The 144179-nt window shown below is 42.9% G+C and overlaps 1 protein-coding gene, 1 long non-coding RNA gene and 3 pseudogenes across 2 annotated transcripts; 2 read left to right on the forward strand and 3 right to left on the reverse strand.

The window, feature by feature from the left end:
• Positions 1-6158: 6158 nt before the first annotated feature.
• LOC118675547 lies at positions 6159-29111 on the reverse strand (annotated as a pseudogene).
• Positions 29112-43018: 13907 nt separating this feature from the next.
• LOC118675548 lies at positions 43019-44335 on the forward strand (annotated as a pseudogene).
• Positions 44336-50775: 6440 nt separating this feature from the next.
• Positions 50776-77548, reverse strand: LOC118675549 (guanylate-binding protein 6-like). Its single transcript, XM_036348465.1, has 12 exons — positions 77359-77548; positions 72051-72178; positions 69514-69623; positions 69099-69295; positions 65733-65978; positions 61873-62153; positions 59034-59246; positions 57359-57461; positions 56934-57112; positions 56181-56256; positions 55726-55857; positions 50776-50873 (listed from the first exon to the last, which is right to left on the reverse strand). The coding sequence occupies exons 1-12, from the start codon at positions 77546-77548 to the stop codon at positions 50776-50778; spliced, it is 1953 nt and encodes a 650-aa protein (XP_036204358.1).
• Positions 77549-110970: 33422 nt separating this feature from the next.
• LOC118676659 lies at positions 110971-128543 on the reverse strand (annotated as a pseudogene).
• A 14160-nt stretch (positions 128544-142703) lies between these two features.
• Positions 142704-143663, forward strand: LOC118676670. Its single transcript, XR_004974183.1, has 2 exons — positions 142704-142750; positions 143591-143663. It is a non-coding gene; the product is annotated as an uncharacterized LOC118676670 (long non-coding RNA).
• Positions 143664-144179: the final 516 nt, after the last annotated feature.

Below are 144179 nucleotides of genomic sequence, written 5' to 3' on the forward strand. Positions count from 1 at the left end.
AGTTTTGAGGCCTCGGCTGCTGAAAGCAGGTATCTGGTTTTTTCGGGTTCTATAATCAAAACACTGTTTCAACTCCAGCTCTGAGATCCCGTCTGGCTGAAAGCAGGTTTCTGGGGTTTTCTTTAGCTTCTATATTTGTAACAATGTTTCAAACTGCAAGCTCAGAGGCCGGCAGCAGCAGGCGGGGGATATTGGCTTCCCCCATCACTGAAGCAATCAAGCCTCATGTTTGCTTCAAGCTGCCTGGCTTCCGGCCACCATCCTGGCTGGCAATTAATTTGCATATCGCCCTGATTAGCCAATGGGAAGGGTAGTGGAGGTATGGCTAATTACCATGTTTCTCTTTTATTAGATAGGATGGTTCTTGTATGAACCACACATGAGAAACAATGCCTGGTAAACAAACACCATTAACGTTTATAGTTATTTCTAACATTTGGTGATGAATTAAATTATTGTACATCACACAGCTTTGTAATATCTTTGGGATATTAAGTATTATTAAATACAAAATATTGGAAGTCAATCTTTCAGGATTTAAATTGTCTGTAAATTAAGGAATAACTTTTCTCTCTGTTTTTCCAATGCCTGGAGATGTGCAGTGGGAGGGGGTGGTGGTCCTTGGGTGTTGAAGACAGGGGACAGGATCTCAGCTGTCCTAACTCTCCCTGTCCCTGAGGAGGGAGAGGGAGATGGAGGGGGAGAGACTCCACCAGGAGCCTCTGCAAGTGGATGGGGTTTACTCCATCCGTCCCAGGAAGGATTTAGCCCCTTTTGGCATCTGAAGGTGGATGTGTTCCTCCTCCCCTCATGGAGTGCTGATTGTGTAGCCCTGGGACGGTGCCAGAGGGGCAGTGCATCCTGTTGACAATGTGGATGAGCACTGGTTTCCTCACAGAGGCCTCTCATCCAAAGGGAAGGCCTGAGCTGCTGGTAGCCAGGCCCAGTACTAGCCTCCTGCTGCCCCCTTACCCTCCAGTGCCAAGCCTGTGCTTCCAGTGTGGGGTGTGCATTTAGGTATCCGTTATGGTTGATGTTAAGAAACATGGGCCTGGAAAAGTAAGTCTAGGAGGGAACTTACATGTCTTAAGTGCTGCAGAGAGGGGACAAGTTCTCAGCTGTCCTAGCTCTACCCTCCCTCTCTCCTCCTTTTCTGGCTACTCCAGATAGTGAGCACTTTAGAAGTTGAAAAGCATGCCAGATATTACTGCCAAGCAATGAAGGTCAGGTTGATTAGAACCCAAATCAAAATAAAAAAGACATGCAGTTTTTTTGCTGTTAAAGAAGTAGGTGAGGAGTGAAGTCCATGCCAAGGCATGGAATTTAGAGGCAGTTTCCAGAAGTCAGATAAACAAAATGTTGGCTTTAGTGATGCAACACAGTAGGTTCTTTAATGAGAAACTTTTTAGTAAAGTCATTTGGAGAAATTCTACTTGTAAGAGGTAATAAAGCAGTTGGCATAAAAATTTGGATCTAGTGAATCTGGGCTGTTTTATTTTATTTTTTAAAGTACAGTTCAATTTTATTTTCTATTACAGTTCAATATTGTATGAGTTTCATCATTCTGCATATTGGTTAGACATTTCTATAATTTAGGAAGTGAGACCCCCAATAAATCTAGTACCCACCTGGCAGCCTGAATAATTATTACCATATTATTGAATACATTCCTTAGGCTGTCCATTAAATCCCCGTGATAGTTTTATAGCTGCTAATTTCTACTCAACACCTTAATCCCTTCCTATTCTCATTCAGCCCCTATCATTCCTCCCACCTGGAAACCAGAACCTGGGTTACTTCTAAACCAAGGAATCTACTCTGAAACAAAGCTCATATGTGTGACTAAAATGTATGGTGTTTTTGAAATAAAGTTCTTACCTGTTTTTTCTCCTCAGTGTAGGTTGGAGCGGTTTCTGTCACTTCTCTGTCTTTCACTGGACGGTTGGGCTTTTATTCACCTGTCCAATGTCATCTGACTTTCCGGAATTCCTAAAGACCCATTAATTAGAAGTCAAAGATTTAGAGTAATGTGAAACTGAAAGCACTGAGTGCAAAGCAATGACACAACATCTAAAAAATGAATTTTCTGAAAGCTATCCAAGGAGGGTTCTTGGATTACACAGGATTCTTAACTACCATATTTTTCTGTGTATAAGATCCTATTTTTTCCTAAAATTGTAAGCCTGGAGTGAGCACCAAAGCCCCACTGAAGCAATTCTTGCCCCGAAGGGGTGTCTCCAGCACAGAAGTTCTCCCACTGCAGACACAGCTGATTCTCACAGCCAATTGGCCTGGAGGTCAATCCCTCCCAGTGTTACCTAAAACAATCAAGGCTTAACGACAAGAAGACTGTGCACAAAGCCCACAAGGAGATGCACCAAGAGTGTCTACCTCAGGTAATTGGGGAGGCTGAGCCACTGGGCCCTATAGGACACCTAGCACAGAAAGCCACTCTATCGACACAGCGACACAGCGAAACATAAAAAAATGCGAGACAAAGAAACAGGACACAATGACAGAAATGGAGGAAAGCAAACTACTGGATATAGAGTTCAAAAACCACACTTTTAAGGTTTTTCAAGAATTGTTCTAGAAACCGCCAATAAACTTAATGAGACCCTCAAGAAATCTAATGGGACCCTCGAGGTTGTGATAAAGGACCAAGTAGAAATTAAGCATACACTGACTGAAATAAAGGATATTATGCAGAGTTCCAACAGCAAACTAGAGGATCGCAAGAATCAAGTCAAAGATTTGAAATATGAAGAAGCAAAAAACACCCAACCGGAAAAGCAAAATGAAAAAAGAATCCAAAAATATGAAGATAGTGTAAGGAGCCTCTGGGAAAGCTTCAAGTCTACCTGTGGGAAACTGTTTATTGCCTTCACTATCTGATAAGTGTAGACAGAGAACCCCCCGAAGGCTGGGTGCCTTTGAAGCCCTAGCAAAGCTCAGAGCTAGGCGCCACCTCTGTTTGTCCAGACAGTGGTAGCTGAAACTACTCCCCCATTTATTATGTAAATCCTTGCTGATGGGCTAGTCTGCCTGTTAATGGGAGGTCGCCTGCCCAAGGGCTATGCTATGGGTGCATCCCAGATCAATAAAAGCTTGGTGAGGCCTGAGCATGGGTGGAAGTCCTTCCCTTGAGTTGGACTTGCCCGTCTGGTCCCCCAATATTCCCAAATTATCTCTTGTCTTCTCTTTCAGTTGTGTGAGGCTCTGCTTCCAGTTCCTGAACCCTGACCCACGCGGAACATGGGAAGGAAACACTCAACATCTACCAACACCAGAATTATAGGGGTGCCAGAAGAAGAGAGAAAGCAAGATATTGAAAACCTATTTGAAGAAATAATGACAGAAAACTTCCCCTACCTGGTCAAAGAAATAGACTTACAAGTCCAGGAAGCCCAGAGAACCCCAAACAAAAGGAATCCAAAGAGGGCCACACCAAGACACATCATAATTAAAATGCCAAGAGCAAAAGACAAAGAGAGACTCTTAAAAGCAGCAAGAGAAAGACAGTCAGTTTCCTACAAGGGAGTACCCATACGACTGTCAGCGGATTTCTCAACAGAAACTTTGCAAGCCAGAAGGGAGTGGCAAGAAATATTCAAAGTGATGAATGCCAAGAACCTACAACCAAGATTACTTTATCCAGCAAAGCTATCATTCAGAATAGAAGGTCAGATAAAGAGCTTCACAGATAAGAAAAAGCTAAAGGAGTCCATCACCACCAAACCAGTATTATATGAAATGCTGAAAGGTATCCTTGAAGAAGAAGAAGAAGAAGAAGAAGAAGAAGAAGAAGAAGAAGAAGAAGAAGAAGAAGAAGAAGAAGAAGAAGAAGAAGAAGGAGAAGAAGAAGGAAAAGCTAAAGATACAAATTATGAACAACAAATACACATCTATCAACAAGTGAATCTAAAAATCAAGTGAATAAATAATCTGATGAACAGAATAAACTCGTGATTATAATAGAATCAGGGGCATAGAAAAAAATAAAAAAATAAATAAAATACAATAAAATTGTAAGCCTGAAAATCCAGGGGTATCTTATACACAGAAGTCAGCTGAGGAGGGAACCAAGTGGGTGCATAGCTACCCATACCTTGTCAAACAGGTTTCCTCCAATCAGGAGCCTTGTTATTACTGTGGTTATCTGATGCCATAATTATGGGTGGAAGTGGAGAGTGCCACAGATGAAACAGGGACCAGAACTTTCTGAGCTCATAAAGATGTTAAAAAGTAAAAAGATAAATACTGGTAAATGATTGTCTTATTCTACAAAATTCAAACCTAATGTAATCACTTATGCAAAAGATCATGGAAATAGAGCTGCAGAGAGACAATTTGGACCTCCTCCCACTGAGTGTATGATCAGACAGTGGAAAAAACAGGAAGAGCAACTCCTTAAGATGGTAAAAAAGAAGGCCTTAGGAGAAAAATCACCAAAAAGTTTAAAATATTGATATCTCTTTTTTTAAAATATATTTTATTGATTTTCTCACAGAGAGGAAGGGAGAGGGACAGAGAGCCAGAAACATCGATGAGAGAGAAACATCGATCAGCTGCCTCCTGCACATCTCCTACTGGGGATGTGCCTGCAACCCAGCTACATGCCCTTGACCGGAATCGAACCCGGGACCCCCCAGTCCGCAGGCCGACGCTCCATCCACTGAGCCAAACCGGCTCTGGCTGATATCTTAATTTTGGGTTGGAAAAGTGGGGGGTGTCTTATACATGGGGTCTCTTATACATGGGGATGTCTTATACATGGACAAATATGGTAGTTCAGTTTGACAAAAGCTCAGCTCCAGTTGGGTGTGGTCAACAAGATGTGGCTCCCACTTTCCTCTTTCAAGCAGGGTAAGGTGTGTCACTGGGAGAGGCAGGACATCAGTATTTCTCATCGCCTTCAACACTGAGTTGCAGAAATTAAATTCCTGGAGGTTGGGGCTCCCAACCCACACCCATCTCTACTCATAGGGTGATGGCTCCAGCTGATGCATAGCAGGCTGAGATTGCCTGGCCTGCTCACCCTCCCTCTGGCTCACTTGTAGGAAGGAGTTTCCAAGCTGGGAGAGGCAAGTGGGGAAGGCCAGAGGCTACCACCCCTACCCAGAGGAAGAGCAGTGGCTCAGAGATATTTTCCCAGGGAGAGAGGCAGTGCATCATCACAGAGATCTGTGAAGTTCTCCCCCAAAGAACTGATTTTTTTTGAAACAGTGTGGGGACTTGAGGAAACTTTATTAGTAGCAAGTTGAGTTTACACAAAATACAAAAGGAAGGTGTCAGGGAGGAAGCAAGTGACCTCAGATGGTAATGCAAATCCATATAGAAAAACAAAGAGCACCAGTAAGATAATTGTGTAATGATGAAAGACAGTATAAATACAGATTTCCTCTCCTTTCTCCTATTAACTGGTTTTAAGAACAATTGTATACAGCAATATGTATATAATTGTATTGCAGGGCCTATTTCATACTTAAAAGTAATATACTGATTACTTTTTATTACAATAGCAGAATAAAGGAGGTAAGTGGTTTCACAGCCTATTGAAATAAAGATATGACATATTATTATAACATGAACTCATAGGAATGCAGAGATTGTAATAAATAAAGTTATTATAACAAGGCCTATACATTTCTTTTTTTCTTCTTCATTCTCTTTAAAAGACATATAATCATATAAATTAATAACAATCAAAATGTAATGTTGGGCTTGTTACATATATAGATTATAGATGTAATTCATAATATATGTGTAAAAAATAGCACTAAATGGAGGTAAGAGGGAATAGAGTTATAGGAGTAACTGTTATGTATTTCACTGGAATTAATTTAGCATAAATTGGAGGTATATTCTTTTTCATTTTAATTTTATTGCATTTATTGGTGTGACATTGCTTAATAAAGTTACCTTGGTTTCAAGAGTACAATTCTGTAATACATCATCTGTATTGTATGTTTACCACTCAAAGTCAAGTCTCTTTCTGTTCCCATTTATCCCCCTTTTCTCTTTTCTATCTTCCCACCCCCTTTTGCCTTTAGTCATTACCATACTTTTTATATATGTCAGTATTTTTGTGCTTGCTTTTTTTTGTTGCTGTTGTTATTTTGCTTAATCTCTTCACCTTTTTCACCCATGCCTTGCTATCATTTCACATATACTGGTAGTCCTATCATTTTAGATTTTTCAAAAGTTCCCACAAAAACTCTTAACACCAACTGCTGGTCTTCCCCTATCTTTTTATTCCTCACTTTCACTCCTTTCTTGAGCACCAGGTCATAGGAGTGTTCAACCTTGTTAATTTCTTCTGAGTAGAGAATGTATGCTTCAGACACAGAGAAAGTTCCTTTTGAAATGCCTTCCATCAGCGGCTCTGAAACCTGTGTAAGCTGAGCCTGGCAATATTTGAGAGATTCCTCTTCATTCTTCAGCAAGAAATTTTCCTTCATTTTCTCCATGATGTCCTGCCACAGAAATGTAGATAAATGCAAAGGAAAGAGGCTGTTAGAAAGGAAAACCCAAATGTGAGACCCTTGGAAAAAGCAGTTTGATGGCATCAAGGTGGACTGGAGCATGGACTCATGAGGATCAAGAATCTCATTGTAGCCCCAGTTTAGACCAATTCATTGTGTGACCTGTGGAAAGTTCTTTAATTTTCTCAGGTTTAGGCTCAACATTTGTGAAATGATGGTGTTGGTAGACATGAAATGCATGGTTCCTTTATTTATTTTATATATATATACTAGAGGCCCAGTGCACAAAAATTTGTGCACTCGGGGAGGAGGAGGGGGGGGTCCCTCGCCCGGCCTGTGCCCTCTCCCAGTCTGGGACCCCTCGGGAGATAACGACCTGCTGGCTTAGGCCTGCTCCCTGGTGGCAGAGGGCAGGCCCAATCCTTAGGTGCAGCCCCTGGTCGGGCTCAGAGGAGGGCTGAATGCGAAGTTGGGAAGCCGCCCCCTGTCATGCACATAGCAGGGAAGATCGGGAGGTTGCGATGCCACTCTAGTCACCCTCAGGGTAGGGCCGACTGGGGGGTTGGGGTACCGCCCCCTGTCACACTCAAGGCAGGTTCGATGGGGAGGTTGCGGCACCAGTCCTTGTCATGCACAGAGCAGGGCCAATCAGGGGGTTGGGGTGCTGCCTCCTATCACTCACAGAGCAGGACCCATCAGGGGGGTTGGGGCTCCTTACTCTGTCATGCACAGAACAGGGCCGATCAGGGGGTTGAGGAGCTCCCCCATGTCACTCACAGAGTAGGGCCATTAGGGGAGTTGGGGCACTGCCCCCTGTCACACACAGAGCAGGGCGGATCAGGGGGTTGGGGCGCCGCACCCTGTCACACTCAGGGCAGGGCCGATGGGGAAGTTATGGCTCTACCCTGTCACACACAGAGCAGGGCCCCTGGGGGTCGGTTGGGGCATCGCCCTCTATCACCCAGAGAGCAGGGCCAATCAGGGGGCTGGGGTGCGGCCACTGTCACACTCAGGGCAGGGCTGATGGGGAGGTTATGGCTCTACCCTGTCACACACATAGCAGGGACCGTGGGGGGGGGGGTGGTTGGGGCGCTGCACCCTGTCACACACAGAGCAGAGCCCGTGGGGGGTGTTGGGGCACCGCACCCTGTCACACACAGAGCTGCAGGGCGATCGGGGTGTTGGGAGATCCCCCCTATCAGGCACAGAGCAGGGCTGATTAGGGGGTTGGGGCACCTTCCCCTGTCACGAACAGAGCAGGGAGGATAGGGAGGTTGTGGCCCCGCCCCCTGTCACACACAGAGCCGCAGGGTGATCAGGGGGTTTGGGCACTGCCCCCTGTCGTACTGATCCCGGTGCCAGGAGGCCTCATGGCTTCGCTGATCCCGGTGCTGGAAGGCATATTACCCTTTTCCTATATAGGATAGAGGCCTGGTGCACGGGTGGGGGCCAGCTAGTTTGCCCTGAAGGGTGTCCCGGATCAGGGTGGGGATCCCACTGGGTGCCTGGCCAGCCTGAGTGAGGGGCTAATGGCTGTCTGCATCTGGTCACACCCACTTCAGGGGGGGGGTCCCCACTGGGGTGCCTGGCCAGTCTGGATGAGAGGCTGATGGTCGTTTTCAGGCTGGCCAGTGACTGAAGCTCCCAGCCTCTCCTTTTTTACTTTTTTTTTAATTCTGAGATTTATTTACCTTCTATAATTGAAACATTGCCTTCACTGGCACTCCCAGCTCTGAGGTCGCAGCTGGCTGAAAGCAGGTATCTGGGGTTTGTTTAGCTTCTATAATTGAAACATTGTTGCTTCTGGGCTCAGAGCCGGGCCACGGCAGCCTGGGAACCTTGGCTTCCTCCATCACTGGAGCAAGCAAGCCCCATGCTGTCTTCAGCTGCGTGGCTGCCGGCCACCATCTTTGTTGGCAATTAATTTGCATATCACCCTGATTAGCCAATGGGAAGCGTAATGGAGTAATGGTTAATTACCTTTTTGTCTTTTATTAGATAGGATAATACATTTTTATTTTTATTTATTTATTTTTTAAATATATTTTATTGATTTTTTACGGAGAGGAAGGGAGATGGATAGAGAGTTAGAAACATCGATGAGAGAGAAACATGGATCAGCTGCCTCCTGCACACCTCCCACTGGGGATGTGCCTGCAACCCACGTACATGCCCTTGACTGGAATCGAACCTGGGACCCTTCAGTCCACAGACCGACGCTCTATCCACTGAGCCAAACCGGTTTGGAGTTTCCTTTGTTTTTTAAATTGATACATAAGATATCACATTATATTAGTTTCAGATGTACAATGTAATGGTTTGATGTTTGTACACATTGCAAAATGATCACCACATTCTCTAATTATTGTCTGCCTCCTTACATAGGTATAAACATGGTTTTTTCTTTGATGAGAACTTTTCAATTTAGTTCTCTAATAAATATCAAATATGCAACCCAGTATCATCAAGATTCCTTTATCAGTCATAAGATTAACAGTGGTCCATCCATCAACAATGAGCAATGGAAAGTTCAATATGACTGGAAGTAGACTTTCCTCTGCAAACTTGGATTGCTATGGATAAAAATATATACACAAAAATATATATACAGTAAACCAAGTGTCCACTAATGAGATAAGTGTTCACTGAACAGAGTTTTGAACGCCTCATAAATTATTATAATGAGGGCTTGATTGTGCAAAAATATAGGGAAAGAATTTTTTGCTACAACTGAAAAATTATAATCATATTAATTTTCTTCTTTATGAAGTGAGCGTTTTGTAACTTGTAGGATCGTCAATGATAGACTCAAAGACAAAGTGAAGGTGTTTATACAGGGCCGAATTATGTTGTCCTTAAGAGTTCTCTCTTGATGTTCACACATGATAGTCTCTAGGCCTGTGAATATGCTAAATATTAATCTTGTGATTAGATTTATGTGGCACTGGCTAACTTTAAGAAATGGAGATTACTCAAGTGGGTATACCTAAACACAGGAGGCCTTTAAAAGTATTTTTCCCTAGTTGGTAGCAGAGAGGTAGTCAAAGATAGTAGAAACCGGACAAAGATACAATGCACCATTGCTACCTTGAAGATGGGGAAGAGTTCCCATGAGACTTCTAATGACATTATATTAGTTTCAGGTGTACAACACAGCAGAGCACCATACATCTTGTAATAGGAACTCACTTGAAGAATTGTGAACTAATAAATTATGTGTTTGTGCAAACTGCTATTAAGCACATGTTAATTTGCTTTGTGATAATGGAAATAAAGAGCCAATCTTTCAGAAAAAAAGATGAATAGTAGACTATAGATCCCAGATCCTCACCTGAATACAAACTTCTTTTACAATGGGAAACCCATGAACTATTAGTCAGAAAAAAGATGTCTAGGCATCAATCTAGAAGAACAGGAATGAGGAAGGATATATGCTAAGACATATTACCATAAGTTTCTGTTGGAACTCGCACTTGTCATCCTTGAAGGAGTGCTCCATGCAAATTACAATGGCTTCCTTCTCACAGGCTGTGTGCAGGTCCAGCAGCTCCTGCAGCGTGTCTGTGGGGAAGCTCACTCTCTGGGCCATCTGCTCGCTGTAGTGGTCGGCTGCCTTCTGCATGGCTGCTGAATTCTCACGCTCAGCAAGAGTTATCACTGCAGTTTCCAAACAAGGCACTGCTCCACTGTTGATGGCGTCCACACAGGCCTTTGCCAAATACCTTAGCCCAGTATGACACAAGATATTCAGAAAATGGACAGGAAGTTTTTACTCACTCTATCACAAGCTTTAGAGATCATCATTCTAAAAAAAATAAAAATAAAAAAAAATTATTGAAATTAAGATTTCTGTTTTCTCTTTCTTCCTTACTCCCCACCATCCTCCTTTTCTCATTCTTGTCTCTTCCTCCTTTACATACTTTAAACCCAGTTCCTTGTAATAACACATTGTATCTCCTATGTACCCTCTCTTTTATGGTTCTCAAATTCATCTCATGATAATGTAAACATAATGATTTCAACCAATATATTCAAAGTTTTCCTGGAACCTTTTCCCAGTTGAAATAAATTTTAAAAGAGTTTAATTTACAGGTAGGTAAAGAAGATAATTCGTGGTTAAAATTTGGACCCATATAAAAATAATTAAAAATTTCAGGATGGTGACTCAAATATTATATCAACTATGGCCCCGTCTTAGCCCAGGTCACAGTAAGTCTGCTGAAGTGTCATAGATCCATGAATCTAGCCATGTACATAAGGCTACATGTTAATTTTTCTTCTCAAGCTCTAATGAACTTTCAGTGGCTCATGTTCTGCTATATATTTTTTCTAATTGGTTTTATCATCATCATGCAGATTCCTATCCTTAACAGTAGCTTGTGCTTATGTAATTGGTGGATTAGTTTCATGAGGCACAGTGGGTTTCAACAATCCCTCACATTTGGAAACTTTAAGGAAAAACATGCATGTCTATCTTTGGCATGAATCTCTGCTTTCCACACCACTTACAGAAGGAAACAGAACTACTAACAAACCCTGAGTACAATCACACACAATGAACTGCAGAGAAACATGCTGTAACAAAGGAGACTCATGATTTCCAGTGACAATGATTCCCTCTCTGAGGGTCTTGGTTTCTGCATCTGTGAAGATGTAGTTACAGAAATGTTTGGATTGCTTCTGAAAATTGCAGTTTGGTTGGTTTTCTGACATGCACTCCATATGTTGTAACAAGTTTTTGTCATTTGTAGGCCGATCAAAAACAAAGCCCTTTCGCTTGGGAAAGAACTTCCTGATATACTTTCTAGGCAAGTTGGATTGCTGGATTTTGGGATCCTCACCTGTAGAAAAAAAACAAAGCAAAAAACAGCAATTATTGGTGATACAGTCCTCAGGAAAGGATGTTTATTTCCAAAGGTCGTTGCATCATTGTAACTGTGGTGCTTGCATATCTCTGTCTATTGAATCATGAATATCAATGTGATGCTAATATCCACAAAACAGATTTGTTTTTATTTTTTTGTGCAAAGCCAGGAATAAAAGAAGTACTTCTGAGGAAGAAGAGGAGGCATGGGGACATTCATCCCATCTGAAGAAACTTATGATTTTTGTTTTTAGTACTTCCATGGTGTCCAATGGCTAGACTATCAATTAGATATTTGTGAATGATAGATTAGTCCCCAAAATTGTCAGAAATACTTTGGATATTATAGTTCTTATGTCAGAAATATAATGTAGGTTCTAAAGTAATTCTCAAATATTTTCTGGTAGGTATTTGGCAATTTATGATGTTGCTAGAACAGACAATACTATAACAGTAAAGAACAACTTCTAAAAATCAGAGTAACAATTGCACACCATATAAATATGCAAGGTTAACCTAATACCACTTAAAGACCTCACCTGTTCTGTATATCAGATTATATTGGAGGTAACAATGTCACACTGAGTAATTCTGGGCATATATCAGCTGTTCAATAAATGATTCTTGAATAAATAAAAAAAATACTAAATAAACATGCTTCCAGATACCACTCATTTTTCTCTCTGCTAAATCTATTCTTTGTAATTAATTTATTCTATTAACATGATAACAGGCTGCAGAATGAAGAGAGTGATGTTATAAAGAGAGTGATAATGAATGATTTGACAGTCTTACTGGAAGAATATGTTCATTTTGGGAACTAGTAATATAGACAACATGAAATATGTTTAAAAAATAGTTATTTGATATTTTTGTGATCCTGTGTTAACCATCTTCCATAGAGTTGGGCATTTTTCTCCAAAAGAAGCAGAGGAGATCTAAACTTACTCTGAGCACAAATATTTGAGCATCTTAATACCTTAAGACATCTTAACACCAGTTGTTATCCTCAAATTTTTTCATGTTATCAATTTTGTTAAAATCTTTGGTAAAATGTTAGCCACCTTAAATTCTGGTCACTTGAATTTATTCAGTATTAATAACAACTGAAACCATACACACCTATCATACTCATATCCCCATTGACACAAGCTTCAATACAATAAAAACTAAAAATTGACCGTTAGTGCTAAATGAGAGGGCACAGTTGATCACATCTTAAATTGGTTTCATTCCTGGAAGAGTTGATCACCTTAGATGCACTTACATTGCTTTGCTTCAACATGTTTCCATCTATATTTATACCGCAGCAAATCATCTCTGGAGGTCAGAGATTGCCGTATAGAACTTTATATTATAACTAGAGGCCCATTGCATGAATATTTGTGCAAGAATAGGCCTTTCTTCCCCTGGCTGCTGGCACCAGTTTTCCTCCAGCACCCAGGACCCAAGCCTTCACTCCAGCTGCTGCCTTCTGTCTTCACTCCAGCCGAGTCTTTGCTCTGTCAGGGAGCCTGCAGTCTTGGCTCCCACCCAGAGTGCTGCTCCTGTAGCACCCTCCACCCCTGCCCTCCCCCTCATAGCAGCATCCCACCGTGCCAGGCTGCTCTGTGCCTGCATACGCAAATTAACCTGCCATCTTTTTGGGTTAATTTGCATACTCACTCCTGATTGGATGATGGCCATCACAGAGGCATGGTTAATTTACATATTTCTATTTTATTAGTGTAGATCCTCTGGTCAGAAATATAATGTGGGAGTGACATCAGAGGAATGGTGGCTTAAGGGCACATCTAGCCTCTCCCCTTAACATTTCAACAAAATAATCACCTATAATTCAACAAAGAAGTCCCTGCTCAACATGGATACATGCCTGAGAGGCCTGCACACTGGAATAACTAAGGTGGGCTCCTTGGAATAAGTGGGGAGAAGAGATGGGAAGGAAGCAGAACGGGGCTATAGTGCAGTAGCATGTCTGTAGCATAGCTGGGACATGGCAGAGCTGTTAGAGGCACTTCCCTCAGCTGGTCAGTCTAGCAGAGAGCTAACCAGGTAAGTGGCTGGCTGTTGGTGTGGCCACAGGAGTGGTGGCATTGTGTGGCCATGCACACAAACAGTGAGAGTGTGTCTGAAACCTGGGGGTGCTTGTGAATGGGATCTGAGTTGCATGCATAAGCTGCGAGTCAGCAGACACCTTACTTACAGAGTTGTTCCCCAGGGCTGGGCCTGGCTGCTGTCTTTCAGGCAAAGTAAATCGCAGAAATCTGCCACTGATTAGACTCCCAAATCACGCTTCCCACTGCCCTTAGAGAGTTGGCTCCAGGAGTGTATTATCTGTAGGCCAAGAGCTGTGGCAGTAGAAACAGTTTCCCTCCGTGAATTAGCCCCCGGAGGGGTGCTTGGGTTGGACATGTGGAGGTCAGGGGTCACCATTACTGTAAGGGAAAAACAAACCTCACCCCCAAGCAACAGAGGCAGTATAGCTCTCCAGAAGCCTCAGAAGTTCAAAACTGTAAGGCCACAGAGGATAAAAATATTGCAATTCAGCTCCATCTACTGGAACAAAGTAGAAAGACCTCCTCAGAGATTAATGGAAAAACAAAGGAGAACAGCTAATGCCATGAACAACCACAACAACGATGACCAGAAAGAAATCAAAAAATCCCCAGAAAACAGGCTGGAACACATGGAATTATGTGAGTTGAATGACAGAGATTTCAAGATTACAGTTCTGAAACTACTCAATGAGATATGAGAAAATTCTGACAAGCAATTCAGTTCACTCAGAAAACAAATCATTGAACAAAATGAGTGTTTCTCCAGAGAAATTGAATTTTTTTAAAAAAGAATATTGTGGAAATCCTAGAAATGAAGCAGACATTTAAAGAAAGCAAGAGTGAGCTGATGAGCATAGAAAACAGAACCAACCAGTTAGAGGAATGAACTAGTGATATTGAAGATAGGAATCAAGGAATGATGCATAGGAAAGAAGAGAGAGAACTGTGAATAAAGAAATACAAAATAGCCCTATGAGACCTCTCTGATTCCATAAAAAAAATACCATGAGAATCATAGGCATAGTGGAGGTAGAAGAGAGAGAGTATGGAATTACAGTCTATTAAAACAAATAGTGGATGGGAAATTCCCAAATTTATGGGAAGAACTAGATCCTTAAATCCAAGAAGCAAACAGAACACCTACTTACCTCAATCCAAAGAGGCCCTCTCCAAGGCACTTGGTAATGAAGCTGTCAAATTTAGTAACAGCCCTAACCAGTTTGGCTCAGTGGATAGAGCGTCAGCCTGCGGACTGAAGGGTCCCAGGTTCGGTACCGGTCAAGGGCATGTACCTTGGCTGCGGGCACATCCCCAGTGGGGATTGTGCAGGAGGCAGCTGATCAATGTTTCTCACTCATTGATGTGTCTAACTCTCTATACTTCTCCCTTCCTCTCTGTAAAAATAATCAATAAAATATATTAAAAAAAATAGTGACAAAAAAAAATTCTCGAAGCATCCAGGGGAAAGAAGGAAGTGAACTACAAAGGAAAACCCATCAGAATTTTACCCGACTTCTCAGCAGAAACTGTGCAAATCAGAAGAGAGTGGAACCAAATATTCAAATGTCTGAAAGAAAGAAATTATCAACCACACATATTGTATCCAGCAAAATTATCCTGTAAATATGAAGGAGATATAAGAACATTTCCAGACATACAGAAGCTGAGGGATTTTATCACTAGAAAACCTCAGTTGCAGGAAATACTCAAGGGAGTTATTCTACCTGAATCAAAGGACATAAAGCCATAATAATACCAGTAGGATTGCCAAAACTTTGTAGCATAAGTAGGGATAATTTGTGACAATAAAAACATACAAGGGGAAGAGGGACAGGTATGAACAGGCAAAGGAAGATGAAGATCAGATGGACTCAAAAAGGAAAAAAGTATGGTATATAGTATATGCAAGTTCACTTTAAATAAAACTAATGGCTACCACACATAGAAATTCACCAAAGAAGACATATAGCTTCAAACATGAGGAAACAGAGGAAAGATGTATGGAATACCACCAAACAAAAACAACAGATCCTATATAATAAAGAGCTAATATGCTAATTAGACCAGACGGCAGAACAACCTTCCAGAATGATCTTTTGGAATGAACTTCCAGAATGACCAGAGGGCAGGGGGTGGACCCACAAGGCAGCCGAGGCTGCGAAGGCCTATTCTTGCACGAATTTCGTGCATCGGTCCTCTGGTAGAAGCATAAAAGAAAAGAACCAATGGAGGCACAGAGTTACCAGAAAACAAAAGATAAAATGGCTAAAGGAAATCCTCACACATCAATAATCACCTTAAATGTAAGTGGTGTAAATCACCAGTAAAGAGACACAGAGTAGCAGAATGGATCTAAACACAAAACAAAACCATATGCTGCCTACAAAGGTAGATTCAAAATAAAAGGGTGGAAAATGATTCTCCAAGCAAACAACATCCACAGAAAAGCAGGTATAGCTAGACTTATATCTGACAAAATAGATCTCAAGAAAACAAAGATAACAAGAGATAAAGATGGACACTTTATACTGATAAAGGGAACACTACATGAATAAAACATAACAATTCCTAGTATATATGCATCCAACCAGGGAGTATCGAAATATATTAAACAGCTGTTCATAGAATTAAAGGGAGAAACAGATAAAAACACAACTATAATTGGAGATCTTAATATTCCATTCACAGCTCTAGACAGAGCAACCAAACAAAAGTCAATAAAGAAACATCAGACTTAAATGAAATACTATAACAAATGGATATAATTGACATTTACAGAACATTTCATCCCAGAACATCAGACTATACATTCTTCTCCAGTGCACATGGAACATTCTCAAGGATAGACCATATGCTGAGTCACAGAACAAGCATCAACAAATTAAAAAAGATGGAAATTATTCCAAGCATATTTTCTGACCATGATGCTATGAAATTAGAAATCAACTGCAAAAAGGAGGTAAAAAAAAACTATAAACACATGGATATTAAACAACTTAATACTACTAAAAAATGACTGGGTCAAAGAAGAAATAAAATATGAGATCAAAAGAATATAGAGAAAAATGAGAGCGATAACACAGCATACCAAACCTCTGGGATGCAGTGAAAGGTGTAATAAGAGGGAAGTTTATATCACTACAGGCCTATCTCAAGAAACAAGAGAAATTCCAAGTAAACAACCTAACATCACACCTTAAAAGACTAGAGAAAGAAGAACAAAAGCACCCCAAGGTTAACAGAAGACAGGACATAATAAAAATCAGAGCAGAATTAAATGAAATAGAAAACAAAAAGACTATACAGAAAATCAATAAAACAAAGAGCTGGTTCTTGGGAAATATTAATAAAATTGACAAACCCCTGGCTAGACTCACTAAGGAAAAAAGGAAAAAGACCCATATAAACAAAATCAGAACTGAGAAAAGAGAAATCATCACAGAGATACAAAGGATCATAATAGAATATTATGAAAGAGGTTATGCCACCAAATTCAATAACCTAGAAAAAATGGATAAGTTCCTGGAAATATATAACCTTCCTGGACTAAATCATGAGGAACTGGAAAACCTAAATAGAATGATCAGCAGTGAGGAAACTGAAACAACCATCAAAAACCTCCCAAAAACAAAAGGCCAGGACCAGACAGCTTCACCAGTGAATTCTACCAAGCATTCAAGGAAGAATTAAAGCCTATTCTTTTCAAACTCTTCCAAAAAACTGAAGAAGAAGCAATACATCCTAATGTATTCTACAAGGCTAATATAACCCTGATATCAAAACCTGGCAAAGATAACACAAACAAGAAAATTACAAACCAATATCCCTGATGAATACAGACACAAAAATTTTAAACAAAATACTAGCTAATTGAATCCAACAGTACTTTCAAAAAATAATACATCATGATCAAGTGGGATTCATTCCAGAGGCATAAGGATGGTTCAACATTCACAAATCAATCAATGTAATACACCACATTAACAAAAGAAAGGATAAAAAACACATGATCTTGTCAACAGATGCAGAGAAAGCATTTGATAAGATACAACATACATTTATGATTAAAACACTCAATAAAATAGGAATAGAAGGAAAGTACCTCTACATAATAAAGGCCATTTATGATAAACCCTCAGCCAATATCATACTCGATGGTGAAAAACTGAAAGCTTTTCCCCTAAGATCAGGAACAAGACAAGGATGTCCACTCTCACCACTGTTATTCAACATAGTACTGAAGTCCTAACCAGAGCAATAAGGCAAGTGAAAGAAATATAAGGCATCCAAATAGGGAAGGAAGAAGTAAAACTATCACTTTTTGTGGACGACATGATGTTGTATATAGAAAACCCTAAAGACTACAAAAAAAAAAAAATACTGAAAACAATAAACAAATACCATCAAGTTGCAGGATACAAAATCAATGTGCAAAAATCCATGGCCTTCCCATATACCAACAACAAAACTTCAGAGAAAGAAATGGAGAAAACAATTCCTTTTGCAATCACAAACAAAAGAATAAAATACTTAGGAATAAACTTAACAAAGAATGTGAAAAATCTATATACTGAAATTTACAAAACATTATTAAAAGAGATTGAAAAAGACACAATGAACTGGAAAAATATCCCATGTTCATGGATTGGAAGAATCAACATAGTTAAAATGGCCTTTTTACCCAAAGCAATATACAGATTTAATGCAATCCCCATCAAAATCCTAATGTCATTTTTAAAGAAATAGAATGAAAAATCATCAGATTTGTATGGAACCAAGACCCAGAATAGCCAAAGTGATCCTGAAAAAAAAGAACAACACTGGAAGTATCATGCTACCTTACTTCAAAATATATTACTGAGCTACGATAATCAAAAGAGCATGTTATAGGCAGAGAAACAGATATATAGATCAATGTAACAGAATAGAGAGCCCAACTATAATACCACAGATAATTTTTGACAAAGGAGCCAGAAATGCACATTGGAGTAAAGATAGTCTCTTCAATAAATGGTGCTGGGAAAGCTGGAAAGCCACATGCAAACAAATGAAACTGGATTGCAGTTTGTCACCATGCACAAAAATTAATTCAAAATGGATCAAAGACTTAAATGTAAGACCCAAAACTATAAGTCACATAGAAAAAAGTGTAAGCACCAAACTTATGGACCTGGGTGGCAGAGAACATTTTATGGATTTAACAAGGGAGGTAAAGGCAAAAATAAGTGAATAGGACTATATCAATCTGAAAGCTTCTGCACAGCAACAGAAATGGATAAAAAAACAAAGAGGCAGCCAACCAGTGGGAGATGATATTTGCAAACAGTAGCTCTGACAAAGGTTTAATTTCCCAAATATATAAAGAACTCGTAAAACTCAACACCAAACAAATAAACAATCCAATCCAAAAGTGAGCAGAGGACCTGAAAGAAGACATACAAACTGCTAATATATATATATATGAAAAGATGTTCAACCTCTCTGGCAATCAGAGAAATGCAAATTAAAACTATAATGAGATACCACCTTATACCAGTTAGAGTGGCCATCATCCACAAGACAGGCAACAATAACTGTGAGAGAGGTTGTGGAAAAAAGAGAACCCTCATTCATTGCTGGTGGGAATGAAGACTAGTACAACCACTATAGAAAGCAGTCTGGTGATTCCTCAAAAAATTAGAAATAGAGCTACCATATGACCCAATAATGCCACTCCTGGGTATATACCCAAAAAACTCAAAATCATTTATAGACAAAGATATATGCAACCTATGTTCATTGAAGCATTATTCATGGTGGCCATGAGTTGGAAACAGACAAAGTGCCCTATGGCAGAGGACTGGATCAAGAAGATGTGGTATATATACACAATGGAGTACTACATGACCATAAGAAAGAATGAAATAGTGTCATTTACAACAACATGGATGGACCTTGAGAACATTATGCAAAGTGAAATAAGTCAAACAGAAAAAACTAAAAACTATATGATTTCACTCATATCCTATATAATAAAGAGGTAATATGCGAATTGACCCTCACACTCTCACAAGATGGCTGCCTATGACTAGGCCAGCAGGGGGGTTAGTGAGGGATGACCAGGCCAGGAGAAGGGGGCAGTTGGGGATGACCAGGATGGCAGGGTGGGGCAGTAAGAGGCAACCAGGCTGGCAGGGGGGTTGCAGTTGTGGGAGACCAGGCTGGCAAGGGGCCAGTTGGGGACTATTAGGCTGGCAGGGGGGGGCAGGGAGAGGTGACTAGGCCAGTGAGGGGTGGCAGTTAGGGGCGATCAGACAGGTGATCGATTAGGGGCCAGCAGTCCAGTATTGTGAGAGGGATGTCCAACTGCTGGTTTAGGCTTGATCCTGGGGATCGGGCCTAAACCGGCAGTCGGACATCCCCTGAAGTGTCCCGGATTGGAGAGGGTGCAGACTGGGCTGAGGGGGACCCCCCTCTGCCCCGTGCACAAATTTTGTGCATCAGGCCTCTAGTGTGGAATATAAAATTGAAACTTATGAATAAAAATAGAAGTGTGGTGGTTGGCGGAGGGAGGGGGGAAGAAAGGGGTCCTAATATGAGGTGACAGGAGAAGATTTGAGTTTGTGGGGTGGGCACATGGTCCTATAAACAGATTTTGTAAATTAGTAATCCACACATGAAGCCTGTATGTTCATGTTGACTAATGTCAACCCAATAAAATAAAAGAAGATAAAAAGAAGTCAAAGAGATAGCATCTACATAGAATGTCCTCAATAAATTATGTTGTCATTTAAAAAAAAGAAATATAATGTAAGTAATAAAGTAAGAGTCAAATGTTTAATCCTCTACCACCCAGACCATCCTCTGATACCTAGAACCAACTTCAAGGCATTCTTCAGTGATGGTGCATCCATCTAACATCAACTCCAGCATGAAATCCCGTACAAACCAAACAAAGTATAGAAAGAAACTCAAAAACTTGGCTGAGTCATATTCTTCACCAGAGCTGGGAGAGGATTATGTCCTGATTAGCTATGTTAGTTCAGTCATATAGCTGGGATTTTTGCTAAGGAATGAGAAGTGCTCTATACCAAAATTTCCATATTTCACTGAGAAATAATTTTTATTAACATTCCCATTCACTCTGTGTCCCTTTCTCCTCAACCTTGATTATTGACATGAAAAAAAACAACAACAAAAACACAAAATAGTCTGAGTTACATTTACATAGACTCCATGACCCATGGTGGTTTGGTTCCTGGAAGGATACTGCAGCTGCTCTAGGGCCTGGTGGTTGATGGTGCTCATGCTGTTGTAGACAAACATGCTTTTCAGAAGCATGGCCGGGGCAAAGATCCATGAGTCATTTTTTGGATCACCCTAGAAAGTGCACAGAAGGAGACTGAGGTGTCTTCTATTTATTCATCCATTCAGTTGCTCATGCACTATGTCAGCTCTACTATAACTGAGCAGTAGGGGAAATAACATACACTCTGAAGCCAGTGCTAAATTCAAACCTCATTTAGGCTATTGACATTGACACTACTCATGGCCTGAGTTCCTTAGCTATTAAAAGAAGTAAATGACAATGTAAATGTTTTCAAAATGTTTGAAACAGTCCCAAGAACATAGACATATCCTATATAATTAAAGCCTTATATGTTAAGTGGCCAGTCGTCCGGTCGTCGGTTCAACCAATCAAAGCGTAATATGCTAATGATATGCTAAGACTGCTCAACTGCTCGCTATGACATGCACTGACCAACAGGGGGTAGATGCTCCTACTGGTAGGTTAGCTTGCTGCTGGGGTCCAGCTGATTGGGACTGAGCAAGATGGGCCGGACACACCCTGGAGCCCTCCTGCAGTTCCCTCCCTGGCTGGCCAACCTCCCATGTCCCTTCCCGGCCCCAATCATGCATTGGTGGGGTCCCTCAGCCTGGCCTGCACCATCTCGCAATTGAGGCTGAGGGATCTCCTCCACCCCTCAGAGCACAAATTTCGTACACCAGGCCTCTAGTGCAATAATAAGTGGTTAATGATTTATTTGCCACTTTCTCTTGACCATGGGGTTACTAGGGATACAAATGCTTGTCAGTTAAATTTATCAACTTCTCATTGTGCCATTGTGCATCTAAAAAATGCCAGACAATGCATTTACTTTTGTGGATATTAAGTTTCATAGGGAAATCTCTGACCTCCAGAGATGACGTGCTGGATTGGCATTGATACCTGGCAACATGTAAATGCATCTAAGGTGATCCGCTCTGCCAGTAGTGCAACCTAATGATATAATGGAAAAGACAAAGGGGGACTGCAAAACCCAGAAAAAATTACTCTATGATTTCAGGACAAGAAGAGATTATGTCTGAGTGAGACACAATCCCATTAGGTTGAAAGTAGCTGGGCTTTGCTCTAAAGAATGGGAAGAATGTGGAATTCTGGAGAGAAGAGGACCAGGCTGGTGGAAGGAGCTACAGAAGCCAATCAGAATTGTCAGAGAGTGTGTTCATATAAAGGTACTACATCTTATTTTATTTGATTGAAGTGGTAGTTATGTGTATGGTAGGAACAGATGATGAGGCTGAACATAAGATTCAGAATAAATCATAAGTGACTGTGCAATAGAATTGGATACTGCTAAAAACCCTAGAGTTGTAAGGACAGCAAGTACTTCTCCTGCTATCAGTTGACAGTTATGTTTTGGCTCCTTTATAAATGTAATTAGTTAAAAGGAAGAAGGTTTGTGTAAACTACAATCTGTTAGGAATCAGTAGACCATCTTGGGTTTATACGGAGGTCATTACTGAGTGCTTTAAACCTGAATTATGCTAAATGAAATAAGCCAGTCAGAGAAAGACAAGTATCATATGATTTCACTCATATGTGAAATCTAATGAATTAAATGAACCAACAAGCAACATAGAGGCAGATTCATAGATAGAGAGCAGGCTGACAACTCATGGAGGCAGATGAGGGGTTGGGTGGTGGAGGTGGAGGTTTTGAGCAAAAAAGAAAAAAAGAGAAGGAATTCATGGGTAGGGCAACAGTGTGGTGACTGCTGGGGAAGGGGAATGAGAAAAGTTGGAGGAGGGTATCCTATCTAATACAAGAGAAACATGGTAATTAGCGTACGACCGCTACCCTTCCCATTGGCTAATCAGGGTGATATGCAAATGAACTGCCAGCCAAGATGGTGGCCGGCAGTCAGGCAGCTTGAAACTAACATGAGACTTGCTTGCTTCAGTGACGGAGGAAACCAACGTTCCCCGCCTGCCTTGCCGGCTTCTGCGCATGCAGTTTGAAACATTGTAATAAATATAGAAGCTAAACAAAACCCCAGAAACCTGCTTTCAGCAAGGCGGGATATCAGAGCTGGAGTTATACATTGTTTCGATTATAGAACCCAAACAAACCAGATACCTGTTTTCAGCAGCAGAGGCCTCAGAGCTGGAGCCAGAGCTAAAGCTGGCCCAGAATAAAAAAAAGAAAAGAAAAAAAGGAGCAGTTGGGAGCTTCAGTCACCCACGAGCCTGAAAAAAGCCCTCATCCCCTCACCCAGACTGGCCAGGCACCCCAGTGGGGACCCCTACCCTGAAGGGTGTGTGACAGGGTGCGGCGCCCCAACCCCCTGATCGGCCCTGCCCTTAGTGTGACAGGGTGCGACGCCCCAAACCTCCCCCCCCCGCCGCCCCCATGGGCCCTGCTCTGTGTGTGACAGGGTTGAGGCATAACCTCCCCATCAGCCCTGCCCTGAGTGTGAGAGTGGCAGCGCCCCAACCCCCTGATCGGCCCTGCTCTGTGGGTGATAGACGGCGGCGCCCCAACCCACCCCCCCCCCCATGGGCCCTGCTCTGTGTGTGATGGGGTAGAGCCATAACCTCCCCATCGGCCCTGCCCTGAGTGTGACAGGGTGCGGCGCCCTAACCCCCTGATCTGCCCTGCTCTGTGTGTGACAGGGGGCGGTGCCCCAACTCCCCTATTGGCCCTACTCTGTGAGTGACAGGGGGGAGCTCCTCAACCCCCTGATGGGCCCTGCTCTGTGAGTGACAGGGGGGAGCTTCCCAACCCCCTGATCGACCCTGCTCTGTGTATGACAGGGGGTGGCGCCACAACCTCCCCATCGACCCTGCCTTGAGTGTGACAGGGGGCGGTGCCCCAACCCCCCAATTGGCCCTACCCTGAGCATGACTGAGGGTGGCATTGCAACCTCCCAATCCTCCCTGCTCTGTGAATGACAGGGGGCGGTGCCCCAACTCCCCAATCGGCCCTGCTCTGAGCCTGACCAGGGGCTGCATCTAGGGATTGGGGCTGCCCTCTGCCACCCAGGAGCAGGCCTAAGCCAGCAGGTCGTTATCTCCCGAGGGGTCCCAGACTGCGAGAGGGCACAGGCCAGGCTGAGGGACGCCCCCTTCCCCCCTGAGTGCACAAATTTTTGTACACCGGGCCTCTAGTAGAGGGGATAAATGGTGATGGAGAGAGACTTGACTTTTAGTGGTAAATACACAATATAGTATACAGATAATGTGTTATAAAATTGTGCACCTGAAACCTGTATAAATTTGTTAACCAGTGTCACCACAATAAATTCAATTAAAAATTAATATTAAAATTCTGAATATCTAAATTCCTGCCCCTACTCCTTTTGAGGTAATGGAAGCCAAAGATCCATCCCTCCTACTTTTACTTTAGACTTTGGCTAATACAAATAAGACCACAAGATTGACTGCAATTAACACAGTAAAGACAAACTACCTAAAATTATCTCATTTACAATGCTTTTGGTGGGTCTAGCTCATAAATTTATAGAAGTCAGGGAGGAATTCATCTCTAAAACCCAGAGACTTGGACTAAAACATTAATTAACATGTATAGTGTAGCTGAAGTGATTTTCGAGATTATTTAAATATGTTATTTTAATCAAACTCCATTTTCACTTTTCCTACCTTCAAGACCATCAATCTCACACACCTAAACTACTAGAGGCATTGATCCCATAATTATAGCTTCCTCCAGGATGTTTTTCTTATCCTGAAGACTAGTTAAATATGTCACTCTTTGTGTCCATTGTAACCTGTACTGATAACACTGCATATGTCTTATCTCCCAACTAAGCTCTGAGCCTTTTCATCAATTATGCATATCTGTAATAATTAACACAAAACCTTAGAATTTAGATGCCCAATAAGTATTTGTTATCTTGTAACTTTCAGCCAAGTGTCAAAATAACATACACTGAGTGGCCAGATATTATGACCACTCAGTCTATATACGTATTAAGAAAAGTATTGAATTTCCAAGAAAGTAAATTCAAAGAAACCAAATTTAACCTCATTATTCTTAAGTGGATTTGTAGTTCAGAGAAATATATCATAGAAGTTGAACAAAGTTTGCAAATTAAAATGTAACTGGATTATCAAAAACAAAGAAGACACTTTGCCTTACCTTTTCCACATCGCCCAGGCCCTCAGTGTCCAGAAGGACCAGAGTGTGGCTGGGTTTGGAGGGGTGTGGTACACACCACATCCAGATGCCCTTGGTTTCAGACCACACTGTAGAGTCCAGAGGAAAACCTGCTAAGGAAGAGGAGAAAGCATATAGAGCAGTGGTTCTCAACCTTGGCTGCACATTAGAATCACCTGGGAATCTTTTTAAAATCCTGATTTCTGGGCCTCATCCTCCAGAAATTCTCTTACTTTGTTACTAATGTTGTGGCTCCACCCCATAACAAAGAAACAGAATTTCTGGAGGATGAGGCCCAGAAATCAGGATTTTAGAAATATTCTCAGGTGATTCTAATGTGCAGTCAAGGTTGAGAACCACTAGTATCAGCAGATAGTTCAGGCTGCCCATAGGTTACATAGGTTAAAACTATGGGAATGTGAGTGCCTGGCTGGGACTAAGGTTGTTTTCATTTCAGCAAGGACAGTCTATCCAACCTTTATCCATATTTAGGACCTTCTCAAGAAACACTTTGGGTTTCCTATTCATTCCATACTATCAATGGCTCAAGATATGTCACATTACAGAATTACTATAACCTCTATTTTAAAAAATATTTTTAAGCTTGATATATTTTTTTCTGACAATGAAGAGCTTCCTTGTCCTTCAGGTTCTGATGGAGTTCCACCAGTAGGAGGTGCCAGCATTAGTCTAGATGTCAGGCATGTGTTTCCCCCTCTTACTCATTAGTGAGCCTTGGTGTCCCAGTGCCTCAGTTCCTCTCAATGGGTCACAGCCCTTTCATTTAGTTCCATCCACAAGTACTCATCTTTGCCACATTCTGGCTTCACTTTCTGGTTGTCTGTTCATGCTATAGGAATGACTATAGTTACCTGGCCATTGAAATTGCCACCTTCTGAGTCCTTCCTCATCTCCAATTAGTTCTCTGTGACCTGCTTATGCCATTGTATTAGTCCCTCTATTAAACATTTACTAGTTACCCTCTGAGGGGTTCATATGTGTCCTGCCAGGATGTGGACTGATATTCAGCTTTGTTGGATGTTTTTATTCCCTTTCATTCCTGTAGCTTTCTCATTTATTTTCTCTTCTTCAAGGAAATGTGGAGTTTGTTTGTTTTTTTCTTACTGTTTTTTCACTGCCCCAGGTGGGAATATAATAGAAGTGAATGCAGAAAAGACTGGTGATACTCAACATGCTTGCTTCTCTTTCAAAAGTCTTATACTTACAGGTGGGGAACATTTGAGGGATATGCCCAAGAACCTGCGTGTGATATATCTTGTCCAATAGTTCAACATTTTTAACATCTGCCATAGGACAATGTTTCCTTCAATTGGAACTAGAAGTGGACATGTTGGAATGTGAAGGGAGGTTGGTTCAGCTTGACTCAGGCCATTCTATTTCCACATCCAATGAATTCTCCATAGAGAGGGTATAAAGCCTGAGATGCCTGCATGATACAACATGATAGTAGTTGATTGTTTGCTAAGTAATACAGAGTAATTTGAACACCCAGTTTTCCCAATGAGTAAAAGTAGGTATAATTGGATATTATTACACTCAGTTATAAGAGGTAAAACCCCACACAAAAGAAATTGTCAACAAGGGGAGAAAGTAGTGACCTGGTCTTGCTCCTGTATCTTGACTGGGCACAAATCCTTCTATTTTGTTTTTGGGTTTTTTTTTTATGTTTTATGAGTTGGGTGGTAGAGTCACAATTTAGATGTTGTTGTTTTTCCATTTAAAGTTTACTTTCAACATTATATTGTACTAGAGGCCCAGTGCAGGAATTTGTGCACCAGTGAGGCCTGGCCTGGCCTGTGGGATTGGGTCAAAACTGTCTCTCCAACATCCCCCGAGGGGTCCTGGATTGCGAGAGGGCAGAGGTCAGCCAGGCCGAGGGACCCCACCGGTGCAGAATTGGGGCTGGGGAGGGACTGTGGGAGGGACTGTGGGAGGGCTGGGGAGGGACTGTGGGAGGGCTTCAGTCCCCTCCAGGGACTGTGGGAGGGCTCCAGGGAATGTCTGGCCATCTCGCTCAGTCCCAATTGGCTGTACCCCAGCAGCAAGCTAACCTACCAGTTGGAACATCTGCCCCCTGGTGGTCAGTGCATATCATAGTGGCTGGTCAATCAATCTACTGTCTTCCCCCTGGTGGTCAGTACACATCATAGCAAGCAGTTGAGCAGCCTTAGTATATCATTAGCATATTATGCTTTGATTGGTTGAAAGGATGACCGAACACTTAGCATATTAGGCTTTTATTATATAGGATTAGTTTCAGTTGTATAGCATAATGGTTAGATAGTCATATACTTTGCAAAATGTTCCCACTTCTATTTTAAGGAACCACCTGGCACTATACATAATTATTACAATATTATTGACTATACCTACTTGTGTTAAAATAGTTTGAGTGGTGGGATCTACTCATCAAAGAAACAGCACCTTGTTATTATCTGATGTTATCTTGAGGAGAATTGAAAGGATGCTGTTGAAACTCCTTAACTGATACCTTTCCCTTAGGGTTCTCAAACCTTTAATTCTCAAAACCTGGTTATCAACTCATTTAAGACAGGCAAAGAAAAGTGTTCTCCCCTGATAGGTCTATAATATCTCTATGACAAAGACCAAGACAAAATGTTTTGTTGGAAGCAAATGGGAAAGATTGTGATGCACAAAGGAGAAAGGGAAGGAAAGGGAGACAAGGTGTTAGACATAAAGAAAGAGACTCAGTGAGAAGACAATGAGAGATATTGCTATTAATCGTTTCAGTTCAGGGTATTGAGGTTTAACCCCTAATTAAGCAAATATATGCACCTATACAGACTTCATATCATCACATTTTAAAAGTTTTTTACCAAAGTTTTATGAGGATGTGGAGAATTCTCAATTACTGCTAATAAATGTATAAATTGCATATAAAACTTAAAAAGCTGTTTGAGAGGATCTAGAAAGGCTGACAACATATATATTCCATGACCTAGCAATTTTATTTCTGGGTCTATCACATAAGGTAGTTTGTGTACATGTGCACCAGGATATACAAACAAGAATATTTATATTAGCATCATTCATAAAAGTAAAAAATTAGAAACAATACCAATGTCCATCAACAACAAACAGATAAATATATTATGGTATTTTCTCACAATAGCATACTATAAAATAGTGAAAATAAATAAATACAGATATATATGACAAACTAGGTAAAACTTAAACTTTTTATTGAGCAAAAGAAGCAAGGCTCCAAAGAACACCTGAACGGACTTCCCTTTATATATATTTAAGCTATTCTTACAAATGCATACACAGCTTGTAAAGTCACTTTTACCAAGTAAGAGTGAAAGCATGCAGTATGAAAATAAAAACATTGCAGAGCTCTGGTGAGTGTCAGAGGGTACTTCTAGGGTTTTTGGGTGCCAGTAATGTTTTATTTCATGATATGAACAGTGATTACACAGTGCATCACTTTATCTTTATTAACTTTGTATAAGTGTATGTGTTGTGCACTCTTCTGTGGTATAGTTCACATATTGGAAAAGACTTGATACAGAAAAGATGGTATAATTTAACAAAGTCTTACTCAGAAGTGAAGGAAAAATTGGATGGTAGTCCCATGGAGCTATGGGATATATAGAATATACTGTTGTCTGTTGTTCCTACCATCCCTTTTTGAAAACAGGACATGTTGAAGAATATTTGTGTCCTAGTTGAAAAGTCCCTGAGGTTTAGGGCAAAAGTGATGGGAGAGAAAGGAAGGGAATAATTACAGGAGCTGAGCTCCTCAGCAGAAGGAGTGGATGGGATCAAGAATAATGGGTGGACCTTTGGATTAATTTGGGGAACCCCTTAATACCAGCTCAAAGAGTGAGGTTTTTCTGAAATAATGGAGTTTAAGATGTTTATTCCATCATGACAGAACTTTTCTTCAGTGGAAACAGTTGTGTTCCTTTTTAAGATGGCCCTGAAGGAGGTATGATCAGTTTGTGTTACCACTGTCTCCAAGCAAATGACCCCACCCCAGAACAACACTCACCATGGTTCTGTCCTGCCAGGCATTTCATCAGGTAGGATTTTCCTGTCCGATACAGACCTGCAATGGCCACCACCACTACAGGCTGAGAGATCTTGTCTAGAATCTCCAGTGCTGTTGGATTTACTGTCAGCTGACTATTCTGATTTTCCACCAGACAGATGGGGTCCATCATGGTGTATCCAGAGGCCATGGTGAACTGTAACCCAGAGGAACAACTCAGTACAACACAAGGTCCAGAAGTCATATCTAATACTTACACAAGTCAGATGCATGTCAGCTTTCTGTGTGTAGAACTTATAAGTAAGATTTGTACTTTTTGTATGCTTCTAAAGGATAAGTATTTAGCCTAGTGTGTCAAGGACTGGCACAAATTCTTTATATACATTATCATATTGATCTTTAAATAAACCCTAATACAATCTTGCCCTTGTGATGCATAAATGGAATAGAATGAGCAAAACAAAACACTGATGATGGAGCCTTGAGAACATTAACATATTGGGGGTAAGTAGAGGCAGAATGGGACATGCAGGAGATGAGGAGTGACCATAGAAGATAACTGGAGTTCCAGAATCATTTGGTTTCTCATTAACTGCATATATTTTCTGAGCACCTACCATGTTCTGGGCACTGTTCTAAGTGCTCAGTATCAAGTAGTGAACAAAATAGATACCAATTCCTGCCTCATGAAGCTCTATTTCTTTAAGAGGAGACAGAAAATTCAGAAAGCAAATAAGCTGCATGCATAGTACATGCATATTAGATGATGGGAAGTGCTCAGGAGAAAACAAGCAGGAACTGAGATAGGGAGTGTGGGGGCTCAATTTACATACAGAGGATGGTCAGGAAAGGCCTCTCAGACAAAGAGAAATAAATGTGCTCTGTGAGCTTGAGGAGGAGAAATGTAGTGAATCCTGGGAGCTGTAGCAGTTGGAGGAGGGGAGACTTTGAGAGAAAGAAGACAAAGAATGAGATTCCCTTTCAAAACACCATGATACAGACCTTTATATGAATGCAGGAATTCATTTATTTAAACTTGAATAAAGGACATTTTTTTGTTTCGGAAATGACAGGGAAGAGAGTCTGTAGCCAGGGTGATTTTCAGTGTGCCCAGAACTGCCAGAGCCCTACAGCTGGGAGAGGTCCTACTTTACTGTTTCCATCACAGTGGGCATTTCATGCAGTCAAGGGACAGAAAGTAGTCAAAGTGCTTTGACTGTCCTTGCACTTTCTCAAAGACAGTCCTAAACAACATTCATGTGCTCCATGCTCTCCTAGCTGTGTGTACTGGAAAAAGTAATTTTTCTGTGTCTCAGTTTGTTCTTCCATGAAATGGCAACACAAAAATAACAATCTATTAGTGATTAAGGTCATCACAAAGGTTAAATATATAATGAAATTTATAATGCTCTTAAAATCCTGTGGTGCATACTGAATCCTATGTTAGTATTGATTAAAAATTGAGTGTCTAAGGGGACAGGGCAGTTAAATTCTAAATGAAGGTGAAGATTTAGCTTTCAATGAACAGTGCTCATGTGGAGGACACATCCCATGGTTAGGCTCAGGCAAGATAGGAGCAGCCTCAACAGCTGGAAGGAAGGACACTGAGAAGGATGGAGGACACTGAGGGCTGGGCTGGGGGGTGGAGGGTGGGGGTGAGTCCTATGGGAGGAACCCAGAGGAGTTCTGGGATGTCTGAGTACAGACTCTGGAGTGGTTACCAGGGTTTAAACCCCAGGGTTCAAATCACTTCCTGTTAGTGAGACCTTGAAAAAGGAACTTACATCTGTGATCCTGCTATTTCTTATAAGTGTGATAGATAAAGCAAGAATTCCTGCCTAGATTAGCACCTCCCTTGAAGACAGAAGTTCTCTCACTGCAGACACAGCTGATTCTCACAGCCCGTTGGCCTGGAGGTCAAATCCCCCCAGTATTACCTACAACAATCTAGGCTTAACTACAACAAGACTGCGCATAAAGACCAATAGGAGTTGCACCAAGTAAGCATAAAAAATGCGGAGACAAAGAAACAGGACACAGATGTCAGAAGTGGAAGATATAGAGCTCAAAACCACACTTTTAAGGTCTTTCGATAATTTTCTAAAAACTGCCGATAAATGTAGTGAGATCCTCAAGAAATCTAATGAGACCCTCGATGTTGTGATAAAGAACCAACTAGAAATTAAGCATACACTGACTGAAATAAAGAATATTATACAGACACCCAACAGCAGACCAGAGGAGCACAAGAATCAAGTCAAAGAACTGAAATGTGAAGAAGCAAAAAACACCCAACCGGAAAAGCAAAATGAAAAAAGAATCCGGAAATATGAAGATAGTGTAAGGAGCCTCTGGGACAGCTTCAAGCGTACCAACATCCGAATTATGGGGGTGCCAGAAGAAGAGAGAGAGCAAGATATTGAAAACCTATTTGAAGAAATAATGATAGAAAACTTCCCCCACCTGGTGAAAGAAATAGACTTACAGGTCCAAGAAGCGCAGAGAACCCCAAACAAAAGGAATCCAAAGAGAACCACACCAAGACACATCATAATTAAAATGCCAAGAGAAAAAGACAAAGAGAGAATCTTAAAAGCAGCAAGAGAAAGAAACTCAGTTACCTACAAGGGAGTACCCATATGACTGTCAGCTGATTTTTCAACAGAAACTTTGCAGGCCAGAAGGGAGTGGCAAGAAATATTCAAAGTGATGAATGCCAAGAACCTACAACCAAGATTACTTTATCCAGCAAAGCTATCATTCAGAATAGAAGGTCAGATAAAGAGCTTCACAGATAAGGAAAAGCTAAAGGAGTTCATCACCACCAAACCAGGATTATATCAAACGCTGAAAGGTATCCTTTAAGAAGAGGAAGAGGAAGAAAAAGGTAAAGATACAAATTATGAACAACAAATATGCATCTATCAACAAGTGAATCTAAGAATCAAGTGAATAAATAATCTGATGAACAGAATGAACTGTTGATTATAATAGAATCAGGGACATAGAAAGGGAATGGACTGACTATTCTTGGGGGGGAAAGGGGTGTGGGAGATGCAGGAAGAGACTGGACAAAAATCGTGCACCTATGGATGAGGACAGTGGGTGGGGAGTGAGGGCGGAGCGAGGGTGGGAACTGGGAGGAGGGGATTTATGGGGGGAAAAAAGAGGAACAAATGTAATAATCTGAACAATAAAGATTTAATTTAAAAAAAAAAAAGAATTCCTGCCTGACTCTTCACTGTACAGACTGGTAACACACAGGGTCTTCATAATTAACAGAATTTTCCAGGATTAATTTAGTGTTTAACAATGAGCAAGTTAGGCATTGTGTTGAAATGTGTTAATCTGTTTAGTAAGCTTCAAATTGCCAAGATATAAGGCATCTTTTTTCTAGAATCTTTTCTCAGAAAATAACATAAAAATTTTAAACACATTCTCTGTACTAGTTTTCTTGTTCTTTTGTTGTTGCTTTCTTTTCTAAAGGGGAATAGGAGCAGAGGTGGGGAGTAAATATTAGTCTTCTACTGCTGTGTTCTAAGCAGGAGGAATTGCAGATTTTTTCTTTTTGGACAGAACATTTAAAATTGTGGTAGGAATAGATGAGTTCACAAACATTTTTTGAAAATGAGTGAAATATCCAATCCAAAAGCTGTTAATTTCAAATAAACAAGTAAAATTAAATAGTTCTCTTGTGTGGAGTTAGTTAGTTTTCAAAGTTCCTCCTCAGGACAGTCTGTCATCTGAAGTGATGGTGAAAACTGCCCTAAGCCTTGACTTCTCAGCAAGTATTACAGGGTATTCTATACAGTTCTTGTATGGACCACACATGAGAAACAACGCCTGGTAAACAAACACTATTAGACCTTATAGTCATTTCTAACAGTTGTTGATGAATTGAATTTTTCTATATCACACAGCTTTGTACTCTCTTTGGAATATTAAGTATTGTTAAATACAAAAATAACCATTGTCACTCATTCAGGATTTAAATTGTCTGTAAATTAAGAAATAACTTTTCTTTCAGTTTCTCCAATGCCTGGAGATGTGTGGTGGGAGGAGGAGGTGGTGGTGCTTGGTTGTTGAAGACAGGGGACAGGATCTCAGCTGTCCTAACTCTCCCTCTCCCTGAGGAGGGAGAGGGAGATGGAGGGGGAGAGACTCCACCAGGAGCCTCTGCAAGTGGATGGGGCTTACTCCATCCATCCCAGGAAGGGTTTATCCCCTTTTGGCATTTGAGGGAGGATGTATTCCTCCTCCTCCCAAAGCAGGGCTGTTCGTGTAGCCCTGGGGGGTGCCAGAGGGGCAGCTCATCCTAGTGAGAAGGTGGATGAGGGCTGGTTGCCTCACAGAGGCCTCTCATCTAAAGGGAAGGCCTGAGTTGCTGGTAGTCAGGCCCAGTACTAGCCTCCTGCTGCCCCTTTACCCTCCAGTGCCAAGCCTGTGCTTCCAGGGTGAGGGATGCCTTTAGGCACCTGTTGTGGTTGATGTTAACCAGTTAACTGGCAAGCGTCCAAAACGGATACCATCCCCACACTCCACGATATTTTGTGAATATCGTGGCAATATATTTCATCAACTGTAGTGTCTTTCCATATGCGCTGGAATATTTACAAATTTACATTACCATATTTTCTTTACAAACCCAGAGATGTCACTAACACATCTGATTTTAAAATTGGGCGACCAGAGTTGTATGGGAGGTTTGCAGCTATAGAAGTGCGTGGTGTGTTGGGAAGGTCTGCCGTTTGTGTGTATAGAAACTTATGGTGTACATTAAGGAACATGGGCCTGCAAGAACAAGTCTAGGAGGGAACTTACATGTCTTGGGTGCTACAGACAGGGGACATGATCTCTGCTGTCCTAACTCTTCCCTCCCCCAGTCCTACTTGTCTGGCTGCTCCAGATAATGACTGTTCTCTTTAGAAGTTGAAATTCATGCCAGATATTTATTACAGCTAAGCAGTTAAGGGTGAGTTGATTAGAACCCAAATCAAAATAAAAAGGACATGCAGTTATTTTTTGCTGTTAGGAAAGTAGGTGAGGAGTGAAGTTCATGCCAAGCCAAGGAGTTCAGAGGCAGAGTTTCTGGAAAGCAAGAACAAAGCTGCTTGAGAGCACAGAGAAGTCGGATAAACAAAATATTGGCTTTAGCAATGCACCACAGTGTGTTCTTTAAAGAGAACATTTTTAGTAAAGTGGTGGGGCCAAATTCTACTTGTAAGGGGTAAGAAAGCAGTTGGCACTAATAAATTGGATCTAGTGAACCTGGGCTATGTTTTATTTTATTTTTAAGAGTTTATTTTTAATTACAGTTGGCATTCAATATTGTATGAGTTTCAGCGTACTACATAGTGGTTAGACATTTCCATAAGTTAGGAAGTGATACCCCTGATAGGTCTAATACCCACCTGGCAGCCAGCATCGTTATTACCATATTATTGAGCACATTTCCTAGGCTGTACTTTACATCCCTGTGACAGTTTTATAACTGCCAATTTGTATCCTTAATCCCTTCCCCATTTTCCCCAGCCTTATCCTTCCTCCACCTGGCAACCAGAACCTGGGTTACTTCTAAACACAGTAATCCTCTCTATGAAACAAAGCTCAGATGTGTGACCAAAATGTATAGAGTTTTCACAATAAAGTTCTTACCTCTTTTTTCTCCTCAGTATAGGTTGGAGTGGTTTCTGTCACTTCTCTGTCTTTCACTGGATGGTTGGGCTTTCATGCACTTGTCCAATGTCATGTGACTTTCCAGAGTTCCTAAAGACCCATTAATTAGAAGTGAAGGACTTAGAGTAATGTGAAATCTAAAGCATTGAATACAAAGCAGTGATTCAACAACCATAAAAGGAATTTCTGAAAGCTATGCAAAGGGGCGGGTTCTTGGATTTCACTGAATTTCTTCACTAGTTCAGTTTGGCAGAAGCTCTGCTCCTGGTGGGTATGGTCAACAAGATATGGTGCCCTCTTCCCTCTTTAAGCAGGGTAAGGTATGTCACTGGGAGAGGCAGGCCACCAGTATTTCTTCTCCCCTCCAACACTGAGTTGCAGACACTGGAGCCTGGGGCTCCCAACCAGCACCCAGCCCCACTCACAGAGTTGGGGCATAGGTGGTGCATAGGTGGGAGGAAGGATGGGGGCTGAGATTGCCTGGCCTGCTCACCCTCCCTCTGGCTCACTTGTAGGAAGGAGTTTCCAAGCTGGGAGAGGCATGTGGGGAAGACCAGAGGCTACCACCCCTGCCCAGGGGAGGAGCAGTGGCTCAGAGATATTTGTTCAGGGAGAGAGGCAGTGCATCGTCACAAAGATCTCTGAAGTTCTCCCCCAAAGAACTGATTTTATTTGAAACAGTGTGAGGACATGAAGAAACTTTATTGCTAAAAAATTGACTTTACAAAAAACACAAAAGAAGGTTTTCAAGCAGGAAGCAAGTGACTTCAGAAGGTATTGCAAATCCACATAGAAAAACAAAGAGCAGCAGTAAGAGAATTGAGTTTTTATAAAAGACAGTATAAATACAGATTTCCTCTCTTTTCTCCTCTTAACTGATTTAAGAAGCAACTGTATACAACAATATGTATATAATTGGATTGCAGGGCCTATTTCATACTTAAAAGTAAACTATTTACCAAAGCAGAATAAAGGAGGTCAGTGGTAACACAGTTTATTGAAACAAAGATATGACACCTGATATTAACGTGAACTCATAGGAATGTGGAGAAACAGGAAATGTAAGAGAGAAAGTGACTATATTAAGCTCTATACGTTTATTCTTTCTCCTTCATTCTCTTTAAAAGACATAAAATCATATAAATTAATAATTATCAAAATGTATTGTTGGGGTTGTTACATATATAGATGTAATTTGTAATATATATGTAAAAATAATAGCACTAAATGGAGGTAAGAGGGAATAGAGTTATAGGAGTAACTGTTCCATATTTCACTGGAATTAATTTAGCATAAATTTGAGGTATATTTTTTTATTTTATTGAATATATTGGGGTGACATTGATTAACAAAGTTATATGGGTTTCAAGTGGACAATTCTGTAATACATCATCTGTATTTGTATGTGTACCACCCAAAGTCAAGTCTTCTTCTGTCACCATATATCCCCCCTTTTTTTTCTTCTACCTTCCACCTCCTTTTGCCTCTAGTTATCACCATACTGTTGTCTGCATATGTATCTTTTTTGTTTTTGCTTAATTCTTCAACTTTTTCACCCAATCTCTCAATCACCCTCCCCTCTGAGGTCCTGGAGAGTATTATACTAAGTGAAGTAAACCAGTCAAAGAAGACAAATACCATATGATTGTAGTAATATGTGAAATCTAATGAACAAAATAAACTAACACGTAAAATAGACATACTCATAGATACAGAGAACACATATATGTGCATACCCTGGAGCAACACTAAGAAAACAACAGATCTCAATTAATATCCTTTCACATTAGGACACTGTAAAACAAGAGCCAACTAAACCCAAAGCAAACAGAAGGAAAAAAAGAGGTTTATGTAAATGATTTTAATGAAATAGATAATGGGAAAATACAGAAAAAAATCAGTGAAAGCAAAAGCTGGTCCTTTGAAAAGATCATTAATCTTGACAAACTTTTAGGTAAACTAGATAAGAAGAAAAGAAAGGAGACTCAAATTACTAAAATCAAGAATGAAAAAGAGGACATTACTATTGACAAAAATAAAAAATAAAAAAGATTATAAGGCGCCCTACTCGGTTTGGCTCAGTGGGTAGAGCATTATCCTGCGGACTGAAGGGTCCCAGGTTCGATTCCGGTCAAGGGCATGTACCTTGGTTGCGGGCACATCCCCAGTAGCAAGTGTGCAGGAGGCAGCTGACCTATGTTTCTCATCGATGTTTCTAACTCTCTATCCCTCTCCTTCCTCTCTGTAAAAAGTCAATAAAATATATATTAAAAACAAATTATAAGGCAGTACTATGAACAACTATATGGCAACAAATCAAAAATGGGCAAATTCCTAGAAAGACGCAAACTACTGAAACTCTCTCAAGAAGAAATAACTCATCTCAATAGACTTGTAACAAGTAAAGAGGTTGAAAACTACCACCAAGAAAAACTCAGGCTCAAATGCTTCACTGGTGATTTCTACCAAACCTTGAAAGAAGAATTAATACCCATTCCTCACAGACTTGGCCAAAAATACAAAATTTCCTTAATGTTATTTTACCACATACTTTCTTTCTATGTCTGAACTACTTGAGAGTTAGTTACAGACAGAATGCCTCAATAATCCACTGTATATTTCTTTAAAAAATTACCTGGAAGAGTAATTTTTTAAGGAAATATATCTTCTGCTTCCAATTACATAGTCCATTTACTTCTATATTAGCCATCTGCTGATATCTGTGTAGACAGTTATCTATTTGGTTGTGTGAAGCACATGTTTGTGATAGACAAGTTGTTTGTCCCACAGAACTTCATGCTGTGTGTCTGACCCTCAGTACAAATATTCCAATGACATTTGATTCTGCTTCATTTCCTACTTATGCATTCTAGTCACCGATGGTTATCAGCATGTCTTGTTTTGATGTGTGGTCTATTTCTTCTTGAATACTTGCATAAAAGAGTTCAATTTCATTTTATTCAGCTCAGGAAAATGAAAAAGAAGAGAGGGACAAAAGAAATAGGAAAATGAATCAATGATCTAGCACTTCCTTTTGCTGTACAGTGTGTGGGTCCAAACTCCATGTGTGCTGGGTCACTGGTCTCACAATCACTAAACATAGTAAATGTAAACACCACTGTGGTTCTAAACTCTTTATAGGTGTTATTAACTAAATCCACTTTATTCTTCAGCATCTGCATATAATGTAGGTGTTATTATTAGCATTTCACACACCAGTAAATACAGTTTAAAGATATTTAATGTTTTTGTTTGCTTGTTTGTTTTTGATTTTTAGAGAGAAAGAAGGGAGGGGGAGAGAGAAAGGAACATCCACATAAGAGCCAAACAGCCTCCCACATGCCCCATACCAGGGGTCAAGGGCACATCTGGGCAAATGTCCTGACCTGAAATTGAACCTGCAGCCTTTTGCTACAGGGGACAACACCTGACCAACTGAGCCACAGTGGCCAGGGCTAATGGTTTGTTAACAGCAGTTCATTGAGTCACAAGGCCCTGGTGATTGATTTGGGATTTCCCCAAATGATGAGCCAGTGGGTTAAGAGGAAGGTCAAATTGGGTTCATCCATGGCTCTGTGTTTGCAAATGTGGACTGAAATACTGGTGCTTGGAGTCTCCCTTTACCCTCACTGCCTAGGACAGTTGATCAGTCCTTTTATAAATTCAAACTCTCTGACTCTTGTTATTTTCACGAGTGAGGAATTTCGTGTGTCGATTAAGGACAACTCAAATGTATTTGTATTGAACACATGTCCTTTGTAAGTGGAAGCAGGAACAAGCTCTTAGTTTCTCAGGAATAGATCAGATGTCAAGAAAACAGCTCTATTCTGTTTAGTACAATGAATTCTGTGCAGTTTTCCTGCCTTTTATTTTCAGGTGAGGTTCTTTGAAAAACTTTCTGGGGACATTTTCTTTTAAATGCTGGGTATGAGAAAGGTATATTTCCTCTCTTCTCAGTGTATTTGGAGTTACAGTCTCTAGAATACTTGTATTATTCTAAAAGATAGCCACAAATAAAATTAATTTGAGTGTTAGTATTGTTACATTAAAAATTCATGTGTGTATATATGCTTATTGACAAGGAGGTATTTTTTAAGGGTATAATGTTTCAGTATGTGAAATTGATTTATGGCAGTGATTTTCAACCTCTTTTGTTCACATTGCACACATAAACTAATTCCTAAAAGAGCACCTTTAGGAAAAGAAGTTTGAAAATTGCTGACTTAAGGAAAACTTTTTTAATCTTAAAAAATATTTTTGTTGATTTCACAGAGGAAGGGAGAAAGAGAAATATAACATCAATGATGAGAGAGAATCATTGATTGGCTGTCTCCTGCATGCCCCCCACCGGGGATGGAGCCTGGAACTTGGGCATATGCTCTGACTGGGATCAAACTATGACCTCCTGGTTCATAGGTTGATGAACCACCACAGAACCACACCAGCCAGGCAATGGAGTTCTTTATATAATCTGCATAAGAGTTCTTTGATTGATATTTGCATTTTAATTATTTTGTCCTAGTTGGTGTCTGAGATTTTGCTGCCTGTAGATTCCTCTAGTATTTTTATGGTTTCCCATTTATGTTTAATTTCTTTATCCATTTTGAGTTTATTTTTGTGTATGGTGTAAGTTGGTGGTCTAGTTTCAATTTTTTGTGAGCAGAACTTTTAAGACTATATGTCTTAAAAACTTCAAATTATACAATACTAGAGGCCCAATGCACAAAATTTGTGCAAGAGTAGGCCTTCCCTCCCCTGACTGCTGGCACCAACTTCCTTCTGGCACCGGGGACCAGGGCTTCCCTTGCAGCCCCAGCTTAATCCGGAAGGTCATCAGGAAGGATGTCCAGTCTAATTAGCAGTTCATACTTTCATTATTATAGACTAGAGGCTTGGTGCACAAAATTCATCCTGGCCAGGAGGGGCAGTCCCCTCAGCCTAGCCTGTACCCTCTCTAATCTGGGACCCCTTGGGAGATGTCTGACTGCCATTTAGGCCTGATCTCGGCAGTTGGACATCCCTCTCACAATGCAGGACCACTGGCTCCTAACGGATCACCTGCCTGACTGCCTGATTGCCCCTAATTGCCCCCCTGGTGGCCTGGTCGCCCCCCAACTGACCCCCCCCACCGGCCTGGTCACTACTCACAGCCCCCCTCTTCCAGCCTGGATGCTCCTCACTGCCCCCCTATTGGCCTGGTGGCCCCCAACTGCCCCCCCCCCTGCCGGCCTGGTCGCCCCACACAGCCTGCTGTTCAGGTGTTTGGTCATCCCTCACTAACCCCCCTGCTGGCCTGGTTGCCCCATGCAGTCTGTACAGTCGACCGTTCAGTTGTTTTGGCTGCGATGGTCACTTAAGCTTATATATATATATATATATATATATATATATATATATATATATAGACTAGTAGCCCGGTGCACAAATTTGTGCACTGGGGTGGGGGTGGGGGAAGGGCCCCTCAGTCTGGCCTGCTCCCTCTCCAATCTGAGATCCCTCAGGGAATGTCCAACTACCTGTTTGTGCCCACACTTTTAACAGATAACAGCTCCACTGTTGTTTCTTTCTTATGCTTAAAACCATTGGAATTAGTACGTATTCAAAGTGTGTATACATTTTGGGGAGACACCCTGTATATCTCTAGTCAGCGGTGAAAGAAACCAACAGCATATTTGGAACTCCCAGACAGGGAACCTTGCTCACTCCCCACGTCTCCCCACTTCACTTTCCACCGTCGTGGGCAGCAGGAGAATCAACGTTTTCTCTCATTAATTTGGAAAAGCACGTCCTGTCACCCGCTGCCCGGTAGGAGTGAGCTAGGCCCCAAGCAAGAGAGGCTCAGTCAGGGCAGCCTTCGCTCATGGGTGCTGACACCCAAAGTGCACATTCCTCCTCTATAGCCGCCCCGACTATCCCACTGTTTCACTGAGAGGACAGAATTCCTTGATCTTGAATGCTGGGTTCTTGATCTTGAATGCTGACCAAAGGAACCTCAGCGAGGGCCACCCATGCCCACCAGGTGTGTCTGTCTGCACCTGCTCCCACCTCAGCACCTGCATTAACCCCCCAGAGGTGATCTTGCAGCTGCACTGGCCTCTGTGGGAACAGGGCATCACCACTCCGCCCTCTCACTGTCATCTCACAGGCGCCCACCCTCAGCACCCAGAACACCCAGACACTCTCTGAAGGACATGAGCGCATCAGAGGGGATGTGTGCACATCCTGTGGGGGTGTTAGGCATGCTGGGTTGATGGAAGTGTGGTGGAGAGGCGGGGGGAACTTGTGCACGCCTTGGTTTGCAACTGTTGCAGGCATGGGAGGGTGACAGTGTGCTGGGGGATGTTCGCACGCAGGGCGGGGATGTGCACACCGGAGGCCTCTGGCTTTGCAGATCCGCAAACCCCCATGGTGAGGCCAGGAGGACGTCAGTCTGGCCCGCCACGGTGGCTGTCCCTGCGATCCTGCACCTTCTGGGTCAGGAGGTGGATCTTGTGCAGCCACTCCTGGGCGCTGATGGCCTGCAGGTGCTACTTCAGCTCAGCCTGCAGGCTCTGCTTGGCACACTCACAGCTGCCACCACCACCATGTGGGGAGTACAGGCCGCCCTCCACCACCCTGCCTCCCCTGTTCAGAGGCTCTCTGCGCTGCTCACCTGCCCAGAGTGACTGGGTCTGGGCGGAAGCCAGGCGTCCTGCCCTGCCCAACCCCGGCCGATCTGTCCCTGTGTGAGCTGCTGCCCCACTGGGAAGGGTCACAGATCCAGGTCCCGGGACCACGGACAGCCTCAAGTGCTGCCCCCCGTCTGGCAGGGTCACAGATACGTGTCTTGGTCCCATGGACAGCCTCAAGCACTGTCCCCTGCCCGCCAGGACATGGATCTGGGTCCCAGACCACGGACAGCCTCAAGCACTGCTCCCTGCCCGGCAGGGTCACAGATCCGGTCCCAGACCGCGGACAGCCTCCGACACTGCTCCCCACCCGGCAGGGTCACAGATCTGAGTCCCAGACCGCAGACAGCCTTGCCCGCTGCTGCCCGCTTTCAGTATGGAAATTAACTGCCATCTTGTTGCTTCAGGGTGGGGGTCCCACTTGGGTGCATGGCCAGCCTGGATGAGGGGATGGTGGCTGTTTGCAGCTGGTCACACTCCCTTCAGGGTGGGGGTCCCCACTGGGGTGCCTGGCCAGTCTGGGTGAGGGATTGAGGGCCGTTTTCAGGCTGGCGAGCAACTGAAGCTCCCAACATTTTCTTTTTTTCTTTCTTTTTTTTTAATTCTGGGATTTATTTACCTTCTATGGCTGTCACTGGAGCTGAGAGCCGGCTTTAGCTCTGAGGCTCAGCTCCAGCTCTGAGACCTCGGCTGCTGAAAGCAGGGATATGGGTTTGTTTGGGTTCTATAGTTGAAACACTGTTGTGGTCCTGCTGGCTGAAGCCCGAATGGCTGAAAGGAGGTCTCTGGAGCTTGTTTAGCTTCTATAATTGCAACATAGTTGCTTAGAGTTTCAGCTCAGAGGCCGGCAGCGGCAGGTGGGGAACCTTGGCTTCCTCCCTCACTGGAGCAAGCAAGCCTCCTGTTCGCTTCAGCTGCCTGGCTGCTGGCCGCCATCTTGGTTGGCAGTTAATTTGCATATCCTGCTGATTAGCCAATGGGAAGGGTGTCTGGGTTATGGTCAATTTGCATGTTTATCTTTTATTAGATAGGATAGTATACTTAGCTATAGTTGCCATGCTGTACATTACATCCTAATGACTTATTTATTTCATAACTGCAAGGCTGTACGTTTTGATTTCCTTTCCCATTTCTGCTACTTCCTATCCCCTGCATCATGCAACCCCCAATCTATCTTAATAAATAAAAAACCAGGGTCCGTAATGACCAAATAGACCACCAGTCCACCCCCAGCCCTCAGGCTCCATTGATCCGGGGATGGCTAACAGGGAACCAGAGTGAGTAGCCCAGGTACTGGCAAGCAGCTGGAAGTCAGGCCTCTTGGTCCCTCCTCCTGGCCCTCAGACTCCAATCAATCAGTGGCGGAGGTGGGGTGGAACTGGGGACAGGCATCCTTAGTAGTCCTGTAGGTTCAATCTCCAGAGAACAGGAAAGGCATCAATGGACCAGTGCCACCAGCACAATCCTGACAGTGCTTCCGGCATTCTGGAACTTGGCCTCTGGCACTGCAGCCGCTTCCCCTCCCTTGGACTAGATCCCTTAGTAGTACTGAAGGTTCAATCTGAAGAGGACAGGCCAGGCACCAATGGACCAACACCTCTGGCACAATCCCGACAGCACTTCTGGCCTTTTGAAACTCAGCCTCAGGCACTGTGGCTGCTTCTCCTCCCTAGACACTCCACAAGGAAGAAAGGATACCACCAGCAGCACCAGGCGCGACCAGCAGTGACTGACTGCTCTCCCTGTGCTTCCCCCAGGACACTTGAGATTGCCCCCGCCTGCCCTGCTCCAGATGAAGTGTGATCACTGCACATGGAAGGAATGTAGTAAAAAAACAAAATCCGATGACCAAGAGAATGCTATAGTCAATGTCCAGAGTCAGGCTCAGGAGAACAGAGAGAAGGGAGAATTCCATAAGTTGGCTGATGCCAAGATATTTCTGAGTGACTGCCTGGTGTGTGATGTTGTGTGACTGCTGAGGAAGGAGTCCAAGTTTCTCAACAGAACACCAAGGACTTCTTCCGTGTTCTGAACCTTAATAAGAAATGTGATACCTCATAGCACAAGATGCTGGCAGTGTCCGTGTGTCCTTAGTCCCTGCCTTATTTTGCTGCTAAATTCAGCCTCAGTGTCACTGATGCATCCAGAAGGCACTGTGGCTTCCTCAAAAGCCTTGGGGCGCACTGTCTTTGACATGAAGATAGCTGCGGACTTCAGCATCCTGGAGAGACAGAAGGCATTTGTGCATCAGTACTGCCAGCACCATGAGGAAGAGCCCCAACTGCCCATGCTGACCTCTGCCTTCCCTGGGTGGGACTAATATTCAGAGTGTGTGCTGGGTCACCCCATCACCCCCACCTCTGCACATGGCCAAGTCTCCCCAGCAGATCATGGGCTCTCTGGTGAAGGATTACTTCACCAGACGGCAGAACCTGTCCCAGACAAGATTTTCCACGTCATTGTGGCCCCATGTTATGACAAGAAACTGGAGGCCCTTTGAGAAGATGTTCCCACAGCTTTACATAGTTCCCAGGGTGCTGACTGCATGTTAAACTCAGGTGAAATTGTCCAGATAATGGATCAAAGTGACCTCACCTCGAATGCTGTGGACACTCTGTTTGGAGACATGAAGGAGAAGGAGGTGAGGCTCCATGAGGGTGCCAGCTCCGATGGGTACCAGATACACATCTTCAGGCACATGGCCAAGGAGCTGTTCAACCAGGACGTGAGAGTGCTCACCTACCGCACCTTGAAGAACAAAGACTTCCAGGAGGTCACCCTTGAAAGGGACAGAGTGGCTCTGCTACGCTTTGAGGCTGCTTATGGCTTTCAGAACATCCAGAAGTGGTCCTGAAGCTGTAGAGGGGCAAGTTCCCCTGTCACTTCGTGGAGGTCCTGGCCTGCGCTGGGCATGCTAAGTGGCAGAGGCCAGGCCCAGGCAGAGGACGGGTGTGCAGACAGGGCACTGCTGCAGCAGATGGAAGGCATCTATACTGCCATCCCAGTGTGGCCCCCGGAGACCAGCGCCCATGTGCAGGAGCTATACCAGGAGTAGTTGGGGTCGGGGGACAACTCCCCCCGGGCCCAGGTGGCCCTGCACACTGCATAGCAGGGCCCAGGGCAACCTGCCAGAACAAAGTGGTAAAGGTCCAGCAGATGCCTGGCCTGCAGGCTGCCTGAAGAGGGGTGTCAGACACGTGAAGAAAAGGCTTAGCATCTCTGTCATTGCTTTGGTTTTCAGAATTCCCTGCTCTCCACCTGTCAGCTCCCTCCCGCTGAGGGGTGCTGTGGTCATCACATGGGTGCAACTGGAATATTGTATCTCGAGTGGATTGCCCCAATGTACATATCCTTTTATTAATGATGAAAAAATCCCAAAGAACAAGAATGGAGACAGACTACTGTCCTTTAGGCTTAAAAAAAACTCCGGACGTGTCCTGCAAAGAGCTGTGACTTGGTTCTGTCCACATGCCTCAGAAAGATTGGATGAGGAAATGGCCTAGTTTGGCCCTGACTTTACCCACTTATGTTACTCTTGAAGGTGTCTTTGCCACAATGTGAATAAACTGCCACCTTTTGGAATAGGGGCTCATACAAAAATCTGCATTCCTAACTTTTCTTGAAACAGATCTATATTTTGTAACTGTGGCCAAAGTCCTGAGATCAGGTCCTGTTGACCAGATCCTGCCACTGGGAATCAGGGGGCACTGGAGTGGAGCCCCTCCCCCCCCCCATGTGCTTTTACATCCAGGGATTGAGTTGAACTCACTTTAGGGGAGGCCTGGTAAGGGTGACAAGTGTCACAGTTGGAAAGATGGAGAACGGAGAGGTGGACACCCTGCTCAGTCCCTCCCTTGGTGGGGTCAGGCAGATGAAGGCCAGCCAGCCCGCCCCACAATAGGGTGAGATAGCATCCTCTGTGTCCACCTCTCTCCCTGTGGAACTAGCCACTCCCCTCAGCTCCAGGAAACCCTCTGCGTTCCACGACAGTGCACTCTGCCCTCACATGCTGCTTGCCCTAAGTGAGAAGAAAGAGAGCAGGTGGCCCACAGACAACTACACAGAAAGAAAGGAATCACGGCTGCTGAGTGCAGTGGCAGTGGTGTGAGCCTCTCCTGCTTCCATGGCAGTGCTAAGGAGCAGTGAGCTGTGTGGTAAGAAGCAGTGAACAGGTGGGTGGTGAGGAGAGAGGGATCCTGGACTGCGAGAGGGATTTCCAATTGTCAGCTTAGGCCCCCTAAGCCAACAGGCAGACATCCCCTGAGGGGTCCTGGACTGTGAGAGTATGAAGGCCAAGCTGAGAGACCCCTTTCCCCGTGCACAAATTTTGTGTACAGGGCCTCTAGTTCTGTTTATAAATGGGTGTTTTTTTGAGTCCACATATGACACCATATGGTATTTAACTTTCTCTGTTCTGATTTATTTCACTTAGCATATGCTCTCAAAGTCCATCCATGCTGTTGCAAATGGCAAGGTTTCCTTTTTTGTTATGGCTGAGTAATATTCCATTATATATGCCACATTTTCTTTATCCATTCAGTTGTTGATGAATACGTACAGTGATTTTATATCCTGGTTATTATAAATAGTGCTGCAATGAATATGGGAGTACATACATCTTTCTGAGTTAGTGTTTTCTTTTTTTTCAGATAAATACTCAGAAATGGAATTGCTGAACCATATGGTAACATTATTTTTATTTTTGAGCAATCTCCATAATGTTTTTCATGGTGGTGACATCAATTTCAGTCTCATCATCAGGACATGAGAGTTCCCTTTCATACCAAGATTATAATAATTTCTTCTATGTTATCTTCTTAAAAAGCTTTCTTTTAAATATTCACTTTAAAATTTAAGGCTATGATTCATCTCAAATTTAGTTTTGCATATAGTGTGAGTTGAGGGTCAACATTCATTTTTTTCCTTCAAAATATTGTCCTATACAAAAGCAGAAAGGCAGAGAGAACAATAGAGTCTAGTTTAAGTTTTGCAGGATTATAGTGATGGTTCTCAGAGGAATGAAAATAATTATTTTTTCAAGTTTAAGTTAAAATGTCCCTTTCTATGACTGGTGAATTTACTTTAAATTATGGGAAGAAAAAGACTAAGGAAAGAAAGAAGACTGAGAGGTGGGTGGCCTGTGGACAGGACAGTAATTACCCAGAAGAATTTCATAGACAGGGAGGGTGAAGCATCCACACATAAATCCATTTTGCACAGAGGCAAGGACTTCTTCTCCCAGTATCTCAGAGTCCCATCTGTCCCCACAGACCATGTAGCCACCACCCAATCAAGAACTGCATTATGTCTGCACCTTGCAGTCAATTGTCCCAGGTTTCCCTTATTTGTAGCCAGCCCATGAGCCATAGACTACTTGGCAGGAATGATGATCAATGTGTCCCACGGCTTTATTCACTTCCATCAGCTTTGCCTTAAATTCACAACACTCCAACCCTATCTCAAAACCAAAGCAAATCCTTGAGCAATAGCATGGAGCTTGGGATGTCTAGAAGGGTGAGGTATGTGAGGGACAGCAAGTCTACCCTGAACAGAACCCGCCTGATATCTCCTCATTGTAAAATGCATCTCGTTGTACAATTTCAAGTATCTCTAAACTCAGTTACCATGCTTTCAAATAAAGAATCCATGTAAGAATCACATTCATCATTATTATTATAACTAGTGGCACTAGAGGGTGCACGACCTGCACCCTCTCCAATTTGGGACCCCCTCGGGGGATAACAGGCAGTCAGACATCCCTCTCACAATCCAGAACCGCTGACTCCTAAACGCTCACCTGCCTGCCTGATTGCCCCTAACTGCTTCTGCCTGCCAGCCTGATCATCCCTAACTGCTCCCATGCTGGCTTGATTGCCCCTAACCATCTCTGCCTCAGACTTCTCTGTCTCCCCTGACTTCTGCATCTCCAAAAGGCCTGGAGCGGCCAGAGCCGGGATGCTTGTATGGTAGTCCTGGCTGTGATGCAAGAATCCCGGCTCCGGCCTCTGCCATCTTTGTTGGGTTAATTTGCATATCACTCCTGATTGGCTGGTGGGCGTGGCTTGTGGGCACCAAGAAGGGTGCTTAATTTTCATGTTTCTCTTTTATTATAAAGGATTCAGCAGGAATTGAATAACTGTGTAGGGAAAACATTGTCTTTGCAGTTTATTTCATCTTTGGAAACTTTTTGGTTCAGCAAAATTGCAAACATCATGATTCTAGTTTTAGTTTAGTGGCAACTGTGTGACATTCAGAAGTTGCTCAATCAAGGTGTTCCCTGTGGAGGGGAAGGAGCTGGTTAAGAAGTTATGTTCCAAAGAAACCAAGATGGCGGCATAGGTAAACACCGGAAATTGCTGCCTCCCACAACAAATTCAAAAATACAACTAAAAGACAAAACGGACATCATCCAGAACCACAGGAAGGCTGGGTGAGTGGAAGTTCTACAACTAGAAGGAAAGAGAAAAGCACACTGAGACTCAGAGGACGAGGGGAAATGCAGAGGTATGGAGGTGCATGCTGCAAGGACTGGCAACTGAGGACGCGGCTGTCTTTTTGAATCAGGAGGGAGTCACAAGCCCCCGACTGCTCTGAACTCCAGTTCTGGGTGAGTCTCTGGGGACCTAGAATCATAGGGGGAAAAACTAAACTGTCTGGCAGTGGGCAGAACTCAGAACTCAAGGGTGGCTTTCTCTCAAAGGTGCTTGCAGCAATTACTGGGACAGAGATGCAGGGCCCCTAAGGGCAGGGTTGAGGATCAGCCCTAGCTGCTTGTTCCACCCTGTTGATTCCCTGAGACCCCACCCCACCCAAGCTGCGGCAGAGGCTTTTGCATATGAATGCCCTGGCCCTTTGCAATCTGAAAATTACCTAACAAACTGCAGCTGGGCCAGACAGACCCAGAACTTCCAAGAGAAGGCCCAAAGTCCCACAGCAGCTTGCATTGCTTCACAGCTGGGCCTCATTTGGGCACCTCCAAACCCCAAACAAGGAAGGAGAATCTGCAGATCTCCTCGTAGCTCCTGCTGGGTAGCCTCAGGAAGAGGCTAAATTAGCACCTCCTTAGATCCAAGAGCCAGTGTACCCAGTGGTCAGAGTGGGACCATCCAATTACAACTCCTCAGATCCATAAGGGACACACTCAGGGGGCAGACTCAGTGAGCACCAAAGCCCCACTGAAGCAAGTCTTGCCTCATAAGGGTGTCTTCAGCACAGATGTTCTCCCACCATAGACACAGCTGATTCTCACAGCCAATTGGCCTGAAGGGCAATTCTTTCTAGTGATACCTACAACAATCAAGGCTTAACTACAACAAGACTCTGCACAAAGCCCACAAAGGGGTGCATCAAGAGTGTCCACCTCAGGTAATTGGGGAGGCTGAGACCCTGGGCTCTATTGGACACCTACCACACAAAGCCACTCTACCAACACAGGGAAGCATAAAAAATGTGGAGACAAAGAAACAGGTCACAAATAACAAAAATGGAGGAAAGCAAATGACTGGAAATAGAGTTCAAAACCACACTTTTAAGGTTTTTCAAGAACTTCCTAGAAACCGCTGATAAATTTATTAAGACCCTCAAAAAGACTGGTGAGACTACCGATAAATATAGTGAGTGAGACCCTCAAGAAATCTAGTGAGACCCTGAAGGTTATGAGAATGGACCAACTAGAAATTAAGCATACACTGACTGAAATAAAGGATATTATGCAGAGTTCCAACAGCAGACTAAAGGATCGCAAGAATCAAGTCAAAGATTTGAAATACGAAGAAGCAAAAAGCACCCAACTGGAAAAGCAAAATGAAAAAAGAATCCAAAAATATGAAGATAGTGTAAGGAGCCTCTGGGACAGCTTCAAGCGTACCAATATCCGAATTATGGGGGTGCCAGAAGAAGAGAGAGAGCAAGATATTGAAAACCTATTTGAAGAAATAATGACAGAAAACTTCCCCTACCTGGTGAAAGAAATAGACTACAGTTCCAAGAAGCGCAGAGAACCCCAAACAAATGGAATCCAAAGGGGACCACACCAAGACACATCATAATTAAAATGCCAAGAGAAAAAGACAAAGAGAGAATCCTAAAAGCAGCAAGAGAAAGAAAGTCACTTACCTACAAGGAGTACCCATACGACTGTCAGCTGATTTCTCAACAGAAACTTTGCAGGCCAGAAGGGAGTGGCAAGAAATATTCAAAGTGATGAATGCCAAGAACCTACAACCAAGATTACTTTATCCAGCAAAGCTATCATTAAGAATTGAAGGTCAGAGAAAGAGCTTCACAGATAAGGAAAAGCTAAAGGAGTTCATCACCACCAAACCAGTATTATATGAAATGCTGAAAGGTATCCTTTAAGAAGAGGAAGAAGAAGAAAAAGGTAAAGATACAAATTATGAACAACAAATACACATCTATCAACAAGTGAATCTAAAAATCAAGTGAATAAATAATCTGATGAACAGAATGAACTGATGATTATAATAGAATCAGGGCATAGAAAGGGAATGGACTGACTATTCTTGGGGGAGAAAGGGGTGTGGGGGATGCAGGAAGAGACTGGACAACAATCGTGCACCTATGGATGAGGACAGTGGGGGGGGGGAGGGTGGAGGGGGGGGTGGGAACCGGGTGGAAGGGAGCTATGGGGGGGAAAAAAGAGGAACAACTGTAATAATCTGAACAATAAAGATATAATTTAAACAAGATAGAAAAAGGAAGTTATGTTCCTGAGATTTTCAGAGTATGGTACATTTTTCATCTTTTATTTTCTGGTGTAAAATCTTTATCTCATTTTAAGTTCTCTTGATCTCTTTCTGGTATTTCTCCTTGATATTTCTTACATATATAATTCTGAGAGGAAAAAAAATGAAGACTGAAATTACATAATGTAAAACATTTCCCACATTTGCCAAATTATTTCCCTTTTCAATACCTATGTTAACCCTTAATGAGTTTTTGAAACTTATTTGTGAATAAATTTCAAAAATTTACTTCCTCTTCACCCACATGCACCACAGGCTTCCTGGAAACTATATCATTTTTTCCTTCAACTCTGATCTAGGCAGTGTGGCCTCTCAAATATCTGTCTACGAATGTGAGGAGATGTATGAATTCCATCAGGAAGGTTACTACAAAATTCAGATTCATGGCAGATATGTGATCAGTGAACTTAGCACAAATTTCTGAAACTTGGAGGCAAGGTAACAGTAATAGGTCGAGGAGATCAGGGCCTGTGCCAGTCCATACTGTATTTCTGGGTGGACATCTGGACTCAACAATGACTCATAGTTGAGCCTGGAGAACAGGATGATACAAACAGCCTGAGTATGTAATTACATGATTAATAGTGTATATGGTCATGAAATGTCTACTACTGTTTGGATCAGAAAAATCCTTAATCTGACATAATGCTCTAACTTCTAAGAATGTTTTTGATTTAGTGCAGTGGATGATAAAATGGTGATGACACAGCTGAATGCCTGAAATTTAATATTTAGAATCCTCTCTTGCTCTGCCATGGTCTGGGCCTTCTCCATCTCCATCTTCTCAATCAACTGTTTCATCTGTATCAGATAACTCTTCTGTCTCTTCCATGATCTGCTGAGTTCTCTTTTCCATTTCATCGGACATTTTTCTTGTAACTTCTGAGGAAGCAAAATAAGCAGAGAAACATGAGGATTAAATTGTTATAGCCTTATTTTCCCTTTCAACTCATCTTTTTTGTTTTATTCTTATTTTGTAGAGGAAACTTCTTGTAATAATTTTTACACCAAGTAAGCAAAAGATGACTGTAAGTAACTGTTAGAGCTAGTAACAAGAGCACCACGCAGCTCTGATGGTCTGACTGGTTCTGAGTCTGGGCAGAGCTTGGGAGAGGGTCTTGGGAGATAGAGAAGTTGTGGGTACATAAGAATACATCTTTATTGCAGAATCCAGTGATCATATAACCACCAGACAAGAATAGTCCTCACAGCAAAGAACATACTGGCAGGCAGCCAGACACTGGCTGGTGAACATATATATTTCCCAGAAAGCAGCATCAGTCTCTGTACCCACACTTATTACCTGAGCAGTCACATGCTGCCTCCTAGACTCACTACCTCACATCATAGCAGTATCTGAGCCCTCTGGCTCAGCAGCTTTTCCTGTCTCTCCTGTTCAACTTCTCTCTCTAGCAGACTTCTTCACACACTCCATCCTCGCTGCTCTTTTTCCATACTGCAGCAGACTTCTTCTCACTCCTGCCTCAGCCTACTACAGCTAACTAGCTAGCTGGTCAGTAACCTACTTTTACACTATTTAGACAAAGAAGGCTTTGTGCCAACAGTGACATCAATCATATTTGTTACAGAAGGGCACAGTGTGCCTTGTCTCCTTACACCCACTCATGGTATGTTGTCCTGCTTAGGATTCCCAGGCTCAGAGTCCTTGAACATTCCATTTAGGCACATGCCCAGATGGCCTTAGGTCATTCGGGTATATTGATAGCAAGGCCTTTGTGCTCCTACCAATGGCCTTGATTATCCAGGACCTGGCATGGTTCCCACAATAACAGTTAAAAAAAAACAACCTTAGAACTATGAACTATACTTGTTATTCTTTGATTTCAGGTGCACTGATATGGTTAACGTTAACAATTCCAGGGCTTCCCATTACCCGGAGTGTTTCTGTTGTTTTGTTGGTTTTTTTTGGAAAAGCTTACTTGTGGTATAGTAGTAATACAATATGCTGTCACATTATCTACCTATGATACAAGTATACACCTGTTATATCACCAACACAATTAAGTTAGGAGCACAAATGATGGGCATGCTGAAATATCTTCATCTTCACATGCCCTTTGGAAACTCCTCCTTCCTGAACATAAACTCCATCCCATCACTAGGCAAAACCACTGCCCAGTTTTCTGACACTATAGAATAGCTTGCATTTTCTGTCATTTTACATAAAAGGATCATACAGTATGTAGACATTTTTGTTTTCCTTCTTTCACTCAATATATTTTTTCTCAGATTCATAACATTCTCATATGGATTGATAGTGTATTCCTTTTTATTGTTCAGTAGTATTCTTTTCTATGGATATGTTAAAATTTATTCATCATTCACATGTGGATGTGCAGCATAGTAATCTCTATTTTGTAAAACTGCTGTTTGAAATTCTCTGCTATTTTTGCTAGTCCCTTGTTCCATAAGTCAACTCTGTTATTTTTAAAAAATAACTTTGCTTTTTGGCTTAAATAATAGAAAAGATAAACTGAACTGTCTGATCTTGCAAGCTAGACATCTAACATAAGGGGCTAATAAGCTGATACTGATAATGTTCCTATATTCTCATGCCAAGTGCTTGTTCATCCAAGGTTACAGGTGTCTATATAGATATGATATGTACTCAAGGTTACAAGTTGTCTGTATAAATATGACAGGTGTTTCTTAGATATGATATGTACTCAAAGTTACAAATTATCTGTAAAAATAACATACACAAAGACCTGAAAAGGTATTTAAAAAGAATCCTTTCTCCTTTGGGTGTTCAGAGGTATTCTGCTCTGAACCTGCACACAATAAAAATGACTCCTAACTAATTGGCTCATTAAGGCATCTTGTCTTGCTTGCTGATGGACAATACAACAGATGGACATTGTTTTCAGTTAATGGCTATTGGCACCAAAGATATTGTATGCACACAAACTTACATTTTCCTTGGGGATAGATGTAGAAGAAAAATTATTACTCTGCATGATGGGTATTTGTTTAACTTTATAAAAAACTGACAAACTTTTTCCCAGTGATTTATCATTTTACATTCCCACCAGCAATTCACTAGTATAAGGGTTCCAGTTGCTCCACATCCCCATCAACACTTGAGATGTTCAGTCCTTTTAATTTTAGCCATTCTACTAGATGCATAGTGATATCTCATTGTGGCTTGAATTTCCACTTTTCTAATAAGTAATGATGTTGTTAATAACTAATGATGTATACCGTGTGTATTGCCACCTAAATATATTTTTTTGATGAAGTGTCTGTTTAAATTATATTCTTCCTTCTAATTGGGATGTTTGCTTTTCCAAGTAGTAAAATATTTTTTGAGTTTAAGAGTTCTTGAAATATTCTGGCTACACGTCCTAAATCCAATGTGTGATTTTCAAATAGTTACTTCCAATCTATGACTTGTCTTTTCATTCTACTAAAAGAATGAAAATTCTGATTTTTCAAAGAGCAGAGTTCTTAATTTTGAAGTACAATTTATTATTTTGATATCTGGAATGTATTTAGCTGTTCTCACCTTCCACCTCTTTTTCCATGTTTTTCTCTTCCTTTCTGTATTTCTTCTTTATCTCTTCTTCCTAGAGATGCAGAGGAAGTTATAATTAAGAAATAAAGACTATGGGTTTAAGCAAAAGACATCAATACATGCATTAATTCAATTTAATTTATGACTATATAACAGCCATTATAGAATTAAAATAGCTTTTTGTCTAATATTTCCAAACCTCTAGACCTGGTAGCAGGAGTATCCTTGGTTTATATCTTCCTAAGGTCCCTTAGCAGGATCTCACTGGTAATGGGAGGACTTGGGGCTGGCTCAGGTCTGACACGTAGGCCAGGAATGTGTTTCAGTCCTAAGGATGTTCCTGGGAATGATAGTGGTTCAGTTCTAACTATTTCTTGATTCCACTGAAGTAGGATGACCACAGCCATTACACATAATGGAAACTGCTGACTCTCTAGACAACATGGGCTATCAAACTCCAGGTAGGCACAAAAACTGCATATACTCTAGATGTGCAGAATGAAGCAGGCAGATGTGGAAACCAATGTAGCACATTTTAGAGCTTTCATTATTTCATATTTCATATTACATACAATCTTATATTTTGAGATCAGATGGCTCTATGGTCAGGTCTCTTTGATGGTTGCACCAAAGATCCGAAGAACTGAAGTCCTGCTCACCTGGGCACAATAGGACCCTGTAATCACCACAAACAGTAGATCATGAGTCTGGGTCTCGCAATTTGAACCCCATAATTCTAATACCATAGAAGGTGCTGAGTCTTAAAGACATCGGGCTTTGGAATGACATTTCACTGAATCATATGCCTTTGGATTTTGCTTAGGGTTTATGACTTTAGTTTTTGGTTTTCCTTTCATGAGGAACTAGGTGACTGTCCTTCAAGCTTTGCCCACATCCCACCAAGACATACTTGATTCTGCTTTGGATGTTATTCCTGCTCTTTCAGTCGTTTTATACTCTGTCTCATCTCCTTGTACATCTGGGGATGTGTTTCCTCGTTGCTTGTTAATTTAATCTCCATTTCTAACCTTCCTGGCTCCAATTCTTCTGTACTGGATTTTGCAGCTGTTTCACAGTGGTTTTGCAGAGAGAAGAAAATAATAGTTAGACCTAGCTGTACCCTTCAAAAGTAAGAGACTAAAATGGTTTTATACTTGTAGAGAGGAATCTCTGAATATTTTTTACTAACAATAACAGCAAAGCATGTTTCAGAATATGATGGAAAGGCACTGGTTGCATGAAGCAGAAATTACTTGATTCTGCTTTGTGCCGGGGTCCAACCCCAGCGGGTCCAGGGGTCCCCAAAGGCATGGACAGAGCCGGCGAAGAATGAAGGACATGGAGACAGTCTTCAGTTGATCAGCAGCCTAGCCAGGATCTCCAGCCAGGATCTCCAGCCAAATTCTGGTCTGGATCTCCAGAGAGGTTCTGGTTAGGATATCCAGCCAGGTTCTGTGTCCATGTTCTCTTGCTAGGTTCTCCAGCCAGGTTCTCCAGGTTCTCCAGCCGGGTTCAGTCACCAGGTTCTAGTCAGGTTCTCTTGCCCATTTCTGTAGTCAGGTTCAGTCCAGGATCTTTTGCCATGTTCTCTCGCTAGGTTCTGTCTCTAGGTTCTGAGGCCAGTTTCTGTCCAGGATCTTTTGCCATGTTCTCTCCAGCGAAGTTCTTCTGTCTCTAGAGAACGTTCTGTGTAGGTTCTGTGCCTAGGTTCTGTCTCTCTTGGTTCCGTATTCTAAGTTCTGTGTTCTAAGTTCTGTGTTCTAAGTTCTGTGTTCTAAGTTCTGTGTTCTAAGTTCTGTGTTCTAAGTTCTGTGTCTTGCTGTCTTGTTGCATCTGTATTTATACCAGTTGATTCAATCCTATCAATCTCTATTACAAAGGTTAGGGCGTTTCTTATCTTCATTCCAGGGAGTAAAGATTATGTAGCTTAAGCACGATTGTCAGTAGTTAAAGTGATTAATTACCCACCTGGCACTTAGTTAAGAGGTTTTATTCCCTCCCTAACTTCAGGGGAAAATCCCTACCTGGGGAAACAACCTTTCTCAGAGAGGAGACCTTGGTTAAAACACATAGTGCCAAGAAGGTGAGCAAACATATTAAGAACAATATGCCATATATGCCAGGTCCCTTGAAACAGCAAGGATGGACCGGCTCCCGGCAGCTTTGGATGTTCTTCCTGCTCTTTCAGTTGTTTTCTACTCTGTCTCATCTCCTGGTACATCTGGGGATGTGTTTCCTTGTCGCTTGTTAATTCATCCTCCATTTCTAACCATTCTTGTTCTATTAGCTGCTGCTTTTCTGTTTCCAATTCCGCTGTCTTGGCGTTTGCAGCTGTTTCACAGTGGTTTTGCAGAAAGGATAAAATAATAATTATACCTAGCTGTACCCTTCAAAGGTAAGAGACTAAAATGGTTTTCTAAAGGCAGAGAGGAATCTCTGAATATTCTTACTAACAATACCAGCAAAACATGTTTCAGAATATGATTGAAAGGCATTGGTTACTTGAAGCAGCAATTAAAAATATTTTTTGATTTAGCCAAATTGTTCTAATCATTTTGTGGAAACACCTTGTTTCAAGAAGGACTTGTTCTCACACACTGAGGGGCACTGAAGGACCCTCCCAAGCCCTCCATGATCAGAGCCCTGCCCTGTACCTGCTATAGCCTTCTCCACCAAAATGAGGGCTTCCTGTTCCAGTGAGTCTTGGAAGTTCTGGAGGAACTCCATTGGCTGAGGAAACAAAGAGCAAAGACTTTTCTAGCTGGGGAAGTCATGATATCTAATAAAGAGGTAATATGCAAATTGACCATCACTCCAACACACAAGATGGCTTCCTTGTGGACACAAGATGGCCACCACAAGATGGCCAGCACGGGAGGGCAGTTGTGGGCAATCAGGCCACAGGGGAGGGCAGTTGGAAGGGACAAGGCTTGAAAGGGAGGGCAGTTGGGGGTGACTGGGCCAGCAGAAGAGGGCTGTTGGGGGGACCCAGGCCTGCAGGGGAGGGAAGTTGGGGGGGTGGGGACCAGGCCTGCAAGGGGGGGGGAGCTGGGAATGAACAGGCCTGCAGGGGAGGGCAGTTGGGGGGAACTAGGCCTGCAGAGGAGGGAAGTTAGGGGTGACCAGGCCTGCAGGGGAGCAGTTAGGCATTGATCAGGCTGGCAGGGGAGTGGTTAGGGGGTAATCAGGCTGGCAGGCAGAAGTGGTTAAGGGCAATCAGTCAGTCTGGCAGGCGAGTGGTTGGGAGCCACCAGTCCTGGATTGTGAGAGGGATGTCTGACTGCTCATTTAGGCCACAGGGATCGGGCCCACAGGAATTGGGCCTAAATGGGCAGTGGGACATCTCTTGAGGGGTCCCAGATTGCAGAGGGCGCAGGCTGGGCTGAGGGACACACACACCCCTGTACCTGTTTCTGCTTTGGATGTTCTTTCTGCTCTTTCAGTCGTTTTCTTTTCTGTCTCATCTCCTGGTACATCTGGGCAAGTGTTTCCTTAGAGCTGTTCTCTAGAGCCTCTACTTGTTGCTCCTTTTCTTTCGGTGTCTGTCTTAGTAGCTCTTGTACTCTTTTCAATTCCTCTGTCTTGGCTTTTTCCACAGTGGTTTTACAGAGAGAATAAAATAATAGTTATACCAGCAAAACATGTTTCAGAATATGATTGAAAGGCATTGGTTACCTGAAGCAGCAATTAAAACTATTTTTTTGATTTAGCCAAATTGTTCTAAACATTTTGTGGGAACACCTTATTTCAAGAAAGACTTGTTCTCACACACTGAGGGGCACTGCAGGACCCTCCTCTGCCCTCCATGACCAGGACCCTCCCTGCCATGTACCTGCTAGAACCTTCTCCATAGCAGTGAGGGCCTTGTCAGACTGCAGGATGCATTCCTTTATTGCAGCCTGTGACTTCTTGAGGTTCTGGAGGACCTCCATTGCCTGAGGAAACAAGGAACAAAGATTCTTCTAGCTGGGGAAGTCATCCGATCTTATAAAGAGGTAATATACAAATTGCCAATCAGTCTAATACACTAGATGGCCACCCCCATATGGTCAAAGATGGCCAGCAGGGGAGGGCAGTTGTGGGTGATTAGGCAAGCTGAGGAGGGCAGTTGGGAGGGACCAGGCCTGCATGGGAGGGCAGTTAGGGGTCACCAGGCTGGCAGAGGAGGGCAGTTGGGAATGACCAAGCCTGTAGGAAAGGGCAGTTGGAGGGGACCAGGCCTGCAGGGGAGGGTAGTTAGGGGAAATCAGGCCAGCAGGGGAGCAGTTAGGCATTGAACAGGCTGGCAGGGTATTGGTTAGGGGGTGATAAGGCTGGCAAGCAGAAGCGCTTAGGGACAATCAGGCAGGCAGGCATGAGAGCAGTTGGGAGCCAGCAATCCTGGATTGTCAGAGGCATGTCCGAATGCTCGTTTACGGGCAGTCGGAAATCCCTCGAGGAGTACCAGATTGGAGAGGGTGCAGGCTTGGCTGAGAGACACACAACCCCTGTGCACGAATTTCATGCACCGGGCTTCTCATTGTTCCATGAAACAACAAATTCAACTCTGTAAATGCTTCATCCTTCTTAGCATCCAACAGTGGTTCTCTTCCTTCCAGGGCCACAATTAAAAATTGAACAGGTTTAGTTGGGGGGAAAAAACCTTATTTGGAAACCATAGCTTCCTCTTAATGATGCCACTTATGGCAGTTCTATAAACACTCCTCCTCAATTGTATGCAATCTCTGCACATTCTTTTTCTGCTGACTGGATGCTCATCTACCCTTACTTTTACTCAGATACTACTTATCAATACTTCAACTTATAGCTTCTACCTCCTCTTCCAAGAAGCTGTGCTACACTTCCTTCTGAGATTTGACTGGATGGCAGGTACACAGACCTTTCCACTAGCTATACCACTTGCTGGCTGTATGTTCTTGGGTAACTTATGAGGTTCTCAGTGCATCTCATTTCTCAACTGTATTGTGGGGATGACATTAGTTCCTACAGTCATATTATTCTAAAGATTAAAGTGATAATCAATTTAAATGATCAACTTAAAAATATACTTGGTTTAGGAAGTGTGTGCTCAATATAGATCAACCATCACCATCATTCCATCATTATTATCATCACTAGTAGTTTTTACTTACATGATAATCATTATCCTACCAATCCACTTGACTATTTATATTTCCTTTTTAGGTAAGATCATAAGCTTGTTGAGAACATTGTTTCATTAATTATGTATCCCTTATACAGAGTGATAAACTATTTCATTGTTTCCTAAATGAAAGACATGTTCTCTTTCATCTACATTCCTGATAATAAATCCTATATTTAGGGGGGAAAATTCTGGCTTATTTAAGAGTATTTAACTAATTGTAGATGTAAAAGGTAAAAATGTACAGATATCGCTATGCTTTGCTATGTCTTCACAAATGGTCCTATTGTCTTAGATTTTCAAAAGAACCCACAAGAACTCTCTGACCCTATTGGCTAGTCTGCCGCCTCATTTTATTCCTCACCTTCACTCCTTTCCTGGGCACCAATTCATAGGACGATTCAACCTTGTTCATTTCTTCTAAGTAGAGGATGTATCCTCCAGGTACAAAGAATGTTCCTCTAAAAATTCCTTCCATCAGTGGCTCTGAAAGCTGTGTAAACTGAGCGTGGCAATATTTGAGAAATTCCTCTTCATTCTTCAGCAAGAAATTTTCCTTCTTTTTCTTTATGATGCCCTGCCACAGAAATGTGGAGAAATACAAAGGAAAGAGGCTGTTAGAAGGAAGAGCCAAGTGTGATCCTCTTGGAAGAAGCAGTTTGATGGCATTGAGTTGGACTGGAGCATGGAACCATAGATCATGCTCATATGCTCATTTTAGTCACAGCGTAGACCAATTAGTTGTGTGACCTGTGGAAAGTTCCTCAGTTCTCTTGGGTTCAGGCTCAACATTTGTGAAATGATGGTGTTGGTTGACATGAACACCAGGGTTTCTTTATTTTTTCAATTGAGATATTACATTATATTGGCTTCAGGTGTCCAATGCAATGGTTTGATATTTGTATACATTGCAAAATGGTCACCACAATGTCTAATTATTGTAGTCACCTTACATAGACATAAACATTGTTTTTTCTTTGATGGGAACCTTTAAATTCAACTCTGTTAGCAAATATCAAATATGCAATCTAGTAATATCAAGGTTCTTTTATCAGGCATAAGATAAACAGTGGTCCATCCTTTGGCCATGAGCAATGGAAAATTCAATATGACTGGCAGTAGACTTCCCTCTGCAAACTTAGATTGCTATGGATAAAAATATATACACAGTAAAGCAACTGTCCACTAATGAGGCAGGTGTTCACTGAACAGAGTTTTGAAGTCTTCATGAATTATTTTAATGGGGGATTGATTGTACAGAAATAAAGGGAAATAAATTTTTTGCTGTACTTGAAAAATTATAATTTTACTAGAGGCCCAGTGCACAAAAATTTGTGCACTCGGAGGGGAGGGGAGTCCCTCAGCCTGGCCTGTGCCCTCTCGCAGTTGGCGACCCCTCGGGGGATGACCACCTGCTGGCTTTGGCCTGCTCCCCAGGGGATTGGGCCTAAGATGGCAATCAGACATCCCTCTGGCAGCCCAGCAGCCCTCAGGGGATGTCCTCTTGCCAGCAGGGAGCAGACCTAAGCTGCAGTCAGACATCTTTAGTGCTGCTGAGGAGGCAGGAGAGGCTCCCACCACCACCGCTGTACTGGCAGCCATCAGACTGGCTTGTGGCTGAGCAGAGCTCCCCCATGTGGGAGTGCACTGACCACCAGAGGGCAGCTCCTGCATTGAGCATCACCCTCTGGTGGTCAGTGTGTGTCATAGTGACCAGTCATTCCCAGTCAGTCTGCTGTTAGGGTCAGTTTGCATATTACCTTTTTACTTTATAGGATAGAGGCCTGGTGGATGGGTGGGGGCTGGCTGGGTTGCCCTGAAGGGTGTCCCAGATCAGGGTGGGGGTCCCACTTGGGTGCCTGGTCAGCCTGGATGAGGTGCTGATGGCTGTTTTCAGGCTGCCCAAACCCCCTTTAGGGTGGGGGTCCCCACTGGGGTGCCTGGCCAGTCTGGGTGAGGGGCTGAGGGCTGTTTTCAGGCTGGCCAGCGACTGAAGCTCCCAGCCTCTCCTTTTTTTCTTTTTTTTTTCATTCTGGGATTTATTTACCTTCTATAATTGAAACTTTGTTTCCATCACTGGAGCTGAGAGCTGACTCCAGCTCTGAGGCCACGGTCTTCTGAAAGCAGGTATCTGGGGTTTGTTTAGCTTCTATAATTGAAACTTTGTTGCCGTCACTGGAGCTAAGAGCCGGCTCCATCTCTGTGGCCACAGCGGGCTCAAAGCAGGTATCTGGGGTTTGTTTAGCTTCTATAATTGAAACTTTGCTGCTTTCGGAGCTCAGAGCAGGGCCATGGCAGGCGGGGAACCTTGGCTTCCTCCATCACTGGAGCAAGCAAGCCTCCTGCCCGCTTCAGCTGCATGGCTGCTGGCCACCATCTTGGTTGGCAGTTAATTTGCATATCGCCCTGATTAGCCAATGGGAGGCGTAGCAAAGGTACGATTAATTGCCATGTTTGTCTATTATTAGATAGGATTGATTTTCTTCTGTATTGAAGTGAGAGTTTTATAACTCATAGGATGGTCAATGACAAATTCAAAACAACATGAAGGTGTTTTTATTAGGCACAATTACGTTGTCCTCAAGAGTTCTCTCTTCTGGCATCCACATGACAGTCTCTAGGCCTATGCATATGCTAAATACTGATCATCTGATTAGATTTTTTTATGGCACTGGCTAACTTTAAGAAATGGAGAATACTCAAGTGGGCATATCTAAACACATGAGCCTTTAAAAGCAGTTTTCTCTAGTTGGTAGCAGAGAGGTAGTCAAAGGTATTAGAAACAAGACAAGGATACAATTCAGCATTGCTGCCTTGAAGATGGCAAGGAGGTCCCATGACCCTCCTAATGATATTATATTAGTTTCAGGTGTACAACATCTGAATCTTGTTTTCAGCTCTTGGTAAACAGAGCAGAGCACCCACACATCTTGTGCTAGGAACTCACCTGAAGAATTTTGATGTAAAAACTTGAGTGTTTCTGTAACTGTTAATAAGCACATGTTAGTTAGCTTTGCCATAATGAAAATAAAGAACCAATCATTCAGAAAAAGGATGAATAATAGTAATCTATAGAGCCCATGCACTCACATGAATCCAAACTTTTTAAAATGAGAAACATATGGACTATGGGTAAAAAAGGGGATGACTTAGGCATCAATCTAGAACAGGGATTAGGAAGGATATATGCTAAGACCTGTTACCTCAAGCTTCTTTTGGAACACCTGGTTGTCATTCTTGAAGGAGTGCTCCATAAAGATTGCAATGGCTTCCTTTTCACAGGCTGTTTGTAGATCCAGCAGTTCCTGCAGCGTGTCTGTGGGGAAGCTCACTCTTTGGGCCATCTGCTCGCTGTAGTGGTCGGCTGCCTTCTGCATGGCTGCTGAGTTCTCACGCTGAGTCAGAGTTATCACTGCATTTTCCAAACAAGGCACTGCTCCACTGTTTATGGCATCCACATAGGCTTTTGCCAAGGTCCCCAGCCCTGAATGACACAGGGTATTTAAGTAATGACAGGAAGTTCTCACTCACTGTTTCACAAGCTTTAGAGATTAATATTTGAAAAATAATGATTTTATTGAAATGAAGATTTCTGTTTTCTCTTTTTTCCTCTCCTTCCCATATTCCTCCTTTATATACTACTAGAGGCCTGGTGCATGAAATTTGTGCATGGAGGGGGGTTTCCCTCAGCCCATCCTGCTCCCACTTCAATCGGGGACCCCTCAGGGGATGTCTGACTGGCAGTTGGACACCCCTCTCACAATCTGGGACTGCTGGCTCCTAACCACTCACCTGCCTGCCTGCCTGATTGCCCCTAACCCCTCTGCCTGTCTGCCTGTTCTCCCCTAACCTCTCTGCCTGCCTGCCTGATTGCCCCTAACTGCCTCTGCCTGCCTGCCTGATCACCCCTAACCTCTCTGTCTACCTTCCTGTTTCCCCCTAACTGCCTCTGCCTGCCTGATCACCCCTAACTGCCTTTCCTTGCTGGTCTGATCTCGCCCCCAACTGCCCTCCCCTGCTATCTTGATCTCGCCCCCAACTGCCCACCCCGGACAGCCTGGTTGCCCCCAACTTCCCTCCCATGCCAGTCTGATCTCTTGCCCAGACTGCTCTTGCCCCTAACTTCTCTCCCCTGCTGGCCCAGTCTCCCCTAATGGCATCTGCCTGCCTGATCACCCTTAACTAACCTCCCCTACCAGCCTGATCTGCCCCCAACTGCCCTCCTCTGCTGGGCAATTTGGTTCTGATTGGTCAGTTTCTATTCCAGTCAGCATCAAAAGTTCCACAGGTTAGGCAGCCATTGGCTCCTTAAATTCACCCAGATTTGTTTCTGATTGGTCAGTTTCTATGCCAGTCAGCGTATCTGGGCCTATAAACAGGGCCTTATCAGAAAGGCGGATCTGATCAGCAGCCCTAGTGGAGGCCTGGTGAGAAATGGAGGTGCAGCTGTTGGCCAGACCGGGATAGAAAAAGAGGCAAGTTCTGATCAACCACTGCCACAGAGGCTACAGATAAGACCCTGCCCCTCTCTCTGCAGCCATCTTTCTGGTCCTGATCCATAGACCCCTAGGCAGTCTGTACTGGGTCGGCATGGGCAATGGCCCAAGTCAATGCTGGGTCACCATAGCAACCAAGCACTGACTTTTGGTCAAGTCCTTCCTAATGGTTGTTTGGATACTGGCTCTTTATTATATAGATACTAGAGGCCCAGTGCACAAAAATTTGTGCACTCGGGGGGGGAGGGGGGTCCCTCAGCCCAGCCTGTGCCCTCTCGCAGTCTGGGACCCCTTGGGAGATAACGACCTGCTGGCTTAGGCCTGCTCCCCGGTGGCAGAGGGCAGGCCCAATCCCTAGGTGCAGCCCCTGGTTGGGCTCAGAGCAGGGCCGATTGGGGGGTTGGGGCGCTGCCCCCTGTCACACTCAAGGCACGGTCGATGGGGAGGTTGCAGCGCCACCCCCTGTCATGCACAGAACAGGGCCAATGAGGCTGTTGGGGCACTGCCTCCTGTCACTCACAGAGCAGGGCCCATCAGGGGGGTTGGGGCTCTGTACCTGGTCACGCACAGAGCAGGGCCAATCAGGGGGTTGGGGCGCTGCCCCCGTCATACACAGAGCAGGGCCCATCAGGGGGTTGGGGCACCGCCCTCTATCACCCACAGAGCAGGGCCGATCAGGGGGTTGGTGCGCCGCCACTCTCACACTCAGGGCAGGGCCGATGGGGAGGTTATGGCTCTACCCCGTCACACACAGAGCAGGGCCCGTGGAGGGGGGGGAGAAGGTTGGGGAGCTCCCCCCTATCAGGAACAGAGCAGGGCTGATCAGGGGGTTGGGGCGCCTTCCCCTGTCATGAACAGAGCAGGGCAGATAGGGAGGTTCTGACCCCGCCCCCTGTCACACACAGAGCTGCAGGGCGATCAGGGGGTTTGGGCGCTGCCCCCTGTCACGCTGATCCCGGTGCCGGGAGGACTCATGGCTCTGCTGATCCCGGTGCTGGGAGGCATATTACTCTTTTGCTATATAGGGTAGAGGCCTGGTGCATGGGTGGGGCCGGCTGGTTTGCCCTGAAGGGTGTCCTGGATCAGGGTAGGGGTCCCCACTGGGGTGCCTGGCCAGTCTGGGTGAGGGGCTGAGGGCTGTTTTCGGACTGGCGGGTGACTGAAGCTCCCAACCGCTCCTTTTTTTCTTTTTTTTTTTTTTTCTGGGCCAGCTTTAGCTTTGAGGCTTGGCTCCAGCTCTTAGGCCTCCGTGGCTGAAAGTAGGTTTCTGGCCTTTGCTACAATGTTGCGAATCTGCTGGCTGAAGTCCGGTGGTATTTGTTACAGTTTCTTAAACTGCCGGATCAGAGGCCTGCAGTGGCAGGCAGGGAACGTTGGAGTCCTCTGTCACTGAAGCAAGCAAGCCTCATGTTAGTTTCAAGCTGCCTGGCTGCCTGCCGCCATCTTGGCTGACAATTAATTTGCATATCTCGCTGATTAGGCAATGAAAAGGGTAGCGGTCGTATGCCAATTACCATGTTTCTCTTTTATTAGTGTAGACTAGAGGCCTGGTGCATGAGATTCGTGCACTGCGGGGGAGGGGGTGGTCCCTCAGCCTGGCATTTGCCCTCTTGCAGTCCAGGACCCTCGCTCCTTTCCGCCTGCCTGCTTGCTGCTCTTTACTGCTTGGTTCCTTGCTCTTTAGCACTGCTGCACAGGCGGGAGAGGCTCCTGCATTGAGCCTCTGCTCCCTGGTGATCAGTGCATGTCATAGTGACCAGTCGTTTTGAAGTTTGGTTGATTTGCATGTTAGTCTTTTATTATATAGGATAAATCCACTTCCTTGTAATAACATCATTGTATCTCCTATATACACTCTCTTTTATGGTTCTCAAATTCATCTCATGATAATATAAACTTAATAATTTCAACTAATATATTCAAGAGTTTCCTGGAACCATTTCCCAATAGAAATAAATTTTAAAATAGTTTATTTCACAGATAGGTAAAGTAGATAATTTTGTGAGCAAAATTTCCAATGAAATTTTGGGCCCATATAAAAAAAATCATCAAAAATTTTAGGATGGTGAGTAAAATATTAAATCAAGCATGGGTACATCTCAGCCCAGGACATTGTACGTATGCTCTAGTGGTATAGATTTATGAATCTAGTCCTGTACATAAGACTATAGTTATATTTTCTTCTCAGGCTCTAATGAACTTTAAGTGGCTTGTGTTCTGCTGCATATTTTTTCTATATGGTGTAAATTCAAAAAATTATCTTCTGTATCCTCTTAAAGATACACTCATCTCATTCATCTTGTCATCATCATGCAGATTCGTCTCCTTAACAGCAGCTTATGCTTATGTCATTAGTGTATTAGTTTCATGAAATACATTAGGCTTCAATAATTCCTCAGATAGGGAAGCTTTAATGAAAAACATGCATGTCTATGTGTGGCCTGAATCTTTGCTTTCCCATATCTCATATTGCAGGAAACAGAACTACTGACAAACCCTGAGCACAGTCACAGTTTCACCACATGAAGAAAAATGCAGAAGGACATGCTGTAACAAAGGAGACTCACGATTGCCAGTGACAATGATTCCCTCTCTGAGGGTCTTGGTTTTTGCAGCTGTGAAGATGTAGTTACAGAAATTTTTGGTTTGAACCTGGAAACTGCACTCCAGTTGGTTTTCTGACACCTCTTCCATATGTTGTAATAGGTTTATGTTATTTGTAGGGCGTTCAAAAATAAAGCACTTTCTCTTGGGAAAGAACTTCCTGATATACTCTCTAGGCATGTTGGATTGCTGGATTTGGGGATGCTCGCCTGTAAGAAAAAATAAAAATAAAAAAGAGCAGTGGCTGGTGAGACAGTCTTTAGGAAAGGACAGACATTTCTAGGGGTCTTGGCATAAGTGTTTCTCTGGTGCTTTCATATATTCTTCTATTAAATCATGAAAATGAACACAATGCTAATCTCCCCAAGACAAATTTATTTTTATTTATTTTTATTTTTAGGGCAAAGTCAGGAATAAAAGAAATACTTCTGAGGAAGAAGAGGAGGCATAGAGGCATTCATTCCATCTGAAGAAACTTATAATTGTTTTTGTTAGACATTCCATGGTGTCCAAAGTTTTGACTATTAGTTAGGTATTTTTGAATGTACATTAATCCCCAAAATTTTCAGAAATACCTTTTTTAAGTGAACCTATTTTTTAAAATATATATTTTATTGATTTTTTTACAGAAAAGAAGGGAGAAGGAGAGGGATACAGAGTTAGAAACATCGATTAGAGAGAAACATCGATTTGGCTGCCTCCTGCACACTCCCTACTGGGGATGTGCCCATAACCAAGGTACATTCCTTTGACCAGAATCGCACCTGGAATCCTTCAGTCATCAGGCCGACGCTCTATCTTGGCTGAGCCAAACCAGTCAGGGCTGTCAGAAATACTTTTAATATCATAGTCCTCATGTCAGAAATAGAATGTGGGTTCTAAAATCAGAGTCAAATATTTCCTGGTAGATATATGGAAATTTATAATATTATCATGACAGACAATACTTAGAACAGTAGAGAAAAACTTCTAAAAATAAAAGTAACAAATAATAACTATATAAATATATGCTTAATGTAATGCCACTTAGAGACCTCACCTGTTCTCTATATCAGATTACTTTGGATGTGACAATGTCATACTGAGTAATTCTGAGTATATATCAGTTGTTCAATAAATAATCTACACTAATAAAAGAGAAATATGGTAATTGGAGTATGACCGCTACCCTTTTCATTGGCTAATCAGGGCGATATGCAAATTAACTGCTAACTAAGATGGCAGTTAACTGCCAACAAAGATGGCGGTTAATTTGCATATGTAGGCACAATGCAGGGAGGTGAAAGGGAAAGCAGGAAGAAGCCCCCTGCCACTGACAGTGATCGGAAACCCAGGGGGGGAGCTAAGAGCCGGGGGGCAGGGCAAAGGCAGCCCCCAGGGCTGCCTTTGCCCTGCCCCCTGGCCATGATCGGAGAATCGGGCACCTTTGCCACCCTGGCCAGTGATAGCAGGAAGTAGGGGTGGAGCCAGCGATGGGAGCTGGGCATGGTCGAAGCTGGCAGTCCCAGGAGCTAGGGGTCCCTTGCCTGGGCCTAAAGCAGAGCCTGCAATCCCAGGGCTGCTGCCGCTGCGGGTCTCCGCTGCCCGGGCCAGACGCCTCTGCCAGAGGTGTTAGGCCTGGGCAGGCGTGGAGCCTGCAACCGCGGGGAGCTGGGGGTCCCCTGCCCAGGCCTAATGCCTTGGCCAGAGGCATTAGTCCTGGGCAGGTGCAGAGCCTGCAACCGCGGGGAGCTGAGGGTCCCGTGCCCAGGGCTAATGCCTCTGCCAGAGGCGTTAGGTCTGGGAAGGGGCAGAGCGGGAGATTGCAGGGAGCTGGGGGTCCCCTGCCCAGGCCTAATGACTTGGCCAGAGGCCTTAGGCCTGTGCAGGGGCAGAGCAGGAGATCGCAGGGAGCTGGGGGTCCCCTGCCCAGGCCTGACACCTCTGCCAGAGGCCTTAGGCCTGGGCAAGGGGCCGATCCGGTGATCAGCGATCGGATGGTGATGAGGGTCAACTCCTCTGGCCGAGGCATCAGGCCTGGGTGGGGGGCGGAGCCAGCAATCGAAGGGGACTAGGGGTCCCCTGATCAGGCCTGATGCCTGGGCCAGAGGCATCAGGCCTGGGTGGGGGGCAGAGCTGGGGATTGGGGGGAGAGGGAGGTCCCCTGCCCAGGCCTGAATCCTGGGCCAGAGGCATCAGGCCTGGTCCAGGGGCAGAGCCAGCAATCGGAGGGGTCTGGGGGTCCCCTGCCCAGGCCTGACGCCTGGGCCAGAGGCATCAGGCCTGGGCTGGGGGCATCAGGCCTGGGCGGGGGTCAGAGCCAGTGATGGGGGGAGATGGGGGTCCCCTGCCCAGGCATGACACCTCTGGCAGAGGCGTCAGGCCTGGGCAAGGGGCCAATCCTGCGATTGGAGGGTGATGGGGGTCAATGCCTGAGGGCTCCCAGTATGTGAGAGGGGGCAGGCTGGGCTGAGGGACACTCCCCCCCCCCCCCACACACACACCCAGTGCACGAATTTCGTGCACCGGGCCCCTAGTTTTTAATAAATAAATAAAATATTAAATAAGAAAAAATGGACATGCATCTAGGTATGCATTTTTCTCTCTGCTGAATCTATCCTGTGTAATGAATTTATTCTATTAATATGGTAGGTTATAGAATGAAGGGAGTGATGTTATCAGAGAGAGATAATGAATGATTTGACTGTCTTATTAGAAGAATATGTTAATTTTGGGGTCCACTGAAATAGACAACATGAAATATATTTTAAAAATGAGTCATTTGATATCTACCTTTGTGACCCCGTCTTCCATGATGATGAGCATTTTTCTCCAAATCGAAGCAAAGGAGCTCCAAATTTAATCAGAACACAAGTATTTGATCCCTTGGATATCTTAGCCCTGGTTGCTATCCTCAAATGTTTCACGGTGTCAATTTTCCTAAAATCTCAGGTACAATGTTGTATAGTTCGTTTCCTCAGCCAGCTTTAATTTTAGTCACTTGAGTTTTTTCAGTATTGATAATAATTGAAACCATACCCACACTGTCATATTCATATCACCATTAGCACAGGCCTCAATGCAATAAAAAATAAAAACTGACCTTAAGTATTGTATCATAGCGTTCTCTGATCACATTCTATACTGGGTTTCACTACAGGCAGAGTTGATCACCTCGACAGCATTTACATGTTGCCATGTGTATTTACACCCCAACAAGTCATTTCTGAAAGTCAGAGATTGCCGCCGTATAGAACTTTATATTATAGTCCTCTGGTCAGAAATATAATGTGAGTTCTAAACTAAGAGTCAAATGTTATACCTCCACTACCCAGACCATCTTCTGATACCTGGGACCAACTTTAAAGCATGCTCCAGGTACTCATCTTCCGTGATGGTGCGTCCATCTAACTTCAGCTCTAGCATGAAATCCCGCACAGCCCAAACAAAGTCTGGAAAGAAACTCACAAACTCGGCTGAGTCACCTACTTCACCAGAGCTGGGGGAGGATTTTGCTCTGATTAGCCTTGTTAGTTCAGTCACATAGCTGAGATCTTAGCTAAGGAATGAGAAATGTTTCCTGCCAAAATTTCCAGATCACACCCAGAAATAATTTTTATGAACAGTCCCATTCACCCAGTGCCATCTCTCTTCAACCACGATTATTGACATGAGGAAAAAAACAATGAAAACTATAACAAAATAGTCTCAGTTACATTCCCATAGACTCCATGTCACATGGTGGTTCATTTCCTGGAAGGATACTGCAGCTGCTCCAGGGCCTGGTGGTTGATGGTGTTCATGCTGTTGTAGACAAACATGCTGCTCAGAAGCACGGCCAGGGCAAAGATCCATGAGTCATTCTTTGAATCGCCCTAGAAAGTGCACAGAAGGGGACTTAGGTGTCAACAGTTCATTCTACTGTTCAGTTGGTCATACACTTTGTCAGCTCTACTAACAATGAACAGTGGGGCAAATAACATACACTGTGAAGATAGTAGTAAATTCAAACCTCATTTTGGTTATTCACATTGTCGCCTCTCATGGCTCGTGTTCTTTAGCAATTAAGAGAAGTGAATGACTATGTAAATGTGTGTCAAATATTTAAAAGAGTCCCAAGAACATAGAAGGATGCAGTGATAAGTGGGTAATGATTTTTTGCAACTTTCTCTTGACCATGAGCTTATTAGTGACACAAATGCTAGTCAATTACATTCACTAACTTCTCATTGTGCATTTAAGAAATGCCAGATACCACATTTAGTTTGGGGATATAAAGTTTCATAGGGAAATCTCTCACTTTCAAAGATGACTTGCTGGAGGCGCCAATATACATGGTAACATGTAAATGCATCCAAGGCGATCGGCTCTGCCAGGAGTGCAAGCCAATGTAATAACATAAAAGGCAAATGGGAATACAAAACCCAGAAAAATTACTTTGTGATTTCAGGGCAAGAAGGGATCATGTCTCAATGAGATACAATCCCATTACTTGAAAGTAGTAAGTCATTGCTTTAAAGAACAGACAGAATGTAGAATTCTGGAGAGAAAGGGACCAGGCTTGTGGAAGGATCTACAGAAGCCAATCAGAATTGTCAGAGAGTGTGTTAATACAAAGGTACTAAATGTTACTTTATTTTATTGAAGTAGTGGTTATGTGTGTGGTAGGAATAGATGATGAGGCTGAACATAACACACTCAGGGTAAATCATGAGTGACTATGCAATAGAATTGGGTACTGCTAAAGACACTAGAGTTGTAGGGACAGCAAGTATTTCTGCTGCTATTAGTTGACAGTTATGTTTTGGCTCCTTTACAAATGTAATCAGCTAAAAAGAAGGTTTAGTAAACTACAATCTGTTAGCCAGCAGTTCTCAACCTGTGGTTCGCGACCCCTTTGGGGGTTGAATGACCCTTTCACAGGGGTCGCCTAAGACCATCCTGCATATCAGATATTTACATTACAATTCATAACAGTAGCAACATTACAGTTATGAAGTAGCAACAAAAATAATTTTATGGTTGGGTCACAACATGAGGAACTGTACTTAAAGGGCCAGAAGGTTGAGAACCATTGCCAATGAGTAAAACATCTTGGGCTTATACAGAGATGCTTACTGAGTAATTTAAACCTGAATTATGCTTAGTGAAATAAGCCAGTCAGAGAAAGACAAGTATCCTATGATTTCACTCATATGTAAAATCTAATGAACATAATGAACCAACAAGCAACATAGAGGCAGACTCATAGATAGAGAGCAGGCTGAAACATATTGGATGTGTGTGAGGGGATGTTGGGTGGAGTTGGAGGTATTGAGAAAAAAGAAAAAAAAAGATTTCATGTACAGATCAACAGTGTGGTGACTACTAGGGAGGGGTGGGAGAAGTTGGGGGAGTGGATGGGGGGTTAAATGGTGATGGATAGAGACTTGACTTTGGTGGTAAATACAATATAGTGTACAGATACCATGCTGTAGAATTGTGCACTTGGAGCCTGTATAAATTTGTTAACCAGTGCCACTCCAATAAATTCAATTAAAAATTAATATTAAAATTCAGAATATCTAAATTCCTGCCCCTATACCTTTTGGGGTAATGGAAGCCAAAGATCCATCACTCCTACTTTCACTTCATTCTCTGGCTAATACAAATAAGGACACAAGATTGACTGTAACTAACACAGTGAAGACAAAATACCTAAAATTATCCCATTTATAATGCTTTTGGTGGGTCTAGCTCATGAATGGATAGCAGTCAGGGAGAAATTCATCTGTAAAGCCTAAAGACTTGGACTAAAACCTTAATTAACATGGATGGTGTAGTTGAAGTGTTTTTGGAGATTATTTAAATATGTTATTTTAATAAAACCCCATTTTTATGTTTCCTACCTTCAAGACCATCAACCTCAGGCACCTTAACTACTAGAGTGCATTGATCCCATAATTATAGCTTCCTCCAGGATCTTTTTCTTATACTGAAGACTGATTAAATATGCCACTCCTTGCTCTGGGCCTTTTCCTCAATCATGCATATCTGTAGTATTTAACACAAAACCTTATAATTTAGATGCTCACTAAGTATTTGTTATCTTGTAACTTTCAACCAAGAGTAGAAATAAGAATATATATATCTAATAATGAAAGTGTTGAGTTTCCAAGAAAGTAAATTCAAGGAAACAGAATTTAATCTCATTATTCTTAATTGGATTTGCAGTTTATAGAAATAGATCATAGAAGTTGAATTAAGGTGGCAAATTAAAATGTAAGTGGATTATCAAGAACAAAGAAGACTCTTTGCCTTACCTTTTCTACATCGCCCAGGCCCTCAGTGTCCAGAAGGACCAGAGTGTGGTTGGGATTAAAAGGGTGGGGTATACACCACATCCAGATGCCCTTGGTTTCAGACCGCACTGTGGAGCCCAGACGAAAGCCTGCAAAGGAAGAGGGGAAAGTGCTGTACAGTAAGAGCAGATAGTCCACGCTGCCCATAGGTTACAATGGTTAAAACTATCAGAATGTGAGTGCCTGGCTGGGAGGAAAGTTGCTTTTATTTCAGTAAGAACATCCTATCCACCCTTTATTCATATTAATGACCTTCTCAAGAAGCACTTTGTGTTTTCTATTCACTCCATACTATCAATGGCTCAAGCTATGTCACATTACACAATTAATGTAACCTCTATTGACCTTTATAGTCTTTTTTTGACACTGAAGAGCTCCCTTGTCCTTCAGATTCCAGTAGAGTTCTACCAGTGAGAGGCGCCAGCTTGAGTCTAGTGATCCACCCTGTCCCAGTGCAGCTGTTACTGTATATTAATAGTGGGTCACAGCCCTTTCTTTTTTTTTTTTTCCTAAGGGCAAATTTTCCTCAAACATCATTTTATTTTTTATTATTTCTTAAAGTATTACAAAGAGTATTACACATGTCTCCTTTTTTCTCCCCCTTGACATTCCCCCAGCTTCCCCCACCCCCCAGTGTCTTGTATCCATTAGTTAGTCTCATATGCATACATATAAGTCCTTCGGTTGATCTCCTACCCCCCACAAACCTTCCCAGGGTTCACACTGTAGTTTGACATTCTGCTCAATGCTGCTCTGACTCTGTATCCATTTTTGTTCATCAGTCTATAATGGTTCTTATTATCCATAAATGAGTGAGTTCATGTGGTATTTTTCTTAGCTTCCCAGGAGCCGTCTTAGTCTCACAGGGGCTGTCCCAGCCTCACAGGGGCCATCTCAGCCTCACAAGAGCTGCCTCAACCTCACAGGGGCTGTTTCAACCTCACCGGGGCCGTTTCAAACCCACTGGGGCTGTTGCAAGCTCACCGGGGCCGTCTCAACCTCACTGGGACCATCCCAGCCTCACCGGGGCAGTCTCAGCCTCACCGGGGCCGTCTCAACCTCACAGGGGCCATCTCAACCTAACAGGGGCCATCTCAACTTCACCGGGGCCTTCTCGACCTCACTGGAGCCGTCTCTACCTCACCAGTGCCATCTCAACCTCACCAGGGCCGTCTCAACCTCACCGGGGCCATCTCAACCTCACTGGGACCATCCCAGCCTCACCGGGGCAGTCTCAGCCTCACCGGGGCCGTCTCAACCTCACAGGGGCCATCTCAACCTCACCAGGGCCATCTCAACCTCACCGGGGCCATCCCAGCCTCACCGGCGCCTCAGCCTCACTGGGGCAGTCCCCGCCTCTCGGGGGCTGTCCCAGCCCCTCGGGGGCCTCCTCAGCCTCACAGAAGCAGCCTCGGCCTCACGGGGGCATTCTCAGCAACACGAAGTTTGGCATTCTGTCTTTTGTTGGTCTGCTCCTTGCTGGACAAAATCTCCAGGCGTTCCTGGTGGCTGAATATCTGGTATGCTTGCTTGGATTTCGTTTTCTACCAAGTGCACAAACTGCCTGTCTGGCGTCTCCCAGCGTCCCATGTGAGACTGGATCTGGTGACTCTGCCTGTGCGTTTGCTGGTACAGTGGTTCCACATCGCAGGCCCAGCCACGTCCGGCTCCGGCTTCCTCCAAACCTGATTCTGCTTCTTGAGTGCGTCCCTTATGTATGCGAGGAGTTGAAATATGCATTCTGCTGGGCTGGGCTGCAAAAGTGCCGGTGGTTCTCTTTGTGCCACTAGCACAGCTTGGGTGGGGATGTAAAATGAGTAGGGCGGGGTCCCCGGGAATCACCAGGGCAGAGCAAGGGCCAATGGTGTCTCCTCGACTCCTTGCCTCTCTTCGACTCCACATCTCGCATCCCGGAGTGCTGGCGAGCGGCTCCGCCAGACAGCCACTCTCGCTCTCCGGCCCCGTTGCAAGGCCGTCCGCCTCTCCCCGTAGGGGTCTGGGACCTCAGGATCCCACCCCAAACAGGCTCAGTTGATTTGAGAGTCTGCATCCCCTTCTGATTGAAAAAAACCGCGCATCCAGTTGCAGCCAGCCTCCAGCCCTTTCATTTCACTCCATCCAAAAGTGCTGGTCTTTGCCACATTCTGATTTTTCTTTTTGCTTGGCTGTTCAGACTATAGGAGTGACTATAGTTCCCTGGCCATTATTATTGCCACCCTCTCGGTACTTCCTCATTTCCTATTAATTCCCTGTGACCTGAATATGTCCTTGTATGTGTCCCTCTAATAAACACTCGTTAGTTAGCCTTTGAGAGGCTCTTGTGTGTCCTTCCAGGAACTGGACTGATAATCAGCTTTGTTCGATTTTTTCTTCCTTTTTCTTCCTGAATTTTTCTCATTTCTTCTCTCTTCTGCAATGAACTGATGAGGTGCTTGTTTTTCCCCTGGCCTCAGGTAGGGATATAATGGAAGTGAAGGCAGAAAACACCTGTGAATTGTGGTTGCTCCTCTTTCAAAAGTCTTAAAACTACAGGTGGGAAGCATGTGACGGATATACCCAAGAACCTGTGTGATACATCTTTTCCAACAGTTTAACATTTTTAAAAAAAAATATTCTTAATTGATTTCAGAGAAGAAGGGAGAGGGAAAGAGAGAGAAAAACATCAACTATGAAGGAGAATCATTGGTTGGCTGCCTCCTGCATGTACCCCACTGGGCTTGAACCTGCAACACAGGCATGTGCCCTAACCAGGAATCAAACCCATGACCTCCTGGTTCACAGATTGATGCTCAACCACCTAGCCACACTGGTCGGGCCACTTTAACATTTTTGACATCCACCATAGGCCAATGTTTCTTCTAATGGGGACTAGAAATAATGGAATGTATAGGAGAGGTTAGTTCATCTTGGCTCAAGCCACTCAATTTTGAGGCTTGGGACTTTTTCAGCAATCCATGAAGTCTCTACAGAGAGGGTATAAAGCCTGAAATAGTCTGCATTCTTTTACATCCTGATAGCATTTGATTGTTTGCTAATTAATACAGAGAAATCTGAACTCCCAGTGCCCCCAGGGAGAAATGGTAGGTGTAATTGGAGATCATCATTCTCAGTTATGAGTTAAAAACCCTCAAAGAAAGTTATCAACAAGGGGAAGTGTAGCGACCTGGTATTCCTCCTGGACCTTGATTGGGCATGAATCTTTTTTTGTCGTGTTTTTTTTTTCTGTTGGGTGGTAGAATCACAATTCAGGTATTGTGGTTTATTAGATTACAGTTCACTTTCAACGTTATTTTGTATTAGTTTTAGTTGTACAGCATAGTGGTTAGGCAATCACATACTTTGCAAAGTGTTCCTTACTAATATTTCAAAGACCCAGCTGGCATAGTACATAGTTCTTACAATATTATTGACTATACCTTGGTGTGTTAAAATATATCAAGGCGTGGGACTTTCTCAGCAATGAAACATAACCTCGTTACCACCTGATGTTACCCTGTGTAGAATTTAACTGATATCTCTCCCTTAGGGTTCTCAAAAAAGAGCTTTTAATTAATTTAAGACAGACAAGGAAAAGTGTTCTCCTTGGATAGGTGGTCTAGAATTTCTCTACAGGAAAGACAAAGAAAAAAATGTTTTGTTGGAAGCAAATGGGAAAGATTGTGAAGCAAAAAGGAGAAATGGAGAAAGGGAGGAAAGGGAGAGAAGGAGAGAGACAGAAAGGATACAAAATGAGAGGACAATGAGGATGTTGCTATTTATCAGTGCAGTTCAGGGCATTGAGGTTTAACCCCTAATGGTGCTGAGCTGATGAGACACAGAGGAAGACATTTAAAATAAAAACAGTGTGTGGTCTTCATAGAGAGAAATGAGTTAAATGACAGAGGCAGATTGCTCTAAAAATCAGTAAGAACAAAACAAGGCAACCCAATAGAAAGGAAAAATGACCTCAGGAAATAGGACATGCAAAGCAAAAATTAATAAGTGCAAAGATGCTCAAACTTATTTGTAATGAGGCAACTATATGCACCTATGTCCTATACAGTCATCACATCATCAAATTTTAAAAGTCTTTTACCAAAGCTTTATGAGGATGTGGAGAATTCTCAATTACTGTTAATAAATGTATACATTGCATATAAAGCTTGAAAAGCTTTTTGAGAGAATCTAGAAAGGCTGATAACATATATACTCCAGGACACAGCAATTTTATTTCTGAGTCTATCATACAAGGAAGTTTGTGTACATGTGCACCAGGATATACAAACAAGAAGATTCATGTCAGCATCCTCCATAAAAGTAAAACAAAAACAAAAAAACAACTAGAAATAAACCAATGTTCATCAACAACAAATGTATAAATGTATTATGGTATAGTCTTACAATAGCATACTATAAAATAGTGTAAATAAATGAATACAGATACATAGGACAATCTAAGTAAAATGTAAACTTATTGTTGAGCAAAAGAACCAATACTCCAAAGAATACCTGAATGGACTCCTCTTTATATAATATTTAAGCTATTCTTACAAATGCATACACAGCTTGTAAAACCACTTTTAAAAGGAAGAGTGAAAGCATGCTCCATGAAAATCAAAACATTGGTGAGCTCTAGTGAGGTGTCAGAGGGTACAGATAGGGTGTGTGGGTGCTGGTGACTTTTTGTTTCCTGATATGGACAGTGATTACCCTGAGGATCTCTTTATGTTTATTAACTTTGTATATGTGTATGTTTTGTGCACTCTTCTGTGTTATAGCTCACATATTGAAAAAACTAGATAAAGAAAAAAGGGTATAATTTAGCAAAGTTTTACTCAGAAATTAAGCAAGAATTGGACTGTAGACCCATTGAGCTATAGGATATATATAATATAGTATTGTCCATTTTTCCTTTTATCCCTTTTTGAAAACAGGACATGTTGAACATTATTCGTGTCCTAGTTGAAATGGCCCTGAAATTTAAGGCAAAAGTGATGGGAGAGAAAGGAAGGGCATAATTGCTGGAGCCAAGCTCCTCAGCAGAAAAAGTGGATGGGATCAAGAATAATGGGTGGATCTTTGGGTTGAGTGGGGAACCCCCTCTTACTTGCTCAAAGAGACAGATTTTGTGGAACAATGGGGTTTCAGATATCTATTTGGTGGTGACAGTTAAAACTTTTCTTCATTGGAAGAAATTGGGCTCTTTTTAAGATGACCCTGAAGGAGGCATGATCAGCCTATGTTACCACTGTCTCCAAGCAAATGGTCACTGCCCCAGAACAACACTCACCATGGTTCTTTCTTGCCAGGCGGTTAATCAGGTAGGATTTTCCTGTCCGATACACACCTGTGATGGCCACCACCACCACAGGCTGAGAGATCTTGTCTAGAATCTCCAGTGCTGTTGGATTTACTGTCAGCTGATTATTCTGATTTTCCACCAGGCAGATGGGGTCCTTCATGTTGTATCCACAGGCCATGGTGAGCTGTGTAACCCAGAGCAACTCATCACAACACAAGATCCCAAAGTCATATCTAATAGTTACACAAGTCACATGCATGTCAGCTTTCTGTGTGTAGAACTTAAAAACCAGTTTCCTACATTTTGTGTGTTTCTAAAACATAAGTATTTAACCTAATGTGTCAAGGCCGGGCACAGATTCCTTATGTACATTATCATATTGATCTTTAAATAAACCCTAATACACCCTTGCCCATATAATGCATAAAAGGACTAGAATGAGCGAAACAAAACACTGATGATGGAGCCTTGAGAACATTAACATATTGGGGGTAAGTAGAGGCAGAATGGGACATGCAGGAGTGACCAGAGATAAATGTGGGCTTCCAGAATGATTTGGTTTCTCACTGACTACATACATTCTCTGAGCACCTACCATGTGCTGGACACTGGTCTATGTGCTCAGTATCAAGCGGCGAACAAAATGGTTACCAATTCCTGCCTCGTGGAGCTCTATTCTAGTGGGAGGAGACAGACAATACAGAAAGCAAATAAGCAGCATGCATAGTATATGTATATTAGATGATGGGAAGTGCTCAGGAGAAAACAAGCAGGACCTGAGATAGGGAGCATGGGGGCTGAATTTACATAGAAGATGTTCAGAATAGGCCTCTCAGAAAAAGTGAAATAAGTGTGATCTGTGACCTTAAGGAGGACAAATGTAATGAATCCTGGGAGCTGTAGCAGTTGGAGGAGGGGAGACTTTGAGAGGAAGAAGACAAAGAATGCGGCTCGCTCTCAAAACACCACAATTCAGACCTTTATAGGACCCAGGTACAGTTATGAATTCAGAAATTCATTTTTTAAACTTGAATAAAGGACATTTTTTTTTTTTTTTTTTTTGTTTCTGGGCTGACAGGGAAAAGAGGCTGTAGCCAGGGAAATTTCTGGTGTGCCCAGAGCTGCCAGAGTCCCACAGCTGGGAGAGGTCCTACTTTAGTGTACTCATCACAGTGGGCCTTTCATGCAATCAAGGGACAGAAAGCGGTCAAAGTGCTTTGACTGTCCCTTCACTTTCTCAAAGACAATCCTAAACAACATTCATGTGCTCCATGCTCTCCTAGCTGTTTGCTTTGGGAAGAGTAATTTCTCTGTGTCTCAGTTTTTTCTCCCATAAAATGGCTACACCAAAAATGACACTCTATAAGTGATTAAGGTCATTAGGAAGGTCATCTGATGAAATTTATAATGCTCTTAAAATCATGTGGTGCATACTGAATCTTATGTTAGTATTGATTAAAAATTGAGTGTCTAAGAGGGCAGGGAGTTTAGGTTCTAAATAAGGGTGAAGATTTAGCTTTGGACTGAACAGGGACATCTCTTTCTCTAGTTGTGAGCACGTGGAATCCACATCCCATGGCTAGGACTCAGGCAGGACAGGAGCAGCAGTACCAGCTGAAAGGAGGACAGTGAAGGGGGTGAGTCCTGTGGGAGGAACCCAGAGCAGTTCTGGGATATCTGAGCACATATTCTGGAGTGGCTACCAGGGTTCAAATCACCTCCTGTCAATGAGACCTTGAAAAAAAAACTTACCTCTGTGAGCCTGCATTTTCTTATCAGTGTGATAAATAAAGCAAGAATTCCTGCTTGACTCATTACTGTATGGTCTGATAACCCATGGACTCTCAATAATTAATGATTAATGTAGTGTTTAAGAGCAAGTTAGGCAGTGTGCTGAAATGTGTTTATATGTTCAGTAACTTGCAAATTGCCAACAAATAATTAGGTGTCTAAAATCTCTTTCTCAGAAAATAACCTTTTTTCTTTTTTTACCACACTTTCTCTGTACCATTTCTCTTTTTTCTTTTTTTTTCTAAATTGTGATTGGGAGCAGAGTTAGGGAGTAAATATTAGTCTTCTACTGCTATGTTACAAGCAGGAGAAATTGCAGAGTTTATTTCTTGGACTAAATATTTAAAATTTTGATAGGAATAGATGAGTTAACAAACAATTTTTAAAAAATGTATGTAAACTGAAATACCCAATCCAAAAACTGTTAAGTAAAAATGAACAAGTAACCCTAGCTGGTTTGGCTCAGTGGATAAAGCGTCAGGCTGCAGACTGAAGGGTTCTGGGTTTGATTCTGGGCAAGGGCATAAGTCCGGATTGCAGGCTGGATCTCCAGTAGGGGGAGTGCAGGAGGCAGCCAATCAATGATTCTCTCTATCATTGATGTTTCTATCTTTCTGTCCCTCTCCCTTCCTCTCTGCGATCAATAAAAATATATTTAAATAAATATAAGCAAGTAAAATGAAATAGTTTTGCATGGAGTTAGATGGTTTCCAAAGTTTACTCCTCAGGAGAGTCAGTCATCTGAAGTGATGGTGAAAACTACCCCAAGCCTTGACTTCTCAGCAAGTATGACAGGATATTCTGAGATGGTCCTTGTATAGACTATTTGCTACAAACAATGCCCTTTAGATCTTATAGCTATTTCTAACAGTTGTTCAGTGAGCATGAAATTGAATTATTCTATATCATACAGCATTGTACTATCATTATTTTTTTTGAATGAACAAGTCAACATTTTTTATTAAATTTACCAAGTTGTACAACCATCACATAATCCAGTTTTAAAACATTTCATCACACCAGTATAATACCCATTTACAGTTAATTCTCATTACCACCTCCACAAATGGCTTTTTAAAATATTTAATAAATTTTTTTTTAGTAAATCTTTATTGTTCAGATTATTACATTTGTTCCTCTTTTTTCCCCCCATAGCTCCCCTCCACCCAGTTCCCACCCCGCCCTCTGCCCTTACCCCCCCCCACTGTCCTCATCAATAGGTGCACAATTTTTGTCCAGTCTCTTCCCGCATCTCCCACACCCTTTTCCCCCCAAGAATAGTCAGTCCATTCCCTTTCTATGTCCCTGATTCTATTATAATCACCAGTTCATTCTGTTCATCAGATTATTTATTCACTTGATTCTTAGATTCACTTGTTGATAGATGCATATTTGTTGTTCATAATTTGTATCTTTACCTTTTTCTTCTTCTTCCTCTTCTTAAAGGATACCTTTCAGCATTTGATATAATCCTGGTTTGGTGATGATGAACTCCTTTAGCTTTTCCTTATCTGTGAAGCTCTTTATCTGACCTTCAATTCTGAATGATAGCTTTGCTGGATAAAGTAATCTTGGTTGTAGGTTCTTGGCATTCATCACTTTGAATATTTCTTGCCACTGCCTTCTGGCCTGCAAAGTTTCTGTTGAGAAATCAGCTGACAGTCGTATGGGTATTCCCTTGTAGGTAACTGAGTTTCTTTCTCTTGCTGCTTTTAAGATTCTCTCTTTGTCTTTTGCTCTTGGCATTTTAATTATGATGTGTCTTGGTGTGGTCCTTTTGGATTCCTTCTGTTTGGGGTTCTCTGAACTTCCTGGACTTGTAAGTCTATTTCTTTCACCAGGTAGGGGAAGTTTTCTGTCATTATTTCTTCAAATAAGTTTTCAATATCTTGTTCTCTCTCATCTTCTGGCACCCCTATAATTCTGATGTTGATACTCTTGAAGCTGTCCCAGAGGCTCCTTACACTATCTTCGTATTTTCGAATTCTTTTTTCATTTTGCTTTTCTGGTTGGGTGTTTTTTGCTTCTTCACATTTCAAATCTTTGTCATGACTCTTCCGCTCCTCTGGTCTGCTGTTGGGAGTCTGTACAACATTCGTTATTTCAGTCCGTGTATGCTCAATTTCTAGTTGGTTCTTTATCACAACATCGAGGGTCTCATTAGATTTGTCGAGGATCTCAATAACTTTATCAGCGGCTTCTAGACAGTTCTTGAGAGACCTTAACTGTGTGGTTCTGAACTCAATATCCTCCATTGACAGTTTTGTCCTGTTTCTTTGTCTCTGCATTTTTTATGCTTTCTTGGTGCACCCCCTAGTGGTCTTTGTGCGCAGCCTTGTTGTAGTTAAGCCTTGATTGTTGTAGTTAATACTAGGGGGATTTGACCTCCAGACCAACTGGCTGTGAGAGTCAGCTGTGTCTGCAGTGGGAAAACTTCTGTCCTCTAGGGAGGTGCTAATCTAGCCTTTCCTGAGGCTATCCGGCAAATGGCTCTGCACAGGGCTTGGGCGGGGCGGGTAGCGCGGGATCAACAGGGCGGGTGGAGGGAGCAGTTATGGCTGCTCTCAGTCTTGTCCCCAGAGGCTCTGCCTCTCAGAGTCCCAGCAACCGCTGCAAACCTCAGAGAGAAAGCTGCCCTCGCGTTCCGACCAATTCCAGACAGTCCCACTTCTCCCGTTTGAGTCTGGGTCCCTAGAGACTTGCCCAGAACTGGAGGTCAGGGCCTGAGCCTCCCTCCCGATTGAAAACGACAACCGTGCCCTCAGCTACCAGCCCGCTCCACGCGTACCTCCGCACCTTTGTATTTTCCACACTGCGCCTCCTCTGAGTCTCGTATGCTGTTCTCTTTCCTTCTAGTTGAAGAATTTCCCCTCAGCCAGCCTTCCTGTGGTTCTGGGCAATGTCCATTCCATCTTTTAGTTGTATTTTTGAAGTGGTTGTTCGAGGCAGATAACTCCGGTGTTTACCTATGCCGCCATCTTGGTTTTCTCCCCGGGAATTGTTAAAAATGCAGCATTTCAGACTCTGCCTCAGATTGACTGAGAACCTGCATTTTAACAAGATATCACTGGCCCATTCACTATCATTGATTATTAAATATTGTTAATTCAAAAAGAATCAGAGTCAATCTTTCAGGATTAAAATTCTCTATAAATTAAGGATCACCTTTTCTCTCATTTTTTCCAATGCATAAAGGTGGGCAGGGGGAGGGGGAAGATGGTGGTTGTGGTGCAGGGACACTCTGAGGAGGGACAGGGAGATGGAGGGGGAGAGACCCCACCTGCAGTCTCTGCAAGAGGGTTTGGTTTACTCCATCCATCCTAGGAAGGGTTTAGCCCCTTTTGGCATTTGAGGGAGAATGTGTTCCTCCTCCCCCCCATGGAGGGCATGCTTGTGTAGCCCTAGGAGGATGCCAGAGGTTCAGCTCACCCTGTTGGCAAGGTGGAGGAGCACTGGTTGCTTCACGGAGAGGCCTCTGATCCAAACAGAGATCTCCTGCTGCTGGTAACCAGGCCTCAGTACTAGTCTCCAGCTGTTCCCCTGCCCTTTTGTGCCAAGTGTGCACTTCCAGTGTGAGGCTTGCATTTGGCTCCTGTTATTGTTGTTGCTGTTAATTAACATGGGCCTGGAAGAGCTAGTCTAGGAGGGAACCTGGATGTCTTGGGTGCTGCAGACAGGGGACAAGTTCTCAGCTGTCCTAGCTCTACCCTCCCTCACTCCTCCTTGTCTGGCTACTCTTAATACTGACTGTTCTCTTTGGGGGCTAAAAATGATGAAAATATTACAGCCAAATAGTTAATTGTTGGGTTGATAAGAACCCAAGTCAAAATAGAAAGGACACCTGCTTTTTTGCTGTTAGAGAAGTAGGTGAGGAATGAAATTCATTCCAAGCCAAGGAGTTCAGAGGCACAGTTTCCAGAAAGCAGGAAAAAAGCTCCTTGAGAGCATAGAGAGGTCAGGTAAACAAAATGTTGGCTTTAGAGATACACCACAGTGGGTTCTTTAAACAGAAACTTTTTAGTAACATAGTGGGGCCAAATTCTACTTGTAAGGAGTTAAAATGTAGTTGGCACTAAGAAATTGGATCTAGTGAAATTGGGCTATGTTTTATTTTATTTTTTAGAGTTTATTTTTAATTACAGTTGGCATTCAATATTGTATGAGTTTCAGCATACTACATAGCTGTTAGAGAGCTCTGTAAGTTAGAAAGTGAAACCCCCAATAGGTGTAGTACCCACCTGGCAGCATACATAATTATCACAATATTATAGACTACATTCCTAGGGTATATTTTACATCCTTGTGACAGTTTTATAACTTCCAATTCGTACTCCTTAATCACTTCCACATTTTCACCCAGCCCCCATCCTTCTTCCCACCTGGCAACCAGAACCTGGGTTACTCCTAAACAAAGTAATCCACTGTGAGACAAGGCTCATATGTATAATTAAAATGTATGGTGTTTTCAAAATAAAGTTCTTACCTGTTTTTTCCCCTCAGTGTAGGTTGGAGTGGTTTCTGTCACTTCTCTTTCTTTCACTAGATGGTTGGACTTTTATTCACCTGTCCAATGTCATGTGACTTTCCGGAATTCCTAAAGACCCAATAATTAGAAGTGAAGGATTTAGAGTAATGTGAATCTTAGAGCACTGATTACAAAGCAGTGACTCAACAATCATAAAAGGAATTTCTGAAAGTTGTAAAATAAGGAGGGTACCTGGATTTCACAACTGGTCAGTTTGACAAAAGTTCTGCTCCCAGTGGGTGTGGTCAATAAGACGTGGTTTCCTCTTCCCTTTTTCAAGCAGGGTAAGGTATGTCACTAGGAGAGGCAGGCAACCAGAATTTCTCATCTCCTCTAACACTGAGTTTCAGAGACCAAATTCCTGGAGGCTGGGGCTCCCAATGAAGGAGAAGATAAGACATTTGGGAGGCTAGCTATCTGAATCTGTGCCAGTAACCTGCCTTCTGATGTACACCCTTGCTTGCCGATAAACTCCATTCTTATCAAACTCCATTCTTATCTGTGATGCCTGTCCTGCCTTGCAGAACTGGTTTCCCAGAATACTCCCATTTTATAGAGGGCATAAACCATGAATCATATACAATCTCCAGAGGAGCTGGTGCCATTGCTGGCAGGCCTATGGGTGTGGTCTCACTTCCCCCATCCCAACTCATGGGGGACTGCAAAGCCCAAGAAGGGTCTGGAAGCTTGACCCATATTTGGGGGACAAAGAAACACAAGGGTATAAAGGGAAAGCTTTGTCCATATTCATCACTCAGGATTTGGAGACTGATTCTTCTGAGTCACGGCACTTTTCTGAAAATATTGTCTTGAGTGCCTGGCAGCTTATCTTCAATACCAACCTGCACCCAGGCCCACTCATAGTGTAAAGGCTCTAGCTGTGGGCAAACTATGGCCTGCGGGCCGGATCCAGCCCGTTTGAAATGAATAAAACTATTGAAATAAAAGACCGTACCCTTTTATGTAATGATGTTTACTTTGAATTTATGTTAGTTCACACAAAGACTCCATCCATGCTTTTGTTCCGGCCCTCCAGTCCAGTTTAAGAACCCATTGTGGCTCTCGAGTCAAAAAGTTTTCCCACCCCTGGTCTAGCTGATGCATAGCAGGCTGAGATCCCCTGGCCTGATCACCCTCTCTCTGGCTGACTTGTAGGAAGGACTTTCCAATCTGGGAGAGGCAAGTGGGGAAGACCAGAGGTTACCACCCCTGCCCGGGGGAGGAGCAGTGGCTCAGAGATATTTGTCCAGGGAGAGAGGTAGTCCATAATCACAGAGATCTCTGAAGTTCTCCCCCGAAGGACTGATTTTATTGAAACAGTGTGGGGACTGGAAGAAACTTTATTGCTAGCACATTGACTTCAAAAGGAAGTTTTCAAGCAGGAAGCAAGTGACCCCAGATGGTAATACAAATCCATATAGAAAAACAAAGAGCAGCAGTAAGGGAATTGTGTAATTATAAAAGATAGTATAAATGCAGATTTTCTCTCCTTTCTTTTCTTAACTGGTGTAAGAAGCAATTGTATATAACAATCTACACTAATAAAAGAGAAACATGGTAATTGGTGTACGACCGCTACCCTTTTCATTGGCTAATCAGCAATATATGCAAATTAACTGTCAGCCAAGATGGCGGCTGGCAGCCAGGCAGCTTGAAACTAACATGAGGCTTGCTTGCCTCAGTGATGGAGGAAGCCAACGTTCCCTGCCTGCGGCTGCGGGCCTCTGAGCCTGCAGTTTCAAACATTGTAACAAATACCGCCAGACTTCAGCCAGCAGGATCGCAACATTGTAAGCAAAGGCCAGAAACCTACTTTCAGCCGCGGAGGCCTAAGAGCTGGAGCCAAGCCTCAAAGCTAAAGCTGGCTCAGAATAAAAAAAAAAAAAAAGGAAAAAAGGAGCGGTTGGGAGCTTCCGTCACCCACCGGCCTGAAAACAGCCCTCAGCCCCTCACCCAGATTGGCCAGGCACCCCAGTGGGGACCCCCACCCTGAAGGGTGTGTGATCAGCTGCAAACAGCCATCATCCCCTCACCCAGGCTGGCCAGGCACCCCAGTGGGGACCCCCACCTTGATCCAGGACACCCTTCAGGGCAAACCAGCCGGCCCCACCCATGCACCAGGCCTCTACCCTATATAGCAAAAGGGTAATATGCCTCCCAGTACCAGGATCAGCGGAGCCACGAGGCCTCCTGGCACCGGGATCAGTGTGACGGGAGCAGTGCCCAGACCCCCTAATCGCCCTGCGGCTCTGTGTGTGACAGGGTGCGGCACCCCAACCTCCCGCCATGGGCCCTGCTCTGTGTGTGATGGGGTAGAGCCACAACCTCCCCATCGGCCCTGCCCTGAGTGTGAAAGTGGCGGCGCCCCAACCCCCTGATTGGCCCTGCTCTGTGGGTGATAGAGGATGGCACCCCAACCCGCTGATCCGCCCTGCTCTGTGTGTGACAGGGGATGGTGCCCCAACTCCCCTATCGGCCCTACTCTGTGAGTGACGGGGGGAGCTCCTCAACACCCTGATGGGCCCTGCTCTGTGAGTGACGGGGGGAGCTCCTCAACACCCTGATGGGCCCTGCTCTGTGCATGACAGGGTATGGAGCCCCAATCTCCCTGATGGGCCCTGCTGTGTGCGTGACAGGGGGTGGTGCCGCAACCTCCCCATCGACCCTCCCTTGAGTGTGACAGGGGGCGGTGCCCCGAACCCCCAATCGGCCCTACCCTGAGCGTGACTGAGGGTGGCATCACAACCTCCCAATCCTCCCTGCTCTGTGCATGACAGGGGGCGGCGCCCCAACTCCCCAATCGGCCCTGCTCTGAGCCCGACCAGGGGCTGCACCTAGGGATTGGGCCTGCCCTCTGCCACCCGGGAGCAGGCCTAATCCAGTAGGGCGTTATCTCCCGAGGGGCCCCAGACTGCTAGAGGGCACAGGCCGGGCTGAGGGAGCCCCCCTCCCCTCCGATTGCACAAATTTTTGTGCACCGGGCCTCTAGTCTATATATATAAAGAGCCAGGGGCCATCGCAACGAAACAGATGACTGAATGGACGACTAAACAGGCTGTGTTAGGCAACAAGGCTGCCAGGGGGGGTTAGTGAGGGACAACCAAATGACTGAACAAGCAGGCTACGTGGGGTGACTAGGCTGGCAGGGAAGTTAATGAGGGTCGACCATACAACTGAACAGCAGGCTGCTTGGGGTGACCAAGCTGTCAGGGGAGTTAGTTAGGGATGACCAAATAACTGAGCAACAGGCTGCGTGGGGCGACAGGCCGGCAGGGGGGTTAGTGAGGGACGAACAAACAACTGAACAGCAGGTTGTGTGTGGGGACCAGGCTGGCAGGGGGGGCAGTGAGGGGTGATCAGGCCAACAGGGGGGCAGTTGGAGGTGACCAGGTCAGCAGGGGAGGCAGCTGGGGGTGACCAGGCTGGCAGGGGAGGGAAGTAAGTGGTGACTGGGCTGACAGGGGAGGGCAGTTGGGGGGAAGACCAGGCCAGTAGTGGGGGCAGTTGGGGGTGACCAGGCCAGTAGAGGGGGAAGTTGGGGGCAACCAGGCCAGTGGGGGGGCAGTTGCAGGAGACCAGGTCAGCAAGGGGGTGCAGTTAATGGCAGCAAGGCAGGCAGAGGGGCAGTTGAGGGTGACCAGGCAGTGGGGAGGAGCAGTTGGAGGCAACCAGGTTGGCAGGGGGATCAGTTTGGGGTGGCCAGGCTGGCAGGAAGAAGCAGTTAGGGGTGATTCGGCTGTCAGGGGGCCCTGTAGCGGCAATCAGGCAGGCAGGCAGGAGAGCAGTTAGGAGCCAGCGGTACCAGGTTGTGAGAGAAATATCCAACTGCTGGCTTAGGCCCGATCCTCAGGATCAGGCCTAAACTAACAGTTGGACATTCACAGCAGGGTCCCAGATTGGAGAGGGTACAGGCTGGTCTGAGGGCCCCCCCGCCCCATCCCCTCACCCTATCCCTTCCCTGCCATGCATGAATTTCATGCACTGGGCCTAGTATGTATATAATTGTATTGCAGTGTCTATTTCATACTTAAAAGTAATATATTTAGCAAAGCAGAATAAAGGAGGTAACTGGTTGCACAGCCTATTGAAATAAAGATATGACACATGATATTAACAAAGACTCATAGGAATACAGAGAAGCAGAAATTGTAAGAAAGTTACTATAATAAGCCCTATATATTTATTCTTTCTCCTTCAGCCTTTTTAAAAGACAGAAAATCATATAAATTAATAACTATTAAAATTAATAACTATTATAATATTAAAATGTATTGTTGGGGTTGTTACATATATAGCTATAATATGTAATATACATGTAAAAGTAATAGCAGTAAGTGGAGATAAGAAGGAATAGAGTTATAGGAGTAACTGTTCTGTATTTCACAGGAATAAATAGCATAAACTTGAGGTATGTTATTTTTCTTTTTAATTTGTCGAATTTATTTGGGTGACATTGGTTAATAAAATTATATTGGTTTTGCCGAAACCGGTTTGGCTCAGTGGATAGAACATCGGCCTTCAGACTGAAAGGTCCCAGGTTCGATTCTGGTCAAGGACATGTACCTGGGTTGCAGGCACATCCCCAGTAGGAGATGTGCAGGAAGCAGCTGACCGATGTTTCTCTTTCATTGATGTTTCTAACTCTCTCTCTCTCTCTCTCTCTCTCTCTCCCTTCCTCTCTGTGAAAAATCAATAAAATATATTTTTTAAAAAAAAGAATTTAAAAGGTTTGGCTCCGTGGATAGAGCGTCGGCCTGCGGACTGAGGGGTCCCGGGTTCGACTCCGGTCAAGGGCATGTACCTTGGTTGCGGGCACATCCCAGGTTGGGGGCATGCAGGAGGCAGCTGATCGATCTCTCTCATCGATGTTTCTAGCTCTCTATCCCTCTCCCTTCTTCTCTGTAAAAAATCAATAAAATATATTTAAAAAAAAATTTATATTGGTTTCAAGTGTACAATTATACAATAGGTCATCTGTATATAGTATTGTATGTTTATCACCCAAAGCCAAGTCTCCTTCCATCACCTTTTATTCTTTTTTCTCTCTTCTACCTTCCCTACCTCCATTGCCTCTAGTAATCGCAATACTGTTGTCTGTATATATGAATTTTATGTTTTTTGGCTTAAACTTTGCACCTTTTTCATCCCTCTAAGGTTCTGGAGAGTATTATGCTAAGTGAAATAAGCCACTCAGAGAAAGCTAAATACCATATAATTAAACTCATATGTGGATTTTAATAAACAAAATAAACTAACAATCAAAATAGAAACAGACTTATTGATACAGAAAACAGACTGAAGTATGTTTTGATAACTTTATTATATAATATAATAAAGAGGTAATATGCAAATTGACCATCACACCTTCAAACAAGAAGCTTCCCCCATGTGGTCACAAGATGGCCACCTCAAGATGGCCGGCAAGGGAGGGCAGTTGGGATGACCAGGCCTGCAGGGGAAGGCAGTTGGGAGAGGCAGGCCTGCATGGGAGAGCAGTTGGGGGTGACCAGGCCTGCAAGGAAGGGCAGTTGGGGAAGATGAGGCCTGCAGGGAAGGGCAGTTGGGGGAGGCCAGGCCTATATGGGAGGGCAGTTGGGGGGTGACCAGGCTGGCAGGGGAGGGAAGTTGGGGGTGACTGGGTTGGCAGAGGAGGGCAGTTGGTGGTGATGGGGGCTATTGGGCCTGCAGGGGAGGGCAGTTAGGAGTGACCAGGCCAACAGGGGAGGGAAGTTGGGAGGGACCAGGCCTGCATGGAGAGCAGTTGGGGGTGACCAGGTCGGCAGGGGAGGGCAGTTGGGGGTGATGGGGGCTATTGGGCCTGCAGGGGAGGGCAGTTAGGAGTGACCAGGCCAACAGGGGAGGGAAGTTGGGAGGGACCAGGCCTGCATGGAGAGCAGTTGGGGGTGACCAGGTCGGCAGGGGAGGGCAGTTGGGGGTGATGGGGGTGATCGGGTTGGCAGGGGAGCAGTTAGGCATTAATCAGGCTGGCAGGGGAGTGATTAGGACAGCGATGGCGAACCCATGACATGCGTGTCAGAGGTGGCAAGCGAACTCATTTTTTTGGTTGATTTTTTTTGTTAAATGGCATTTAAACATATAAAATAAACATCAAAAATATAAATCTTTGTTTTACTATGGTTGCAAATACCAAACAATTTCTATATGTGACACAGCACCAGAGTTAAGTTAGGGTTTTTCAAAATGCTGACACGCTGAGCTCAAAAGGTTCGCCATCACTGGATTAGGGGGTGACCAGGCTGGCAGGTCGAAGCAGTTAGGGGCAATTAGGCAGGCAGGCAGGTGAGACATTGAGAGCCAGCAGTCCGGGATTGTGCTAAAATATATATATTAGCTCTGTAGCACCACTGAGCAAACAAAAAATTCAAATTAAAATCCTTTTATCTTGGGACACTGTAACATAAAAGCAAACTAAATCTAAAGTAAGCAGAAAGAAAAAATAGATTTATCTAAGTGAATGTTGTGATATTAGTGAATTAGGTAATGGGGAAAAATCAGTGAAAGCAAAAGCTGATTTTTTAAAAAGATCAGTAATTTTGACAAATTTTGAGGTATACTGGCCAAGAAAAAAGGAAAGGCGACTCAAATTACTAAAATCAGGAATGAAATAGGGGATATTACTGAAATAAAAAGGATTATAAGGCAATACTAAGAATGACTGTATGGCAACAAACCAGATTAAAAAAATGGACAAATTCCTAAAAAGACACAAACTACTGAATCTGTCTCAAGAAGAAATAGCTCATCTGAATAGACTTGTACCAAGTAAAGAGGTTGAAAACTGCCACCAAGGAAAGCTCAGGTCCAAATGGCTTCACTGGTGATTCCTACCAAACTTTCAGAGAAGAATTAATACCCATTCCTCACAGACTTGGCTAAAAATAGAAAAGGAAATTTACCCCAATTCCCTTAATGTTATTTTACAACATATTTTTTTTCTGTGTCTGAACTGTTTGAGAGTTAGTTACAGAGTACACAATAATCCACTGGCTATCCTATATAATAAAAGGGTAATATGCAAATTGACCAAATGGTGGATTCACTGGTCGCTATGATGCACACTGACCACGAGGGGGCAGATGTTCAATGCAGGAGCTGCCCCCTAGTGGTCAGCACACTCCCACAGGGGGAGTGCCACTAAGCCAGAAGCTAGCTCAAGGCTGGCGAGCGCAGTGGCAGTGGCAGGAGCCTCTCCCGCCTTGTTAGCCGCACTAAGGATGTCCACTGCTGGCTTTGGCCCACTCCCTGTGAGCGGGCCTAAGCCATCAGTCAGACATCTGCCAATGACTCCTGGGCTGCGAAAGGGCCCCCCGTCGAGTGCACACACACACATATACACACACATACAAACACATACTAGTGGCCGGCTGCATGAAATTCGTGCATATTAAAAGGGAATTAGCCAAAACTGGTTTGGCTTGGTGGATAGAACGTCGGCCTGTGGACTGAAAGGTCCCAGGTTCGATTCCAGTCAAGGGCATATACCTTGGTTGCAGGCACATCCCCAGTGGGAGGTGTGCAGGAGGCAGCTGGTCGATGTTTCTCTCTCATTGATGTTTCTAACTCTCTATCCCTCTCCCTTCCTCTCTGTAAAAAATAAATAAAAATATATTAAAAAATAAAAATAAAAATAAATAAATAAATAAATAAATAAATAAATAAATAAAATAAAAGGGAATTAATTAGAGGAAAAAAATTAGTAAAATGTATATAAAAATCTTCCTCCTGTCAGAGTCTGGGATGCACCACGGGACCCAGAACCCAGTCCCCTCACACCCGCATGCACCTCAAAATCGCACGAGACCCAGACCAGCCGGCCCCAACCCCATTGGGCAAGATCCAGACCCAGCAGGCCCCACCCCCATCAAGCCCTGCTGTGCAGGGGGCACAGCCTCAGGTCTGGGTCTCCTGCGTTTTCGACGCATGTTCGGCGGGTGGGCGGCAACTTGACTCTAGGTCCCACAGCGTGCCCTAGACTCTGACAGGAGGGAGATTTTCATACACATTTTACTAATTTTCTTTCATCTCTGACACTTCTATTATAGAGTGCCGGGGTCCAACCCCAGCAGGTCCAGGGGCCCCCAAAGGTGTGGATGGAGTCGGCGAAGAAGGAAAGACACAGAGACAGCGTTCAGTTGATCAGCAGCCTAGCCAGGATCTCTAGCCAGGATCTCCAGCCAAGTTCTGGTCTGGATCTCCAGCGAAGTTCTGCTGTTTATTGTCTTGTTACATCCGTATTTATACCAGTTGATTTTAATCCTGTCAATTTCTATTACAAAGGTTAGGGCGTTTCTTATCTCCATTCCAGGGAGTAAAGATTATGTAGCTTAAGCATGATTGTTTGTAGTGATTAACTACCCGCCTGGCACTTAGTTAAGGAGTTTCATCCCCTCCCTGACTTCAGGGAAAAATTCCTACCTGGGGAAACAACCTTTCTTGGAGAGGTGACCTTGGTTAAAACACACAGCGCTAAGGGGAGCAAACATATTAAGAACAGTATGCTATATACGCCAGGTCCCTTGAAACATATGCTGTGCAGATGTTTCTTTCCTGCAGCGACTGTGTCAAGCAGCAAGGATGGACCGGCTTCTGGCAAATTCCCCCTTTTTTATTTTTTAAATGATCACGCATGCAAATCAGTGGCCACCTCTCAGATTGGGCCATTTAAGTCTCGGAAGAAGAGTGGCAAGCAATGATAGTGAGCATAGCTATAAACATAGTGAATGGAGCGCAGAAGGAGCCCCATTCCTGTAGAAGGTTGCCAGCCTCTTCAGTCAAGGGATTTCAGCTGTCCTCAAGTTGTTGGTTTGATTCTCTTTGTTGGTCTGGCTAGCGGGCGGCGTCACTGTTGACAGGCTTCCCAAAGCGTCAGCAAGTTGAAGGGCTGCATCAAAGGGTCCATCAGGGCCGTGGTTGATGGTGGTGTCGATGTTCGAGGAGGAGTAAGCTGTGCCCTCTGGGTCAGCTGATATGGAAGATGGAGGGTAGTAGAGAGAAAAAGAAGAGAAAGCAAAAGAACTACAAGGCATGGAAGTGTTTAGAAAAAAGAGGGAGAAGAAAGGGAGGAAGGCAGCATCCTGACACAGCCCTTTCCTTCAGCTTCCCCTTTCCCTGTGGTCCAAGGTAGAAATGAGAAACAAGTCCTGTTGCAGTGAGAGGGCAGCTGCTGTCAGCCAGTCTCTGTCTTTACCTGGGTCCCGATCTGAGCTGGGCATGGGAAGCAGGAAGCAGCCATGGGTACAGGAGACCTTCCTCAGAAGGGGCGAGTGTTCAAGCCCCTGCACCATTGGGGAGGGGGGTCTGTGCCCCACCTTTATTGCACCCCAAGTTTTCTCCTACTGGCCCCCGACTGTGCCTGTCTTAGGATGCCCCACCCTGTGGAGTCTTACCCGTCGTTGACTACCAGCCATCTCTGGGCCAAGTAGGGTGATGTGAGGTTCAGTTCTGTCTCCTTGATAGCCTATGTCCCTCTGGCCTCCATGCCCAGCAACTGCCTTTGGATTCCCTCGCCTGCTGGCGGGGCTCTGGCATTGATCATAGGGAACTCAGGTTTCTTCTCTAGAGAGGGCCCAGCTTACGCCATTGGGCCAGAGACAGATCCATGGTACCAGCCACCATGAGGCTTCAACCTCAGCATGAACAGAGAGCTCAGGCAACAGCTATGGGCAATTGGATTGTAAGAAGAGGGTCCCTCTTGGCACAAGGGTAAGAGGGGCCAATACAGGACAAAGGAGAGTCCTGGAACAGGGCTTTCTCAGCCCAGGACGTCAGGCTCTTGGCACAAGACAACTCCATGTATGGGGCATATACCAAACACCCCTAGTCACGGCATAAAAGGGAGGTGCCCTTCCTGGAACAGTAGGGTAGGGAGATTCTAGAAAACGCTGTGTTCAGGAAAGAAGGAGAAAGGCCAAAGAACCAGCAAACAAGTAGTTAGATTTTTAAAAAAAGGAAAAAGGAAAGGAGATGTGGGGCAAAGCTGGGACATGTGGAAAGACAAAAAGGAGGCACATGTGATCCTCCCAATGGACAGATTGTTCCAGCTCGGGGCTGCACATCTGCTGCAGACGGGCACTGGTCAGGTGTGCTATGATGAGGCAGAGATGGCGGGCGGTGAGACATAAGGTCGGACTAGACGGTCTGGAATCCACACAGGTGAGTCTGCGTCCTGTGGAAATATACAAGCATATCCTCTCCCCTGGGTTAAAAGTACATCAGGTCCCTTCCAGGCTCCTGTAAGCAAGTCTCTCCATTTGACGAGGGCTTTAGGTTTAGTTAGATCAGGGTTCCAATGCCTGTACATCGGGGAATTTCCCTCAGAATCTACATTTAGTATATTAATTACAAATTGAGCATGTTGTAGAACATGATGAGGAGAGGAATATTTAAACTCATTTTCTTGTAATTTTTTAATTTGTGTTTTTAAAGTTTGGTGAGCCCTTTCTACTATTGCTTGGCCTTGAGGATTGTAGGGTATTCCTGTAGTATGTGCGATGCCGAATGTAGAGCATAAGTTTTTAAAAGCTCTAGAGGTATAGGCAGGCCCATTGTCAGTTTTAAGTGCCCTTGGTATTCCTAGGTAGGAAAAGCATTGGAATAGATGTTGACTTACATCTTTAAAGGCTTCTCCTGTACGTGAAGAAGCAAGGATAACATGAGAAAAGGTATCAATACAAACATGCACATAGCAAAGTTTGCCAAAAGATGGGACATGAGTAATATCCATCTGCCATAAGTCACAGGGTCTAAGTCCTCTTGGATTAACTCCAGTAGCAGGGCTAGGAAAATGAGTAGGACAATGGCCGCAGTCACGCACAATACTTCGAGCAGCTTCTCTAGATATGCGATAATATAGACGGAGAGCAGAAGCATTTTGATGGTGAATGGCATGAGACCGCCGGGCTTCTTCTAGAGCTGTACAAACTACTGGGCGAGTTAGTAAATCCGCCTGATAATTTCCTTTGCTTAAGGGTCCTGGTAGGCAGGAATGAGCTCTAATATGTCCAATATAGAAAGCCTTTTCTCGTTTGTGAATGCAAGTTTGTAGCTGAGTTAACAAAGAGAAAATGGCTGTTCTTCCTTGTGGGAGAGAGGCGGTCTCAATATGAGGAAATAATTTAACTATATATTGAGTCAGTGTACAAGTTAAAGGGAACCTGTTGCAATTGTTCAAAAGCATAAATGACTGCCAAAAGCTCTGTTCTCTGAGCTGACGTCTCTAGAGTTTGTTGAACATGGGTTATTGAGTCAATGATTGTTACTGCCCTACCATTAGAGGAACCATCTGTGAATACTAAGGAGGCAGGAGGTGATAATGGTTCTTTTGAACATTTAATAGGAAATATAAACGGATGTAGGGAGAGAAATTGCAATATAGGTGATCTTGGCAAATGATGTAAAATTTGTACTGGGAAGTTACCTATAGCTATTTGCCACTCTTCTTCAAATTGTAATAGTGTGTCTAATTGTTCTCTTTTATAAGGTATTATTATCTCAGTAACTTCTCTTCCAAAGAGTTCGATACTGCGTCGTCTACCTTTGATAATGAGAGTGGCCACTAGGGAGGGATAGGGTGGTACAATCTTCCTAGGAGTGACAGGTAAATGTATCCATTCTAATGGTCCTTCCTGCCACAAGCATCCTGTAGGAGTATATTTAGTGGCTAGAATAATTAAGGCCCAAGATTTGGAATATTCTAGATACTGTAGTTGCTGTTTATTGATGGCCTGTTCTATTTTTGCTATAGCCTTTTCTCCTTCTACAGTTAATTGTCGGGGAGACTTAGGGTTAGAATCTCCCTTTAAAATGTCAAATAGAGGTTTTAAGTCAAGAGTGGTTATTTTTAGATATGGCCTGACCCAGTTGATATCACCTAATAGTTTCTGATAATCATTCAATGTGTTTAAATGATCTTTTCTTAATTGTAGAGGCTGATGGGTGATAGTAGAGGTATGTAATATTCTGCCTAAGTATGAAAAAGAAGGTTCAGTCTGAATCTTTTCTGGGGCTATTTTTAGACCATGTTCTTCTAAAGCAAGGATGGTCTGAGTAAGAATTTCCTGTAAAGTAGCCCGATCTTTATGAGCTAGTAAAATATCATCCATATAATGAATAAGATACAGATCTGAAAATTTCTTTCTAATAACTTGCAATGCCTGATCTACAAACTTTTGACATAATGTAGGACTATTTTTCATCCCTTGTGGGAGAACCTTCCATTGGTATCTCTGATAAGGCTGTTTAAAGTTTTCTGATGGTATGCTGAATGCGAATCTTTGACAATCAGCTGGGTGAAGAGGTATAGTGAAAAAACAATCCTGTAAGTCAATAACAACAACACAATACTCCTGTGGAATTGCCACAGGGGAGGGCAATCCAGGTTGTAAGGAGCCCATATCTTCCATGGTGGCATTTATGGCTCTTAGATCTTGCAAAAGTCTCCACTTGCCTGATTTCTTTCTTATTACAAATATGGGTGTGTTCCAGGGACTATTTGATGGCTCTATATGTCCCTCTGCTAATTGCTGATCAATTAATTGTCGGGCTGCTGATATTTTCTCAGATGTTAAGGGCCATTGCTCAACCCATACTGGTTGTGATGATTTCCAGACTATGGGATCAGCAGTCCTAAGGGCAATGGCCCCAATTACAGATCCTGTCGAGGAGTGTGAGGTATTACTTTCCTTTCCTAATCCCTTTCCTGGATTAAATCTCATGTCTAGCATCTGTGATGTTACTCTATCACTGGGGCTATATAATACAACTCCCATTTGAGACAAGATATCTCTTCCCCATAATGTAAAGGGGATAGTCGTAATTACATAGGAACAGAATGTTCCTGAATGTTGATCTTCATCAGTCCAAGTTAGAATCTGAGAACTCTTTTTTACATTAGATGCCTTGCCTAGTCCTACTAGGGAAGTGGAGGTGGTGTGCGTGGGCCATGAAGAGGGCCAATCCTTCTCTGCTATGCAGGAAACATCTGCTCCTGTATCCAATAGACCTTCAATTGGTTTTCCCTGAATTTGTAAAATTTTTGTAGGTCTAGTAGCATGGATTTCTTGTATCCAAAATGCTGCATCACTAGATCCAAAGCCTCCGGCCCCTCTAGCTTCCTGGGTAACAGCTGTTCCTATTTTATGTATTGGTAACAGGATTAATTGGGCAATTCTCTGGTTGGGCTGAATCTGTATAGTTGTGGTGGGTGGGGAAAGTAAAATCTGTATTTCTCCTGTGTAGTCTGCATCAACAACTCCTGGGATGACTAAGATCCCCTGTAACGAGGTGGAGCTCTGTCCTAATATTAAACCTACAGTTCCCTCAGGCAGTGGCCCAGACACTCCTGTAGGAATGGCTGCTACTGGCGAGTCTGGGGTTAGTACTGCATGGGTGGTTGAGTGGAGGTCCAATCCTGCACTGCCTGGGGTTGCCCTGAAGAGGTCACTGACTGATCGAAATTTGCAAAGGGGTTGAAGGTTGATGCCCCTATTATTGCAGGGGCCTGGGGCTGGCCCCTTCTCAAGTTTCCCGATTGAGGTGATGGGATATAACCTCCTTGGGAGCTATTTGTAGAGTTTAAAGGCCAACCATTTTTATGGTATTTTGATCTACATTCCTTTGCCCAATGGAATCCTTTCTGACATCGGGGACAAACGGTTTTTGGAGGATTAATATTATTCCCTAATGTATTTCCAGGCTGTCGAGGAGCTTGCCATCTGGCCTGAGTATTATTATTTTTATTTGGGCATTCTCTGCTAAAGTGCCCAGATAAGCCACAAGAGTAGCAGTTCATATTTCTTTTATTACCTGTAGTATTGCTGGCTTGTCCTATAGCCTGTACATATTGAGGGTATGTCTCCCCTTTGAGAGCTGCAGCTATAGCTACACCCTGTATAAATGCTGGACTTACATCAGCACACTGTTTTATAAAATCATTTATAGTTCCTGTTCTGCGAATCGGCCTTAATAAAGCCTGACAGGTATTATTAGCATTTTCAAAAGCCAGTTGTTTGATTAGGATATCGGCTGCCTCTTTGTTATTGATTACTCTCTTGACTGCCTGCATGAGGCGAGAAAGGAAATCCTGATATGGTTCCTCGACCTTCTGTTTAACCTCTGTAAGGGTGGTTGTTTTTCCTGCTGTATAAGGAAGGGATTTCCAGGCACTTACTGCACAACTGGTTACTTTGGTAAGTGCCTCTGTGGGCATATTCATTTGCTCCTCAGCCGTGTTAAAATCACCTTCTCCTAATATCATGTCTAGGGTTATTCTTTTTCTGGTTTTTTCGCTAGTGGCTACAGCTTTCTTAGCAAGATCTTCATATTCAGTTTTCCATAATAAGTAATCGCCTCCTGAGAGACAGGATTTACAAACCTGTGACCAATCATAAGGAGTCATCCATTTACTGGCTAGGGTTTCTACCAAGGTTTGTGTGTAAGGAGCTAGAGGTCCATATTCAGAGCAGGCCAATTTTAATTCTTTAAGTACTTTGTAAGGTATAGGCTCCAAGGTGGGGTTTCTATTCCCACCAGACTCATTCTCATATGTAACTGGGAAGCAGAGTGAGAATTCAAGATCTCCATTAGCTTCAGCTTCTCTTATCGCCCTTTGAAATTTAGACATGGAGCTCATAGGAGCCACAGGACCTGGTTTAGGCTTCCTTTCTAATTAGGGGAGCCTGTTTTGAATGGGAGGGCCATTCTCCTCTCTACTGACTGGAAAGGACCAACGGTCATGTTTATGATATTTATTCTCCTCCCGATTAGTAGGCATAGCTAAATTGCTTTTAGATTGAGCTGAAGACAATGATGATGTGTCCTCTCTGGGTGGAGCTGAGGGACTATTTAAATTTTGAGAAAGTTCAACCGTTTTTGCCTCTGGTGCCAAGGTGTCACAGATTGAATCCCAGAGGGAAAAGAAACATGGCAGGACCTTCTCAGATTCATGGTGTTTCTTTAATTGCTTTCCTACTTCAACCCAAGTTTTTAAATTAACAGTTCCATCCTCTGGAAGCCATTGACATACTTCTTCTATAAAACTTTCTGTCTCACTGGGAAAAACCTCAACTCCAATTCTGCTAGTAAGCATATGCGTTAAAAGATTAATACAGAGTCTTTTTTCTTTAGACTCAGTATGACCCATCTTGTCAATCTAAGTTCTGTACTAACTACCCGCTTACCCTACTTATTCTCTATGGGGGGGGGGGTGGGGTCTGCAGCACCCTACGGTGCAGTCCTATCCGTCCCAAGTACGGGGGGACTTACCTAAGGGAACCCTGTTCGGGCGCCAGATGCTGGGGTCCAACCCCAGCAGGTCCAGGGGTCCCCAAAGGTGTGGATGGAGTCGGCAAAGAAGGAAAGACACAGAGACAGCGTTCAGTTGATCAGCAGCCTAGCCAGGATCTCTAGCCAGGATCTCCAGCCAAGTTCTGGTCTGGATCTCCAGCGAAGTTCTGCTGTTTATTGTCTTGTTACATCCGTATTTATACCAGTTGATTTTAATCCTGTCAATTTCTATTACAAAGGTTAGGGCGTTTCTTATCTCCATTCCAGGGAGTAAAGATTATGTAGCTTAAGCATGATTGTTTGTAGTGATTAACTACCCGCCTGGCACTTAGTTAAGGAGTTTCATCCCCTCCCTGACTTCAGGGAAAAATTCCTACCTGGGGAAACAACCTTTCTTGGAGAGGTGACCTTGGTTAAAACACACAGCGCTAAGGGGAGCAAACATATTAAGAACAGTATGCTATATACGCCAGGTCCCTTGAAACATATGCTGTGCAGATGTTTCTTTCCTGCAGCGACTGTGTCAAGCAGCAAGGATGGACCGGCCTCCGGCAATAGAGAAAGGGCAAATAGCAACATTAAAATATTTCCTCTAATTCTCTTTTAATGTGCACAAATTTTGTGTACCAGGCCACTACTCTTATCTGATAAAAGCCTAGGTGGTATCACATGACGTCATCACAAGATGACTACCACAAAGATGGCCGCCACAAGATGGCCACACGCACAGTGGAGGAGGGGCTCTGTGGCCACTCCATGTGGTGAGGCATGAGGATCCCACTGCTCCACACTGCACGGAGAAGTCCAGTCCCGGCGTCTCTGACACCTCACATGGAGGAGGCAGGTTCCGGTGGAGGAGGCCGGTCATGGCAGGGGAAAGCAGTTGTGGGTGGTCAGTTCAGCAGGAAAGGGCAGTTTGGGGCTATCAGACCAGCAAGGGAGGGCCATTGGGGGCGATCAAGCTGGCAAGGGTGCAGTTAGGCTTCAATCAGGCAGGCAGGTTAACGGTTAGGGGGCAATCAGGCTGGCAGGCAGAAGCGGTTAGGGGGAATCAGGCAGGCAAGCAGGTGAGCAGTTAGAAGCCATCCATCCTGGATCAGGCCTAAGCCAGCAGTCAGACATCCCCCAGGGAGTCCCAGATTGGAGAGGGTGCAGGCCAGGCTGAGGGGTTTCCCCCACCCCCATGCCCGAATTTCATGCACCAGGCCTCTAGTTTCCTTATAAAGTTACCTAGAAAAGAGACTACAGCTTCTCCATCTTCTGCTGCTAATTACATAGTCCATTTCCTTCTATTTTGGCCATATGCTGATGTCCGTGTAAACACTTGATTGGTTGTGTAAAGCACATGTTTGTGATGGACAAGTTGTTTGTCTCACAGAAGTTCATGAGCTGATTTCCAGTATAAAATGTCATTTCCAATGACATTTGATTCTGCTTTAGTTCTTACTTTTATATTCTAGTCACTGTTATCAGAATGACTTGTTCTGATGTATGGTCTATTTCTTCTTGAATACTTGCATAAAAGAATTCAATTTAATTTTACTCAGCTCAGTAAAAAGGAAAAGTGAAGGAGGGAAAAGAAGAATAGGAAAATACCACAACGGTCTAGAACAGGGGTGGGCAACCCCTGGCACTCATGCCAAACATGGCATGCCAGTAACTTTTGCTGGCATTCGAAACCCTCTCTTATAATCTTCCATTTACAATTTTTTTCTTTTTTTTTTTTTTATAATTTTTTTCTTAATATCAACTTTTTTATTTTTCAGATAAATTTAGTGGAGTTGCATCTTAGATAAATAAATAATTTTACATAACATGTATACATTAAAAAATAAAAGTATTTTTCATCATCAAATACTGTGTTTTTGTTGCTCGAATGAATTTTATTATTTCTTGTGGTAAATGTTTCCCTCCACGTCCTGTGTGGTTCAGGGTTCAGGATCTGGAAGAGGAGCTACACACAACTGAAAGAGAAGAGACAAGAGATAATATTGGGGGCCCAGACGGATAAGTCCAACTCAAGGGGAAGGACTTCCACTGGTGCTCAGGCCTCACCAAGCTTTTATTGGTATGGGATACACCCATAGCCCTTAGGCAGGGATGTTCCAGTGACACACAGACTACTTTATCAATAAGGATTTACATAAGTAAAGGTGGGGAGGTTGCTTCAGCTACCATTATCTGGATTAACAGAGGTGGTGCACAGTTCTGACCTTTGCTAGAGCTTCATAAGTCACCAGCCTTCCAGGTTCTCTGTCTATGCTTCTCTGCTAGTGAGGACAATAGGCGGTCTCCCACATTTCCCCCTTCTTTTTTACTTAAAAAATCTTGTATCTGCAGACCAGGAATAAACATATAAGAACAAAAAATGTTTAAGTCCCAATTTCAATATCCAATAGTTCTGAGTCCAAGTTTCAATGTCCGACAGTTCCTTATGTGTACATATCAGCAATGATATTTCAGTTCTGGACGGTGGACAAATGGTGGCAATGCAGGTCCAACCCTCTCTGGTTTGGTTCTGAGCAACCTGCAGCATCGCACAGCTGCTGACTGCTAGCATGGCAAAGCGTCGTCAGTATCTTCCATCTCTGGATTGTTTTTCCTCTTGTCCTCATGGCTTGAGCACTCCTGATAATTCCTCTCTATTGCAGGAATCCACATGGTCTTGGAGTTGTTTTCTGAAAATATACAAATGTATTCTCGACCAAAGGTTAATAAAGGAAATTTTACTTGGGGTCCTTTTTATATTTGCCCAAATGATTTTCCTTTGGCTTATTTTGACACCATGTATGCTTTTCATGGGTATCTTTCTGTTAGCATTAGATGTAATTTACTTACAGGATATTTTATCTTACATGGTATTTTTCCACTATCCCTGCCCTTTTTTATTTAATTATTAGGAGTCTTTTGGATTCAATTAGCCAAATTAAATTAATCTGAAAACTTGACTATTATTTTACTGTCAAATTTAATACTCTAACAGAAATCTTAGTTTACACTGTAAATATTAATGGAAAGGATTATTTTGCATCCTTGAGAAGGCACTGAGCATTCCTGGTGTTAGGCTGGATTTAGATATAGGGTAGCTGCTGTCAGTCAAGTCTGTTATCTGGGTCCCAATCTGGCTGGGCATGGGAATTGAAAATCAGCCATGGGAGCAGGAGACTTCCCTCAGAAGGGGCGAGTGTTCAAGCCCCTGAATAGTTGGGGGGGAGGGCGGGGTGAGGATCTGTGCCCCACCTCTATTGACCCCCAAGTTCTCTCCTGATGGCCCCTCTGCTACTGTGCCTGTCTTAGGTTGTTCCTTCCCTGAGGAATCTTACCCGTCTCTGGCTAACCAGCCATCCTCCGGGGCCAAGCAAGGTGATGTGAGGTTCAGTTCTGTCTCCTTGGCAGCCTATGCCCCTGTGACCTCCCCGCCCAGTAACTGATTGATCTTGGGGAACCCAGGTTCTCCAGGGAGGGCCCAGCTCACGTCTTCAACCTCAGCATGAACAGAGAGCTCAGGCAACAGCTGTGGGCAATTGGATTGTAATGCTCAAGTGCCTTCCTAGGGGGCCTTCCACACAGTGGAAGGGATTAAATCCTTTCATGTCCTGACAAAATTGCTGCCAAACATTCAAAGAATTAGTTTGTAAGTTTGTTAGGGATACATGTACAATATGCTGTTGTAAAATATCAAAAACTATTAATGACATCGTAGAATAATATCATGTAAGGATATTCTGTGCTCTAGGCCATGGCAATTCAATTTTAAACTGGCTGTCTCAAGGTTTGGAATGAGGAACCTGGTTTGCAAAAAAGGCAGTTTACAGAAGCAGAAACAGCATGCTATCTAAATTACAGTTTTGGATAAACACATTATCTAGAGTCCTTGGGTAACCTGGGTTAAACTTAGGCATGTTATCTAAATTACAGTTTTGGGTCTCCAGAACACTGAGTCAACAAGGACATGTTAACTGGAGCCCTCTGATCTTGGGATAACTGTGCTGTCCTTCCCAGGTAAAGGAAAATGTGCTTTCTAAGACCAGTATGAGCAGAATTAAATAAAGTAGAGAGCAATAAAAACATCCAAAAACCAGAAAAAGAATTAATACAAGAGCTGGTTGTTAGAAAAGATAAAGTTGACAAAACTCTTGCCAGATGCATTAAAATAAAAACAGAGAAAACTCAAACAAAATCAGAAATGAAAGTGGATAAGTTACAATGGACACAAAAAAGTAAAATGGATTATAAGTTAGGTCACCAAATTTGATAACCTAGAAGAAATGATCAAGTTAACCATCCTAGACTGATAAAGAAGGACTGGAAAAACCTAAATACTGAGATCAATAGAAAGGAAATTGTAAACCTCCCAAAAAATAAAGAATACAGGACCAGATGTCTTCATTAGTGAATTCTACCAAACATTCAAATATTTAATAACTATCCTTCTCAAACTCTTCCAAAAAACTGAGGAAGAGGCAATACTTCCTAACACATTTTCTGTGGCCATCATAACCCTGACACCAAAACCATGGATAACAAAGAAAAGAAAACTACAACCAATATCTCTGATGAATACAGATGCAAAAGTCCTAAACAAGATATCAGAAAGCAACAAGATAGAATTGAGGCCCAACAAAGTCTCCTCCATGCCATGAGATGGAGTGATTTTCTTCAACATATAGATAGGATGCATTTCCTTTCCATTTAAGGGTGCGGTTGTTACTATACAGAGACCCATAAGGGCTCCAGTCTATAAAGAAAAAAAAAATTATTAAGTTTGCTGGTGGTAGGATGCCGGGAGCCTGTCCATCCTTGCTGTTTCAAAGGACCTGGCATATATGGCATACTGTTCTTAATATGTTTGCTCACCTTCTTGGCACTATGTGTTTTAACCAAGGTCTCTGAGAAAGGTTGTTTCCCCAGGTAGGGATTTTCCCCTGAAGTTAGGGAGGGAATAAAACCCCTCAACTAAGTGCCAGGCGGGTAATTAATCACTTTAACTACAAACAATCATGCTTAAGCTACATAATCTTTACTCCCTGGAATGGAGATAAGAAACGCCCTAACCTTTGTAATAGAGATTGATAGGATTGAATCAACTGGTATAAATACAGATGTAACAAGACAGCAAGACACAGAACTTAGAACACAGAACTTAGATTGAGAGAACATGGCAAAAGATCCTGGACTGAACCTGACTACAGAAATTGGCAAGAGAACCTGACTAGAACCTGGTGACTGAACCTGGCTGGAGAACCTGGACAGAACCTGGCTGGAGAACCTGGAGAACCTAGCAAGACAACATGGACACAGAACCTGGCTGGAGATCCTAGGCAGAACCTCTCTGGAGATCCAGACCAGAACTTGGCTTGGGATCCTGGCTAGGCTGCTGATCAACTGAACACTGCCTCCGTGTCCTTCCTTCTTCGCAGACTCCGTCTACACCTTTGGGAACCCCTGGACCTGCTGGGGCAGGACCCTGGCAGTAAGATAATTACTATAACAGTCTTGCCAATTAACTTTTTTCTCAGTGGGATTCCATTCATAAGACCTTTTACATAAAGGCTTGGGGGGGTGGGGGGGAGGGTGCCTTAACATACTTATATTTTCTGCACCTTTCCCTGGAGCAAATAGAGATAATACATGTACTTGAGCTGTTTCTTCCCTGTTCTTTGGGGTCCAGGCTGGCCAAAAACCTCTCTTTAACTTCACACACAAGGGAGCAGTGGCTTGATTTAGAGTCATACAAAAGGGAAGCTGGGTGGCAATAGCTGTGTAATTATACCTTGTCCATATGCTTCCTTGCCCCACCTGTGGTCCTCCTGGATGACCAAGATTTTTGGTATCATTAGAAACTATATTAGGTGAAGGATTGGCCAACGTAAGGGGTCTTACCCACGGTGAGTCAGGAACATAAGTCCAAAATACCTTCCCATTTGTCCTTGGTAGCATTACTGTGCAGCTGATTACTGCTAATATGGCAAGGATGTTGTTAGTTGTTCCTGGGATCCTGGTCACTTCTGGGCTCCTTTTTAATTTGACCAGTTTCTTTTTTGGGTCCATGTTGAAATTAATGTCTTATGGGAATCCACACAGCGCTTTGAGAAATTTTCTGGAAATATATAAACACATCCTCAACCAAATGTTAAATTTGAGATTCTTCTCATTTAATTAGACTATTTTTCTTTTGGCCCACTTTGACACCAGTGCATTCCCACAGGTGTCCTGTTATAGACATTACAATTGAAAATTCATTATAAAGTAACAATTTTAAAATAATTTAGGCTTAATGTAATATTCTTATAGGAAATATTCTATTATTCCCCTATATTGTATTAAAAATAATATGAAGAGTCTTTTGAAAAAATTTCTTTAATGCAATCTTGATGACTTTAGATTTAATTTCTTGTATAAAGACATAACTGCTTTGGATTTTTTAAATGCTAAATAATTATTATTATGAGATGAACCATCAATAAAAATTTTTAATTAATATTTCAGGAACAGTTTACTGTACAGTACAATTAAATCTTCTTAGATATTTATTCATCTCAATAGCAAATTTAAATTAATTTGAAATAAAGCTCATTATTTAACTTTACTTGTCTTTGTTAACAATAAATAACATTGATTGGATTATTGCTATCAGTCCCTTTTAAATATTTTGACATAAGCTATTTAACTTTTGTTTAGGGAGGGAACATATAACCTTTAATTGTCCTTAGTTTAAGGAAAGCAGGATTTTCTAGATTTAAGAGATTAGAAAAAAAATGACTTTGTGGGTCTGTGCATACATTTATTAATAAGTTTTAATGACATTGCAGGCATATTAATTTAAATAAAGACATTGCTATTAATAAATTAATTTTTTATTTTATTTGGCAGAAATTCCTTATGCAACTAAGCATATTATATTGGTCTAATTTAGTTATTTCATTTTTGTGTGAAGGAATAAATCTTTTTATACAATCTCAGGGCCCTTGAGATGCACAAAATGTCCTTCCATTATATTTTTAAAATATTGTACTCAGGAAAAACTGTCAAATACAAATCTGATTAAATAATGCTTAGTACTTAAAAACAGTTCTCAACATAATAGGATCTAGTCTTGACCATGGAATCAATTACTTTTAATTTGTTTATGATATATGCATAATTGTGGTCCTACTGATAATTTAAGGTATCTTTTAAAAATGTCTCTACCTACAAGCCTTTTAAGAAATACGAGCTCTATTGTCGGCCCTTATAAAGCCAACTGCTCAAAACACTGTGTTAGGTCGAAAGGGGGTCCAGGAGCTGATGCATGCCTCCGCCAGGCAGATGGTGATGCAGATACTGGGCCCTTCCTAGAATTCGTAACAGGCCAGTGCACCAGGCAAATGGTGACACAGATACCGGTCCTGCCCTGGAATTCCTAACAGGTCAGCTACCAGGCAGATGACAACACCTGGAAACCGTGACGACCCCTGTGGTGGGAACTCCCACAGCTCATGCTCCCCCACCCTCACTGAACAGCTGTATAAAAAAAGCGCCCCCCTCCCTGTTGGTACGGATCCACGTGCCCTGTCTTCGGGGTCTGTGGGCAGCCCGGAGACGCAGAATAAAGCCTTTCCTTTCTTTTCTGATTAACGCGACTCTCTTTATTTCCTATGCCGCCTCCTGAGCCACCTAACCTAACATAGAAATTTATTTTTGAGAAAATAATTTTTGTTTTCTCTGAAATAATTAGAATTCAAAATATGTTACTCATTGGTCTGGTTAAAAAGAGGATCAATTTTGTGATCTCAACCAAAATTTTTAATATAAAAACCAGTTTAAATTTAATTGCAAAGAACGGTGTAGACAGCCACCATTTTGGGCTGCCTGACTTGGCAGCCGCCATGTTGGCCGCATGGTTTACCGAGCTCCTGGGGGCCACCATCTTGAAACAGCAAAGGCCCCTCCCTCTGACTTAGCCAATCACAAAAGGAATGTCTGCTCATTGAGTCAGGATGGAATTTCAGGGGTGGAGTTTTAAGGCGGAGTTTTACTATGGAAATGTGGATGGGGCAGAAAGTGTGCTTGCCTCACGGATTTATTTAATATTATTTTTAAGAAGATATTTTTAATGCTTAATAAATTAGCAATCACAGTCTTAATATAATTTCAGTGGTATGATAGACCAATGTGTTAGGTTAGGTGGCTCAGGAGGCAGCGTAGGAAATAGAGTCGAGTTAATCAGAAAAGAAAGAAAGGCTTTATTCTGCGTTCCCAGGGGTGGCCCACGGACCCCAAAGACAGGGCATGTGGATCCGCACCAACAGGGAGGGGGGCGCTTTTTTTATACAGCTGTTCAGTGAGGGCGGGGGAGCATGAGCTGTGGGAGTTCCGGCCACAGGGGTCGTCACAGTTTCCAGGTGTTGTCATCTGCCTGGTAGCTGACCTGTTAGGAATTCCAGGGCAGGACCGGTATCTGTGTCACCATTTGCCTGGTACACTGGCCTGTTACGAATTCTAGGAAGGGCCCAGTATCTGCATCACCATCTGCCTGGCAGAGGCATGCATCAGCTCCTGGACCCCCTTTCGACCTAACATTCTACACTTTAGGCATTTAGCTACCACAACTACACAATTTCTCCCAATTCAATCCAAACCTTAAACTTTTAGCTGGCAAGTCAAATATTTAACATTTCTCAATCAGTAACATTTTTAAGAATAAACTTCAAAAATACAAGACATATTCAACCAACAGATTTAATTCTGTCCTCTAGATTTCATACGAGGCACACTCAGATCAATATTTCAGTATTATGTCACTTCAAAATAGCTAGACATAAGTTTTTATCATTTGATTCAGTAAACTTCAAGGTCCCAAATTCCCAGCAGCTCTGGAAAACCACGATTGAGGCTAGCAAACAGGCCTGGCCCAGACCTTGACTTTAAAACGACCATGTTTTCTGGGGAAAGTCAAGAAGCAAACTTGTAGCTATTCAAGTGCAAATTAGTTACATTGGTTCCTGCCAGTTGCTTGCTGGCAGGGAAATTTCAAAATTGGCCATGAGATCTTAGCCTTGGAAAAACTGTTCTCAGCTGGCAAAACAAGGTTGGTCTAATCTGGTCCATTCAGATGTAAATTGACCACATTCTTTCTTTAAGAATTTGCTAGAGGCAGGAAGCAAGCCCCTTCCTCCATTAGAAAGGCATAGCTAGCTTTTTTAATTAACAAAGGGCCAGTTCTTTATCAGGCTACTTAGATTTTTATAATTAATATATTTCAATAATTCTTGAGATTCAAATCCAATTATTATTTTAAGGCATTTAATTTGGCAAATTTTTGTAACAGAGACAATTTTACTGAATTTTCTTTTGGAGGTCTTAAAGTTAACTTTGGAACAGGCTTCATTAGCATTTGAAAAATCACTTTATTATGGAAAAATACCAATCTTGTTGCTAGAACCAGCCTGCATTTCTTCCTTGGGTCAAATTCGCCATTTTTCTTAGGAAATAATCAGTCTTGGGTTTTATTTTGTACATTTGTAAAGAGATTCCAGCTCAAAACTCTATCTAAATGTCCAAAAACAGGACAGTTGCACGCATTAGTTTTAAGCCAGCTTTTCTTTTTACACGTGCACAGAAATCCAAGATGCATTTTTAAATTTTGTGAAACTTTTCAATTACCAGAAAGAGACTTTAAATTAGAATACTTGGGGAGGAGGCATCCATATTGGATTGCCATGTGCCCCCTTCTTCTCTTCCCCACATCCTGCTTTGGGGGAAGTTTCAGCAAATGACTCAGATGGTGTATTTTTTCCCAAAGTCATGCTTAATAGAAAAAGACATTTCACATTTTTTCCTATTTTGCTTTCCAAACTAATAGCTAGCACCCAAGGTTATCTTAGCCAAAATTTGGTTATCATAAGATGTTCTCTGGTAATTTTTAAATAAAGCTAGTCTTTTTGTGGGCGAGCTGATAGCTCTGCCCTCTCCTGCCACCTTTGAATCTCTCCGCACCAGAGGCGGCTAAGGCAGTGGGGTTTCATTTCTTATTACAGATTTTAGATTCCAAATACAACTTAAGATTATAATTTGGACAAGAAACCACATTAAGATGACCATGGCCCACCCAGGGATGCCATCAGCCTGATTTAAAAGAATACCTTTTAATATTTCAATTTCTTTATAATTTGGCCTTTTTGCACAGGTGATTCTATTAACGGAGAATTAAACATTTCAGGATTAGGACATGGAGGGGGAGGGAGCCATGAAGGCCATTTTTTCTTTTCTTTTTGCTCCTCTTAAAGAGTGGAGGATGTAAGGGGAGGAGATTTATCCTCCTTGGCCCTCTCTTAAAGGCTCTAGCAAATGAAATGCCATGTTCCACAAGGGAAAAAAAGTTTTTGGAGGCAAGTTTTTTCCTGCTGCTGACCTTTTTTTCAAGTTCTGACTAACTTTTTGGCAAACATTCAAGATCTAATGTACCTTCTTCAATAAAACAAGGGTTATATTCTATAACACCATGCAAAAACTATAAGAGATTACCTTCTAAAATTTTTTTAACTCCTTAAGCATGCAAATCAAAAGTCTATAATAAAGTTTCTTACTTTTTTAAAGCTGAATCTACTTTTAAAAAGCTGAATCCTGCCCCATTAGCCTGGCTAAAGACAACCTTCCCATCCCACTTACAGATCTGGACTTCTGCAGCTGATTTTGGGCTTTTGTGTGCAGTGAAATATCTCCCCACCTTTACAGTGAATTTTCCTACCTTTACGGTGAATTCTTTGTTCCCCACCTTGCCAGTGAAACTTTGTTTTTTCGCTCTAGTGAAGCCTTCACTTCCAGAGTCCCTGTTTGGGCGCCAGATGTGGTAAATGTTTCCCTCCATGTCCTGTGTGGTTCAGGGTTCAGGATCTGGAAGAGGAGCTACACACAACTGAAAGAGAAGAGACAAGAGATAATATTGGGGGGCCAGGCGGATAAGTCCAACTCAAGGGGAAGGACTTCCACTGATGCTCAGGCCTCACCAAGCTTTTATTGGTATGGGATACACCCATAGCCTTTAGGCAGGGATGTTCCAGTGACACACAGACTACTTTATCAATAAGGATTTACATGACTATCTTATCAATAAGGATTTACATAAGTAAAGGTGGGGAGGTTGCTTCAGCTACCATTATCTGGATTAACAAAGGTGGTGCACAGTTCTGACCTTTGCTAGGGCTTCAAAGTTCACTAGCCTTCTGGGTTCTCTGTCTACACTTCTCTGCTAGTGAAGACAATAGGAGGTCTCCCACAATTTCTTCAAGATTCTTCACATACGTACACCTTAAGAGATATCAAGTAGGTATCATGTTCTCAAAAAATTAGGGTTGGCATGCAGAAGAATTTTGAGTCAGAGATTTTGCTGGTTTTGGCACGCACTCACAAAAAGGTTGCCCACCCCTGGTCTAGCACTTCCTTCTGCTGTTCAGTGTGTGTGTCCAAACCCCACATGTGCTGGGTCCTTGGTGTCACAATCACCAAATATCTATTAAATGTAAGCACCCTTGTGGTTCTAAATTCTTTATAGGTGTTATTAACTAAATGTAATTTATTCCTCAGCATATGTTTGTAATGTAGGTATTATTATTTGCCATTTTTTGGATAGAGGTGATGTTTTAATTACACATGACTCTTCAGATAATTTATCTTTGGGACTAGACTTTGTACAGAGTCAAGCAACATATAGAAGTGCACAAGTTATGTAGGCAAGACTGATGCTTCTAGTGAGGACACAATATATCTACATCTCATGCTCAAAGTACCATTTTATTCTTCTTAAATAGAAAGCCCTTCAGAAGGGCTCTAATCCAGGCCCACATTTCTTTTCAAGGGACATTCTCTTCATCTGGGAAACCTACAAGAGCAGCCTTTCAATCTTGCAATAGTCCAAACCGTGATGTATATTAGATTTGTGGAGGCAGGGAACACACATGAGAGAGGGCTGCTTTAGTGGTACTGGTTTCGGTGGTACCTCTTTACTGAATTTTGGTGACTGTGTCATGGATGGAGGTGGCCACATAATCTAGGTATTTGGTGGTCAAGTCACACATATTGATTCGACCACTTGGCAGCAGATAGACGTGCTTTTCACTGACCAGATAGTCAACCTGTTTGGTCTTCAACCCCGGGAAGCTGAACATTCCAATTTATTCCATGATATGGTTCCAGGTTCCAGGGGTCTGGAGGGCTTATAATTGTGCCCAGAGTTCAGATCTCATGGTCAGAATCTGGTAAGCCATTGTCTTCACATTACTTGTCCATTCCTTAAGGAGCTCAGGGTTAGAGAGGGTAGTGGCCATAATCCACATTCCCTGAGCAGAGCGATTGGTCCAGGTAATTTACACATTATTCTCCATCTGAGAAAGGGCCTGCTACATACTGTCAGGTTCTACAACCACGGTCACAGTCCCCACATGCTCATTGTAGAGCCCAAAGTTTTTGGAGAAGGACTGGGCACAGAAGAGCTCAAATCCTTCAAACACAAAATAGCAACTGGCCCAGGCATCTTTCTCTGAGTTTCCAGACATGAAGCCCTAATAGGCTGAGTCAAAGAAGGGAAACAGAAACCTGCGCTTTATGGTGGATGTGATCTCCCTCCACTGCTCTGGAGTTGGGTCAGTTCCAGTGGGTTGTGTGCACAGGCATGGAAGACAAAGATGGAAAACTCAGGACCATTCTCCAGATCCTTCAGGAACCCCGGAGGTCGAGTACTCTCTTCACTGCATCCCAAAAGTGATAGGACCGAATGTCTTTAAATCCAGCAGCAGTAAACACAGCACTGTGATTCTCCCAGTGTTGCGGCAGAATGCACAGAATGATCAGCCAGTACTGAGGGAGGAAAGTTTAACCTTTATTTCACAAATCTGCTAGTCCAGGTGAATTCCGGATTCAAAGCCTTAACTGAACTCGTGGGGAGTCTCTGATTTATATATCTCTTCCTGCTGCAGGCACCTGAGGGTCCCACAGCTCCCCCCCAAGTCAGTCTTTTCTGGGCCCTGGGATTAGGCTCTGTAGCTCTGCCCAATTCAGTCAGAGAGGGGAAGTAAGACTACAGTTTTAGTCAGATACTGAATTAGGTTGCAAGCCCCCCACACACATATTTTCCTTTTCATTCCCCCCTCTTTTTCCTCAAGCTATTCTTAGTGTTGGGGATTACAAAAGACTTCAGAATTGGGGATAAGGTCAACCAATGCTCTAGCTCCTGCTGAAGGGGGTAATGGAAAGGGGGGTTCAGTATCCTGAGTCTTCACCATCTTCCTCAAGGGGGTCATTGGAGTAGCAAGGGCAGAAAAGTTCTCCTCCCGGTACCAGTCTGGGGTTACGGCGAAACTTGAATGAAGACAGAATAAAACTGTTAGAAAAAAACAATAATTATCCAGGTAGGAGAGGATAAGGAGATTTAGGTAGGTCAGCCAGATCTGCCATCTTCTTGAAGATGATCTACAGGGGGTGGTTCAGGTCATAGGTCACCTTCCACTCTGGATACTGATTGTCCAGCTGGTGGGCTGCTTTTCTCTAGGAGTGGTGGATATAGGTGTTCATTCCTGCAACTTTGAGAGCTGAGGAGGTGGTTAATACAACTAGATAAGAACATTTCCGGGTTGGCTTAGGTGTTCCTTTGTCCCCAGGCTTGTAAAGGTTCACAGCTTGTCCTAAAGAGATGGTCAATCGATCAGTAACCCATCTGTGAACTTCAAGGATACTTTTCCCAAGTCCTTGTAGCAGTTTCTGAATTTCTAAGTTCCCTATTTTCCCCAAATCTCCCTTTGGCTGAATTAAGGGTGGGGAGTCTGCTATAAAGAATTTAAAATGGAGAGAACCCTACCCTGGCTCTCAGGGCACAGTGCACCCACAGGCACACAAGTGGTAAGATATCTGTCCAGGGTAAGTTCGTCTCCTGGCATAGCTTATTCATATCCTGCTTGAGAGTCCAGTTCATGCATTCTAGTTTCCCTGAACTCTGGGGCCTGTAGGCTGTATGTAAGTTCCACTTCATTTCTAAGGCCTTAGCTATCTGCTGTACTACCTCAGCTATAAAGGCTGGGCCATTATCTGAGCCTATGGTTAATGGCATTCCATACCACAGAATTGTGTCCTTCATTATTGCCTTAGTGACTTTTCTCATCTTCTCTGTGTGGGTAGCATATGTCTCAACCCAGCCTGAAATGTTACAGACAAAAACTAAAATATATTTATTTCCACTACTAGGCCATATTTCTGTAAGGTCTACCTCTAGATCTTCAAAGGGAGCCTTCTCACAGCGCTGAGTTCCTATCGGTTCTATAGGACACTGCCTTGCATTGTTCTGTGCACAGAAGAGGCAGCGCTGAGAGACTGAGGCACATAAGGATGGGAGATGGGCAATTAGATAGTATCTGCTTAATTCTAGAGCTGTCCTCCCTAAATGGGTAAGTTCATGTTGCTGGAGGACTACTTTATGAGCTAACTGTTCTGGAATATAGACCCTGTGATCTGGGAATATCCACCAACCTCCCTTCATCCTCTTACCCTCTTCTCGCTGGGCCCATTTTTCTTCTTGAGGGGTGTATATCAGAGGTTCAGGTAATTCAGGAGCAAGCATGATCCACAGTGGTGCTGCCTGCTCCTTAGTATCTATCCTAGCTGCTGCATCTGTGCAATGGTTCCCTTTTGACACTGAGTCATTTCCTTTTTGGTGTCCTCTACAATGGATGACTGCTACTTCTTTGGGCTCCCAGACTGCTTCTGGTAACTTCAAGATCTCATACTAATATTTTATTCCTTTTCCTCTGGCCAACAGAATCCCCATTTCTTTGTATATGGCCCATGGATATGCAGGGTAGCGAAGGCATAGTGCAAGTCAGTGTAGATATTGATGCTCTTATCCTTACTGAGATTTAAGGCTCTGAATAGGGCCCAAAGTTCTGCTCTCTGCACTGACAATCCTTTTAGGCAGGACCTGAGCCTCTATTATCTCAGAGTTTGAAACCACTGCATGCCTGGCTCATCTTTTTCCTTTATGTAAGAAGCTACTGCCATCCATGAACATTACTAAGTCCAGATTCTGTAGAGGCCTGTCTGTTAGCTCTTGCTGGCTGTAGTAAACCTCCTCTAGGACTTCTAGACAATCATGCTCAGGGGTTCCCTCTGCGATGGGTAGAAAAGTGTCAGGATTAAGAGTTCTATCAACCTCTAATCTTATTTGTGGATTTTCACATAGAAGCCCATGGTATTGAGTCATCCGAGCATGAGTCAGGGAATGTTGCCCCTTAGCTTCCATTAGGGTGACAACAGCATGAGGCACTTTAACATTTAAGTTCTGTCCCAGAGTGAGCTTGTCTGCCACTCTGACTAATAAGGCCGTGGCTGCAAGGACCCTGAGACACGGGGGCCACCCAGAGGCAACTTGGTCAATCTGTTTGGAGAGGTAGCCTACTGGCCTCTGTCAGGGTCCCAACTCTTGAGTCAGAATGCCTAGGGCTACCTGGTTGTTCTTGTGAATGAAAAGGTTAAAGTCCCCTGTCACATCTGGGAGCCCCAGGGCCAGCACCTCAGTGAGCTTTGCCTTTATGGTTTTGAAGGCTTTTTCTTGTTCAGGATCCCAGTTAATGTGTGCCTTTTCTCCTCCTTTTAATGCTTCATAGAGGGGCTTAGCTAGATCTGAGAATCTTGGGATCCAAATTCGACAGAACCTTGCTGCCCCTAGGAATTCCTGAATCTGTCACCGGGTTCTGGGGACTGGTATGGCACATACTGCCTATTTTCTTTCATTCCCTAGTCTTTTTTTCCCTTGGATAATTCAGAAACCTAGGTATTTGACTGGAGGGTGCCAGCTGAAGGCTAGAAAAAGGCATCTTTTAGATCTAGACATGTAAACCACAGCTTCTGATGGAATGAGTCCCAGGAGGGTGTATGGATTCGGCAGAGCCAAATGCAAGGTTATAATGGCCTCATTAACAGCCCACAGGTCTTGTACTGGGTGGTAATCATTGGTCCCAGGCTTCTTGACAGATAAGAGAGGACTGATCTGTCCCCATTGAAGCAGTCATTCTAGGTGGCCCTGGATCTAGGTGTGTGTTCCTTGGAATTGAATACTGGCAAAGTTTTACAGGCTGTGCCCAGGCTTTAAGTCAATTACTACTGGGGCATGACTCTTAGTCAGGCCCTGGGGATTTCCTTCTGTGCAGTCCAGTGGGAATTCTTTCTCTAGTTCAGTCTCTAATGGTGAGTCCTTTGACTGGGTTTTTTAAGTCTCCATTCTTCCTCCTTAGGCACTGCTAAAGACAGGATCATTGAAGAGGTATCCTCACCTAAGCGCAGTTGTGCTGAGCGGTCTGGGGTGAAGGTGATTTCTGCTCCCATTTTTGGCTAAAAGGTCTCTGCCCATTAGAGGTTCCAGGCAATCTGGTAAGCATAGGAATTTATGAACTACATGGTGGCTGCCTAACTGATGTAGATTGGGGTGGCAGAATGGTCTGCAGGTGTGGTCTCCAGTAGGTCCGATAAATGGTGACTTCCCATCCTGAGAAGGGAGCTACTTTCTGAGTAACTCTCAAGTGCTCTACCCATGTATCAACCATAAAGTTCACAGTCTGGCCCCCGAATTTCATTTTGACCATGGGCTCATGGGGGCCCAGCTGGAAAGAGCCCGTTCTGTCCTAGTCAGAGTTGGCTGCTGCCAGTCCAATGAGGCCTGCCTCAGAAGGCTCTAGCCCATCGGTTCTCAACCTGTGGGTCTCGAACCCTTTGGGGGTCTAACGAACCTTTCACAGGGTTCACCTAAGACCATCGGAAAACATGTATATAATTACATATTGTTTTTGTAATTAATCACTATGCTTTAGTATGTTCAATTTGTAACTGAAAATACATCCTGCATATCAGATATTTACATTACAATTCATAACAGTAGCAAAATTACAGTTATGAAGTAGCAACAAAAATAATTTTATGGTTGGGGGTCACCACAACATGAGGAACTGTACTAAAGGGTTACGGCATTAGGAAGGTTGAGAACCACAGCTCTAGCCCATAGTGGCTGGGTGGTTTGGATGGCCTTGCCTGCTTCTTCTGGCGGCTCAGACATTCATTCTTCCAGTGTCCTAATTCTTTTCTTTTTAATTTTTTATTTTTATTTTATTGCTTAAAGTATTACAAAGGGTATTACATATGTATCCTTTTTTCCCCCCCGCCCTTGAAAATCCCATGGCCTCCCCTACCCCCCAGTGTCTTATGTCCATTGGTTATGCTTATATGCATGCATACAAGTCCTTTGGTTGATCTCTTACCCTCCTCCTTCCTGCTCCCCAACCCTCCCAGGCCTTCCCGCTGCAGTTTGACAGTCTGTTTGAGGGAGCTGTGTCTCTGTATCTATTATTGTTCATAAGTTTATAATGGTCTCTATTATCCATGAATGAGTGAGATCATGTGGTATTTTTCCTTCATTGACTGGCTTATTTCACTTAGCATAATGCTCTCCAGTTCCATCCATGACATTGCAAATGGTAAGAGTTCCTTCTTTTTTACAGCGGCATAGTATTCCATCGTATAGATGTACCACAGTTTTCTAATCCATTCATCTACTGATGGGCACTTAGGCTGTTTCCAGATCTTAGCTATGGTGAATTGTGCTGCTATGAGCATATGGGTGCATATATCCTTTCTGATTGGTGTTTCTGGTTTCTTGGGATATATTCCTAGAAGAGGGATCACAGGGTCAAATGGGAGTTCCATTTTTAGTTTTTTGAGGAAACTCCATACTGTCTTCCAGAGTGGCTGCACCAGTCTGCATTCCCACCAGCAGTGCACAAGTGTTCCTTTTTCTCCACATCTTCTCCAGCATTTGTCGTGTGTTGATTTGTTGATGATAGCCAGTCTCACAGGTGTGAGATGGTACCTCATTGTTGTTTTTATTTGCATCTCTCAGATGATTAGTGACTTTGAGCATGTTTTCATATGTCTCTTGGCTTTCTGAATGTCCTCTTTTGAGCGGTGTCTATTTAGATCCTTTGCCCATTTTTTGATTGGATTGTTTATCTTCCTTTTGTTAAGTTGTATGAGTTCCCTATAAATTTTGGAGATTAGGCCCTTATCAGATATGACATTGGCAAATATGTTTTCCCACGCAGTGGGTTTTCTTGTTGTTTTGTTGATGGTTTCTTTTGCTGTGCAGAAGCTTTTAATTTTAATGTAGTCCCATTTGTTCATTTTCTCTTTAGTTTCAAGTGCCCTAGGAGCTGTATCAGTGAAGAAATTGCTTCGGCATATGTCTGAGATTTTATTGCCTTTGGATTCTTCTAGAATTTTTATGGTTTCCCATCGTACATTTAAGTCCTTTATCCATTTTGAGTTTATTCTTGTGTATGGTGTAAGTTGGTGGTCTAGTTTCATTTTCTTGCATATATCTGTCCAATTTTCCCAACAGCATTTATTGAAGAGACTATCTTGACTCCATTGTATGTTCTTGCCTCCTTTGTCAAATATTAATTGAGCATATTGGTTCGGGCCGATTTCTGGGCTCTCTATTCTATTCCATTGATCTATATGTCTGTTCTTGTGCCAGTACCAGGCAGTTTTGAGAACAGTGGCTTTGTAATACAACTTGATTTCTGGTATTGAGATCCCACCTACTTTGTTCTTTCTCAGGATTGCTGCAGCTATTCAGGGTCTTTTTTAATTCCAGATGAATTTTTGGAGAGTTTGTTCTAGATCTGTGAAGTATGCCGTTGGTATTTTAATGGGAAGTGCATTGAATTTGTAGATTGCTTTGGGTAGTATGGACATTTTAATGATGTTGAATCTACCAATCCATGAAGATGGTATGTTCTTCCATCTGTTTATGTCTTCCTCTATCTCATTTTTCAATGTCCTTTAGTTTTCTGAGTAGAGGTCTTTTACCTCTTTAGTTAAGTTTATTCCTAGGTAGCTTTTTTTGGTGCGATGGTAAATGGGATTGTTTTTTTAGTCTCTCTTTCTGAAAGTTCACTATTGGTGTATAGAAATTCCTCAGATTTCTTGGGGTTAATTTTGTGTCCTGCTACATTGCCAAATTCGTGTATTTTTTTTATTAAATCTTTACTGTTCAGATTATTACATTTTTTCCTCTCCCCCCCCATAAATCCCCTCCTTCCAGTTCCCACCCTCGCTCCGCCCTCACTCCCCACCCACTGTACTCATCCATAGGTGCACGATTTTTGTCCAGTCTCTTCCTGCATCTCCCACACCCCTTTCCCCCCCAAGAATAGTCAGTCCATTCCCTTTCTATGTCCCTGATTCTATTATAATCAACAGTTCATTTTGTTCATCAGATTATTTATTCACTAGATTCTTAGATTCACTTGTTAATAGATGTGTATTTGTTGTTCATAATTTGTATCTTTACCTTTTTCTTCTTCTCCCTCTTCTTAAAGGATACCTTTCAGCATTTGATATAATACTGGTTTGGTGGTGATGAACTCCTTTAGCTTTTCCTTATCTGTGAAGCTCTTTATCTGACCTTCCATTCTGAATGGTAGCTTTGCTGGAAAAAGTAATCTTGGTTGTAGGTTCTTGGCATTCATCACTTTGAATATTTCTTGCCACTCCCTTCTGGCCTGCAAAGTTTCTGTTGAGAAATCCACTGACAGTCGTATGGGTATTTCCTTGTAGGTAACTGAGTTTCTTTCTCTTGGTGCTTTTAAGATTCTCTCTTTGTCTTTTGCTCTTGGCATTTTAATTATGATGTGTCTTGGTGTGGTCCTCTTTGGTTTCCTTTTGTTTGGGGTTCTCTCCACTTCCTGGACTTGTAAGTCTATTTCTTTCACCAGGTAGGGGAAGTTTTCTGTCATTATTTCTTCAAATAGGTTTTCAATATCTTGGTCTCTCTCATCTTCTGGCACCCCTATAATTCTGATGTTTGTATGCTTGAAGCTGTCCCAGAGGCTCCTTACACTATCTTCGTATTTTCAGATTCTTTTTTCATTTTGCTTTTCCGGTTGGATGTTTTTTGCTTCTTCACATTTCAAATCTTTGACTTGATTCTTGCACTCCTCTGGTCTGCTCTTGTGAGTCTGTATAGTATTCTTTATTTCAGTCAGTGTATGCTTCATTTCTAGTTGGTTTTATCATAACATTGAGGGTCTCGTTAGATTTCTTATAGATCTCATTATGTTTATCGGCAGCTTCTAGACAGTTCTTGAGAGACCTTAAAATTGTGGTTCTGAACTCTATATCTTCCATTGACAATTTTCTTTCTCTCCGCATTTTTTATGCTTTCTTGGTGCACCACCTAGCGGTCTTTGTGCGCAGTCTTGTTGTAGTTAAGCCTTGATTGTTGTAGTTAATACTGGGGGGGATTTGACCTCCAGGCCAACTGGCTGTGAGAGTCAGCTGTGTCTGCAGTGGGAAAACTTCTGTCCTCTGGGGAGGTGCTAAACTAGCCTTTGCCTGAGGCTATCCAGCAAATGGCTCTGTGCAGGGCTTGGTTGGGGCGGGTCGCAATGGATCAACAGGGCAGGTGGAGCGAGCAGTTATGGCTGCTCTCAGTCCTGTCCCCAGAGGCTCTGCCTCTCAGAGTCCCAGGAACCGCTGCAAACCTTAGAGAGAACGCTGCCCTCGCGTTCCGACTGATGCCAGACAGTCCCGCTTCTCCCGTTTGAGTCTGGGTCCCTAGAGACTCACCCAAAACTGGGGCTCAGGGCCTGAGCCTCCCTCCCAATTGAAAATGACAACCACGCCTTCAGCCACCAGCCCGCTCTGCATGAACCTATGCACCTTTTTATTTTCTGCACTGAGCCTCCTCTGAGTCTCAGTATGCTGTTCTCTTTCCTTCTAGTTGAAGAATTTCCCCTCAGCCAGCTTTCCTGTGGTTCTGGGTGATGTCCGTTCCATCTTTTAGTTGTATTTTTGAAGTGGTTGTGTGAGGCAGCATTCTCCAGTGTTTACCTATGCTGCCATCTTTGTTCTCCTCCCAAATTCGTGTATTAAGTCTAGTAGTTTTTTGATGGAGTCTCTAGGGTTTTGTATGTATAATATCATGTCGTTTGCAAATAAGGACAGTTTTACTTCCTCTTTTTCAATTTGGATGCCTTTTATTTCTTCTTCTTGTCTAATTGCAATGGCTAATACTTCCAGTACTATGTCGAACAGGAGTGGTGAGAGTGGGCATCCCTGTCTTGTTCCTGTCCTTAGGGGAAATGGTGTTAGTTTTTGTCCATTGAGTATGATGTTGGCTGTGGGCCTGTAATATATGGCTTTTATTATGTTGAGGTATGATCCTTCTACTCCCACCTTGCTGAGAGTTTTTATCAAAAATGGGTGTTGGATTTTGTCAAATGCTTTTTCTGCATTAATTGATATAACCATATGGTTTTTTTCTTTCATTTTGTTTTTGTGATGTATCACATTTATTGATTTGCGGATATTGTATCATCCTTGCATCTCTGGGATAAATCCTACTGGGTCATGTTGCATGATCTTTCTGATGTACTGCCGAATCCTATTTGCTAAGATTTTTTTGAGGATTTTGGCATCTATGTTCATGAGCGATATTGGCCTGTAATTCTCTTTCATTGTGTTGTCTTTACCTGGTTTTGGTATTAGGGTGATGCTGGCTTCATTGAATGAGCTTGGAAGTGTTCCTTCCTCTTGGATTTTTTGTAGTAGTCTGAGGAGGATAGGTTTTAGTTCTTCCTTGAATGTTTGGTAAAACTCCCCTGTGAAGCCGTCTGGTTCTGGGCGTTTGTTTGCTGGAAGCTTTTTGATGACTGCTTCAATTTCTTCCATAGTTATTGGCCTATTGAGATTTTTAAATTCTTCCTGATTGAATGTTGGAATGTAGTATTTTTCTAGGAATTTTTCCATTACCTCCAGGTTGTCTAGTTTGTTGGAGTAGAGCTGTCCATACTATTTTTTAACAATCATTTGTATTTCTGTGGGGTCTGTTGTTATTTTGCCTCTATCATTTCTGATTTTGTTTATTTGGGTCCTCTCTCTTTGCTTCTTGGTGAGCCTGGCTAGAGGTTTGTCAATCTTGTTTATCCTTTCAAAGAACCAGCTCTTGGTTTCATTGATTTTCTGTATTGTTTTTTTGGTCTCTATGTCATTTATTTCTGCTCTAATCTTTATTATCTCCTTCCTTCTGCTCACTCTGGGGTTTTCTTGTTGCTCTTTTTCTAATTATTTGACTTTTAGAGTTAGATGATTTACTACCATTTTTTCTTGTTTTTTGAGATAGGCCTGTAGAGCTATAAACTTCCCTCTCAGGACTGCTTTCTTTGCGTCCCATAGGTTTTGGATTGTTGTGTTTGCATTGTCATTAGTTTCCAGGATGTGTTTAATTTCTTCTTTGTTCTCATTGGTAACCCAATCAATATTTAATAACATGCTATTCAGCTTCCAAGTGATTGAATATTTTGGGTTTTTTTATTGTAGTTTATCTACACTAATAAAAGAGAAAAATGGTAATTGGCATACGATGCTACCCTTTTCATTGGCTAATCAGGGCTATATCCAAATTAACTGCCAACTAAGATGGCAGTTAACTGCCAACAAAGATGGCAGTTAATTTGCATATGTAGGCACAATGCAGGGAGGTGAAAGGGAAAGCAGGAAGAAGCCCCCTGCCACTGACAGTGATCGGGAACCCAGGGGGGAGCTAAGAGCTTGGGGGCAGGGCAAAGGCGGCCCCAGGGCCGCCTTTGCCCTGTCCCCCAGCCATGATCGGAGAATTAGGAGCCTTTGCCGCCCTGGCCAGTGATAGCAGGAAGTAGGGGTGGAGCCAGGGATGGGAGCTGGGCACAGTCGAAGCTGGCCGTCCCGGGAGCTAGGGGTCCCTTGCCTGGGCCTAAAGCGGAGCCCATGATCACGGGGCCGCTGCCACTGCGGGTCCCCGCTGCCCGGGCCGGACTCCTAGGCCAGAGGCCTTAGGCCTGGGCAGGGGCAGAGCCTGAAACCGTGGTGAGCTGGGGGTCCCCTGCCCAGGCCTAACGCCTCGGCCAGAGGGGTTAGGCTTGGGCTGGGGAAGAGCGGGAGATAGCGGGGAGCTGGGAGTCCCCTGCCCAGGCCTAATGCCTTGGCCAGAGGCGTTAGGCCTGGGCAAGGGCAGGGACTGCAACTGCGGGGAGCTGGGGGCCCCCTGCCCAGACCTGACACTTCTGCCGGAGGCCTCAGGCCTTGTCAAGGGGCCGATCGGTGATTGGTGACCGGAGGGTGATGAGGGTCAACTCCTCTGGCTGAGGCATCAGGCCTGGGCGGGGGGCTGGGGATCCCCTGCCCAGGCCTGATGCCTGGGCCAGAGGCATCAGGCCTGGGTGGGTGGCAGAGCCGGGGATTGGGGGGATAGAATGGTCCCCTTGCCCAGGCCTGAAGCCTGGGTCAGAGGCGTCAGGCTTGGGCGGGAGGTGGAGCAAGCAATCAGGGGGAGATAGGGGGTCCCCTGCCCAGGCATGATTCCTGGGCCAGAGGCCTCAGGCCTGGGCGGGGGTCAGAGCCAGTGATCAGGGGGAGATGGGGGTCCCCTGTCCAAGCCTGACACCTCTGGCGGAGAAGTCAGGCCTGGGCAAGGGGCCGATCAGTCGATCGGAGGGTGATGGGGGTGTACGCCTCTGGCAGAGGCATCAGGCCTGGGGGTCCCCTGCCCAGGCCTGATGCCTGGGCCAGAGGCATCAGGCCTGGGCTGGAGGCAGAACCAGTGATGGGGGGAAATGAGGGTCCCCTGCCCAGGCCTAACGCCTCTGTCAGAGGCGTCAGCCTGGGAAAGGGGCCGATCCTGTGATTGGAGGGTGATGGGGGTCAACGCTGAGGGCTCCCAGTATGTGAGAGGGGGCAGGCTGGGCTGAGGGACACTCCCCCCCACACACACACCCAGTGCACGAATTTCGTGCACCGGACCCCTAGTTTTGTAATATTATGATATCATGGTCTGAGATGATGTTTGGTATGATTTCAATCTTCTTGAATTTGGGGAGACTTTGTGACCCAATATGTGGTCTATTTTTGAATGTGTCTTATGAGCACTTGAATAGAATGTATATTCCTTGGCTTTGGGGTGAAGCGTTCTGAAGATGTCAATTAAATCCATCTGATCTAGTGAGTCATTTAGAATTGCTGTTTCTTTGCTGATTGTTTGTCTAGAGCAGCCGTGGGCAAACTACGGCCCGCAGGCCAGATCCGGCCCGTTTGAAATGAATAAAACTAAAAAAAAAAAAGACCGTACCCTTTTATGTAGTGATGTTTACTTTGAATTTATATTAGTTCACACAAACACTCCATCCATGCTTTTGTTCCGGCCCTCCGTTCCAGTTTAAGAACCCATTGTGGCCCTCGATTCAGAAAGTTTGCCAACCCCTGGTCTAGAGGATTTATCCAGTGATGTCAGTGGTGTATTAAAGGACCCTACTATGATTGTATTGTTGTCGATCTCCCCTTTGATATCTTCCAGGAGTTTTTTTTATGTATTCGGGTGATCCTGCATTGGGTGCATATATGTTTACCAGGGTTATATCTTCTTGTTGTATTGATCCCTTTAGTATTATGAAGTGGCCTTCCTTATCTCTTGTTATGGCCTTCACTTTGAGGTCTATTTTGTCCAATATAAGTATTGCTACCCCAGCTTTCTTTTCTTTTCCATTTGCCTGAAAGCTATTTTTCCATCCCTTCACTCTCAGTCTGTGTGAGTCCCTTCTAATGAGGTGGGTCTCTTGTAGACAGCAAATGTATGGGTCATGTTTTTTTATCCATTCAGCCACTCAATGTCTTTTGGTTGGAGTATTTAGTCGGAAATTTAAAGTTATTATTGAAAGGTACTTGTTTGTAGCCATTTCTTTTTTTGTGTGTGTGGCTGTTTTCTTTCTGAGCTTTTTATTTCTTTTTTTAACACCAGTCCCTTTAGCATTTCTTGCATTGCTGGCTTGGTGGTGATAAACTCCCTTAGCCTTTTTTTGTCTGTGAAGCTTCTTATTTCCCCTTCAATTTTGAATGATAGCCTTGCTGGATAGAGTATTCTTGGATTCAGTCCTTTGCTTTGCATCACTTTGTAAATTTCTGTCCATTCTTTTCTGGCCTGATGTGTTTCTGTTGAGAAATCATTTGATAATCTAAGAACGAAAAGAGAGAATAAAGTAGAAGAGGGGAAGAGACTATTTATATGAGGAGAAAACTCTGATGGAACCGCCACTAATCCCAACAAATTCCAGCATCAGATCCGTGGAGATGAATGCAAACTAAAAATAACCAATAATATCAAGAGAGGCAAGGGAAAACAGAACCGGGGGGGAAGCGGGGTGGAGGGAGGGAAAAACCAGCAGGAAAAAAAATAAAAAGAAAAAGCAAAACAACCTCACAACCAGTCCTAAACACACACACACACACACACACACACACACACACACACACACACACAGACCCAATATACTCAACAATCAAGCAAACAGCAACAAAACAATAGAAAGATAAAAGAAGAGAAAAAAAATTTTGGATAGTGAAGAAAGATAAGGGATAGGTTTATAAGGATTTAGAGCAGTGGAGTGGAAATAGGATATATAAGTAGGGTGAAATTTTGACAGGGGGAAAAAAGAATGAATCGGGAAAATCTAAAGCAGGAATATGGTAAGAGAAACAGGACAACAAACGGGGAAAAGTGAGGAAGAGGGTTTTAGCATAGAGGTAAAATTGAGGTAGGGAAAATTGATGCTAAAGGAATGATGAAAATAGAATGGAGAACACTAATCCCAAAATAAAATAAAGAGAAAATTAAATGGCACTTAAAAAAATGGTAAAATGGTAGCAGTAATAATACTGGTTAAAAATAAAAATGTAGTAATTAAAAGGGTAAAATCAGGTGATGGAAAAAGAAGAAAAAAAATTGGTTTCTTAGTTAAAAGGTGAAAAAAGAAAAAAAAATGCAGTAGTGAAGGTCCTTCGGTTCTTCTATTCTTCAGTCTGGCTTGCCTTGGTCTTGCCAGGTATTTCAGGAGAGTGTTGAATTTCCCTGCAATAGACTGTTCTTCCGTTTTGTAAACCACAGTCCTGATTTTAAAGCAGGCCATATTTGTGTCCCAGACTGCCTTAATTTGTGTTTAGCTAAGAGTCAGTTTGTGGCTCAGCCTCTGGGTGGCAGTGTTTTGGGGTTGGCCTCTGAGGGTATAAGGTTTCTCTATCCAGTAGCAAGGGTTTATTTTCTCTATTGCACTTAAAACTGGTTTGGGGAGGTCAACTGCCCAGAGCTGGTTCTTTAATCGTTACCCTGGTCTGTGTTATTGCTGGGACTCCTAATTCTTTACAATAGGCATACTGGTGCCATTTAAAATCTGTCCTTCTTTTTCCTGACTTGGCTGCTTGCTGTCTCCCTTTCCTTTAATGGGAGCTAGCTTCTATAATAGCCACAGCAATAAGAGTCACTTTCCTTTTTACTTTCTCCTCAGCCTCCTTTTTAGCCACATTGCCCCAATTAATGAAAACCTTATTTGCTATTTCTAGTAGCTTGGTTGCATTCTTTCCCTCAAATCCTTCAAGCTTCTGTGGCTTTCTTCTTGTGTTGTCTGGGCCTGAATAATGAAGGCTGCATTCACCATAGTTTGATTCCCTGTGGCCTCTGGATCAAAGGGAATGTAAACTCGATATGCTTCACAGAGTCTCTCATAAAAGGCTTCCAGACTTTCATCAGGCCTCTGGAAAACCTCAGAGTTCTTTGCCATATTACTGAGCTTCTTGGCCCCAGCCCGGAGCCCCTGGAGGAAGGCCAGCTGATATCTCTCTAATCTGGCCCTCCTGTCTTCCAAATTCGGGTCCCATCTGAGTTCCACATCTAGGAGAGACTCCCTGGCCCATCTTTCTGTGTCTAATGTCCCTGACGGAGCCTGGGTCTGGAGCCATTTCTGAGCTTCTGTTATTATTCTCATGTGCTCCTCAGTGTTAAAGAGTTGCTTGCAGTCAATCCAGGTGGGCTTATGGGTCTGAAAAATTGACTCCAGAAGGTCAACCATGGCTTCAGGTTTTCTGGCATAAGTGGGAGTGTGATGCTTCCAATTTAAGAGATTGGTCATAGCGAAAGTTTTGTAGTAAAATACCAATCTCCCCTTCTTGTGGGGTCACATTTTCTCCAATTATATGAGGACTCTGCATTTCTCAGAGAGGCATCTAGAAAGCCAGGAGTAGTTTGGGTCCCCGATCAGCTGAGCACAAATGTTCAACTGGTTTTGGAGAGTCTGGGTTTGGGGGGGGGGGGTGGGGCAGAGGATAGAAAGAGATAGTGTATCTAAGCTTCCCTGGCTAGTCAAAGGGGCACTGGGTACCCTTTGAGGTATGTATGGAGGTGGTAGAAATGGGAGGGCTTCCTCAGGGGGTTCCTGCAGAATAGGAGGCTTATTCTCCTTCTGAGGGGCCTGCCCTTTTTCCTTATATACACAAAACCAGATCCAAAGCAGCTAAGGCTCTGCAATTATTTCTAGTCACTGGTCAATATAAGGGAACTGGTGAGGATGACCTGGGTCTCCTGTGATAATTCTGTGAACATGCCTGATCATGGGGACATCCAATGTGCCCTCCAGTTGCCACCCTACTCCAAAATATCACCAGTCTATTTCACACATCCTATTTTAATTCCCAGGGGACTAGATTTACCCTGTAGTCCCCAATAAACCCATTATAAAAATTTCTTAACATACATTCTAAGACAGTAGAGTTTGAGGAGGAGCTATTATCAATGTTGCAGGGGGGAACCAGGCTGCCTCCTTTAAAAAAAATACCTGAATAAAAGAACTAATCAAAATAAGACTTATTTTCTAACTTCATTTATCCTTGAGTGGAGATAGCAAAAGACACTAATCAGATTTCTGCTATCAGTCTCCCTGAGTACATTGACATTAGCTATTTAATCTCTGTTTAGGGAGGCAAAATGCAAATTATTTACTCCCAACTGTCCTTCGTTTAGGGAAGACAGAATTTGCAAGATGGCTCCAATTTGCTATTTAGCCTCTCAGTTTCCCTGTTCTACTTGTCCTGGCTTACTGGCCTGTCATTTATTCAACTTTCTTTCAACATTTCTTTTTACCTTCCTCCATTACACCAAAGCCATACTTTCTTTCCAATTAGTGAGAACACTTAGCCTTAAGTTTTAGGTGACATGTACATACTTAATATTTCTCAGATTAGCAATACATTCATACTTTTTAAGAGATACAACCAGAAGATCAAGCAAGCAGGCAGAGGCAGTTAGGGGCTAAACCCGCAGCTGGACATCCCCCGAGGGGTCCCAGATTGGAAAGGGTGCAGGCTGGGCTGAGGGACATCCCTCCTCCAGTGCATGAATTTTGTGCATAGAGCCTCTAGTTTAAACAATAAAGACAGATAATATTCCCCACTAAAAACTTTGAATCATCACGGACACACAGGAGAGGTTTTGAAGGTTTTTTTTAAAAAAAACAAACAAGCAAACAAACCACAAAACAGAAACAAATAAACATAAAACCCCAACAGTAAATAAACACTTTTACACTAGACCCTGCATTCACCAAATCAGTTTCAATTGCGCAGAGATACAGAACAAGTCTCTGAACAGAGGCAGTAGAAAACTGCCTAGGAACATTTCTCTTCTACCTTTTTCAAAGGCAGGCCAGACTCGTACCCTTAGCCAGTCCGAATTTTGACTTCCCTCTTGGGAAGTCCCAGAATGGTGTTTCCTGCCTCTTTTGAGTCCAACAGAGCACAGAGTCACCACAGTCCCTCTGGGCCCTGCAAGTTCAGGAACCGGTGGGTGTGCTGGTGGCACACCTTCCTTGGGTCCCAAAGCCCGAAGCAAGTGCCCCGAAGGTCGCTCTTGTCAGCAGTGGCCTAAGAGTGAGCTCAACTGACATTTTTCCCAGTCAATGTACCAAATGTGGCAGAATGCACAGGCGAACGATCAGCCAGCTCTCTGAGGGAGGAAAGTTTAACTTTTATTTTGAAGATCTGCTAGTCCAGGGGAATTCTGGATTCAAAGCCTGAACTAAACTTGAGGGGAGGTTCGAACCTATATATTTCCTCCTGTGGTGAGCCCCTGAGGGTCACCACAGCTCCACCCAAGTCAGTTGTGGTGGAGCCCTAGGGTTAGGCTCTACAGCTCAGCCCAAGTCAGTCAGAGTCGGGAAGTAAGACTACAGGTTTAACCAGATACTGAACTAGGTTGCAAGCTCACTCCCCCCGCCCCCCCCCGCCCCCGCCCCAGCCGCCCATTTCACTTTTCACCAGGTTGGTGAAGATATGTAGACAGGTATGTCCTTGTATGTTCCATTGTACCATTGTGCTGAGAACTCGGCTCCAATTCAAAGTGCACCTCTTTCTCCCAAAGACTGCAGACCTCCTACCTGCCTCTTCTGGATTGCTGTGCTGTCATCCCCAAGGGCAAGGCAGGAAGCATGGATTATTGTAGTTAGCAATCTTCTGCTCCACTTTCCTCATTACAGGCAATACCCAGGGCTGGTAGTCATCCATGTGATAAGCTCCCACTCCCAGGTTGATCTTGTGGGGGCCACACCCTTCCGGAGGCCTGCAGTGAGTTTACAGACAAGGACCACGATGCCTGTGGAACTTCTGCAAACACTGATGGAGGAGCCATAGAGAGAAGTTGCAATCTGCCTGGTGGTGGTGCCACCGGGAGCCTGGAGCTGCTCGGTAGTTCCGGTTCAGTTATGCCGGCTGGAGGAGACTCTCACCTTCCTATTACTTGCATTTTAAACACCAATAAATACAATTTTAAAATGTTTAATGTGTGTTTTTTTTAATATATTTTTTTATTTATTTCAGAGAGGAAGGGAGAGGGAGAGAGAGAAACATTAATGATGAGAAAGAATCATTGATTGGCTACCTCCTCGAGGACCCCTACTTGGGATCAAGCCCCCAACCAGGCATGTGCCCTGACCAGAATCAAACCATTACCTCCCAGCCGAACCGGCTTGGCTCAGTGGATAGAGCATCGGCTGCGGACTCCAGGGTCCCAGGTTCGATTCTGGTTAAGGGCATGTACCTTGGTTGCGGGCACATCCCCAGTAGGGGGTGTGCAGGAGGCAGCTGATCGATCTCTCTCATCGATGTTTCTAACTCTCTGTCCCTCTTCCTTCTTCTCTGTAAAAAATCAATAAAATATATTAAAAAACAAAAACAAAAAACCATTACCTCCCAGTTCATAGGCTCAAGATCAATCACTGAGCCATACCACCAGGCTGTTTAATGGTTTGTTAATACCATTAGTACAATGAATTCTGTGTAGTTTTCCTGCTTTTTGTTTGCATGTGAAGCTGTTTGAAAACTTTCTAGGCACTTTTAAAAATGCTGGGTATGAGAAAGGTATATTTCTCCTCTTCTTGATGTACTTGGAGTTGCAGTCTCTAGAATACTTGTATTATTCTAAAAGATAGCCACAGATCTAATTAATTTGCATGTTAGTATTGTTACATTAAAATTAATGTGCGTTTATGTGCTTAGTGATTTCAAATGTTGTCCAGACAGACTCTGAATTTCAGGTGTTGGATGTTTTCACACGAAGCTGCTCTTCACATGAAGCCCTCCATGCAGGATGTTCTAGGGCACTCAGCAGCAGGAAGCCATTGCTTCAACTGGGGTCCCTGAGTCTCATAGACAATGGAGGCAGGACCAGCAAGTTAGAAAAACAATCTCAACATGTATGTATAGACAGTGTATGTACTGTGTGCACAGCATTGTGTTAGGTGCTCAGGAGTGGATGAAGATTAATTACACATAATCATTGCCCTAAAAATGACTTAATCTGGTGGTTGACACTGACTTGTATCCAAATAATAAAAGCAAATGAATAAATGAGAGAGGGAAAGAGTAGTCCTCATTACTGAAGTAGCCAGCCTTAAGATCTCAAATGGGAACATTTAAAATTTTATCCATGAGAAATGTATTTTGATGTCCATGAGAGGAAATGGATTGAATTTTATTTTAAGAAAAAAAAATGCCTTCACAGTTGTTCTTCTTAATTTTAAAATTTATTTCTTAACCACCTATTCTGTTCTGTTGTCCATTCTAACAAACTCAGTACCGCAGTTTAAATAACTATTATTTATATTTTGTTTTAATAATATAGTCCATTATTTTCCTGTGCAGTGTTTTGGCTCCTCTTACAGACCAAGTCTTCTCAGTGAAAATTAGGGGTACTTCATGACATTCCTCCAGGATTGGGATTATATTGGATATAATAAGCAAATATAAACTGTATTATAGATACCAGTTTTAACTAATTTCTTTCATTTGGTGTATGGCTTATTGCTTTACTTATTTATAACCCTTTTTAGGGTTTTATTTGTTAAGTATATTATTGCATTATTATTTTCTCACCTTTTTCTGTTTAATTATAGTTAAAAGACAAATAACATAACATTTACCATTTTAACTATTTTTATGTATACAGGTTAAATATACCTACATGTTACTTATATTCACATTGTTATGCAACAGATTTCTGGAATTTCTTCATCTTGCAAAACTGAAACTCTCTACCATTAAGGAACTTGTTAACTTTCTTCCCCTGCCTTTAACAACCACTATTCTCTTTTCTACTTTTATCAATTTGACTATTTTATATGGTTCAAGGAAGAGGAATCATAAAGTACACTGAATTTGTCTTTCTGTAACTAGATTATATCATTTAATGTCTTCATGGTCAATCCATGCTGCGGCACGTGACAAGATTTTCTTTTTTTTAAGGCTGAATAACATTCTACTGTGTGTATATACATTTTCTTTAACCATTTTCATCTGTTTTTATGGACATACGGGTTGCTTCTTTCTGACTATTATAAATAATGCTGTTGTGAACTTGGGAACATGGGTGTGCAAAAATCTCTTCAAAATCCTTCATTTAGTTCTAGTTCTTTTGGATACATATCCACAGTAGAATTTCTGGTTTCCATGGCAACTGTATTTTTAATTTTTTGAGGAGCTATCATGCAGTTTTCCATAGCAGCTGCATCATTTTTCATCCCTACTTATATTCACAACAGTTCCAATTACTCCATATCCTCACCAATATTTATTACAATATACCTTTTGAATACTGGCTATCCTAATAGGTGTGAGGTGGTATTTAATTTCTCCAATAATTAGTGATATTGAACATCTTGTCATATGCTTAATGACCATTTTTATATTTCCTTTGGAGAAATATGTATTTAACTCCTTTGTTCATTTTAAAATGTTTTTTATTAACTTTTAGAGAGTCAGGGAGAGGAACAGAGAGAAACATCTTGATAGAGAAACATGGCAGCCTCTTGCTTGCCCCCTACTGAGGATTGAGCCTACAAACTGGGCATGTTTCCTGACTCAGAATCGAACCAGAGACCTCTTCATTCATGGGACAATGCTCAACCTATTAAGCCACACCAGCCTTTGACTATTTTAAAACTGGATTATTGTGGGTTTTTTTTGTTGTTTGTTTTGAACTGTATGAGTTCTTTATATATTCTGAATATCAGATATATAATTTTTAAATATTTCCTCTCAGTCCATGAGTTACCTTTTCACTCTGTCAATTGTTTACTTTGATGCACAAAATTTTTAAAATGTGAGGTATTCTTATTTGCTATCTTTGCCTTGTTTCCTGTGCTATTGGCTACATATGTAATTTCATTACTAAATCCAATGTCATAAAGCTATCTCCTATGTTTTCTTCTGGGAATTTTATAGTATTCAGTCTTATATTTACATCTTTAATATATTTTGTGTTACTTTTTTAAAAATTAAATCTTTATTGTTCACATTATTACAGTTGTTCCTCTTTTTTCCCTGATAACTCCCCTCCACCTGGTTCCCACCCCACCCTCTGCCCTTACCCCCTCACCCCCACTGTCTTCATCCATAGGTGTACGATTTTTGTCCAGTCTCTTCCCCCATCTCCCACACCCCTTTCCCCCCAAGAATTGTCAGTTCACTCCCTTTCTATGCCCCTGATTCTACTATATTCACCAGTTTATTCTGTTCATCAGATTATTTATTCACTTGATTTTTATTTTTTTTATTTAATGTAATTATTTATTTTAAAAGTTTAAACTTTTATTTATTTTTTATATAAAGGTAATACGTTAACATGATTGGTAATTTAAAAAGTGAAAAGAATATATTATTCTATCCTGTAGACATTCAGTTTCTTCCCCAGAGGCAAGTAATATTAACAAATTCTTAAGTATCTTGTCTGAGATTTTATGTACATATACATAAAGTATATCTGTTCTTCCCTCTGTTTTACACAAATGCTTTCACATTGGTCTGCACCTTCCCCTTAATGTATTTTGAGGATCTTTCCTTTTTTTAATTTTTTTTTATTAGTTAAGGTATTACAAATGTGTCCTCATCCACCCCCATTAATCCCCAACCTCCCCCTCACCCCCCCGCCCCGCACACTCATGCTCCCATCCCCCTGTTGTCCATGTCCATTGGTTTGGCTTATATACATGTATACAAGTCCTTCGGTTGATCTCTTCCCCTTACCCCTGCCCTCCCCTACTTTCCTTCTGGGGATTGATAGCCTGATCGCTGTTTCTCAGTCTTTGGGTCTGTCCCTTTTCATCAGTCTATGTTGTTCTCTATAATCCACAAATGAGTGAGATCATGTGGTATTTAACTTTCTCTGACTGGCTTATTTCCCTTAGCATAATGCTCTCCAGTTCCATCCATGCTGTTGCAAAAGGCAAGAGTTCCTTTTTTTTTTTTTTTTTTTTTTTACTGCAGCATAGTATTCCATTGTGTATATGTACCACAGTTTTCTAATCCATTCATCTGCTGATGGGCACTTAAGGCTGTTTCCAAATCTTAGCTATGGTGAGTTGTGCTGCTATGAACATAGGGGTGCATATATCCTTTCTGATTGGCGTTTCTGGTTTCTTGGGATATATTCCTAGTAGTAGGATCACTGGGTCAAATGGGAGTTCCATTTTTAGTTTTTTGAGGTAGCTCCATACTGTTCTCCACAGTGGCTGCACCAGTCTGCATTCCCACCAGCAGTGCAGAAGGGTTCCTTTTTCTCCACATCCTCTCCAGCACTTGTCGTTTGTTGATTTGTTGATGATAGCCATTCTGACAGGTGTGAGATGATAACGCATTGTCGTTTTGATTTGCATCTCTCGTATAATTAGTGACTTTGAGCATGTTTTCATATGTCTTTCGGCCTTCTGTATGTCCTCTTTCGAAAAATGTCTATCTAGGTCCATTGCCCATTTTTTTATTGGATTGTTTATCTTCCTTTTGTTAAGTTTCATGAGATCCCTGTAAATGTTGGAAATTAAACCCTTATCGGTGGTATCATTGGCAAATATGTTCTCCCATGTAGTGGGTCTTCTTGTTGTTTTGTTGATGGTTTCCTTTGCTGTGCAAAAGCTTTTTATTTTGATGTAGTCCCATTTGTTTATTTTCTCTTTAGTTTCCATTGCCCTAGGAGCATTATCAGAGAAGAAATTCCTTCGGCATATGTTTGCGATTTCGCTGCCTGTGGATTCCTCTAGTATTTTTATGGTTTCCCGTCTTACGTTTAAGTCTTTTATCCATTTTGAGTTTATTTTTGTGTATGGTGTGAGTTGGTGGTCTAGTTTCATCTTTTTGCATGTATCTGTCCAATTTTCCCAACAGCATTTATTGAAGAGACTATCTTGACTCCATTGTATGCTCTTGCCTCCTTTGTCGAATATTAATTGGGCATAGTGGTTTGGGTCGATTTCTGGGGTCTCTATGCTATTCCATTGATCTATATGTCTGATCTTGTGCCAGTAACAAGCTGTTTTAAGAACAGTGGCTTTGTAATTCAGTTTGATATCTGGTATTGAGGTCCTACCTACTTTGTCCTTTCTCAGGATTGCTGCAGCTATTCGGGGTCTTTTTTTATTCCAGATGAATTTTTGGAACGTTCGTTCTAGATTTGCAAAATATTTAATGGGGATTGCATTGAACCTATAAATTGCCGTTGGTAATTTAATGGGGATTGCATTGAACCTATAAATTGCTTTGGGTAGTATGGACATTTTGATGATGTTGATTCTACCAATCCATGAACACGGTATATTCTTCCATTTGTTTATGTCTTCCTCTATCTCTTTTTTCAGTGTCCTGTAGTTTTTGGCATATAAGTCTTTTACCTCCTTAGTTAAGTTTATTCCTAGGTATTTTAATTTTTTTGGTGCAATGGTAAATGGGATTGCTTCTGTAGTTTCACTTTCTGTAAGTTCACTATTGGTGTAAAGAAATGCCATGGATTTCTTAGCATTAATTTTGTATCCTGCTACATTGCCGAATTCATTTATTAAGTCTAATAATTTTTTGATGGAGTCTTTAGGGTTCTGTATGTACAGTATCATGTCATCTGCAAATAAGGACAGTTTTACTTCTTCTTTTCCAATCTGGATGCCTTTTATTTCTTCTTCTTGTCTGATTGCAACGGCTAGTACTTCCAGTACTATATTGAACAGGAGTGGTGAGAGTGGGCATCCCTGTCTTGTTCCTGTCTTTAGGGGGAATGGTTTTAGTTTTTGCCCATTGAGTATGATGTTGGCTGTGGGTTTGTCATATATGGCTTTTATTATGTTGAGGTATGATCCCTCAATTCCTATCTTGCTGAGAGTTTTTATCAAGAAAGGGTGTTGGATTTTGTCAAATGCTTTCTCCACATCAATTGATATGACTATGTGGTTTTTTTCTCTCAATTTGTTTATGTGATGTATCACATTTATTGATTTTCGGATATTGTACCATCCTTGCATCCCTGGGATAAATCCTACTTGGTCATGGTGTATGATCTTTTTGATGTACTGCTGGATCCGATTTGCTAGGATTTTGTTGAGGATTTTGGCATCTATGTTCATGAGGGATATTGGCCTATAATTCTCTTTCATTGTATTGTCTTTATCTGGTTTTGGGATTAGGGTGATGTTGGCTTCATAGAATGAGCTGGGAAGTGTTCCTTCCTCTTGGACCTTTTGACATAGTCTGAGGAGGATAGGTTTTAGGTCTTCCTTGAATGTTTGGTAAAACTCCCTTGTGAAGCCATCTGGCCCCAGGCTTTTGTTTGCTGGAAGCTTTTTGATTACTGCTTCGATTTCCTCCATAGTTATTGGCCTATTGAGATTTTCAGATTCTTCCTGGTTAAGTTTTGGAAGGTTGTATTTTTCTAGGAATATGTCCATTTCCTCCAGGTTGTCTAGTGTGTTGGAGTAGAGTTGTTCATAGTATTTTCTAACAATCCTTTGTATTTCTATGGGGTCTGTTGTTATTTCTCCTCTTTCATTTCTGATTTTGTTTATTTGGGTCCTCTCTCTTTGTTTCTTGGTGAGCCTGGCTAGAGGAGTATCAATCTTGTTTATCCTTTCAAAGAACCAGCTCTTGGTTTTGTTGATCTTTTGTATTGTTTTTTTGGTCTCTATGTCATTTATCTCCGCTCTGATCTTTGTTATTTCCTTCCTTCTGTTTACAGTGGGCTTTTTTTGTTGCTCTCTTTCTAACTCTTCGAGTTGTATAGTTAGGTCATTTATTCTCATTGTTTCTTGTTTCTTGCAGTAGGCTTGTAGAGCTGTGAACTTCCCTCTCAAGACTGCTTTTGCTGTGTCCCATAGGTTTTTGGATTGTTGTGTTTTCATTGTCATTTGTTGCCATGATGCTTTTTATTTCTTCTTTGATCTCACTGGTAACCCAGTTGTTTAATAGCATGCTATTTAGTCTCCATGTGTTTGATTTTTCTGGATTGTTTTTGTTGTAGTTGATTTCCAGTTTTATGGCTTTGTGGTCTGAGAAGATGCTTGATATGATTTCAATTTTCTTGAATTTGAAGAGACTTTGTCTGTGACCAAATATATGGTCTATCTTTGAAGATGACAAATGTGCACTTGAGGAGAATGTATATTCTGTGGCTTTGGGGTTAAATGTTCTGAAGATGTCAATTAATTCCATCTGATCTAGTGAGTCATTTAGGATTGATGTTTCTTTGCTGAGTTTCTGTTTGGAGGATTTGTCCAGTGGTGATAATGGGGTGTTAAGGTCCCCTACTATAATTGTATTGCTGTCAATCTCTCCCTTGATCTTCTCCAGAAGATTTCTTACGTATTTGGGTGCTCCTATTTTGGGTGCATATATATTTACCAGAGTTATTTCTTCTAGTTGGACTGCTCCCTTTAGTACTATGAAGTGGCCTTCTTTATCTCTTTTTATGTCCTTCACTTTGAGATCTAATTTGTCAGATATAAGTATTGCTACTCCGGCTTTTTTTTCACTTCCATTGGCCTGAAAAACCTTTTTCCATCCCTTCACCATCAGTCTGTGTGCGTCTTTTTTTCTGAGGTGGGTTTCCTGTAGACAGCAGGTATATGGGTCATGTTTTCTTATCCACTCATTTACCCTATGCCTTTTGACTGGGGAATTTAATCCATTTGCATTTAAAGATATTATTGATAGAAACTTGTTAGTCGCCATTTTTGTTCTTTACTACTGCGTTCCTTCTTTGTTTCCTATTTTTTCTATTTACAGCAGGCCCTTTAGCATTTCTTGCATTGCTGGCCTGGTTGTAATAAACTCCCGTAGACCATTTTTGTCTGTGAAGCTCCTGATTTGACCCTCAATTTTGATTGATAGCCTCACTGGGTACAATATTCTTGGATTCAGACCCTTCCTTTGCATGACTTTGTATATTTCATTCCATTCCCTTCTTGCCTGATGTGTTTCTGTTGAGAAATCGGTCACTAGTCTGATGGGGGATCCTTTGTAGGTAACTTTCTGTCTCTCTCTGGCTGCTTTTAAGATTCTAGCTTTGTCATTGGTGTTTGCCAATTTAATTATTATGTGCCTTGGCATCGGTCTTTTTGGGTTCATTTTGTTTGGGACTCTGTGAGCTTCTTGGATTTGTGTGAGTTTTTTCTTCCCTATATCAGGGAAATTTTCTGTTACTATTTTTTCAAACAGGTTTTCTATTCCTTGCTCAGTTTCCTCTCCTTCTGGCACCCCTATTATTCGGATGTTGTTTCTTTTAGCGTTGTCCCAGAGTTCTCTTAGGCTCTCCTCCTGCTTTTTAATTTTTTTTTCTAGAAGCTGTTCTGTTTGGGTATTTTTTCCTACCTTGTCTTCTAGCTCGCTGATGCGGTCCTCTGCTTCTTCTAGTCTACCATTGATGCTTTCTATTGAGTTCTTTATAGCAGTGATGTCATTTTTCATTTCTTCTTGGTTTCTCTTCATTTCCTCTTGGTTCTTCTTCATTTCCTCTTGGTTCCTACATATATTGTTGAAATTGTCTTCCATTTTTTTCATCCACCTTATGGCCATTTCTCTGTATTCTTTCTCTGACAGGTTGCTTGCCTCCATTGCCTCCATTTCGTTTACTTCCTTTTCTGATGATGCCTGTTTTTCTTTCATATGTGGGTTGGTTCTTTGTTTCACCATGCTCTCTCTTCTCCAGGTGTTTGGTTATGTAGTTCTCTCTCTGCTGCTTTGATTTAAAGGTACAAAATACAACACAACAAGGCACAACGCACAAGGCACTGTACAAAATGTATTCACGATATTAATAACCCCAAATAAAGGTGACCACCTGAGCTAAGAGAATTAGGGCATAAAGAAGAAAAAAGAGAAAAAGATTAAAGAGAAAAGGAGAAAACAAAAAGGAGTGCCGAAATGAGATTGGGAAAAGGGAGAGAAGAAAAAACAAACAGACAAAAAAAGCACAAAAAAACAAACAAACAAAAAAAAGTAAGAGGGAGAATGAAATAGAGGTGGGGAAGAGGCTATTTGTATGGGGAGAAAACTCTAAGAGAACCGCAACTAATCTCAATGAATTCCAGCATCAGTTCCCTGGAGATTAATGCAAACTACAAACAACCACTAATATCAAGAAAGGCAAGAGAAAACAGAAACACAACAATAACCAGAGAAAGAAAAAATAAGCAAAACAGAAAAATGAAAATGAAAAACAAAACAATCTCCCAAACAAGCATAAAAAAACCTAATATACTCAAAATCAAGCAAACACTAGCAAAACGACAGAGAAAGAGAAAAAAAAAAATTGGATAGTGAAGAAAGATAAGAGAGAGGTGTATATGGATTTAGAGCAAGGGATTGGAAATTAGATATATAAGTAGGGTGAAATTTAGACAGTGGGTAAAAAGAAGGAATAGGGAAAATCTAAAGCAGGAATAGGGTAAGAGAAACAGGACACCAAAAGGGGAAAAGTGAGGAAGAGAGTTTTGGCTTAAGGGTAAAGGTGAGATAGAGAGAAATGATGCTAATGGAACAATGAAAATAGAGTATAGAACACTAATCCCAAAATAAAATAAAGAAAAATAAAAAAAAATAAAATGACACTTGAAAAAATGGTAAAATGATAGCAATAATACTGGTTAAAAAAATATGGTAATTAAAAAGGTAAAATCAAGTGATGAAAAAAAATTAAAAAATAATAAAATAAGTTCTTAATGAAATGGTGAAAAAAGAATTAAAAAAATATAAAAATATGCAGTAGTGAAGGTGCTTCAGATCTTCTACTCTTCTTTTTGGCACACCTTAGTCCTGCCAGGCATTCAGGAGAGTGTTGAATTTCCCTGCCATACACTGTCCCTCCGTGCCGTAAACCACAGTCCTGATTTTAAGGCAGGTTGTATTTGTTTACCAGACTACCTTTATTTGTGATCACAGAAGAGACAGTTCGTGGCTCTGCCTCTGGGTGGCAGTGTGTCTGGATTGACCTCCAAGGTTATAAGTCCTCTCTATCAGTAGGGTTTTTTTTTTCTCTATGGTACTTGAAATTGATTTGGGAAAGTCCACTGCCCTGCGCTGGTTCTTTAATCGTTACTGCCAGCTTTATTTCCCAGGCTCCCCCAAAAGAACTTGCCCCTACAGGCTCTGCGAATGACCCCAACTGGGGAATCCCATGCGCCGGGTTTAATAATCAAATGCACGGATCTAAGGAGAACTGTAACAAGGGCCTGATACTCTGTGTGAATTCGCAAGCCTCCACCTTCCAGGTCTGCACACAGTCTCCGCGCGCCCACTTGCCCCTGGCACCAAGCAGCCGGGACACTGGCAAAGTCCAAGGCTGCTTTTTTACATCCAGTCCAGCTATGGGCTTATTTTTAGCATTCCCTTCTGCCAGCAGCCCTGTGGGGCCCCTTCCCTACTCGCAGGTCACGCTGGTCCCAACTGCCGCGGACTCTGTGGGGCGCAGATTTCGCCCCTCGCATGCGCGAGCTCGGTCCTCTCTCCAACCCGAACTGCAAACTGCACCTTTAGGGGAAGTCTAACCTTTCCGTGAGAAGAAGCAGTGCTCGTCTGAGTTCACGCAGTCACACTGCTTGAGATCTCCTGTTTCCAGGTTAGAAGCTGATCTCTGGACACCGGCAACAGCTACCCAAGATGGCCCAGTCTCCGCTGCTGAGCTGGCGCACCGAGAGAGGTTTCAGCCGCAGTCTCCAACCGTCCTTTTTTTTCCTGGGAGTTCTCGGTCTTTCGCAGCTTCAGACAGTCTCTCAGCTGAAAATCCTCTGCCTATTCGGGCTGTATGTTACCCGTTTCAGCTGCTCACCCTTATCTGCTCCAGGACAAGGCACCGGACACGTCCGTTTATACCTCCGCCATTTTCTCCTCCGAGGATCTTTCCTGAGGACGCAGCTATCTTTTTGAATCAGGAGGGAGTCACAAGCTCCCGACTGCTCTGAACTCCGGTTCCAGGAAGTCTCTGGAGACCCAGAACTCATACGGGGAGAAACTGGACTGTCTGGCAACGGGTAGAACTCAGAACTCGAGGGCGGCTTTCCCTCAGAGGTGCTTGCAGCAATTGGATTGTCGGGACACTGAGACCCGCGCGGCCCCTTAGGGCAAGGCTGAGAATGTATTCACTTGATTTTTAGATTCACTTTTGATAGAAGTGTATTTGTTGTTCATAAATTTTATCTTTACCTATTTATTCTTCTTCCTCTTCTTACAGAATACCTTTCAGCATTTCATATAATACTGGTTTGGTGGTGATGAACTCCTTTAGCTTTTTCTTTTTTCTTTTTTTTTTTCTTTTTCTGTGTTTTATTTTTTTTTATTTATTTTTATTTTTATTTTTTTATTGCTTAAAGTATTACAAAGGGTATTACATATGTGTCCATTTTATCCCCCCGCCCTAGACAGTCCCCTAGCCTCCCCTATCCCCCAATGTCTTATGTCCACTGGTTATGCTTATATGCATGCATACAAGTCCTTTAGTTGATCTCTTACCCCCCTACCTCCTGCCCCCCAACCCTCCCCGGCCTTTCTGCTGCAGTTTGACAATCTGTTTGAGGCAGCTCTGCCTCTGTATCTATTATTCAAAAGTTTATAATGGTCTTAGCTTTTTCTTGTCTGTGAAACTCTTTATCTGACCTTCAATTCTGAATGATAGCTTTGCTGGGTAAATTAATCTTAGTTGTAGGTTCTTGCTATTCATCACTTTGAATATTTCTTGCCACTCCCTTCTGGCCTGCATAGTTTCTATTGAGAAATCAGCTGACAGTCGTATGGGTACTCCCTTGTAGGTAACTAACTGTTTTTCTTTTGCTGCTTTTAAGATTCTCTATTTATCTTTTGCTCTTGGCATTATAATTATGATGTGTCTTGGTGTGGTCCTCTTTGGATTCCTTTTCAGATCATCTACAGATGGTTCTTGATGGTTGTTCAATAATTTAGTTGTAAATTCAATGTGGTCCTGGAGGGATGAGCACAGCAGTTACCTACTTCACCATCTTGACTGCAAGTAAGACAGCCTCTTTCAAAAGGATCACAGTTAAACCTTCCCTTCTAACAACTTCTCTCCACATTTCAATGCCAGGAAACCATAGCCATGAAGAAGGAGTATTTCTTGCTGCAGAATGAAGAGGCATCTGGAAAATATTGCCAGGCTCAGCTTAAGCAGCTTTCAGAGCCCTTGATAGAAAATATTTCAAGAGGAACTTTCTCTGTGCCTGATGGATACAAGCTCTACTTAGAAGCAATGGACAAGCTTGAACAGTCCTATAACATGATGCCCAGGAATGTAGTGAAGGTGAGATATAAAAAGAAGGGAGAAGAATAGGGTATTGGGATCAGAGGGTCTTGTGGATGCTTTCTTGTTTATAAAATATATTTTATTGGTTTTTTACAGAGAGGAAGGATAAGGGATAGAGAGTTAAAAACATCGATGAGAGAGAAACATCGATGAGAGAGAAACATCAATCAGCTGCCTCCTGCACACCCCCTACTGGGGATATTCCCGCAACCAAGGTACATTCCCCTGACCGGAATCGAACCTGGGACCCTTCAGTCCGCAGGTCGAAGCTCTATCCACTGAGCCAAACAGGTTAGGGCTTGTGGATGCTTTCTTAAAATCTAAGACCACACCACACCATTTATGGAGAAAAAGCAGAGCATGGCAAGACCTACATTTTTGTCTTTTATATCCATAATAAGTTAGACACTTTTACATAAACCAGAAATATTTCTTCCTAAATATGGGATTTATTATTATCCCAAATCTAGATGAAATAGAACATTTGTTTTATTTAACAAACAGTGTAATAGTTTTGTGCTGAGTATAGGAGATATATAATTAAAGAAACAACATTCTCAAAAAGCTTATGACCTTACTGAAAAGGGACATATAAATATTCAATTGGATATGATGGGATATGGTCATCATATAAGTATACACTGATAGTGCTGCTGCTGATCATGATGATAATGATAGTGATGCCTAACATATATTGAGCACTCACTTTCTATTACATGTATCATCTTAGGTGCTGTGTTCGGATTATCAACTTATTAGAATAATATAATCTCCATTATACACTTGAGGAATGAGATGCACTGAGAAGCTAATAAGTTATCTAAGAGCAGACAGACAGTATGTGGTAGAGAGTTGGTAGACCAGGTCTGTGTACGTGACAGCCATTCAAATCTCAGAAGGAAGTTTAGCAAACCTTTCTGGAAGAGGAGGGAGAAGCTATAAGTTGAAGTATCAATCCAAGCTACCTGAGTAAAAAAGGGGTAGCTGAGCATCCAGTCAGAAGAAAAAGAATGTGCACTTATTGCAAACAATGCAGGATGAGTGTAGAACTGTACATAAGCCTGCATGTCTGTAACCTGGGGTGGATGATGGCTGCAATATTAGGATAGGAAGTTGGAGAGAGAGGAAAGAGGTTGCTATTGAGCATTTTATTCTAACTAAAGAGGTTTGATTTTTTAAAATGTTTTGTTTGTTTGTTTGTTTGTTTTTCAGGGACATGAGGTCCTCCAGAGCTTTGTACAGTCACAGGCTACAACAAAGGAATCCATCCTGCAGGCAGACAAAGCCCTCACTGATTGGGAGCAGGTACAGTACAGGGCTCTGATCACAGAGGGAAAGGAGGTTCCTGCAGTGCCTGCAACAGGTGTGAGAGTACAACCCTCCTTAAACAAGGTGCTTCCTGTCCTGTTAAACAAGTCAACTAAACTGAAACTAACCTGGGGAATTCTGATAGCTTAATCAGCCAATTACGCCTTTCCATCACATTCTCCTTACCATTTTAAAATCCTTTTAGTTTCTGAGCTCAGGAGGGTACTGCTGAGCATAAATTATTTTCTTTCCTCTGTAAAACCCTTGGAGAACAGCTGAGCGTGCCAAGAATTGGGAAGCTGATAAGGAACAGGAGCTGCTAAGACAGACACAGGAGGAACAGCAGGAAAAAAATGGATGCTCAAGATAAAAGCTTCCAGGAACACCTAGTCCAACTGAAGGAGACGATTAGGAGACAAAGCAAAAGCCCCCTGAAGGAGCAGGAAAGAATGCTGGAGCACAAGCAGAAGGTAAGTCCAGGTGGGGTCAGGGCAGTGGATAGAGGACAATAAATAACATGGGTCCTCGTGAAGGGGAGGACAAACATTTGACTGAGGTCATAAACCCTGAAGGAAACCCAAAGGCATATGAGTCAGGGAAAGGCCAAATTAATCGGGTCATTCTAAAGCCCTAAGTCTATGACTCGGCACCTTTTGTGGCTTTAGAGTCTGCAGAGTGCAAATGACATGCCCCAGACTCCTGAACTGGCTCATTGTGCCCCCAAGTGAATAGGACCTTAGTCCTGTAGTCCTTAGGATGTTTGCTACAACCATCAAAGAGACTTCATGTAGATCCATCTGGTGGAAGATGTCAGATTGTGCCTGATATGCTATAAAAGATTCAGAAAGCTCTAATGTTTGCTGCATTCGTTTCCAGATCTGCCTGATTTATTCTGTGCACCCTGAGTAAAATGCGTGCTTTGTCCCAACCTGAAGTTTGATAACCAGTGTTCTATAGAAAGTCAGAAATTCCCATTATGTGTTACATGTGTGTAGTCATCCAACTTCAGTGGAATCAAGAAATAATTTGAATTGAACCCCCAACCTTCCCAAAGAGCATCCTTAGGGCTGGAACAACCCAGCTCACCCCCCACCCCCGGCCCCCCTGTGAAGTCACACTAAGGGATCTTAGAAAGGCATAAGCCTGGATACTCCCACTATGAGGTCCAAATATTTGGAAATTTTGGACAAATGTATCAAAGAGCATCTAAGTTAGTAGAAAAGTAAAACATGTGCTTAGCTGCAGCAATTGTTAAATATAAAGTGCTGCTAATTGGGATTTTCAAAAGGGAATTCTCTCCTTTTCTACAGATTCAAGAAGAACTACTTATTGAGGGATTTGAAAACGAATCTGAGAAGATGAGGAAAGAGATAAATCAACTAAGAGATTCAAGAAACTGAAAACATCTGGCCTTCAATGTTTATAGAGCTCTTTTATATGGCAGCCAGCGTACTACTCGAGCACTCCCTGGTCCAATGAAGAAAATAAGCCAATTTTCTTTTTTAGATAGGCCGAGAATGTTTAGTAAAGATATTATAAAAGGCTCCTTATGTTATAATAGCATAACACTGTGGCTCATTTTATTAGTATGTGTGCCGTGGTAGTTCTGCCCAAGAAATGGTTAAAAATAGTGATGTATAAAACAAAACAAAACAAACAGAAAAACAAGCTCACTTTTGATTGAATTAATTAATTTAAAGAAATGAAAAACAAGTTAAAAGATGACTTATTCATAGTAAAGTTTTAAATAAGACAAAAAACAAATGGTATGATGAGGAAAACATTGGCAATCTGTAGTATTATTATTATTATTATTATTATTATTATTATTATTTCTCCAGCTATAATGATGCTTATGAATCTGGAGCAAAAAGCAGCAAAGACATGTTTTAAATAGGC

The sequence above is a fragment of the Myotis myotis genome, unplaced genomic scaffold (assembly GCF_014108235.1).
Source record: "Myotis myotis isolate mMyoMyo1 unplaced genomic scaffold, mMyoMyo1.p scaffold_m19_p_2, whole genome shotgun sequence".
NCBI classification, from domain to species: Eukaryota; Metazoa; Chordata; class Mammalia; order Chiroptera; family Vespertilionidae; genus Myotis; species Myotis myotis.

Coding starts and splice junctions, on each gene's coding strand:
- LOC118675549 (XM_036348465.1), bottom strand. CDS start 77,548: ATGGCCTGTGGATACAACATGAAGGACCCCATCTGCCTGGTGGAAAAT. Junction 72,179..77,358: donor CCTGGCAAGAAAGAACCATG/GTGAGTGTTGTT, acceptor CTTCCTTTGCAG/GCTTTCGTCTGGGCTCCACA. Junction 69,624..72,050: donor GCCTGGGCGATGTAGAAAAG/GTAAGGCAAAGA, acceptor TGCACTTTCTAG/GGCGATTCAAAGAATGACTC.